The sequence below is a fragment of the Sander lucioperca genome, chromosome 6 (assembly GCF_008315115.2).
Source record: "Sander lucioperca isolate FBNREF2018 chromosome 6, SLUC_FBN_1.2, whole genome shotgun sequence".
NCBI classification, from domain to species: domain Eukaryota; kingdom Metazoa; phylum Chordata; class Actinopteri; order Perciformes; family Percidae; genus Sander; species Sander lucioperca.
Genome location: NC_050178.1, coordinates 35,594,813 through 35,738,991, shown reverse-complemented (window position 1 = coordinate 35,738,991; position 144,179 = coordinate 35,594,813). Strand labels below are relative to the sequence as shown.

General features: G+C 40.5%; 4 protein-coding genes across 19 annotated transcripts; 2 read left to right on the top strand and 2 right to left on the bottom strand.

Annotated features, from left to right (window-relative positions):
* Positions 1 to 31,636: 31,636 nt before the first annotated feature.
* Positions 31,637 to 37,612, top strand: aqp7 (aquaporin 7). 4 transcript variants are annotated; one of them, XR_004897579.1, is made up of 7 exons: positions 33,176 to 33,435; positions 33,810 to 33,936; positions 34,035 to 34,172; positions 34,317 to 34,435; positions 34,581 to 34,798; positions 35,071 to 35,334; positions 35,366 to 37,612. XR_004897579.1 is itself a non-coding variant. In XM_031277351.2 (6 exons), the coding sequence occupies exons 1-6, from the start codon at positions 31,924 to 31,926 to the stop codon at positions 35,267 to 35,269; spliced, it is 939 nt and encodes a 312-aa protein (XP_031133211.1). In that variant the 5' UTR covers positions 31,637 to 31,923; the 3' UTR covers positions 35,270 to 37,612. The 4 variants fall into 4 exon arrangements, 2 of the variants coding, with proteins under 2 accessions (XP_031133211.1, XP_031133202.1); XR_004101157.2 differs by having other exon boundaries at positions 35,071 to 35,602; positions 35,661 to 37,612; XM_031277351.2 differs by lacking the exon at positions 33,176 to 33,435 and adding an exon at positions 31,637 to 32,061 and having other exon boundaries at positions 35,071 to 37,612.
* Positions 36,717 to 39,766, bottom strand: tpgs2 (tubulin polyglutamylase complex subunit 2). Of its 2 annotated transcripts, XM_036001993.1 has the most exons (8): positions 39,548 to 39,766; positions 39,342 to 39,421; positions 39,171 to 39,258; positions 38,841 to 38,981; positions 38,566 to 38,679; positions 38,260 to 38,423; positions 37,297 to 37,541; positions 36,717 to 37,022 (listed from the first exon to the last, which is right to left on the bottom strand). In XM_036001993.1, exons 1-7 carry the CDS (start codon positions 39,639 to 39,641, stop codon positions 37,323 to 37,325), a joined length of 900 nt encoding a protein of 299 aa, XP_035857886.1. In that variant the 5' UTR covers positions 39,642 to 39,766; the 3' UTR covers positions 36,717 to 37,022; positions 37,297 to 37,322. The 2 variants fall into 2 exon arrangements, with proteins under 2 accessions (XP_035857886.1, XP_031133220.2); XM_031277360.2 differs by having other exon boundaries at positions 36,717 to 37,541.
* Positions 39,767 to 39,836: 70 nt separating this feature from the next.
* On the top strand, positions 39,837 to 55,974 carry kiaa1328 (KIAA1328 ortholog). 3 transcript variants are annotated; one of them, XM_036001991.1, is made up of 12 exons: positions 39,837 to 39,953; positions 40,859 to 40,894; positions 41,008 to 41,285; positions 41,465 to 41,565; positions 42,295 to 42,410; positions 47,914 to 48,038; positions 49,119 to 49,477; positions 49,603 to 49,821; positions 50,070 to 50,165; positions 50,398 to 50,489; positions 50,785 to 50,893; positions 51,217 to 51,597. In XM_036001991.1, exons 1-12 carry the CDS (start codon positions 39,899 to 39,901, stop codon positions 51,263 to 51,265), a joined length of 1,635 nt encoding a protein of 544 aa, XP_035857884.1. In that variant the 5' UTR covers positions 39,837 to 39,898; the 3' UTR covers positions 51,266 to 51,597. The 3 variants fall into 3 exon arrangements, with proteins under 3 accessions (XP_035857884.1, XP_035857882.1, XP_035857883.1); XM_036001989.1 differs by lacking the exon at positions 51,217 to 51,597 and adding an exon at positions 55,559 to 55,974 and having other exon boundaries at positions 39,838 to 39,953; XM_036001990.1 differs by lacking the exons at positions 40,859 to 40,894; positions 51,217 to 51,597 and adding an exon at positions 55,559 to 55,974 and having other exon boundaries at positions 39,854 to 39,953.
* A 310-nt stretch (positions 55,975 to 56,284) lies between these two features.
* On the bottom strand, positions 56,285 to 142,563 carry celf4 (CUGBP, Elav-like family member 4). 10 transcript variants are annotated; one of them, XM_031277293.2, is made up of 14 exons: positions 141,838 to 142,563; positions 120,817 to 120,899; positions 78,659 to 78,707; positions 74,084 to 74,212; positions 73,065 to 73,144; positions 72,591 to 72,731; positions 71,305 to 71,443; positions 69,159 to 69,311; positions 68,608 to 68,718; positions 66,894 to 66,956; positions 66,328 to 66,408; positions 64,698 to 64,841; positions 63,365 to 63,559; positions 56,285 to 61,241 (listed from the first exon to the last, which is right to left on the bottom strand). In XM_031277293.2, exons 1-13 carry the CDS (start codon positions 142,112 to 142,114, stop codon positions 63,432 to 63,434), a joined length of 1,578 nt encoding a protein of 525 aa, XP_031133153.1. In that variant the 5' UTR covers positions 142,115 to 142,563; the 3' UTR covers positions 56,285 to 61,241; positions 63,365 to 63,431. The 10 variants fall into 10 exon arrangements, with proteins under 10 accessions (XP_031133153.1, XP_031133172.1, XP_031133159.1 ...); XM_031277312.2 differs by having other exon boundaries at positions 64,758 to 64,841; XM_031277299.2 differs by having other exon boundaries at positions 66,328 to 66,405.
* Positions 142,564 to 144,179: the final 1,616 nt, after the last annotated feature.

Sequence of the window (144,179 nt, the reverse complement as noted above, 5' to 3'; positions counted from 1 at the left end):
ATGTCATGTTTCAACAGCGTCAATCTGTGACTTCTTTGAGTATTTGACAAAATGTTAAAACCTCTAATCGTCTCATTTGCAAAACCTTGCAAAGTATAGGTAATATTATCAATGTGATCTGCCAAAAATGTTACTCCATACCAAGGAAAAAGTCCTAATCCCCATTTCTCTCCCAAACTGATTTTCCAATGATAAGCTTCTAGGTTGTGAAATTGTGCCATCTCTCTCTTCACTCTACTTCCAGAACTAGCATCAGTTTGAGCTGTCTCAGGCGCTTCCCCTTTTTGAATGGTATAAACCTCATATGGAAGCTTCAACGTCGCCATATAACAACATCCTATCCATCCATAGGGTAAAAATAAATAGGCTTTGTTATCACAAACCCACCAGATATCTTGAAAATTCCCTATAGTCACGTTACCAGGCAAAAGCTGATCTCTAACCATCACTGTTCTACCCTTCTTACTAGATGGTATAGAAAAAGTTACTTTATACATATCTTCACTAACCTTGCGTTCATGCTTATCCAAAGTCATCATATAATCATCACAATCTGATATTCCCATAAACATTCCTGGTCCATCATACGTCTTATTTGAACAAAAACATCCTTTTGCCCTCGTAGGTGTTACTTCCATTGATTCTGGAACTGCTGTTAGCTTATTCTCCTTCTGATCTAACAAGTTCACATAAGGTAATCCATTCAACCAAGAACAATCATATTTAGGTCTAAACAAATGTGTTGACAAAGACATCACTACATCTACTGCAGATTGTTGATGATACAACAACCATGATAGAGCATAAGATTGACATTTAGTAGACAGAGGTTGAGCCACTGTCTCTAAAATTGAGTCCCACGTACCGGGTGGAGGTACTTTCAACAGACATGGACCATCCAATTTCTTAACAGACCTCACAGAATGAGTTAACTGCTGGAACCATAGATTCCTACTTGCCCATCTATCTGTGATTCTCAAAACAGAAGAATCAAATCCATATGCTTTCCATGTAGTTTCTCTCTTCCTTAATGAACGGTATTGATCAATCATATCTACTAGTGTTTCACCAAAATTAGAGAACTCATTTTGTTCATCCGTGATGCCATTCTGAACTGTTTCAGATGAATCTACATCCTTCTCTTCTACCATCTGTTCACTAACGTCAGAAATATCCTTACTGCTATTTGCACCTAACTTCGTCTGTAACACAAACTTCTGGGTTACATTTATTACATTCTTCTCTATTTTCTGAAAAATTGTACTCTGTGTTGGCGTCACATTTACAAGGGATGCTACTACTGTCGTAGCATTCATTTCTTTCGAAGTTACCACCAAATTCATTGCTTTAGTTGAGGTATTAACACTTTCAATTGTTTCCAAAAGCAAATTGACAAACGTCCTCTGTGTATTATTCACTCTTGGAGTAATTACTGTAGTATATGGTTCCTGTACTCCTTTAGTGACTGTAGAAATTTCAACAGACTTTAAATCTTCCGTCACAAGTGTCACTTTATGAGACACACGACTTGCTATCCAATAATTTTGAAATGGAACTGTTTTAAACTCTGGCTCTGAATAAGTACACACATATTCCCCTAGATCTTCCCATGTGGTATTTAACAAAACAAGTGAACAATCACCTGAAACTTTCCACCATCTCATATCATTGAACAAAGAATACTTCCTTTGACTATAAGATATACCATCCATTTCTGGTCCTCGTAATAATACAACCTCACCACGATTATTTCTCCACTCGGGAAGATTATTACCACCATTGTTCCATCTCCCACATTTACAAGGAAGAACAGTTGTTGTTCCCAACTTGACTTTCATCACAATCTTCAATACAGTTGGCATTTGCGAAGTCATCCGAGGCGCCACTGTAGTCAACTTTGATTCATTTATACCTTTAGCAACTACCAATGCTAAAAGAGTTGAATTACCACTCATTGTTCTAATGTTAGGCTGAAGTGTTGATATCAGTGTTGTTGATTCTTTTGTTTCTTCAACAACTTGGACCCCCATGCTTTTGTTCCCATCTTTTACTACCAGCGTCACCACATTAACTCTGAGTCCCGACTCCATCGCTTTCAAACTGTGGATCATAAAAAATACACTTATAATCATCTTGATCCTCCCGTTGGGAATTATACACATAAAGACTACAATCCCCTTCAATTTTCAATCTTCTCTTATCATTTAATAACGCATACTTTCTTGATGTCATTGTTCCTAACAGGTCTAAAACTCCACCATGACTGTTTTCCCACCGAACTCTAAATTCTCCTTCACCGCTATTCCCTCTCATACACTGGCATGGAAGCTGAGCTGGCTTTCCTAGAGATACTTCGACTCTAATCTTCGTAGCGTCTTGGTTTGACTTTTTTCCTGACTGGTCTTGGGCTATTTCGTCTAACTGAATCACCGGCTTCTCCTGTAACTGAGTTACAGCCCTCGGCAACCTCTGTGGTTTCACCTTCCACTGGGATAGTCCCTGCTGTTTCTGGGATATATTGAAACTCAATATCCCCAAATCTCCTTTCCTGTCCATCAATTGCTGTGTCATGTCTGGCATCCTCAAAAGTATACACATGATCATCAGCATTGTCCACATTATGGACAATCTCTCTTTCTGCTGGCTGTTCTTCCCTACTTTCTTCTGGCTCTTTTGAGCCCTCAACATCTTGATTCCCTAGCCGTGGTGTTTCTTCCCTGGGAGCTTTAACACAATTCGATAAATGATACCACGTTGGAGACCCTTTAACCTGAACGGCTGTTCCCGTACTGCGAACAACCTCAAATGGTCCTTCACGGCGTTCGTTATACCATTTCCTTCTAAATACCTTCACGAACACCTTGTCCCCAGGTTGCACTGTACTCCTTTTTTGCTCATCGAGCTTCTCCTGCACCTCTTCTTTTCTTTGCCTGTCAGAAACATATGTGGATATTCTTTTATGGAAATTAGCCATATATGTAACATATGCTCTCATTTCATCTTCCAAAAAAGCCAAACTTGGACCTTTTCCGCTTGTTCGCAAACAAGGCGTAGGCATCCGTCTTCCTGTGACCAATTCATGGGGTGTCATACGTAAATCACGCAACTCACTTGAGCGACACACCATCAAGGCTAAAGGTAATGCGGCTATCCAGTTCAGCCCTGTATGTTGGCAAATCTTGACAATACGATTTTTCAAAACACCATTCATTTTTTCGCAAATCCCTTGGCTTTGTGGATGATAAACTGCTCCAAGACGTTGTTTAATTCCCAATTTTTGAAAAATCAATTTCACTGTCTTATCCACGAACTCTTTCCCATTATCTGAGGATATTCGATCAGGAAGTCCCCACATATCGATTGAGTCCTGCTCTCCGGAAGATTTCTCCCATAGCTGGAATCCCAACAAGATTAGCCAAAAGTCTCTTGATATCTCCTATGGCAAACTGTGTTCCTGTCGACATTTCTTCCAACTTTGCAATCCAAGGATGTGCTCCCTCTTGAAGAGTAGGCAACTTATCAAGAATGTCTGACATATCAGTGTTCTGCAAGGGCTTGTACTCCAAATTCTGTCCTCGAATGAACACCGGCAGCATCTTCTCGCTTACCTTTCCCTTTCTTGAGCGCAATGTATATTTCTTCTCCACTTTTTGGGATCCTTTCTTCCGCAATTCTTCCCTCCTTGTTTTCAGCTTCTCAAGTTGCTTTTCCAGTTCTTTTATTTCTTCTAGTTTAGTAGATCTCTCCAAGTATATCTCACATCGATCCATGTCTCTTTCAACTTCTTCTAACTCAGCTGTAGTAGAACATGATCCCGTAGCTCCTCTGATCTCCTCTTCTCCATCACTTTCGTCTCCATTTTCACTTTCGTCAGAGGTCTGATCTCTTATAGCTTGTTGTTTCTTCCATTTTTCTTCTCCTCTCCTTTCCGCTCTGGCCAGCACCCTTCTGATTGCAGGGGCATATCCTCCCATGATCTCCTCTTCTTCACTCTGATCACCATCGTCATCATCCTTTGTCTGGCTAAACCTCACTCTGCCCTTGGTTTCCAGATGTTTCAATTTCTTCTTACTTTTGGAGTTTGGAGTCATTTTTATAGTCGTTTCTGCTTGTCCTATCTCTATTATTAGGTCATCTTCATCTCTGATGCAGTAGTCACCCTTCTGACTGATCACTGGAAGCTGGGGATAGATGTCCTTAAACTCCGCTTCCTCCTCATAAGGTGGAGGTCTTTTCACTGATTCCGTATGCGAGAAAGGTGTATTAACTTCTGCCATTAATTTTTCTGTTATTTTCTCCTTTTTTGCCATTTCCTCTACACTTTTGTTTCTTTTATCTTTTGTAGCCTTCATCAGTTTCTGTCCCTCATTCTCAAACAACTTAAGCGTACCCAACTCTTTTTGTCTCCTTATTCTACGTTTTTTGCCTTTTTTCCCCTTCTTCTGATCTGCCTTGTACGTAGACACAAGCACTTGGATTATTTTAATAACATCTGGGTTAAGAGTCCCCTCTACTGGCCATGGCTGTTCAATAGTGCCATTTTCCTGACAACTTAGCGATATCATTAACTAAAGGATTGTTCTTTTGTACTACATCAACCGGAGTGATTATTTTCTGATTGTTAATGCCCTTTTTCCTGTCTTTTTTCCACATTGTAGCAACTCTTCTGTATTCCTTTATTGTAAATTATTAGTTGTATATAAAAACTACCAATTGTTAAACTAAGAATACTTTAGACTACAGAGCTTATCTTTACCCTCCTTCCTTTTATTTATTTTTATTTTATTTTGATTTTTACTTGTCTATTTATCTTGATAAACGGCGGGTGTCCCACATCCAATATAGAAAGGTAAAGGAACCAGCCAACTTCAAAGCAATCCAAAAAACACTTATTACTCAGCAATACTACAGCACCAACACAATAGTATTCAATTACTCAGGTAATCAAAAAGAAGAACAGATGTCCGATAAAGAAGAGAAAGTTCAATCCTATGTAACTAAAAAGATCCCACACTACTATGTAGTAAATCAATAACCCAATAAACCCTCAATGGCCTTAATTTACCAAATAATCTCAACACTGAATGTCCAACGTAGCTCCAAACAAAGCAACCCATACACATGGAAAATTCCCATGTATAATTCTCGAATGCATTAATTGATCAGTCTGTTGCCAAGTCTCTTGTCAAATTGTCACAATATGGAATATCTTATGCATAAACCTATACAGACAGATGAAATATCTTCTGTAGAGTAATGTAGCTACAATATCCCATAAGAAAAAGCAACCCAAATATGCATCAGCAATGATAACTGTAAATGAGCATACACATATATATCAGGATGCAGGTATTTGTTAAGAGTTTGTGGATAAAACAGTTACTGGCCTTTTGATCAAATCAGATCCAGGACTGCCCACGTTGTCGTGTGACGCACCGGCCAGCACCTCCTCTCTGTCTCTCTCCCCTTCTTCTCGTTTCTCACCCCACAGGAGGAAAAAGGAAAGAAACAAACAACAATTCTTAATCTTTTTATCTCACCAGATCATTCACCATAAAATGTAAGTGTTAATTTATTTAAGTAATCACAATTGTTATGAAATACTAATTTAAAGACTCTAGATTAAAAATCATAATTAGTCTCATTCATATTCCTATTTATAAAGGACAATACACATTATTCTACATTTCTGTAAATATATCAGTGTTAGCCAGCTACTTTCAACTATAGTCCTTTTTCCAGATTTTTAAACCAAAACAGCAAAAGATTGCAAAACATTAACACAGGTTAGACTATGCAGTTAGAAATCAGCAAGACACCATGCAGATCATTACAACACAAACTCTTTCCCCGTTAGCCATGTAAAATTACAGGAAACAGTAAAACATTAGCATAGCTACACACCAAATAGCATCCACATTTAGTATATGAAACCATGCAAACATCAAAACACAGCTAAGCAACACAGACCTAACCATCTCCTAGCACCACTCAAAGGTGCATAACAGTAATAAAAATAAGAGTAAAAATGAAATAAGCTACATCACTCGTGAAGGATGCGTTAATACAGCACCAGTTAATAAGATGATAAAGAATAATTAACAGATTTATGAATAATCAATCTACTTAACTCAAAAACCGTTTTAATCATTGCAATAATATTTCCCTTTTTTTATCGATCAGCATAACTCTTATCTATAAATTTAATAGATCTCAATCAGATAATTTCATAATTAAGCAATTGCCACTTTAATTTTACTAGGCTGCATTCAACCCCCCTTTCTCCTTTCGCCACTCCATCTCTGTACTCAAGTGCAGGCAAGGCGTGGCCTAAACTTTCTGTGAAGACTTGAATTCCTAAAATTCCTAGACATGCGCAGTTCATACACCAGTGTGATTCTGTCGGGAGCAGAGCTCCACAGCATTGAAGCACACAACTTGACCAAGGAGAATAACTAAAGACTAATTCAAGTCCACTTCGACATAGAATCCCATAATCTTACCCGTTTCTAAACGGCAGATATTGCAAACAACAATACACTACCATAAAACAAGTTAAACAATCACAAAAAGTCAAAGAAAACTTAACGCTCTCAGCAAACAGACCAGCTGTCTCTCCGTTTTTCCTTCACCAGACCACATTTATAAAATAACAACATCCCGGGACAAAATGAACAAACCAACACAACACATAGAACACAGATCCTACTTATGAAGCTTCCTAGTTTTACTATAGTCTAGTCTATTTTCACGTCCTTCGAAGGGGGCTCATAAGTTTTTAGCAATTTTTGAAAACGTTCTCCTTCGAAGAAGACTCATAGGCTAGACCGTTTACACAAAAGTCCTCCTATAGGGGCTCATATCAATTTATGTCTTTTACCTATTTAACAAAGTCCACCCAAAAAAGGCTCATACATTTTAACACTTTTGAAAACGTTCTCTTGAAAAAGAGACTCATATTTTAGTCATAATGAACAGAATATCTTTCCTTATTAAACTAAACATATATATCTAATATAGGATATCCTTATCACGCATACACAGCCTATCACATACAGCAGAAACACCACTGTTCACACACACACACACACACACACACACCGCTGTTCACACACACCCTCTCTCATACACACAAAAGTCGACATCATTCATGCATGTAAATCCTAAAAAGAGCTTGCTTTCCGCCGTTTTGTTTTTTGTTTTTGTCTTTTTTTTGTTTTGTTATTTTGCTACCTTAGGCATAGACGTCCAATAGCAGGCCTACCTCGAACATTATTCGTCAACAATGAACCGATTGGCAAATCTACCATTGAACTGTTAGTCTACACCTCAGTTCTCCGAACTGGCTCAAACTTTTCATCTAATAAAAGTTTAAGTCTACGGCCCATCCTGTGATCGCCTTTTTTCAAAGGGCTTTTTATGTCAGATTAACGGCGTTATCCTTTATTCTTTGTTTTTGTTGGTTTCTCTTTATCGTTCCTGTTCTTTTCTGTATTCTTTTATTTTCTCTTATTGCCTTTTATCTTCTCCTTATTACTTCTTGTTTTTATTTTCTCTTGTTTCCTTTTTCTTTCTTTACGTTGTTTAAGCCAAATTGCCCTGGCCAGGGTTATTGTGGTGTCTTAAATAGTAATGCTGTGATGCTGTATGAAGAGGAATCCGCCGACACTGATCTTGATTATAAAAAGGTTTATTACAAGCAAAGATTCAGCATCAATTTAACAAACTCCTGCAGAAAGCTTGGAGAACGACCAACTCAAATTCTTCCAAAAGTCGTTCTGCCTTTCCTTTGTGTGAGCAACGTATATATCCTATGCATTGTATCAACATAGGGCGTGATATGTGTGAGTACATGGTTCGACACAGAACTTAGCCAATCAATGCCTGTTATCTGGCACAACTCCAAAAAAGGTATCTTCTGTCTTGGGGGGACCCCTACTCATGTTAACAATTTCCAGATGTTCTCAGTAAGTGTAGAGTAAAGTTCATAGGACTCCCTTATAACAAACCTTTAAGCAAAGTTTATAGAAAGTTATAGAATGGTCATATACTACATATTTCCCCCCTTCGAGACTTAATAAAGTCTCGAAAAACAAGAAGAGTAGGAATAACATTTCTCATTATAACATGTTCCTTATAATATAACTTTCGGAGTGTAAACAAATTTATAGAGTGTAACAAAATTTAATCGTTGGAGTGTGAGAGCGAAAAACCCATCTGGCAGCTGTCTTTTCAAGTAACCATCAATCAATCAAGATAGGAAAATTCACTCACGGTCCCTCTGCCTAGGCGACCACCTTAGTACTCCAGATCAATTAGAAAATAAATCTTTATCAATTTATGTAGAATTATGGTATAAGCAAATACATGTGAAAACCTCAGAAAATGAAATAAAATCAAAACAATGTCCAAATTCAGGCAGGTCGACCCTTCGGATCCGAAAAAGGACTTCTATTTCCTAGACCCCATTTCCCTAAGCGTCAACAAAAAAAAAGAGAAAAACATCTGAGGTCTCCATATATTCACTTCATGACAAAAACATCATTCTTCAAACAATCAATGCAAGAACATTATACAAAGTATGTATTACTCTGTAAACATGTATATATATCAGACAAACACAGGAATGTAGTCCACTACATTGCAGCTTCTCAGCAATGTTGATGTGGTGAAATCTGAACAGATCCACACCATCCTGGTTCAGAAGTCTCCTAGTTCCTTCATATTGTCCATGTTTGTATCTGGATCTCCCTCTGCACATTACCCCATATGCTCTGGAAGAAAAGAAAACACTGACCAGTATCGTTTGCAAAACAACACATGAAAATTAAAAACATCAAATAAGAATAAAAATTAATAATATCAAAAATAATATAATATCAAAAATAATATATGATAATATGAATCACATTCCATTTCCATTTCCCCCCTTTGATTAATAAGACGATACTAAATATCACTACAAAATCCAAAGAAATGTGAAAAAAGCATACAGTAAAAAAAAAAAACTGAAAAATTAAACCAAACCCTCATTTTAAACAAAATGTCTAATTCCCTCTTCGCCGACCATTGATAGTCAGCAAAAAAAGTTATGTCATTTCTAAAAAAATAACTCTTAACCTGATGCATCAATCGCACCTTCAACAAATTAAATCAAACAAATCATAAAACATCCCTTTTTAACACGTCTTGGTGTAGCCAATTGGGGACTAGAGAAGACCAAATTTATTTTAAGAGCCAATCATTTTATAGCATGTAATTACTTGCTTTCTACAAAGTACCACACAAAAGTCTCTCCTCACTGTTTGGTTACCAGATAGTGGGTGTAATAAATCTCCTCATGTCCAACTCTGTCAACCTCATCTATGTGACATTCCTGTTTAAATTAGACACATGACAAACCAAGTCTGCTTGCTAATGTAATATGCAGAATAATCGTTCCATTCCATTAAATTGTAATCACTATCAAAATTCAATAAACTACAGAGCTTCACTCTGGAGTTTTTGTAAGTTATTATTATTTGTTTTTTTACCTTTTAACATTTACTAGCTTAAGTAACACCACTGCAACTTATGCAGAATAGTGAAATTCAAATCAGATTTCTCAACCTCTGTATCAATAACAAAAGATGCTGATACATCATTGGGCTATAATAACTGATTTCCATTCGCAAATCTTAGAGAGAAGTCATGAACAAATGACTGGTACACTATAAACAACAAATTAACCAATGCAAACAAACTTTTAATTTGAGTAGACTATATCTGTGATTGGGAGTTGTCTTATCTTTTCTCACATTATCACTGCTAATGTTTTTATGCATTCTCTATGCATCCCTATTTTACTTATAGTAACACAATTGTTCTAAGCTTACTTTTAACCAAATTCTGAGAACAGCACTCTTAATCTGCTGTTTGTAACAATTCAAATTCATACATGAGATTACTTCCCCATAAATTATCTGGGCAACACTCAAATAATAGAAACATCTTCAAAAGTTGTAAACTAAATGTCATTAGAGCACAAAAATAAAACAGTGAAATGTTCTTTTAACATTTCCTGACACAGCAACCAAAGTAGCATATTTGTCACTAGTCTTGTTAGAAGCTGTCACAGGAAAATCATTACAACTTTAACAAAATAGATTTCACCAGATACTGACAAAATGGAAGGTTTTCATACCAAGTTGCTTAATTTAGATGTCTTAACCCTTCACATAGGTGTGTTCACATAGGAGTAACTCTATTTTAAAAGCAAAAATACTTTACTACTATTAATTACTTCTTTAGAGTAATTGTATTTTCAAATTGTGTGTTTGTCGGTGCATTACCTCCTTTTTATGTGTTGGTGCGTCGATGCGTCAGAGCAAATCCGATCTCTCTCACTCCTCCCTCTTTCTCTGGTCAGTCTGCTGATGTCAACGCTCATCTGTGCAGATCTGTACCAACTTGTGACTGTCCTTGTCCTCAATTGTTGGATCTCTTTCTGGTCCTGATGACACCAGCTGACACCCCTTTCAGATCTTCTGGGCATCTCTAGAATCTTGGTTCCAGACTCCTATAAGGGTTCACCGGTCCTCCTCTGTAATTTCCTCTGGAGTTTCTTCCTGGTCTATTACACTCACGGGCAAAGTGTCCATCCTGTCCACAATTGAAACACGCTTGTGGAGATTGCATAGAGTATGAATCAAATCTTCTTCCTCTTCCTCTGCCTAAGCTTCCTCGTCCTCTTCCTCTCCAGTTCTGTATCTGTCCAAAAACTGGCTGTGGATATAAAACAACTGGAACCACTAGTGGTGGTTGGGACAACTGCGGTTGGACGTTGCTCGGCTGAAGTTGTGGCGGTGACTGTTGTTTTGGTGGGCATTGATTTTGCAAAACCACGGCCTGCTTCTTCTTCTTCTTATTCTCCACCAGCTGCATTTGATTGAGTGTTCTAAGAGTTTCTCGGTCCTGTTCTTTCACTTTTTGGGACCCTTTTTTCAGCAATTTCTCCCTCTGTATCTTCAGCTTCTCCAAGTGCTCTTCCAATTGCTCCATGTCTCTTTCAATCTCTTCTATGCTAATCGCTGCAGGATGAAGTCCTGTAGCTCCTCTGCTCTCCAAATCTTCATCGCTGTCTCCATCTTCACTTTCATCACACTCTTCTGAATCACTCTGGTCATCATCATCACCATCCTCCTTTGTCTTCCTAAACCTCAGTCTGCCCTTAGTTTCCAGATGTTTCATTTTCTTCTTACTTTTGGAGCTCGGATTCATCTTTATGGTTGTTTCAGCTTCTCAATTATTAGTTCATCTGTGAATGTTTCACCAAAGTACTTTGTAGGCATGTGTGACGTTACTTCTTTAATGTCAGTCTCTGGTCATGCCCTGACAGCCATCTGGGTGTCCAATTCAGTCACTTAACCATGGACAGTTGTAAATCTGTCGCCCCTCCTTCTCTGCTGCTCCAGCTCCAGATGCAGTTTCTGGTGCAAGTGGTGGGGGATGGGACCAAAGTTGACTACCAAATCAGCTTGTAGAGGAGTGAGACAGGTCTGCTCTGACATCCATCGAGGCACACTGAATAAACACAAAACACAACACCTCCGAGAAGCATTACTTGTACTTTTAATCATACTAATTTTAGTTTTCTTGCTTCTAACCTATGACATCATTGATTCAAAATGGTGCTACAAAAATATTACCTAAGTAAGAAAAGTATCATAAAATATGTACTTAAAATACTAAAAGTAACAATGTAGAAAATCCTCACATTTCTGAAGCTAGAAATGATCCCAACCGTCCTGTCAACTAGCTAAGCATTTAAACAGCTAATCAGTTCAACTGGACTTATAGGCCTATATATTTGTTGAACAGTCTAACAACAATAAAACATCATATTCCATAAACATATGTTTGTTCTATTCATTTCTTATGATATGTCAGATTACAATAAAATCCAAAAGCAATTTGTCTTGGAAATTGCCATTAGTCATTCCTGAAAATTACATAATTTATCTCTTTTTCCCTAAGTTTTGTGCTTATGGTATAGCAGTTTTTACTATTTTCATCTAAACATCTTCCCTCCTGTAGATTGTAACCCCAATGCTACAGTTGTCTCTGTAACAACAATATTAGTATGAACTCCAGTATCCTAATTCAAAAGTACATTTATCTCTTTCTTTGTCTTTCTGTCACTTTCTCAACACTCTCTTTCTGTCTTTAACCACCTTGTACCTTATTATACCCTTAACTTTCTCTTAAAGTCATGCCTTTTTTCCATTATCCCATAAAACTTTCATTTCCCTTTCTACAGCATACACTTAACATCTTCTCTCAGCTTTCCTGACCATCTTTTGTAACAATAGTTACCCATTATTAACTCTAACTGTTTGATTAGGATTGAATTACTCGCTGTTTCTTCACAGGAATCAGATTCATTCATTCGGTTTTCCACCTTCACATATGTCACTCATTTCCTTGGTGCAATGACATAACCACAGGTAACAGTGGAGAACTTTAGCAAAATCAAAAACCTTATAGTATTATCAAATTTTTGAATTGTTTTATTCAAAGTAAAATCATTTTAGATGCCTCGCCACTCAAAACAAGTGGTCCAACATTTTAAAATGGCAGAGGTGACAATCCTGAAGCCCATCAATCAGTCCTCTCATCTCTTACTTTCAATAGAGGTATAGAGGCTGGACTTTTCTTAATCCAGGGTGATCAATCACTGATTTGAGTTCCAGCAAATCACCTATGCCAACTATTAATCTCTTTTTCCTTTTTCTTTCAGGCCTGAGCCTTATTTATCCTACTTTTATCCTCAAATCTTTCTCCCAATCTTTCTTTTCATGCTTCAGAAGCAAGCATAGTTAAGGCTTCCTAATTAGAAGGACATTTCAAATTCTAATGCCATTTCTCTAGGTGTTTATGACATTTTTCTCTCTCTTTTTTTTTTTTATCCATCAACATAACTCTCATTTATAAATTTAATGGATCCCTATCAAATAGTTAAATAGTCAAGCAACAGCCACTTTAATGTTTTACTGAGCTGCACTTAACCCCCCTTCTTCTTCAGCCGCTCCGTCTCTGCCCTTTAGTGCAGGCGAGGAGTGGCCTAAACTTTCTGTGAAAACTTGAATTCCTAGCATTCTTGGACATGCGCAGATCAGTCAACAGTGTGATTTCACAGTGAGTGGAACTCCACTGGAGTTAAAGAACCTAGGCTCACACTCAACCAAAAGAATAGCTAAAGAATCACTCAGCTTACTTTAACATAGAATTTCTTAATCTCACTAGTTTCAAAGCAGCAGATAATGCAAATAGCAATATGCTATCATAAAGCAGTTTAAACGATCTCAAAGAAATCAGGGAAAACTTAATGATTCTTACAAATTCTCTCAACAGACAGACCTATTGTCTCTCCATTTTTCCCTTCAAAAGACCACATTAAAACAACAATGACACAGGACAAAACAAACCAACACAACACATAAAACACAAATACTAGTTTGAAGCTTCTTATTTATACTATAGATTAGACTAATCTATTTTCACGTCCTCCAAAGGGGCTCATAAGTTTTTATATGTTTTTGAAGATTCATAAGATTATTAAACAAAAGTCCTCCTAGGGGCTCATATCAATTTATGTCTTTTACCTAATTTAACAAAGTCCACCCAAAGAAGGCTCATACGTTTTAACACATTTGAAAACGTTCTCTTGAAAAAGAGATTCATATTTTTAGCCATAATGAACAGAATATTTCATATATATCTAATATAGGATCCTTATAACGCATGCACAGCCTATCACACACAGCAGAAACACCACTGTTCACACTCACACCGCTGTTCACACACACTCTCTCTCATACACACAAAAGTCGACATTTTTCATGCATGTAATTCCTAAAAAGAGTCTGCTTTCCGCCGTTTTATTTTTTTTTGTCTTTTTTTTTTTTGTTGTTATTTTGCTACCTTAGATATAGACATCCAATAGCAAGTCTACCTCGAACATTATTCGTCAACAATGCATCGGTTGGGAAACCTACCATTAAACTGTTAGTCTACACCTCAGTTCTCCGAACTGGCTCAAACTTTTCATCTAATAAAAGTTTAAGTCTACGGCCCATCCTGTGATCGCCTTTTTTCAAAGGGCTTTTTATGTCAGATTAACGGCGTTTTCCTTTATTCTTTGTTTTTGTTGGTTTCTCTTTACTGTTCATGTTCTTTTCTGTATTCTTTTATTTTCTCTTATTTCCTTTTTCTTCTCCGTACTTCTTGTTTTTATTTTCTCTTGTTTCCTTTTTCTTTATGTTGTTTAAGCCAAATTGCCCTGGCCAGGGTTAAACTGTTTTCTTTAATCCAATTTGCCTATTCCTTAAAACCTTTTCACATTGTCTATGTGAATATTCCTTAATCCCTTACTTTTTTCTCCCTTTTCTCTATTTCTTCACTTAAACTTCCTTTTCCTCTGTTTCTCTAACTTCTTAAGCCTTTGCTTCATTTGTCTCATATTCCTTTTCCTCTGTTTCTCTAGCTTGCTTAAGCTTTTGCTTTGTTTTCTTCTTATTTCTCATATGTTAACTCACACTTCCCTCTGTCTGCGTTGATTTTAATACAAATAATTTAAAACGGAACCCCATCACACAGCAATCACTACACAAAATACACACAGATTCGACACGGTGCAATCCCTCAACGCACACACAGAGCCACACATGAACTGACCAGCGCCCAAATAGTGAGAAAGCTCACCTCATAGTCGACCAATGAAGCGGGAGTCAGTCCCTGGGTGCCCATGATGAAACGATGACCTGGGAGATGCAACCGATCCCATCCTCGTCGCCAAAATTGTGGTGTCTTAAATAGTAATGCTGTGATGCTGTATGAAGAGGAATCCGCCGACACTGATCTTGATTATAAAAAGGTTTATTACAAGCAAAGATTCAGCATCAATTTAACAAACTCCTGCAGAAAGCTTGGAGAACGACCAACTCAAATTCTTCCAAAAGTCGTTCTGCCTTTCCTTTGTGTGAGCAACGTATATATCCTATGCATTGTATCAACATAGGGCGTGATATGTGTGAGTACATGGTTCGACACAGAACTTAGCCAATCAATGCCTGTTATCTGGCACAACTCCAAAAAAGGTCTTTTCTGTCTTGGGGGGACCCCTACTCATGTTAACAATTTCCAGATGTTCTCAGTAAGTGTAGAGTAAAGTTCATAGGACTCCCTTATAACAAACCTTTAAGCAAAGTTTATAGAAAGTTATAGAATGGTCATATACTACATTATCAACTGTTTTTTTTTTTTCTTTAATCCAATTCGCCTATTCCTTAAAATCTTTTCACATTATCTATGTGAATATTCCTTAATTCCTTACTTTTTTCTTTTCTCTATGTCTTTAACTCCCTTAAGCCTTTGCTTAATTTTCTCCTCTTATTCCTTTTATTTCTCTGTCTTCCCTCATTACGCCCACACTAAGGCTTATCTCACTCCCCCCATTTTTATTTTTTTTAATACACCCCAACGCAAAAAAATTTACAACAAAGTTCCAGCCCACACAACAACACACACAGCACAGCAGCTGCACACACAGGTTTCAAACATTACAATGCGGCCCATCACACACACACACACGCGGCTCCCATGAACGACTGCCACCCCAAAAAATGTGAGGAACACTCACCCTAGTAAGCCGGCCTTTGAAGCAGAAGTCGCACACTGAAGCCCCGCAAGCGATGCGCCTGGGGCCGTCAAGTTATTGTCATAACAAGTCAGTTATGTGTGAAGTAGTTTTGAAGACATCACTCTATATAATCATTAAACTGTTGAATATTCTTCCCCAATATTCCCCAAAATTATGCACATGCTTATTTTTTTGAAGTATAACCAGCAGGAGACTAGTTACGTGTGACGTAATTTTGGTGACACTAATAAAGTTTTTGAATATTTTTTGTTGTATCTATCTTTGGTGTCGCACTTTGGGGGAGATGGGGGGGGGCCCTACTAATAGCTATAGGGCAAACACCGACAAAGTAATTTGTCAACCTGCCTAAATGTTGGGCCTGCCTATATTTAGGCATATGTAGGTATGCACTCTTGTTCCTCACTCTAAAACACTGCTCAACCAACCAAAAGAGCAACACATCAAGGTGACCTTACAGATGTTTTTATGCAATTTCCGTGTAAACGGACAATAAAATTGTATCTTATTTCATATCTAATTTCTCTATCTGACTGTATAGTTTATAGACTACAATGCTGGTGCAAGGTGGGGAGGTTATGGCAGGAATCAAGTGTGGGGTGTGACTTATAGGCATGCTGATTATAATAGTTTCACAGCATAGAATGGTGTCCCACTTTACCTAAACAATGCTGTCCCACATTAGCTAACATGTTCAGGTAATGTGACATTGTGACAGTGACATAAAAAGCAGTATTTTACACATTTTTGTGTGTGTGTTTCAACCAGTGGTTAAAGCACTTGAATATGATCCAGTGGTACAGGTTGTTCTTAATTTCAAATCCATTAAAGGTGCTGTAGGTAGGATTGTGAAGATCCAGGACTTAGCCAAAAAATTTGAACATCGACAACTTCTCAGTCCCTCCCCCCTTTCCGCTAAAGCCCAAAACGGTCTCCTTAGCCCCTCCCCCCACAAGGGAGAATGAATGCCTGTGCATGACCAGTGATTGACACGCAGTTAGACATCCCCCCTGGCCCTGATTGGTGCATCTGAACAGGGAGCGGTGGATTTTTGCAAATCGTACTACAGGCTGTAGGTGGTGCCAGAGGAGCCTGATTTCTTTTTTTAAATTACCTGCTTCATGTAGTTCTACTGGAACATAGGGTCAGTTTCAGCAAATATGACAGAAAGTTAGTTTTATAAGGCTTACCTACTGCACCTTTAACAGCCTTATCATTGAGAATTAGAATGTGTTCCTGCACCTTTTTGACCACTGGGCCTCACACTTTTGAAAACCCCTGAGCTTGAATTATGGTCTTGTTGATTTTAAAATCAGCGATAAAGCAAGGGATGTTTTAGGGCATGATGTGATTGACAGTTCGCGGCCTGTCAATCATGACAGAGGTTTAGCAAAGTTTATCCATGACACGTGAACTTCATTTTGGGGATTGACCAGCTTTCGTCTTTGTGATTGTGACACTTGGTCGCCTAATAATGTCTTGTTCAGCGTTTGGTTGTATGACAAGACACTCAAAGGAGTCGGCAGTTCAGATTTGAGAGTATTGTGCACTTTGGATACTTTAATACTTTATGTCTAAACAACAGAAAAGCTCATCAAAACGCTTCCAAGATGCAAAGGCATGGAAGGACTTGGACCACACAAAAAAGGCGCGATATTTTGAGAAATTACAGTTTACTGCCGGTGCAGATCCCTACAAGTTGGCTCCCTCTTCTTGGATCCATGGCGACCCGGTGATTCTTCCTTCAGTTGCATATCCAGATATAGTCAACTACCTGGTTTTCTCGCCGAGACCATACACAGCGGAAGACCTTAAATCCTACAAAAGTTTGGAGGCATATAACCAGATGGTGTGTGGATGGGTGAGGGAGACGCAGTACCAAGTCATTAACGACCGTTGTGTTGTGAAGGCCAAAATAAGTAATGCAATAATAATGCAATAACGTCTTTAATCATCCTAACCTTAACTGTATGATATCATTGCGATACTCAAGGTGTAGCCAAGTGACTCTCAATCGTTTTTTTTTTTTTTCATTTCAAAGACCGAACAAGACAGATTTTTCCCTCATAGATCCTGGTTGAGCTTTGCCAACCACAAGCGCCTCCTTTCCTCTGATAACTTCTGGCATTCCTCTCCCTGGTTTTTAAAAATGTTTGGAAGTCCATCATATTCCAAATGTTTTTCTCGGTCTGACCTATTGGTACAACCTAAAACACGGCAATAATTAACCATTTTCCTTGACGCCGTTTGGGATCTACTTCAGTGCCTGTGCTTTGTTGTGATGCGGAGTACCTCCAACATGGCGACTTCTGGTCTGATGACGCATCATGAAAACCCTCTATTATAATGTTAGCTTAAAGTCAAAGCCTGATATAGCTAACGTTATAGTGCAAATTCATATTAACCCTATTCGCATGGGATTAGAATCATTTTGGGACCGTGTGTGATTTTAGAAAGTACCCCCTCACATCTGAGTTTCGTGTGGCGCATTCGCACAGGACAAGTGGAGACTGCTTTTACTTGAATATACTGAAATATATGTACCCCACCCGAGAGTTGGGCAATGTTACCCGGAGGGGCCCGAAGGACAGGCACATATCTTATCATCCTTGCCGCGGCGGCACCCACACAGCACCACCCTCACTGGAGCACGTCGATGGACAGGGCAGTGGGCCAGAATATCCGTTTTTGCGATAAAATGTCGCACATGAAAAAAAAATCAATCAAAAAATCTTTTCTCAAAAAATTCTAAATATATTATTTCAGACTGTTAATATACCTAACAAGCATGCTGTTGCAGGAGTTATTAACCACTGTTGCTGATGTTGTTACACTGATGTCTTTCTTCCACTTACTGTAGTTGTGTCTGCTAATCTATTTGAAGACCTGTCAGCACATTAGTCTGTTTTAAGATGAGTCACATACATGTTACAATCTATATTTACAAATGCTGTTTATTACCAAAATGTACATATCACTAAAAAGTGTTGGCTACAATACACATTGTCTAAGATAAATTTGACATGTAGGAATATGTTTACTTAATACTGCATGTCCTCAACTGAAGCATACATTCATGTACAAGCTCATATATTAATATAATTCATTGTGATCTACCATGCCTTAACTAAATGTTTGTCTTGTACTGTAATTACAAAGGTATCCACACTGAAAACTGAATGACCAGAGCCTACAGAAGGAAGACCTGGTGTAGTCACCACCTTCACAGGTGAAAGTATTTTTTTGTAATTTCACATCAATAGCTAGAACTGGCCCACCAGAAGTGCACCCACAAGCAAAATGTGAGTCCTGTAATAGATGTGTCCTCTTGTGTTACTGTTAGGCCTGCTGCTCCTAGGTAGCTTCTCTGTCTCTCCGCTCTCCCTCTCTGTCTGTCTCTTATTGCAGGAGTGGAGTCTAGAGTTTGGGAGTCTGGGTTCCAGCTGCCTCTCATCTACCACAATCAACCTCTGCTTCATATACCGGGTCATTCCTCCACTCTGCATCAGCTCATAGTCAAGACGACCATAGTTAGTCTCGCTCATGACAAACCTTGCTATCTGTTTAGTCATTTGTGTCCTTATCCTTTCTCTTGTGCCTCAGCTGCCATTGGAACCTGACTCCTGCTACCGCTTCACTCCTGCCATCCACTGGACCAGACAACCACCATCACTGGGCCCCACCACTAGCTGGCCTACTGTGTTCCTCTGACGGACCCGCTCCTTCCCGGAAACCACCGTACCCGTTCTCCATCCTGGAAACCTGGACTTGCTTTTCCCCCTCGGAAACCTGGACTCGATACTTGAGTACTTTAAATAAACCCTGTTAATTCACACTCCTGGCTCTGCGTTCTGTCTGCATTTGGGTTCTGTTCACCATTCAAACCTAACAGTTACCACTTTAGAAGTATGTATTAGCCATATCATTTATATATTTTATGTATTTAGGATTAAACTGTTAGAATTAGATATTGACATTGCATGTCCTTGTATGGTTTTTAGTTTTCATACTTTAAAAATGTCAGTGCAGTAAATATCAGGTACATTTGATTTAATCATTACATTGAATACGTTTTTCCTTTGCAATTTGTGATAATACTTTTGTCACAATGAATATACAATAACCCTACACAGATTAAACAGCACCTAGTGCATTTTCAATTACCTACTAAACACTTTACTACGTATTTCAAAATGAAATATATGCCTATAAATTAATCTAAAAGGACTTTGGTGAAGTGTTTTCATGGTGATTAAAATTGACAAGTACATAAAGACACACAAGAAAAGCACAAACAACATTTTGCTGATCCTTTGTCAACATTCAAGTAGGGTAACATTTAAGAAATCATATTTATGTTGATTAAAGCCAAAATAGACACTTTAAATCAATTACAAATTAAAAATGTATTCCAATATATACCAATGTATTCTTGTATGACTACAATATTGTGTATGTTCCTATAGTTACTTCAGAAAAACAATAAATTTAGCTTTAGAAAGACCTTTATTTCACATTAAAATGGGCATTAACTTCAAAAACTGGCAATATTTTTAAGATTATGTTAAATTGATGAATTAAATAATGTAGTTCACCTTTTACAATCCAGTGTAAATTCCACACATAAAACACTGCTGTGGGTCAACGTAAAGGCAAACTTAACTGTCACAAGACATGTCTGCATAATAAAAAGGGGTAGTTGAATCACTAGTGCCACATTGTTAATTACAGTAGAAATAGTTGACATTACAAACTACAATATAAAAATATAGCTTAACATATAAAGCTTAAAGCACTTGTGCAGCACTCTGTTCAGTCAAGTCCAAATGCCTGGGTAAAGAAATAAAAGCTGCCTTTACAATTAAAGTGAGAAAGTGTGACAGTCTGTTGGTTGTCTGTAATGCACAGTGGAAAAAGAAGAAAAAAACCTGCGAGCCTTGTCGTCGAACTTCCCCGAATTGTTAACAGCCCTCCACCTGCATCTCTGGGTGATGCCAGAGAAGAACTTCGGTAAAGTTAGACAGAAATTGGCAGATTCGCAAGATTCGCGTGTTTGCGGTTCAATAGTTCTTAAAAGAAATGTGTTACTTACACAATAGACAGCTCTATCTAACCGTAGTAAGGTAGACAACAAGCTACAACCCGGTTTTTATTCGAAAGAACCGTCTACATATGTGGATAAATACAATGCATCCCTGTGAGCATTCTGCTTTCAGTCGAGCGTCTATGGACCGTCTACAAAGTGCAAAACCAAAAGTGGATACAAAGAAAATAATTCAACAGCTTCAATACTATTGAGTCTAGCTCTTCCAAAATCACTCCACACATCTAGGACCTCCATATCAACATACTACACCCACCACTTTTTGAAAATCTGGCACAGCCTATTTTTAATGAATTTTTATTGGGGGAAAATTCAATACCGTCAATGCTATTGAGTCTAGCTCTTCGAAAATCACTCCACACATCTAGGGCCTCCCTATCAACATACTACACTACTGCATATAAGGGAACAGTAACCCCACCGAGAAAAGTAAACAAGAGCTAGACAATTTGTATTTAATGTGTTTTTCCATTATTCGCATTATTAATACAGATCTGAGATTATTTTCTGTGTGAAAATAACATTGTGGATGTGTTCATTATGAATGAATGTGATATTGATTTTATTTTGTTCTAATAATAATAATGTATACTTTATTAATCCCGTAAGGTGAAATTTCAATGTTTTCACTCTGTTATTACACACAGGTCTGAATTACACACACATAAATGCTCAGTACCTATACATGCACTAATTGAGAGATGAGTGAGGGGGCTGCCCATGGAAAGGCACCCCGAGTAGTTTGGGGTTCGGTGCCTTGCTCAAGGGCACCTTGGCAGTCCGTATGGGGACTTGAACCAGCGACCGTCCGGTTTCCAACCCAACTCCATACAGACTGAGCTACTGCCATTCTGCCACCTTTTTTGTTTATATGTATTGTATTTGTTTTTACACTTAGTTTTTGTTGTAGTACAACTACCTTCTTTGGAGTAATTTGTCAGACATTTCTCTATGTAATTATAACATTTCTTGAGATAAATATACCAAAAAATTATTTTAGTTAGTATTTTTGAAAAGTAATCATCATAGTTCAACTATTAGGTGAGCAGTTATGGTGAGGTAAGTATGGAAACACTTCTCTTTGTAATAATTAAAGTATTACGTGTTATGTTTTTAGCAATCCTTAAAATTATGCATATGATTTTTTTTGAAAACTACATGTTGTAGTACAACCAGCGGGGTTATATGTGTGTAGAAGTTTTGGAGACATGACTCTTTGTTTATATTACATATATTAAATGTTTTTCGCCAAGATATTCCCCAAAATGATGTGCCTATTTAAAAAAATTAAGTGCTGTAGTACAACCAGCAGGGGGCTTTGTATGTGTGGAGTGATTTGGGAAGCACTAGAATCAATAACAGTGAAGCTATTGAATTTTTTTCCAATATAAATATATTACCAATAGGCTGAGCCAGCTATCCAAAAATGTGTGGGTGTAGTGTGTTGATAGGAAGGCCCTAGATGTGTGGAGTGATTCTGGAAGAGCTAGACTCAATAGCATTGATGGTATTGAATTTTTTAACAATAGAAATTCATTAAAAATAGGCTGTGCCAGATTTTCAAAAAGTGGCGGGTGTAGTATGTTCAGAGGGGGGCCCTAGATGTGTGGAGTAAATTTGGAAGCACTAGGCTCAATAGCATTGACGGTATTGAATTTTGTAACAATAAAAAATCATTACAAATAGGCTCAGCCAGCTTTTCAAAAATTAGCAGGTGTAGTATGCTCAGAGGGAGGCCCTAGATGTGTGGAGTAAATTTGGAAGCAGTAGGCTCAATAGCATTGACGGTATTGAATTTTGTAACAATAAAAAAATCATTAAAAATAGGCTCAACCAGATTTTCAAAAACTGGCAGGTGTAGTATGTTGATAGGGAGGCCCTCGATGTGTGTAGAGATTTTCGAAGAGCTAGACTCAATAGCATTGACGGTATTGAATCTTTTAACAATACAAATTCATTAAAAATAGGCTGTGCCAGATTTTCAAAAAGTGGCGGGTGTAGTATGTTCAGAGGGAGGCCCTAGATGTGTGGAGTAAATTTGGAAGCACTAGGCTCAATAACAGTGAAGCTGTCGAATTTCTTTTTTTGTATCCACTTTCGGTTTTGCACTTTGTAGACGGTCCCTAGACGCTCGACTGAAAGCAGAATGCTCACAGGGATGCATTGTATTTATCCACATATGTAGACGGTTCTTTCGGATAAAAACCGGGTTGTAGCTTGTTGTCTACCTTACTACGGTTATATAGAGCTGCCTATTGTGTAAGTAACACATTTCTTTTAAGATCTATTGAACCGCAAACACGCAAATCTTGCGAATCTGCCAATTTCTGTCTAACTTTACCGAAGGAGAGAAGATGGACTTAATGCCTGGATACTGCAGGTGGAGGTGCTGCAGGTCCTCCTTCATTCTTGTAATGAGGTTGACGCCCTTGACATCTCCCAGGTCATTCCCGCCACAGTGAACAAGGAGGACATCCGGGGCTGCTCTTCTTTGTAGGGACTGGAAAAAGAAAGGGAGAAGGCTCTTCCACCACAGACCACCCCAGCCGAACCAATAGATGTAGACATCTTCAATGCCAAGGTTGTTCCCCATGGTCTTTGCCTCTCTCTCGGCCCCACGCCGGACGTAGCTGTCTCCAATGACCCAGACTGTTGCTGGATGGAAAAACACATTGTAATAGTGAGAAAAGTATCATAGAGAAAAAGGATAAATGAACAGCACTCTTAATTACACAGTTAATTGAAAATGCATTATTACCTCGGCTTAGTTGTACAAAACAAGTCTGCTAAAAGTTTAATGTACAATAAATAGCAAAAGAAAAGTAACTATTACTAACTATTACTGAGGCATTGGGTGGGTGCACATGCCATCGGGGCTCTCCGCACTCCTATTTCTGAAAGAAAGAGAGTCATCAATTTCCATTTGAGCCCCACATAGTTAAATATATATGCACACTAGCATGTAACTGTACTTCATTAATTATCTAGGAGAATACAGATGAATCAACAACAGTCTATTGTTCTTTAGAATTAACGTTAGCATGTACCATAAGTGGCTAGCTAACGTTACAATTTACATGGTAACTTCAGATACATTTATTTTACAATGTGACTCCTCTTTTATGTAATATAACTATGGGACAAAGATATATTTAAAACCTAGTGCAGCTATATCTTACCTCGAATTATGTATGCTAGTTTTCAGCAGCAGTTGCATCTAGATTGCCAGTGAACGTGTGTAACGTAACGAAGAGTGTAAGCAGCGTTGCCAACTCTTAAAAAAAACAAAAAACAGTCAGATACCGCCCAACAGTCTTTGGCAGGGGTTTTCAAACTTTTTGTGTGTGTAGACCACTATTTGTAATCAAAGATTTTCACGGACCACCTCATAATACACATAATAAAATATGTCTGCACACAGTCCTACCTGAATTAATCCGCACCTCTTAATAAATCTACTAGCACTAAAACTATAACTGGCCATCGCATCAGTACAGGCTTGTTAAAAGAAAAGTTTAAAGAAAAGAAAGTTTACTGCACACAACGGCTGCCACATGTTTAATTTATTTATTTACTCAAGCGCCCAGCGGGCATAATCAGGTTCATTTGAACAACAGGCTTATTTCCATAGCAATGAAGTATTAAATCTATACAGTAATAAGAACACTTGGATATAGTCAAAATTTCAAAACCTTTGGCGAATTTAGGGGATTATTAATCTTCAGAGTTTTACAAGTCCTCAAAAAGTAGGCTATGTGAAATTGTCCACTTAACAGCACATCCGCAAAACATTTCAGAAACGCGAGATCAAGAAACTAACTGGAAATTAAAATAATAATAGGCCTTATTCATTAGGGCCCGAGCGCCAGTGGTGGATCTAGAAAATTTTACATCAGATGGCAAGGGGTAGCGAGAAATCTTGGCAGGGTGGCAGGGGAAGACGGTACATGGGAACCCCCATATGTAAACACACTGCTATGCACTACTATGCCCCGCAACACCCTGCTACGCCCTGAACTGCTACAACTATTATTCCTAGTCATAGTTCCATTATCTTTGTTGTTACTACTGTCAAATAATGCTGCTGGCGAATACAGTTTATTTGCTCTTAACTTGGCTTTCTTTATTGTCTCATTGCCAACGTCTCAGTAACATACATCAAATCAATCAAAACATCAATTGGTCACTGGGAAGTACAACTTTATTAACACAAACAATGTCTTGACATCAAATTATCCCTGTCCTTAAGACTATTAGGAATATAACAACAGTATCCTAAACCATAACTTTCCATCCTGTAAGTGCTGATTGTAAGTAACTGTTTCCCTTCTCATTTAACTCATGACCTTTATGACTAACAAGAACTGAACTAAGTTTAACCATATATTTCTTACACTACACATCCATCCTCACCACTGGTTTACACACTCTACCAAACCTGGTCACGGTCAGTCCTTCAGGTGTTACTGTAGGACCTTTATTATTGTCACTCAGTCCTTGTGGTGTTTCTTCTGTTGGCTCTTTGACTGTGTGTCCAATGTCTGTGTTCTCCTTTTCTGCTCCCCTTGGTATCAGTTGTAGATGACCCCTATTCCTTCTCACCTCCCCTCCCCTTGGTGACTTCACCTGGTAGGAGCGTGGAGTGCAGCTGTCTTGAGTGACCACTGCTGGCCCTTTCCACTCCTTTTCCTTGTCCAGTTTTGACAGGACCTGATCCCCTGACAGTAGAAGCGGTAAGTCCCTCACACCATGTCTCCTATTGAAGTAGAACGCCTGTTGTCGTTTTGCCTCCTCATTTCTTCGCCGAATGACTGGCCACTTTGGAATCAGGTTCCTTTTGAGCGACGGTAGTGTAGTCCGGATCTTGCGACCCATGAGCATTTCTGCAGGGCTCACTCCTGTAGAGCTTGTGGGTGTGGCCCTGTAGCACTTTATAGCCAATAATGAATCTTCCTGCTTGAGGATGCGTTTGGCTGTCTGGACAGCGCGCTCCACATGCCCATTTCCTTGTGGGTTGTGCGGACTGTGTGCGGACTGTGTGCAAAAGTGCAAAAGTCTCTCCAGGCCTCACTAGTGTATTGGGGCCCGTTGTCACTGACTATCTGTTCAGGGATGCCAAATCTCGCGAATGTAACTTTCATTGACCTCACCACCTGGTCTGTTGTGGTTGACGTCAAATGTAAGATTTCTAGGTGACGTGAGTAGTAATCTGATATCACTATGTATTGTTTTCCTTTATACTCACAGATGTCGGTGGCTATCTTCTGCCACGGTCTCGCCGGCAGAGGAGTTGGTTGTAGCGGCTCTTTGCGCTGTGTGTCTGTTTGTCTGGCAGAAGCGGCATGTGTCCACTTTGTGCTTGATATCCGCTGATATCCTTGGCCACCACACTGTTTCCTGTGCACGTTCTCTGCATTTTGACACGCTTTGGTGTGCCTCATGTATGCGGTCTAATATTTCTTGTCTCATGGACTGTGGAATAACGATGCGACAACCTATTGCGATGAGGCCGTCACACACCGACAAGGAGTCTTTCATTATGTAATAGTCTTTGACACTGTCTGTGATGCTACTCACATGCTTGGGCCATCCATCTCTGATCAGCTTCTGAACCTTTTGGAGCAGCTCATCCTCTTGTGTGGCTGTCTTGATCATGTCCAGCTTGTGTTGTGAAATAGGCCAGCTGTGAGCCACTGCATTCACATGGCGATGATCGCCTCCGTTGTGTTGTCTCTGTCTTTGATGGGGCTGCGTGACAGGGCGTCTGCGATGACCAGCGTCTTTCCCGGTGCATATTCAGCTTTTGCGTTAAATCGCATGAGCCGCATAAAGAGTCTTTGACACCTCACTGGTACTGCATCTAAATCTTTACTATTTATCAGTGGTACCAGTGGCTTCTGATCTGTGATCAGTCTGAATTTCTCCATACCTACCGGGTATTTCTCAAACCTTTCACAAGCCCATACTCCTGCTAAACATTCCTTTTCAATTTGCGCATACCTGGTTTCTGCGTCTGACAATCTTCTTGAGCAGTAGGCAACTGGCTTTCAGCTTTCATCATTCAGTTGCAGCAGAACGCATCCTAGCCCAAAACTGCTTGCATCTGCTGAAACAGCCGTCTGTCTTTGTGGGTCATAGTGAGCCAGGACGGGTGATGTAATGAGGGCTTCTTTCAGCTGCTGGTCCCAGGTCTAGGTGGTCCTTTCTTTCAGAAGGTCATACAGAGGGCCCGCTGCCATTGCCATGTCTGGTATGTATTTGCTCATATAGTTTATCATGCCTAATGCACGCTTTAACTCATGCACATTGGCGGGCTCTTGTAGCTCACTATTGGCGCTCACTTTGTCTGGATCGGCTCTTACCCCATTGGCGTCCACTATGTGGCCCAGAAATCGCAGCTCTGGTTGTCTGTATACACACCTTTCCTTGTTGAGCTTAAGGCCTGCCTTCTCCATTTTCTCCAGTGTGTCCTGTAGGTGTAAGTGACGTGAAGACCGTAGATCCCGCTAGCTTAGCTAGTGTCTCATCTGTTGTGGGCAGTTGCTATCTCTCTCTTTTTATGTTCTCATTCAGTTTTTGAAGCCCCACGCAGATTATGATAGTACCTGTAGGTTTCATAACTGGCACCATTGATGCGCACCAGTCAGTTGGTTGGGTCATTTTTACGATCACGCCCTGTTCCTCCATTCGCTGTAGCTCCGCTTGGACTTTGGGAAGAAGTGGCAGAGGGACTCTTCTGGCGGTGTGTACAGCGTATAGGACAGCCCCCTCTCTTAGGTGGATCTTCACCGGGTCGGTTTTGAGCACCCCCTGGATTCCTACTGCTGTCCTAATCTGCTGTATTCTCTTCACCATCCCCATCTCTACCGCTGTCTCCCTGTCTAGCAGGTTGCTTACTGTAGGCCCTCTTGCTACGTATATGTTAAAGATGTATTTCTTGTTTTTATGAAGTGCGCTAGCAGTGAACTGGCCCATTATGTCCAGTGTCCCGCCCGGGCTATCTAAAGGTCTGTCGGGCGCCTCAAGCTTTCTTTCAGGGTTAAGAGCTCTAAATGTTTTCACGTTCATTACAGTGACATCTGCTCCTGTGTCGATTCTAAATCTGACTGGTGTGTGTCCTATATGAATCTGTTCAGTCCACTGTTCAACACTACTTTACTTTGTTTTACTTACTGCACCTAGGTAGAAGCTTTCCTCTTCTTCCTTGTTGTGAGTGACTTCCCTCACTAACTTAGAAAAACAGTTTCTCTCCCAATGGCCTTTTTTCCCACATTTTCTGCATTCCGACTCTAATGCTGGGCATTTGGTTGGGATTTTGTGTTTTTCTTTCCCGCATTGAAAACCCCTGAGTAGTGCTGTCCAACGCTCCCCTCTTTCATCTGCAGTTTTTTCCATCCTTTCTTTATCGAGTGCCTGTGTTTCACTTCTTAAACGGTGAGCTGTGCTTGCTGCTCTTGTTGTGTTATCTGTTGTGCTATTTCTTCCGCTTGCCTCACCATTATCACTGCTTTTTCTAGAGTGAGGTCAGACATTAATTGCATTCGTCTGGACAGTTCTTTGTCATGGATTCCCACAACCAGTCTATCTCTAATGTGTTCGTTTTTCTTTTCGCCAAAGTCACAGTTTTCACTCAATTCATGCAGGGCCCGTATGAACATCTCCACCATTTCGCCTGGCTTCTATTGTCTCTGGTGGAAACACGGCCTATTGTGTATTGTGTTCCTCTTCGGTACGAAATATTCATCAAACTTCGCGAGCACCGTTTCATAATGGTTCTCGTCTTCCTCCTCCGTGAAGACAAATGTTTTGAATATATTTTCGGCTTCATTGCCCATAGCATAGATGAGTGTGCTAACCTGAACGTCACCGTCTTCATAGCTTAATTTTGTTGCCAACCTGAATCGTGTGATCCTCTGTCTCCACGCAGGCCATTGTGGTGCCTTAAATAGTAATGCTGTGATGCTGTATGAAGAGGAATCCGCCGACACTGTTCTTGATTATAAAAAGGTTTATTACAAGCAAAGATTCAGCATCAATTTTACAAACTCCTGCAGAGAGCTTGGAGAACGACCAACCCAATCTGGCACAACTCCAAAAAAGGTCTCTTCTGTCTTGGGGGGACCTCTACTCATGTTAACAATTTCCAGATGTTCTCAGTGAATGTAGGGTAAAGTTCATGGGACTCCCTTATAACAAACCTTTAGGACAAAGTTTATAGAAAGTTATAGAATGGTCATATACTACACCATTCACCCGGCTTTCCAAAGTTGAAGTTCTCCGGTGGTTTAAACTTTGCCATCACGTCGGTTCTGTTTTAGAACACTTCTGACACCATGTCAAATAATGCTGCTGGCGAATACAGTTTATTTGCTCTTAACTTGGCTTTCTTTATTGTCTCATTGCCAATGTGTCAAGACATTGTTTGTGTTAATAAAGTTGTACTTCCCAGTGACCAATCAGAGAGCGTGCTGCTAGGCAGACACGTATCATAACAGGAAGAGTTCTGAAAGAGAGGGAGAAAATCGTTTTGATGTATGTTACTGAGACGTTGGCAATGAGACAATAAAGAAAGCCAAGTTAAGAGCAAATAAACTGTATTCGCCAGCAGCATTATTTGACAACTATAATTGCCACCGTTCATCATACCAACTGGTATAATTATTATGAATCTTAATTCTCTTTATCTGTATATCTGTATCCGTCTCTGTGTCCCACCTGGCAGCAGCAGATGGCTGCCCACCAAGAGCCTGGGTCTGAGGAGAAAATGTTGGTAACATTATGAAGTCTATGTTGGCTTGGCTAGTGTTCCTCTGTTCTATACAGACCACTTCTCAATAACCTTTTTTGAACTCTTTGCATGGCCCAAACCACAGTTTGATGCGATGGATTGTTTTTACCCATCCGGGCAGATGCTCTGTCAGCATCAGACTCTTGAATGTTGTGCTGTACCACTGTATAGATTACTGCAAGGTGATGTATGTATGTATGTATGTATGTAAAGCTGTTCGTGCCTCGAAAAAGAACCAAGTGTGGTTATTTTTCAGGTGCTTAGACGGACTAGAAGTTGTTTGTGTTGTTACAAAAACCAGATCCAGTTGTGTTCAAGATAATCTTGAAGCTCTGTGACTGGGAATTGAACCTGGATGGGTGTTGTTGGGCGAGCCCTTTTTAAACTGCATGACACAGTTCCCCTGCAATAATAATCATTATAAGTCATAATTCTGACTCAACTAGATCTTGTATTTCTCAATCTGATACATTTGACCTTCTTTGTGTTTGACTCATGCCCGATTTTTATCTACCACAGCTTTTTTATTTTATTTAAATGCAAGTAAAACTGTAAGAGGTAAGAGATGAACAGACATACATTTAGGGAGGAGTGAGGGAGGAGCCATAGACTCTATGGCTCCTCCCTCACCCCTCCCTCTCCTCTAATCGTTACATTCGCAACCAGGATGGCTACGCCCATAAACGCAAACTCGACAACTCTCAAATTATTGATTTTTATTAAAATGAGAGATTGTATTAGGACTTGTGTTCAAAATAAACATTTTCAAACCCTTTATGGTTGCAACTATTTATTTTTAACACAGAGTGTTCATCTTCTTCTTCTTCTTCTTCTTCTTCTTCTTCTTCTTCTTCTTATTATTATTATTATTAATAGCCTAATAATTAAATCAATATTATGGCTTTTATTAAAATGGGGGAGGCCCCAGTGACTTGATGTTCTCTGAAGGGAGGCTCCCTGTCTTACACTAAGAAAACCCCTGACTTAGCTGATGTTATATATATATATATATATATATATATATATATATATATATTTTACATTGTGATAATTGAATAATTTCTACTTGCATTACTACAGTAGAAAAAAAGGAAAATATTAATAATACTTCAATTAGGTCTGTATGTCTGATGAAACTAGTGATTTTATGGTTTATAGACTTGCTATCATATTAAATTTAGATTTATGCCACAGCTATTAATCCTTGAAAGCGGCAACCATTGCAAGAACAACAAAACAAATAGAACGTATTTCTAGATTTATGATTTCTCCATGAGTTTATTCATGAAGTTTATATCCACGAACCGCAAAAGAGAAAACACAACATTAAAAGATAAAAAAATAAAAATAAAAAAAACAGTAGTAGAAAAACCCAGTATTTGGTGAGAATCAAACCGGAAAAGGCAGCTCTGTATTGGACAATGACTTTGTCACTGATTGAACACTGTCTGTCAGTCTTTCTCTTTTGCTGTTGTGTTTTCTTGTTAGTTCTGTTGTCTCTTTTGCTTTTGTGTTTTCTGAAAAGTTGTGTTTTGTGAATTGTTCTTTTGTTTTCTCTTTTGTTGTTGTGTTTTCTCCTTTTGTTCTTTGCCCTTCAGGGCCACCGTACAGAAGGACAAACAAGTGATGGGCGGGATGAGATGGGTCCTTAAATGCAGAATGCCTTCCACAAGCAACAGGAGGAGCTATATATGTCTTCCAGGGCCGACAGATGTGTGTTGGTGATCTTTGGGGCTGTGTTGATGTGTGGTGCCTTTTTGTCAGCTGCAGAACTGTTGCCATACCACATAGGATCCCATGTGTCAGGACACTCCCAATGTTGCACTGTTTAATAGAAACAGGCAACTGTTGTTGCACGTTGATTTTTCTGAGTGTTCTGAGTGTCCTGAGGCTCAACAAGAAGAAACAGCTGAATTGAATATTATGTATCATACCTATTTTTTGTCAATAATTGGGGGTAATTAACATTTCTTCTCATTTAGCGCAGCAGATAGGCTAAAAGTCTTTCCCTTTTCGGTATCCTCAGACAATGCAAAGCTATTGGGGGATGGGTCTGACTGTGTGTGTTTGAACATATCCGGGAGGAGGGGGCTGGGTTAAGGCTATAAATAGTGGACAAATCCCAAAGAGAGGGAGACAGTAGAGTTGAAAAGAAGAGACGTTAGAGGAGGAAACAGAAAATTGTCAGAAAGAGACTTGTTTGTGGGAAACTGTGTGACATGTGAGGAGGCACCACATAGATTCTTCAAGGGAGACCTTATCTTTATTTTTGCTAAATTAGAGAATAAACTCTACCAAAAGAATAGGGGGTAAAGAAGAGAAGAAGAAGAAGAAATGAAGGACTTGGTGCAGTCAGTAGAACTAGGGGTCTCTCAGCGAAAAAGACTCAAATTATCTCAACCCAAAGTTTGGCTAAAGAATGAACTTGTTCGTGTGGGACTTGCTGAATCCCTTTGCACATATGTCATGATGGTAAGAAAAGCTTGTTGTAATAATGTGCGATTTTAAACTGCCAAAAAAGTCTTGTATCATTCTGGTGACAATTTCACTTTCCATGAGCTCTTCTCTTTCTTTTGAACATTGTGGCATGCTTATCAACAATCATGTGCCATTAATTATTAATGTAATTCTCTTGACCCTGATAACATTCCCCCTTTCCCACAAACACACAAAAGCACATTTCAGTCACATGGCAGGGGTCGTGGGTGGGGATTGGTGGGTTCAAGGGGGTGAACCAGGAAATCTAGTGTTACCAGAGGAATGGTCGGGCAGTGGGCCACCTGAGAGGGTTGCAAAAGTCACATGTTATGTGTCAGCTGTTACAATATATCCTATACATAGAACTTTACTTGGACAAACTCTCTCTGAACCTAAATACACATGACTCGTAGGAGGAACCACATTTCCTGTTTCCTGAATGAATATTTTTCAGTGTCAGCTTATTTTCACTGGAACCACAGTCTCTTTTACTGAGTTAGAAGTTAAATGAAAGAGTTCAGTTCAGCTTATTTTACCATTACAGTGCCATAGTTAAACATTTCTAAACAAAACAGTCATTCTTCACTTACACTCTGGCTGCCTGTCACGCTGACCTAATTGGCACATCATTCATCATTAGGACCCGAGCACCGACAGGTGGACCTGAAGGAATTGTTATTTTACACAATGAATCTCATTTTTGAGGGACTTAAGGTGCTAGAAAAATTTGCACACACATCTGAACTGGTACATTTTTAAAATACTTTTTATAGCTCTTACTTTTTGATGTGGCATAATGACTCAATAGCGCCCCCCTAAATGAAAGCCCTCAACTTTAAATTTGACATAGATGAATGAAAATTGGTAGGCATATGTAACATCTCCAGACATACAAAAAGCCTCTTGGAGGTATCCTAAATCCAACAAGAAGTCAGACATATTGAATTAAATGTGCATTTTTTTCCAGATCCAGCTGTACTTTAATGAACTCCACCTACAGATTGAACCTGATTAACTTAATTTTTTATCTGTGCAATCTAAAGACCTTACAGATGAGTCAGATGAGACAGATCATTGCAGTAGATAGTGCTTTTTTCATTGGTGATGGTTTGCCCCACCCCCTATCTACCACATAGATTCTTCAAGGGAGACCTTATCTTTATTTTTGCTAAATTAGAGAATAAACTCTACTAAAAGAATAGGGGGTAAAGAAGAGAATAAGAAGAAGAAATGAAGGACTTGGTGCAGTCGGTAGAACTAGGGGTCTCTCAGCGAAAAAGACTCAAAGTATCTCAACCCAAAGTTTGGCTAAAGAATGAACTTGTTCGTGTGGGACTTGCTGAATCCCTTTGCACATATGTCATGATGGTAAGAAAAGCTAACATTAGCCCCTATACATTAGCCACGCTCCCCTTCATAACTCATGAACCAGGAGATGGTACAACATTTGCAAAACACCATTTCCATGCCAAACACTCCACGCAGGAAATAAAGTCTAAAACTTGTCTGCACAGTGTCATACGGTCGCGCAAATGCATGGCCGCGTCGACTGGAGTGCGGAAAGGTGCAAGGGCCTGTCCTCCATTGCCGCTTGCAGCTTTCATTTGTTTTGCTACCTTACCTATCCTGTTTGCTGGATTGCTTTTCCTAAATTAGATTGTCTGGACGTTATCCCCTGTAATCCCGCTTTTCTTTAACTGTCTATGACTTTTCCTGTGCACAATTACTTATCTTGTGTCCAGGTGCTTGGCCTGGGGTCTGTGGCCCAGGTAGTGACAGGACAGGGAGTGTTCGGAGAGTACCTCAGCATCAACCTGGGTTTTGGCCTGGGTGTTGCTATGGGGGTTCACGTTGGAGGGAAGGTCTCAGGTATGAGGGCTAACCCTTGTAAACCCTACTATCGAGAATAATTAAAAGTCATCACAAATCACTATCATCTGATTGCTCATGTTTTATTGCTCCATCAGGGGCTCATATGAATGCAGCAGTGTCATTCACAATGTGCACGTTTGGCCGCCTGGGGTGGAAGATGCTGCCTCTCTATGTTTTTGCGCAGCTATTGGGGTCATTTCTGGCGGCAGGGACAATTTATGCTGTCTATTATGGTGAGGGCACACTGCATATTTGGCACTCAATGCCTATATTCTTATAGAATCGTTTACATTTACTTCTCCTTCTCATGTCATTTTATGTATTTCTATTGGCAGTCATACATCTATCTGTTTGGTCAATATTGTTTCCATATGCAGAAGCCATATATGACTATTGTGGAGGAAACCTGACTGTAACAGGTGTAAAGGCCACAGCTGGTATTTTTGCCACCTATCCTGCGCCGTACCTCTCCTTGCTGGCTGGATTCATTGATCAGGTAGCCATGAAACTGGATTAAAGGATTACAGCTACAATCACTATTTGTCACTATCATCTGATACATTCTGCACTGACCATTTCCTTTGTTGTATTGTTTTACACACATCTATCTATGTGATGTTTGTTTTGTGTCTCTGTGCTAGGTGTTTGGCACAGCTATGCTGCTGCTGTGCTTGATGGCTCTGTCTGACCAGAAGAACAAACCGGCTGCAGCGGGCAGCGAGCCTGTCGCAGTGGGTCTCCTGGTGCTGCTCATTGGCATTTCTCTGGGAAGCAACAGCGGCTATGCTATCAACCCCACCAGAGACATCGCACCCAGAGTCTTTACTGCCATAGCAGGCTGGGGTGCTGACGTGTTCAGGTACACAGGGAGGATGTATTGGCTTTTAGGGAGGAGGATTTGCTGTAGCTTATGTTACTTTAACTAGGGGTCAGTCGAGGGCAAAACATCTCTCTTAATCATTAAATGACCCGTGTAGTTTGTCCACACACATTAAGAGGGTTTTAGTAGCTGTTTCTAACAATGCAAATGAAAAAAAATCTTTATTTAAATTTTGTTAGTTTTTATCTACTCCTGTAATTGTTTTCATCAGTTCACAGTTATCTGTCTTCTAACGTCTTCTATCTGTGCAGGTCTGGAAATGGGTGGTGGTGGGTGCCTCTAGTTGCCCCCCCCATTGGAGGAGTATTGGGTGCGGGGCTATACAGGGTCTTGGTGGAAATGCACCACCCTTCCCTCTCTGAACAGGATGGGGGGCTGGTGGAGGAATTTGAGGAGGAGACTACCCCTCTGGAGAAACAGGGAAACATCTGTGCTAATATATGTGTCTGAGGCCCCCAACTAGCCTGTAAAGCTATGTGGATATCTGTATGCGGTTGAAACATTCCATGATGACATGGGTTAAAAAATAGCCCAAAAACAAATTGCTTAGATGGACAGAAGGACTTTCACAATAAGAGAGACTGGCTCAAATAAGGTTTTAAATATCTCTCAAGCAATTTTGAAATTAGTCTGTTTATTACTGTCATCATCAACCTTAGTTACTCAACTACAGTTTATGTACTTGTCAGTGACTGCAAAACATAATTAAAAAAATACCAACACGATAATTTATAAAATACATAAGATATTTTAAACTGTGACGCTTACATCTAGGGCTTATTGGTCCTATCCATGCTAGTTAAACTAACTACATAAGGGAAAAGAGGTTGAAAAATAAGAGCCATTTCTATGCATTGAAGATGTCATAGCTTATATTTCATGTTTATATTATTGAGGTAATAACAGCTGATGTACTTGGAAGACACCATAAATACCATTCATTATAACAATCAACATGAGACCACTTACACGAGCTTGGAAACTACAGTGTATGTAAAGAAAAGCAAACAGCCCCCATTAATTGCACTTTAATAAACATGCATGTTTTGGAAAATAAAATAGAAACAGTAGGAGTTGGCTTTTCACAGCTTTGAAAGAGCAGCAGCACTACCAAAGATAATATACACATTCATCTTTTCAACAATCCAGTTCACAGCAGCCTAAAGCTAAAAAGTGTAAATGTGTCTTGATAAACTGTGTAGAAATTCCAAAGTACTTCAATCAAAAAGTTAACATGTCTATTAAATCTGCTCAGCTGTATACTTTTGGTATCAAGAGCCCTAAATGTATAAAGCTAGCACATTTTTATCTGTGAAATGCTGAAATATAACCTGATCACCGTCATCAGAACAGATGTCATTAGACAAAGAATCATAGGCCTAAACTCTAGCACATTTTTACGTTTGTGAAGTTTACAGAGGGACAATGCATCAGTGAGGCACTGCAGCAATGCAATGACCAGTGAGTAACTTAGATCACTGAAGCCTAGCTTGATGGTTATTTTCAGTCTTTGATAATGTAACATGTTACATTTCAAGGTTCAGATTTGATTGCACTCTGAAGTCATGGAACGTTTGAAACTGAAGCTCTGGAGGTGTCAGATACAGCTCTTTCCACTGATGCTCAGTATTGGCTCGAACATTTTCAGTGTCACTCGTTTTCAATTGTGATCAATTGCTTTCTGTGATCATTTGTTCATCATTGAGTTTCAAAGTGTCCAACTAAAACCGACAGTATTATTTTCATTCTTCCAGTTTCCTTTCCACATAAACGTGTTATTTAGCCATTTCCAGACTTCTTTTCAAATGGTATACATTATATTATTGTTGTATGATACATTAGAATTTTAATATTTACAACAGCAAAACAAGCCTAGTGATAATAACTACAAATAAAAACTGTGTCCCTTAGGATTATTTGTCATGCGGCAGAAGCACATAATCATATTTTATGAATTGGCTGCTTTTAGTTATTTTTACCACTAAGTGTCACTAGTTAACACTGTTATATGAGGCTTTGAATAATTAATCTATTGGTGATGCAGTTTGCTGGAAAGCGTCAGTGTTTCAGACAGCCTCATTTCTCCACCACTAACACATAGCAGTGAAAGGTAAACACAAAAATGATGATTAGCATAATGTCTCTTGTGTTTTGAAATATATGACAGGCCAAAATAGTGTCATTTTACAGGTTGGGGGAAAAATTGCTCTTACTGCGTGAAACCTCTAACACATAAACAAGGTTAAAAAAAGCACCTTTTTACATGCCATATTGCCTCCAACAGCTGGTTACCACTTTATCCCTGTGTTGAGCTGAGGGAAACAGTGGCTATGTATCTATTTAGACATGCAGCATTTCAAACTTAGTTTCACACCATATGCTCTAATGGAGCGTAGAGCTGCTAACACACCAAATCCAGCCAATGATGGAATTGCTAGCTGCTCTAAGCTTGGTTGTATAGACAGTAAAGTTGGTTGAAATGTTTCCTTGGGTGGAAACATTCTCACCGCTTTCCCCCACTGTGTCTTCCTGTGCTGCCTTGGCTCTTTGCAGTGCTCCCTAAACTGCACTGTGTGGACTGCTTCTTCTTGGGGATGGGTGTCTTGGCTTTGCCTTTGAAGGCCTTTGTAGGATCCAGCTTGTTGAGATGGGAATCTCCAGCAGGATCAGCCAAGCTGAGTTCACTGCTGAAAGTCAGTGGCTGGTACAGCGATGCCCACTGCTATAGAGGGAACAATAGGAAGATAGTTTACAATGCTGTTTATAGTTATGTATTCTAAAAAAACACACACACACACACACACACACACACACACACACACACACACACACACACACACACACACACACACACACACACACACACACACACACACACACACACACACACACACACACACACACACACACACACACACACACACACACACACACACACACACTAACCTGTGCAATGTCCTTTAGGAACTGAGTGTTACAGTGGGGAAACTACAAAGAAGCTGAAAAAAAACCCCCACTACTTCCAGCACTGCAATCTGCATTCCCAGGAACATTTGGCATACAATGAATAGAAGTAAACTGTAGGTGAAAACAGTAGTTGAGGGCTAAAAGGACTAGTCTGCAAATGTCCCATTTCAGATGTTGAGGTAAAACACTTTTATGCTTTGTGTCTTAAAACTGTGAGTGTTGTGTCATCTTGTTAACGTGTTAAATCAGCAAACATTGTAGTATACTGTGAACCAAATATAATTAATAAAATGTATTTTATACACCTGCAATGACTTCAAGTGTTGTTAATATTACATTAAGTCTACAACACAATTGAAAACCGACTAATAAACATGGTTTGGTTTTTCAATTCAATTCTGAAAGACTGAAAAACAAATACAATGTAGAATATTAAACCACAACACATGGTCTTAGAAAGAGTGATTAGACACCTTGGCCTGGGGGCTAGGGCCATATGGGGTGAAGGCATACTGCCACTCAGGCAGACCCAGGTAGGTGATCATCAGTCGGTAGTAGGAGGTGAAGGTTGCTGTCAGTAAATGCCAACACAGCGAGCGGTCAAGGAACCAAATTTCACTCTGCTGGGCTACCACACCTGGAAAATACAAAGACTAACAACTAAACAACATATATTTTAACAGATATTGTATTTTCCTCAAAATATATATTTTTTTTTATTTAAACATTGTTTTCAGAGAAATCATAAATGTCACAATTTGCAAATACAAACAAAACACCTGGAGTGCAGTTTTTGTAGACTAGACACACTTTGCCGTTCCCACCACAGGAATCCAGCTCGAAGATGCGGCAACGGGAATCAAAATGGGGCGCAGCGGGAGCATGCCCTGTCCCTGGCAGATAGGATTAATGAGTCTTGAATAAATATTAACTTTCCAATCAACATCTCAGTCATTAGCCTGCTTTCTGCACAATTGAGCACACAAAAATACTTCAAACTTGACATGCTGTAATTGTTGAGTTGAGCCCACATGATCTGACAGGTGAGGTTTACCACTTTCTGTGTTGTTCTCCTCCCAGTCCAGGTCAGCCAGTGATGGTGCATTGGGTAGAGAGAATAATGATACTGGTTGGAGGAGTGGGCACAGCCTAGCCACACTGTTAATCATCATCAATCCTAGGGGAACACACTCACCTAAAAAGGCACACACCCACACAGTTATGATTGTATCACAGAGCTGAAAAACCTTCACACAAATCTTGCTCAAGACTTTTTCATTTCCCTGTATCATGTAATCTTAATAGTAGCATTTCATTTCAATAAATTAAGACTTTTGTGAGAGTGGTATTACAGGCAGAACATAAAACTAATGAGGTCACCTACTGTCTAGTTTAACGCTCCAGGTTAGTGTAAATCCATCCGTTGTCAGATAGAAATCTCGCAGGTCCTCTGGCAAAATACAAGTGTTTTTCTGAGGAAGAAATACAGCAGGCTCATATAACAATGTATAACCACACCAAATGTTGATGTCTTTAAAAGGAGTCCAATTTTCACCTGTTCCCATGACAGCAGGCTCCTCTTCTCTGCAGGCTCCCTCTCTACAAAACGCACATCGACCACACCAGGCATGTTCTCTGGCGCAACAGGGACACATTCATGAAATGTATTAACTGCCCAGAAAGACATCACTCTATTTGCTGCTAGCTAAACTGAACATTAACGTAAGTAGCTAGTTTAAGAGCAAAAACAATGATACACACCGAGTATTCGAGTGATGCCAAGCGTCAGTCTCTCAGCAACACCTTTAAATATCAAGCTTTCTTTTGTCTCTTCCATTTGGAAGATCGTCTTCATAAATTTGCAGAAACCCCTGTAAAGTATCCCCTGCAGCTATTTGCCATGTATCGTCACCTCTCTCCAAATAACTCAGCTGGTAACACACCAACACCGGAAACGACAAATGCAGCTTTGGCAAATTGACACATGTTTAAGCCAATAGAAACCCGCCTTCCTAAAACATAGCCAATTGGCTGCTCAGTTGAAAGAGAAAGGCGGGACTACAATTCCTTAGCAACGCTTGGCTCCCTGGGAGTGGTGGCGGTTGTTTCAACATGGCGGCAGCGGCAACAAAAAGTGGAAATTCGGGGATATTTTGGATGAATGGTGGTAGGCTTACTTTTACTAAACTACACTAGCTTCCCTGTCCACTATCCATTCGTACATAATCTTATATTAGTTTATACAAGTTTTCGAAAGAGTCTACCAGATGTTACTTCTGTGTCAATGCTGGAAAGTTATTTCGGAGGAAGTGAGGCAGCTAACGTAGCTAAACGTTAGTTAACGTTAGCGATTAACAGTTATAGCTAACTATACGTGTAGCTAGTTCATTAGCTACATGTTAACTTAACATTATCTCTTTCAAGTTACGTTACCATTACCTATTTTATATAGAAACTCGTCGATTAACGCTAAAGTATTAATGCTCACTGTCATTACCAATCAACCCTGTCAGGTTTGCTATTGCTACTGAGCTCAAAATTGTACAAGGACCACCTGCTGCAACGTTAGATACCGAGCTTTTGTTTTGTTTAATACGCGATCTGATAACTGTTTGCCCCATGTAGCTAGCTAACTGTCCCAAAATAGGATTATTGAATTATTGATTCGACAGAAAGCACATGCTTTAACAAACTTCCATTACATTTCACTGAACGTTAACTTAAAGCTGTTCTAGGCACTTTATTTTTGGCGTCATTGGGCAACAATTCCTTAATAATATTTCAGCATATTGTAATTCAAGTGGGCTGAAAATAAAACTGGATTTCTGCACCTCCTCTTGGCTCTGTTTTCAGGCTTTATAAAATCTAGCCCTTGGCAGGAGACTTGTCAATCACAGGTCATTTCAGAGAGAGAGAGATCCTATTGGTTGTTCAGTGCATGCGTTGGCCTTGACAAAAAGGGGAGAGGGAGAGCTGCAGGATGAGGTCTCACTGTACTTCAAATTCTGGCGTTTTTTTTCTCTACCCACTGCAGCTTTAAATGCCTAACTTCTCTTGGCCTTGTTCACACAGTGTCAGATGAAGAACAGCCTTTGGTGTTTGTTCCTGGTGAGTTTCAATTCATTTTTGGGGACAATTTCTGAACACAGTATGAGATAATTCTATGTAGCTCATGTACACATGGCATCCTCTTCTTCTGTCTTCCCACAAACTTTTTTTAGGATTAGAAGGAGAGGGGAAGACTCCGACCCCTTTTAGTTTGAGATCAGGCAGCAGCACCAGCACATCCAGTAAAAGAGGTACCAAGATGCGAACCAGACGTAGCTCTGATTGCAAGAATGAGACCACACTAAGGAAAGTTGTCAAGAAACAGGGCTCCTCACAAAGTGAGCGCTCTGGGGTTTATACCAAGGAAAACGTGTCCGTCCATCCCAGTGCTACTGTAGCTACAGAGCACACTGTTTCTCCAGCTTTGGGTACTTTTATCTCCTCGACACAGGTAAACCATTGTTTTGTGAAGAGTATTTTTCTCTTCCCTCCATGCATATAAGATGAAATTTTGGAAGATGGAATATGGATAATCTAAATACTTTTAGAAAACAAGGAAGGACGTTGACAGAATTTCATTATAATTTCTGATAATTATCTTCTTATACTTACTAACCATTCTTTGCACAGGTAATCTCTGAGACCAGCAGAGCTAAGAGCCAGGTCTGTTTGAAGGACCTCTGTCCTGAAGATAAGCGCCGGATTGCAAACCTCATCGAAGAACTTGCCAGGTAGCCAGCAGTATATGCCGCTGAACTCTATCGGCCCGACCGATATATCAGCCGGCCGATATTAGGCATTTTCCAAACTATCGGTATCGGCATTTATAATGGCCGATAAATTAATATTTAATATGTATTTATTTAAAAAATAAAATAAAAACGGACGAAACACCCTTCAACCATGTTATGAGTGTTGGCGTTGCATAGTTTGTCCACCAGAGTTGGCAACACTCTTTGATTTTTTTGTTTGTTTGTTATTGTGTTTTTGTTCAAAGGACTTTAAGTTTCATATCTTAAGTTTGTATTTTTATACATTTTATTTATCAGAACTTTAATATATTTTGATGTTCCTCTGTTCTGTTGAGACAATAAAACAACCTATTATTTTTAAACTGCATTATCATATTATTTTAGGGAGGACTCATAAATAACTACAAATAACTAATGTTAGGGAAAGCTGTTTATGTTTTGTTAAGCGTTGCTGGATTTTGTTTTTAAATATATATCGGCCGATATCGGGATATTGGATTTTTAAATCGCCAAATATTTGTATCGCTATCGGCCTTAAAAATCCTTTATCGGTCGGGCTCTAATATGAATGTTTGAGTGGAACAATATGAAGTGGTACCTGATTGAAATGTTTAATTTTGTACTTCTGTAGCCTTTCATCCCTTGTAACTCTTGGAATGTGTAATGTAGACCACCGATGCTTTAACACTGTTATTTCATGTTCTCCAGAGTGAGCGAGGAGAAAGAAGAGTCAGTGCAGCGTCTGAAAGATGAACAGGAAAATTTTGAGTCCAAGATCCAGAAGCTGGAGCAACAGAACGTGATCATAGTACAGGAAAGGGAGAGTATCCTTTCAAAATACTGAACCAAACCAATGTGTTTAATGGTGTAAAATATGCTTTGTGGTGTGTTGATTGCTGTTTTGAGTGCGTATGTAGTGTCTGCACTGGATCAGCTACTGCAAAATGTGGTGAACTGTTATGAGGAAACCAGAGGTCCCTCAATAATTCCAGGGTACAATAGTTTTATCAATTTTGTAAAATTGGTAAACTAGATGTTTTTATAACGTATGCTACAACTCCATGATAAGATGCACTTACCAACCTGTTTTAAAATTGCATTGATAGTGCTACAGTAGAGTATGGTGGTGCAGTTCCCGTATTCCATTCTTCAAAAAACTCCCTGGAGAAAACATATTGTTTAACCTGAATGTCTTCATGTGGTGCAAAAAGATGTAACATTAAACACACCCCAAGTGATTTCACTGAGTATCCCAACTTTAGTCTGGATCAACGGAAGCACAATTCCAGGATAAAGCCTGAGCCACAGGCTTTGCCCCTCACCTTCAGTTTTCTGTGTGAAATCCCTTCGCTACGCGAAACAACAACAAACTTCGAGCTAGCAAGCTTTACACTGAAAATGAGAAGTTTTAAAGAAAATGTGAATCGTGCAATAAGGCAGGCCTGCTTGTTTTTTTCAGGGAATGATTGTAAAGATTTACAAAGAATATGTTTACAGTTTACTTTATTACTGGGACATTTTTGGGACCGATTGGTAGGATTGCTGTGGATGAAGTACACACGGCGATAGACTGGTTAGTGCAAATTACGTTTAACCATGTATCCATGTTCACCAAAACAAGTTACTTCCCGAGACTATTTTGCATTGGCCCCGTCGCTGCGTCCAGAGCTTAGCGCTGCCGAAGACAATTGTGATTGGTTTAAAGAAATGGCAGCAACCCAGAGCTTTTTTTCTCCTATCCTAGAATGTAGAAATGTACCTGTGGTGTAGCCAGACCTTACTCCACAGCGCTGTGGAGACAGGTCTAGTAAAGCGAGACTACCTACAGTTGTATGTAAAATCATCCGCTGTAGTTTATGGTTGGAATAAAAATTTGGTACCAGTTCTCCATGGCACGCAGGTATCCCTAGGATGTACTTAAAGTTCTTCAAATGATATATTGAAGGCAGATGGTTCCATTGTTTATTGTGCTGTTCCATTAGGTAGTCTGCAGGGGGCAGTGTTGTCTTAGGGAAGACCATGTACATTCTTTGGCCAATACCCTATGATTTGATACAAAAGACAGAGAAATAGAGCAGATTCATTTGAATGATTTGATTCCTGCTGCAGATGTATTTTGCAAGTGCTTGTAGCTTATCCGCTGTTGTGTACAGAATCAATTTCAAGGTTGGAGCCATGGCCCCGAACCATCTAAATCATCTTATCACCCAAAGATGAATTTTACTGAGAAGACTACAGTGTATGCATTCTCCACCATGTGTTTTTGTAACCTTCTCTGAATGTTGAACATTAGCTGTACAATATCTCTCAGTTCCTTCTGACAAAATGAGATCAGGTGGGTCACCGGCTGATTCTTGATTGTCTGATGATTGATTGATGAGGTTAGTGCTAGAGTTAGAGCGATAGTTATGCTGTTTATTGCACCCCACAATCCACCTACTGTCTTCACAACTATTCCACTGGCCAGCAGTCAATTTAGGTTAAAAACACTGCGAAATATGAAGAGTAATTGACCCCGCTGGTAAATTGCACAATTGGCAACGGTGGTGGGGAAAATTAGGAATGCACAACTCAATTAAAGGCACTTTGGCTCGGAGACTTGGCATTTACGCCAAACTTCTAAACTCCATTAAAAAGGTATTTGAGAGGAAAAAGTGTTTCTATCCAAGCACCTCAGGGGGGATAACAAAGTCTTTTAAAGTGTGTGCAGGAGTCATGAAGGCTCTTCGCAGGCAGAAGGTTCTGGCACTTCTCTGAAAGGTTAAGGAGACACCAAAGGCAAACACACTGAATGAGAGTCTTCTAATTCCATTACGCCTCAGCTTATCTTATCTAACCAAGATTCAGAGTTGTCAGGGGTATAAAGAATGTAGGGCTATACCTTAGCCCCAAGCCCTCTAGGATGAGAGGGAAAAAGTCCCCTTGATATTTAGGGTGTTCAGCTGACATTTGGAACTGACTAGCACACAGGACTGAATTTGTGTTTCAGATAGGAAGGATGCCTTTTGTACTTCAAGGCATGTTGGCATTGGTAGAAGTCAAGGTGGGGTTACTAACATGGTGCACAGTTCTACTTGTTGTATCCAGAACAAGGCACAGCAGGTGCTACAGCTAATGCCATTTATTGAGTTGAAACAATTGGAAGGAATCCTGAGGCCATGGAGAGAGGGGAACAACAGCGCTGTTAGAACATGTCATTGAAAAATGCTTCATGTTGTGATAGAGGATAACCAGAGATAATTCAGTTGTTACCTGACATTTAGAATGTGGAAATCTGGTTTTATCAAGTGTGCTTTTTGTGAAAAGCGTGCATTAGAAGAGATGCAAAATTGGAGATTTTTTTTTAGCTCTTTGTTTTTTGTGTGCAGATAAAGCGCCTAATATTCCTTGTTGTCAGCTCTGTGGGTATTGTCATGATCTGGTCTGGGTGTTTAGTATTTTATCAATATTGTAGGAAAGAGTGGGGTGATTCCATGTGCTGTGTAAGGTGCACACTATTTATTAGATAAATATGGTAAATGCTTTGATTTTGACTGGTTGAATTAAGAACATTTTTGGGAGCCCTCCATTCTGCAGAGCTAAATAGTACGGAAGTCTATATCCACAAAGAGGTTGTTGGACAATTAACACACTGAACTGCTGTCATTTGAAGCTAAAGTTTAGCCTTGTAAACAAATAATTGGTGCCTTTGTGTAAGGTTTATATTATTGTTGACTGAATACATTTACATGCTTAATTGAATATAATAAAATCAAATTGAACCAATCATGGGCTTAATGTGAAATGAATAATGCATTGACTCTTTGCTAAAAGAATCAAATCGAGTTGTTGGCACACTTTTACAATGTATTGTATGGATTTTTGGCTTTGTGAATTGTGGGCTTGTAGGTGTGCAGTTGACATATTCCATAGCCACAAGATAATTTCTACAGATATGGTGTAATGACTCAGCAAAATGCAACTTAGTCTGTGCCTACAAAACTGGTTTTACATTTTCATGGCAATGGAGATGGCTAAGAAGAGTTGTAATGTATTGGGACTGGTTTTCTGTATGTTTGCTCTCAGAATTTTAAAGGCTTATTCAAATGAATTGTTAGCTGACATTATGTAGTGGTTTATTGTGTCACTTGCACTCATGTCTTTTCTCCAGATTCAGTAGTATTAAAGCAGTTATGTAAACTGTCTTCTTCTATTAATTCCCCGTCATTGCTTCCTTACACACACATTCATACACATCAGTCTCCGCCCCCGTTTCTCTCCCATTCCTGCTCAGGCTCAATCTATTTGGCACAGTGTACTAAAGCAGGCTTTAAAATATTCCCCCTCCTGTGCAAATTTGTTCCACCTTGAAGTGGATTTCATTATTTTATTTGAGCCTCGGCCTGACAGGGAAGTGAATCATTCTGACAGGCCCCGTCTGAAGCCTCTTCAGCCCAAGCCCTTGATTCTGAGTATTTTTGGAGCAAGGGGGAGGAGTAAGTCATTGTTGGCACTTTGCAGCTCTGATGTTAACTCAGGGCTTGCCGAGTGCTTGGCCCCCATTGGCTGATGTCCAAGGCTGTGGAGGAAGTGTGTTTAGTGTGGTAACGGGTAGAGAGGTGGAATCTTATCAGTGTTGCTCCACTCGGCTCAGATTACCTAGCGCTTGCTGTCCAGTGACTGCGTCAGCCTGTCAACACATTCACACACGTTGCCTTCATTTATGGCATTGGGACGCTATGATGCTGCAGTCCTGTTGGTACTACACTACAGCACAGATTGACTTTATGTGTATTATGGTTAGTGAGTCCCCACCATATCCAATTTATATGCTAGTGTACAGTACTATATATTTGTGTCTATTGGAAAACATTTGTTTTAGGCATGAGAAATCATGTGGAAATAGTGTTTTATGCGAATCTGTTGAAATATGAGCAGTATGCATTTTTCGACTTCACACACAACTCTCTATCTTGGACTGAGGTGAGGTGGAGCTGTATAAGCATATTCAGTATCTCCCTTTCAAGACCCTTATACATGCTGCATAAGTAGACCTACCAGCCCAGGTTTACATGATGTGATGTCCTTGTGATGTCCTCAAGCTTTCCATATAGAACTACTTCCATGGACATTATCAGTGCAGCGGTAGAGGAGCCTTAGTTAGATGGAGGGTTCAATCAAAGTGTTTCCTCACATTTTCCTAATGTTTATGGAAGCCGCTGCATTGCATTTGTCTGGTGTCTGGTCCTCAATTCAAAGCTGTCCCCGCTCTCTTCTCTTTCGCTCTGTTTCATTTCCACAGCCTGATTGAAGTCTTCTAACAACCAAAGTATTTTCTAATGGAGTGTTCCGCCAACTATTCCTTCAATAAGACTCTACTTTGAACTTTGATTTTCTCTTAAAATGGAGGTTTTTTTTTCAAACGGATGCTGAGAAACTCATCAGCTGGAGGAGCATGGCCACCATCATAAAAAGATATGGCCTGGAGGAACACACTTAAAGGTCAGCTTGGGCTGGAGTGTGTGTAGTACTTCCTTTATGTAGTTTGTAGTGTTTGTGTGTGGGCTGTATACAGTGCAGGTGGGGAATTTGTGCTCTCATTTCTGGCTTTGTTTGTGTGTGCACTAGTAGGTGAGAGTCAGACCGAGGTTGATTATTGAATGTGTGTCTGTGTGTAGTCTCTACATTCTCGTGCTCATTATCTTTATATGTGCTGGTGTGGTGTGGTGCTGCCACTGTCATTAGTGGGCTCCTGAGGCGCAGCAGTAGTTCTGCTCCAGATTAGTTTTCTTGTGTCTGCCAGCACTCTGTCTGGCAGATAGCCTGGCGCGGCACTGCCCAGCTCAGCTCATCACAGCTTGGCCCGACCCAGATGGAGAAAGCTCTGTGCCACAACAACAACTTTGATTTTGCTGGCCTCTTCCCCCTCTCTGTTTTCAACTTGCTGTTCTTTCTACTTTTCTGGTCCAATCTTTAATTGATTGCAGAAACAAGGGTTTAATTCAGATTGTCAATATATATATCAAGCATCTATCTTTTTTTCCATTTAATTTGCATTGGATAACTTTTTCCTTACCAAAATGGCTGTTGTGCAGTTACCTTCTCAGTAAAGCCACACAGTGACTTCACTTTTAGTCATGTAGGTGTGACTTATTTCTGATTGTTCTCATTTTTACTACTATTTTATTAGTAATTCCTATTTCCTGAAAATGTTTAAGCCTGACAGACTACTTTTTTTGTCAGCTGAATCCAGGGGATCCAGATTTTAAAGTTTTACGTTAAAGGTTCTGTTTGTTTTGTTCAGTTTCCTGGTATTGTTTGTTAGTTACTTAACCCGTCGTCCTCCAGGCCTGCAGCAGCAGTATAGAGAGTGCCAGGAGCTGCTTGGGCTCTACCAACAATACCTTTCTCAGCAACAGGCGAAACTTAACCAATCCATCGCCCAGCTCAGCCAGGCACCAGCCCATAGCAAGGTAAAGTATGGGATAGAGTGGGTGTGTGGTAGGTTGTAAATATGTATTGTAGCGAGTGCATCATGCAGTGTAAGATAATGGGCCTGCTCCTATGTGATCCGTCAGGCACAAAAACATCTAGTGGTAACACATGCAACCGCACACATTGTCCAATGGTTAAATGCCATAACAATGCATAACAAAGCACCATAGAAGACCACTATAGTCACTGGTTCAAAATGAAAACACTACAACATAGTGAAAACTCTCTCAAGGTGACACTTCAGAAGCGGAGACGCCTCTCTGGCTTCAGCCCCTGTAAGAATAGATGCCTTTGCCAACCTCATTGTCCCATGGTGGCTCTGAATAATGTGTGTTTGCCTGCTCTATGACCCTCAACAAATTAGTCACAGTCTCTTCCCCAGTCAACTGTAAGATGGGCTTTCCTCCTTATGTTTATCTCATAATGTTCCTGACCTTGGCTTACCTGCCGGTTATGCTCAGTTGGAGATTGTCCTCTTAATCTTGTGGCTACTGTCCAGTTTCAAGTTTTGAAGGATAATTTGCATTTGCGCTGTTATAAACCCAGCCCTACCCTAACACTAGTCTCTATTCAGCTTCATAATGAAAGCAGCACATTCTCAGTGCAGCAGCAGCAGCTTGAGTCGTCCGTCAGTGTCTACACAGGATGTGTTCAGGCACAGTACTTCTGTGTATGTCACCCGCTTGTTGGCAGCACTCGGAGCCCAATATACAATCACCGTAGTTACGAGTGTAAAGTAAAAGAAAGTAGACTTTAAGACAAAAAAAAAATGCTTCAGGTCACGGTAACCCACACAAAATGCTAGTGATTTGTGAGCTCTTGTGGAACAGCTCTCGCAAGCACATGGGGGAATGCTTATACTGCACGTGTAACATGAGCAAATTACTGTAGGTTGGTTAGTGACTCCTTATACAATATTGATAAATTTTGGTCTGTAGCCCAGCTCTACATTAGGGCTTTATAGAGTAGTCGTTTTTGGCTGAAATACTCTATCAATTTTCCAGAGGCTTCCTAACTTGGCCGAAATGCATTAATTGTCCTCTTTGTTCTCTGTCCAGGTGCTCCGCAGCGAGGAAGTCCCCAGCAGAACATCTACCAGCAGAGCTAATGGCTCTCTCTTTGATGGCTCATACCTCAGCCTTGCGGCTACCCCAGCACAACAGCCTCAAGTGCACAGAAGTGGTGGTGGAGGAAGAGCAATACATACCCATAGCAACCATGTCTCTCTATCCTGTGTTAGTGAGTTCAGTCCAACTGATGGGCCGATCAAACAGCATAGGATTCAGAAAAGGGAGTGCAGGGAGCCACACTCACAGTCCCACCACAGATGTGAGCACTACCAAGGCAGTGGTCAAGACAGTGACTCTTGTCTAGAGAATGGCCACCATGACAACTTTAACCAGCATGAGTGTAAAAGGTCTGTCTGTCTGCATGATTACATTAGTTTTCTCTATTTTTTTTATCAAATTGTGCATTCTATCAAGACAAAAAACAAGAAGAATGTCAGGATATTAAGCCAATTAAATGTTTATTTACACACAGACTCCACAGTGGGAGTGCCATTGGCTCAGAGGCCAAGGAAGCTCTGACCAGGCCTCTGTTGGGCCACGAGGACTGGGAGGAAAAGAGGCACCACCTGCTGCTGCAGAAGATGCAGTTGGAGATGGAGAGAGAGAGGCTGCAGGCACGGCTGGCTGAGCAGGAGGAGAGGCTCAATAGACAGAATCAGCAGCTACGTCAGTCGCGTCTCGATTACAGCAGGTAGAATACAGAAGCCAAAGAGAAATAAACCGTATCTGGTAACATTGCTAGCTAGTTAACATTTGGAGGCACAAGTTGATGGTTACTTTAGGCAGTTAGTCGCTAGATAGGTAGTTACGTCTATCTGAGAAGTAACTGCCGATCCATGTTTAATCTCTTTTTTGTGTGTCCTTGTACTTCAGTTTCTGTCATTGCAGACGGGCAAAACCTCAGGCCATTTTTGTTTTCTTCTCCTATATTCTTGTTAGGTTTCAACAAGGTACTCAATCTGATCTCAGCAGCTCAAACACTAGAAAAGGAGATCCACAGCCGGAGGGTCCCTCCCACCAAGATTCACCCCCCAGGTAAACCAAGACAGGAAGTCAGACACTCAAACTGCAACTTCTTTAGACAGACACACACACACACACAGACAAAAACACACACACACACACACACACACACACACACACACACACACACACACACACACACACACTCTCACACTCACACTCACACTCACACTCACACTCGCTCTCACTCACTCAAGTCACCAGCACGAAAGCCAACTGAATATATTGTGTCTGTGGTCTACAGTGTGTGTGAAGATGCAAAGGTACATCCTGCAGGACAGAGCATGAATGGAAAACGCTCCCAAACTGTACCCACTCTTCTGGACAATGGCAATGGTAAGTATGTATTTCCAATCAACCAGAATAATGTGCTTACTGGACAACACACAGAGGACCATCTTGGCTTACAAATTACATTATACTATATACATAACATATTATACTCAGGTTGATTTTTAAAAAAATAGTATTTATTTTAGTAGAGTCAGATGCATGGATAGCTTAGATAAAGAAACGTATATCATCATGGTAAGTTTTTTTTTTTTTTTTTTTAAATTGTCTTGCCTGCGTTGCTCTCAGCCTTGCTGCTTTTGGTTCTAATACAGCACTCCTAACTTGCATCTTTCAACAGAGGCCTTAGAGAGGTCTAGAAAGGACATGGCCACATCTCCTGCTAAGTCCCCTGCAAGGCTGAGTAAGCCCACCTCAGTGGCTGTGATCCAAAAGACCCCTGAGGCCAGGTAACACATCTTTACTGGACATCAATTAAGCGTTAAATAAAGATTTGCCATGTATTCTAAAGGTTTTTAGGTAAGTGAAGCATTATTTATTATGCTGGATAAGCAGTGGACTATAGCAAACATGGAAGTATTGGCTAACCTATTAGAATTATTTCTCAGAAGAACAGCCTGTGTGGTTAAATTCAACGGAACCAACATGCTCATTGAACGACAATGGAAAACAGCACAGAGAACTTGAAGGATTCAGACACAAAATCTTTGTTCTGTGCTAGTTTGAAATTCTGATTAGGGCTTCAGGACTAACAAGGGTTTCTCTACCACAGGGAAGTCTGCGTGAGGCACACTACTCCTGTCTTGTGGGGGACATTGTGAAGATTATTTGTGGGCTGTCGGTAGGCTTGCCTCAGTAAGCGGTGTTTCTGGTGTTCGATGGTCGGGCATGCATCGACATGCCCACCACCCCCACTGTTGTTTTGTTTTTATAGAAATAAAACCAATTTAGTAAATCTTTGTGTATCAGCGCCCCATCGGTATTTCGAAATCGAAATTTCCTCACCGTGGCATCCCTAGCAGGGTGCAGTATTTTATTTGTTTTCTCTGACCTCTTAAGGCAATTGATGGGTTTTCCTCTAGTTGTGAATAAATATTAACAATAATGAAAAGCATAAATATGAAATTTGAATCCAGAAGCTTTTCCTGGGCATGCAGTTGCTGCAGGCTAAATGATGTCTTTTTTTTTTTTAGCTTTGCTAACTTTTAGAGCTGTGAGAGGCTAAATGAAGCTTTTTACTGGGCTAGCTAGCACTGTGGCCAGCCTGTCAGGAGACATGCTGCGTTCCATTAGTCGGCCTAGCAGGGACCCTGCAGCAGGTGTAATTGAACAGACTTCTGGATGCACACATGGCCCTCCCTTCTCTCTCTGCCACAGTAATGAGACAGAGAAAGCAAGAGTGAGGGAGAGATGTTAAAAGTGTGTTTGAGGGTGAGTGAGGGGTGAGGGCATTGGATAAAGTGAGAAATGGGAAGCGAGGAAAGTAAGAGCAGGTTCAGATTGTTCGAAATGGAAATGGTGAGAAAGACGTAAGAAGGGAGAGGAGTTTAGAAGACAGGGATGAATCACTGAGCATCAGACTTTCCTAAAAAGGAAAGGACATTCATTACCTTTTTTCCTACACCCTTTACACGGAATGGTAATAAACCTGACATTAGCTGTGTGTGTGTGTGTGTGTGTGTGTGTGTGTGTGTGTGTGTGTGTGTGTGTGTGTGTGTGTGCACATCAGTTACTGAGAAGCAATTTGTAATAGTGGTGATAAAGACCTTTTCCTAAAGTTGATTTTCTCAGGCATAATGCCAGTTTTCCTATCAAAAAATTGGTGGTTAATAGGAAATACAGTAACTGTGAGACAGCCCCCCCCCTCCTTGTCCTAAAGTAACTCTTAAACAAAGCAGTGCATGGTCCAAGTTGAACTGTGAGCTCCAGCAGTTCTCCATTAATTCCAGCAGCGGACCCAGGGTATCAAATCTTATTACCATCCATTTACACCTCCAAAGCCTATTAAAAGTGTTGGACTCTTCGCTACACACAGTGGTGTTGTTTTTTACAACCAGTAATAAGGAAGATTGCCTCTCCGATGCCTTTTGTGGTTTTCTAGCAACATGTTTTTTTCATGTGTATCTCTTTAAAATAGTTGTAATGATTTGGTAATCCACTGATTTGGATTACACATATTTCTTTTTCTTAGCGGATGTCAAAAAAAATCTCTGCCAAAAATAGTTGTAAAATATAAACTAAATAAATTGTTCAGAAAAACGAGCTACATGTTATTTTTGTTGCTTTTTATTTCATCAGCATTGCATGCTATTATACAGTATAAGCTAAACTTGAGGAAAAACACTGCTGTTTTGTAAACAATACAAAAACACTGCTGTGATAGGCTAGTAAGCAAGATTAAATAGTAAAGAAGTCTATTCAACTGTAAGATTTTGGCATTCTTTAACCCCCCCCTTGTGGCCATGTAATCTTAAACAATTCAATCTTGATGTGCAAATTTTAAAACAAAGCTGGAGTTAACATTTAGTGACCTTCTTAATCCTTTCATGAATCCTGTGCTAGTTAGTAATGAGACATCTCCAGCGCACCCCGCCCATCTCATCTCCATCCTTCCTGCCATTGCCCGCCTGCTATTGATTGGTTGGGAAATTGACATGCGGGGATATACGCAGTGGCCATTATAGGTTTTTTATCTTACTGTTTGGACTGCAAATGAAAAGGGGCGCCGGGGCGAGACGGCTATCTTTAATGAAAGAGAGGAGCCAAATAAGCAGTAAAAGTTACGAGTGGAAAGGAGGTGGTGGGGAGCATAGGCACAGGAGTTTTGTGGACATTTTATCTGGCCTGACAGACCTAGAAAAGAGACGAGCAGTATTGGTGCGCTGGGAGAATGAAGCCCAAAGGTTTTTATTACACTAAGAAAGGTACAGTTGTAGATTAGATTAGATTAGATTCAACTTTATTGTCATTGTGCAGAGTACAAGTACAAAGACAACGAAATGCAGTACCATTGTAGTGCAGAAACAGTAACATTATACGAGTAGGGAGAATAAGTGTATGTGCAGGATGAATAGTATGAAGAGCAGTAGAATATGGCTATGTATATGTGTAGTTACAGTATGTACATTTGTAAATAAATATGTGTTTAAAGGACAAAGGAAATAAAGTATTTGAAAGCAGAATGCTTAACCACTGTTTTAGAGTAGTTATGATAAGACATTTTTGAATTTTACATACAGGCTCAGATACAAAGAATTCCATTTGTCATTAAAGAGTCTGTGTAGTATCAATAAAATATCAGAATCAACTTTCTGCAGATATGGTGTACTCCCCAAGGCGTTCTACTGACGGGCACAGAAGATTTAAGTTTTTAACAGGACTTGGCCAAATGTCTCTAGATGCTATCAAAATGACCCAACATCCCATCTGATTTTTACAATGACAGAAACTTATGTTCCTGCTACTCTACCCATGCAATGTTCTGTATGCACGTAGCAGTAAAATAGATTTGCCTGGACTTCTTTGGGGGATATCAATATCGAGCAGCAATTCACCTCGCACAAACTGGAGCCAAGAAATGAACTTCTTTGTTGCACTGTAAACCCCTCTGAAAATCTATTGGCATTCTTTGGCCTCATGCAATCTCTGTGCCACCTCCTCCTCTCACCCCACCCACTACCATTCCCCCCATTCCTGCCCAAACTGTACCCCCTACCCCCCGCACTCCCCTTGTTATAGATTGTGACCGCCGGTAAGTGATGCATTATTCATTACAGACATGTCGTTTGTTGATGGATGGCTGTTTGAGAGCCCTGTCCGTTAAATAAATCAACAAATAAAAATGCAAATTCTCACATTTCCAGAGAAGGAACCCAGCCAAAGACCCTCCCCCACATTCCCCGTCTGCCTTCCTCTCTATCCACAAAGCTGCGCTCACCCTCACTTATGCTCTCTCTCGCTCGCTCCTTTGCTGTTGACAGACTGGAGACCAAATGAGGAAGACAGATTTACTTACTTGAGCTTCAGTCTCTTTTTTCATCGGTTATCATTCCTCAGTCGACCTACCCCTCATTCACTTTCTCTCCCTCACACTCAAACGTGAATACATTAGTTCATGTTGCCAAAGCAAAATATAGCCTTTTAAAGCTTTCCAGCGACTGGTGTGTGCTGCCTCAAGTTAGTGGGAAAACACGACATATCAAGGTCTATGGTTACGTGTGGAGGAACACAAATGTGCCTTGATTGGATGTTCCACCAGTGTGTCTGTCTGCTGACCACCCACATGCATATCAACAAGTACAGGTGCCAAAGATCGCCCTTACCTGGGAGAGCTGTGTGCGGAGCTGGGCGATGCAAATCGATGCAGCTTTAAACGAGCAGAGAATTATGTTAGCAACATCAGTGAAGCGTGCTCTAAAGAATTCATGTTTTGTATCTGGAATGGCGTTGTTCGACTGTGTATACACTGAATAATGTATCAAGCCAGCCAGACTGAGGGATTGAATCTCTATTAGCTTAATCTTCCCCGTTTTGGTTTATTTATTTCTCTGCACATTCCCTCATTTCTATTCCAGGGGAGAAAGCACCAGGGTTTTCTCCCTCTTTTTGTCTCGCACCTGCAAGAAAGTGTGTTTTTCTGCTGGGACGCCCCAGTGGTTTTGACTTGTTAGCGTTGCTTGTTAAGGTTCAGTAGACACTTCAGAAAGAAACATTTTGTTAACACGTCGAAGAGATTTGCTTTCATATGGTCTGTGTTAACAAGTGAAAGGTGAATGACAAATATTTTGGTACAAGCATTGGGCTCCACGTAGACTTTGGCCTTGTGCATGTCTGGTGTTGGTCCATTGGCTCTGCTTCACATTGTCCTTAGCATTGAGGACACATACTGTAAGTGTCGATCTTTGTGTGCCTTGCTATGTTACAATCAAACAGCACAAGCATACTTATTAACAACATTGCCTGTCTACGGGGTTCCTCTGGGTTCTGTATTATAAAGGTAGGCAGTGCCAATTCAACCTTTTTAAGGCTAAGGTTAAAATGTGTGGAAAAAGAAACAATTGAATTAACTGAATGAAACAAGAAAAGCCTCCCAAAATTGTACTTATTTTTTTCAGGTTGGACTTTTCTGTTGTTGAGTTATTGGATGTCTTTAGTCCTGTCTCTGCACCTGAGCTCAGCAAGCAGTCCACTCGAAGACCCAAAACATCGCAACGTAGGCCGGGCCTCTCTGCCCCCAAACCAGTGGGCAGAATCCTGCTTCCTGCTGCTGGGTCTTATCCTCAGAGTACCCAGCAGGACCTAGAAGAAAGCCAAATACTGGAGGATATTTTCTTCATTTGCTGACGAGAAGGAAATGGGTCCAGTCACTTGTCACTTTTTTATTTTTTATTTTATATATATATATATATATATATATATATATACACACCACATTTCGTTTTCAGTTGACATTCTAAATCAGAATGATCATGATGTTGTAGATTGTACTTTTGTTATACTGTGGTTTTAATACAAATAAACATATTTATTCAGAATTGGTTATGCTTCTAGTTTGCAGGAAAACCGTTTACCACTGAGCTACGTCAGTTATTTCTGAAGACATTGCCAGCATTAATGCAGATTTAGTCTATATCCACGGCGTCTGGCGTCTGGCAAAGAGAGACTAATGCAAACTTAACTGCATGATACACAATTGTACATTGATAATCTTTTCAGATAAACTGGACAACAGGCGGATGGACCAAACTATCACCTACTTCTTGGAGAGAATAATGGGGAAGTTTGTGTGGCTAGTCTCGTATTCATAAGTTAATCAGTAATTATGACATGACACAAGACACTTTATTCTAGACTGTGCTTTATTATTGGGCTAAGCTGAGACGCATCATTCATTTAAAATTACAAAAAAAGAGTTCAGGGGACCAGAGAATGGTGCAGTCTGGAGAGACAGGGACGGGAGCCTAAAGCGCACTGCCCAATCAGAAGCTTAGCTCATCAGGAACCCGGCAAAGCTTAATATGCAACATTCATTTCCCCACCCTCCATATGTGCTGAAATTGGGAAATAGATTTCCAGAATACTTTGAAAACCATGAGGGAAAATGTGATTCTAGCAACAGTACTGAGCTTTAGAAATAAAAACACTAACAGCACTGAAAACAATGATAGCAACTCAATTGTTTTTGATGAGATAGTGCAGGTTTCATTGAATTTTGCTCTTGGTAGAACACATCAGTTGAACAAGATCAGAGCTCTGTCAAACAATACAAAGCAAGATTGGATAAACAGGATAAGGAGAATAAAGTTTTAGAAATCCAAACTGGCGTTTTATGCAGGCAGTTAATCAGTGATCAGACATTAGCTCCTTACATATTAGCAGCAACATATAGTGACCTCAAGGCATATCTTATGTTGTGATTACATATCTGACTGAACAGTTGGTTTATGAAGGAGTGATTATCTAGGAATTGTCCCTTTTTTCACTTTGATTTAAGGTTTCACAATATAAGCAAATGGTATTCAAAATGACAGACAAACCTCCAATTGGCATCTTTTTTTTTTTTAACAATCTTTTACCTAAGCTAACATTTTGGAACAGAACAATAGGATTTTATAATAACAAATATACATAAGGCTTTAGTAGTGTACTGCATTGTTTTGAATAGTTTTTCAGCAACAGGAAAATGTAAAATCAGTCTTTGAAGTTGTTAAATTCAGAGTTTGCCAATACTTCCAAGTAGTGTTATGTGATGTAATGATACAAAGTAGCACTGACAAGCAAATCGATCAGTGGCAATAAGAGCTCAGATCTTGAATCAAGCAGCACGAATAAATAAATACTTAAATACAAATAAATAAATAAAGACATAAATAAATGATTAAAAATATGTCTTTGACATCACTTGGTCAATAGGAGCATTTTTCCACATCATCAAAGAAGTGCTGAAGGCATGGTCCTGCAGATAGGAACAATGATCATCTGTGGACCACAACAGTGGCCCATGCATGTCATATAAAAACTATTTGGTCACATACCAACTCATAGAAAAATAATGCCATGAAAGCATGCATATTATCTCAGACATGACTTATAAATTAATATCTAAACAAATAGATAAGTGAATAGAACCCATCAAAGTATTTTTTTTTATAAAATAGGTCAATGTGTGTCAAAGCTCTAACTGAGGTCAATGCTCTCCCTGACTGTATTCTGGATAAATGCCTTGGTCAGGTCCTAGACTTTGTACTGTATCCTATTGACTATTTTTTTTTAATTATTTTTTTGTACCTGGTTTTATTGAGCATTATCATCTTTTCATTCGTATATTTTTTTTAAAGAATTAAAGTACTTTATCCAGTCCTTGTAGATAGAAGTAAAAGTCCTATAAAATATGCAAACCTATGTACAGAGGAAAACAGAGCAAAAAAGAAACAATGTACAGTATATTCATCGGTTTATGTATATATTTATATATATATATTTATATTCAAACTTCTGCTCTGTTTCTTGTTGTTTTTGAACCATGATACTTTGTTTTACTTTTCTTATGTAAACTTGCAGCTTCAAGTTGGAGCAAATGATGAAGAGGTGCTTGGCATTCTAGTTCCCGTGGTCGTTCTACTTCCCCTCCCTCATTTCACTCGACATTAAAACATGGGCTAGGTGAAAGACATGAGTGATTGCTCAAACAAACCATTAAAAAAAGCACAGGCCGCATCAACACCTTTTTCAATTTTCTCAGAGCAGCTAGGGGCAGTCGAAGAGGGCCACACAGTGTGGCGATCAGGGACACCAGACATGACATTTAGCTTCAGATGTTATTGTTAGCTCAAAGGCAGCTCAGGTGGATGTACAAGGCGTTTTTGTACCTAACCAACCACGGATACTGTCAGAGCAAAAAATGATCATGATGGTCATCTGGTTTGCACTGTACGCCACAGTCAGGCCATCGTTATGTGGCACGTACAAACAGTGGCGTCCTGGGATGTGTGGTGGCGTCTTTTAGCCTCGCAAGATTTGGAAGGTAAATGTTAAATTATTCAATCTGCTAAAAAGGTTAGACACAGACACTAGGGAAATGGCATAATGAGCAGTGTATAGGAAAAACTAGTAACAGCACCCAACAGGAAGCATTGTCTTCCAAAGTGTCATATAGCCTTATAAATATTCATATATATAAATATTCATTGAGTAATCTTCACCAGCTGAATATGTGTTGAATGCAGGGTCCAATAAATCCAAGTCTGTTGACCTTTTGCAGGTATATAGTAGGTGTCCATTCCATTTTTGTAGACTATTATGAGAAACTGTATGCTAAAGCAATATGAAACCAGCCTCAGTGATACAGCAGTTGTAATGGGTAAATGGCTTTTCACTCTTATTGCTTCATTTTACAGTTTCATTATGCTTTTATGTGTATATTTGACTGTATGAGGGCATATAACATAAGGCAATATAACATCTTCTAAAGGATATGCTTCATGTCAAGTATTACCAGCAGAGATCCACACAGTAACTGCTGGATGGGGGAAGTACATAAAACCTCCCTTATTCTGTTCAGTGGGAAGCCAGCTCTCTAATTTTAACATATTCATCACTATTACATCACCTTCATAACCATTTAAACCTAATGGCAGGTCCAATAAGCTCAACCACTTCTCATATTAAGCCACGTCATGTCAGTCGCAACCATGAACTTTACCCTAGTTTTGACTCCAACCAGTGGAACGTAGTCACAGATGCCCTGCACACAGCTCTGATAGTTAGTACCTGTGCTAACAGGTTACCTAATGCCCACTTTTATCTGAAGTGTAATCGCATGAGTCTACATTAGTTCTAAATGCATTCTGTTTGTCAAAGACATTGATGGACCAACAGTGGTCTGATATTTTGTTATATTGGACATGCACTGAAACTCTCTATGTGGCTGAGAAATGATATGGATCTGGCTGTAGTTTTGACATCATAATAGCGTGTTGGCTGCTTGCAGCAGTGTGTGTTTAATTATTTTTTTTTGTCTTTGTTTTCTGAGAGCACAGTGCTTGATGGCAGATTCTGCAGGTGACAAGGCACACCTTGACATGGTGACAGCCCATACGCTACATGCACTTTACTCAATGCAAAAGAGAGCAAGGGTTGTGAGACATATTCATTTTGGTTCAAGTTTCAAAGAGAAGTTTGTGTGTGTGTGTGTGTGTGTTTGTGTGTGTGTGTGTGTGTGTGTGTGTGTGTGTGTGTGTGTGTGTGAGTAAGCTCAAAAGATATGTTTGGAATAGAGTCGAAGATAATTGTCCTTTTCCTCTAAAATCATTTAGCCTGATTCTCTTAAAGCCTGCTACTGAGATGTGGCTTTTTGCATTTTCAGATAATATTTACACCATATGTGTTTTCTCACAAATGTATCTTTTAGCAGTATATTGTGTGTCAGCATATAGGTAATCAGAGATAGGAATGCCTGCAGTTTTGGGAGCTGCCAGATTTGCGATTCTTCCCAAGCAGAGCAATGTTTCAAACTCCAGCTAAAATCTACAAAAAATTACAGCTCAACATAGTCAGAAGCCGTTCTATATACAGACACACATATAAAATATGTGCATATAAATACATATATTTGTTTGTGATTAATATCTATTTATCCATATATACTGTATATATGAATACATTTGCTTGAATGCTTGTTATACATATATATGTACTGCAAATATAAACAAGTTCATATATTTCAAACGTTTCTGATGTTATTCTATCTATGAGGTTAGGATGTCAAGTTAAAAAAGATAAGGCTGTGATACGGAGCAGCCCCTCCCATGCACTCGCCATCCCTCCCAAGACAAAATGAGAAGAGAAAAAATAAACATTTTGAGTAATTGTAAACTAGCGAAGTGAGAGACCCCATTTGGTCATCTGAAATAGTTTTGCCTGTATTCAAAAAGCACATCAGCAATATATATGTATATATACATGTGTTGTATATATTCGAAATGTACACTTCCTTTAAGTGCAACTCCTCAACCAGTTAACACTGACTGAAAGAGATGCAGTGGTCCGAGTATATTAGAGCTACAAGTCCTCAGCAATACAAATGTTTGGTCTTTTGGTCCCTAAAACAACTAAGGAATGACAGGTAAGACTCCCTGGAGACCGTTGCTATGGCTCTCCTTGGCAACGGTATCCCCTGGAAACGGACAGGCACTCCGAGCTAAAGATGGCCATCCCAAATCGAAGCCAATTTGTGTCCTGAAAATATCACATTCCCTACTTAAGTTCTCTCTCCGAGAATTTCTTGTCCCTTTTTGTTTCAAGTCTTATAAATTGGTCTTCAAAAGTCAATTGCCCCAAACTCAAACCATCTTACAGAAAGATTTCCTACGGCAATCTTCTATTCAGTTTTTAAAAAGTTTTGTTCTTGTTGGACTTTTGACATCCGTATTCCCTTTAAGAGTTCAGTGGGGTTGGTCATTGTAAGTAGGTTTTGATAGAGTTTCTTTTACTTTTTTCCCCTCATTGTTCAAGTAAAAGTTTTTGTGGTCCAGAAAAGGTAGCTGTTATTCAAGCAGGGTTTTGTAGGGAAGGAGGTGTGTATATGTGTGCAGAAGAAAAAAAGGTCCTGGGGCTAACCAGGCTGGTACAAATTCTCTCTGAGTTCCAAAGTTTTAGTACATCCAAAAAGAGGTGTCCTTGACTCTGTCATCGCACTCTCTCTCCTCGGTTTCTGAAGCAGCCTCTGTGGTCCAGATGCTGAGTTTGCACTCAGTGGCGGGTAGCAAGAAGTCAACATATGATTCAGCTCAACAAAACCTGAAAAGCACAGAAGAAATAGATATTGTTTAAGTCAAGTAATATGTGGGAAAACAAAACCAATGTTGGTATTTCATGCTCATTTAAAAGTTGCAAAGCATATGATTTTAGGAATATTTTTTTAGCTGCACTAGCCACTAGCAACGTGGCTCAGGGATGGCAATAACCATCTGTCAGTTGGTCGGTCGGTCCACCAAACTGATATATCTTAACATCTACTGGATTACCATCAGATGGTTTGGACAAGGACATTCATGATACCCAGAGGATGAATCCTACCAACTTTGGGAATGACATGACTTTTCCATCAAAGTTATGGATGGATCGCAGTTTGGTTCAGATGTTCATGTCGCCCAAAGGGTTAATCCTAATCCTCATTTTTTTTTTATCCAGTTGTTCGTTGACTTGGGTCTGGACAATTCAAAGAGACAGCTTGTCCTCCTCCGCTTAAACAAACATTTATTCCATAAGAGAGATTACATTAGAAAGCTAAAGAAACGTTAATGGGGGAAATATTTGTCTTTAATTTAGTTTTTTGTTGTGACATTTTACATGTTTGCAGTTACTATGTTCTGTATGGTATATTCCTTATGTGTCCTCATTTACTGTTGATACTGTATTTGCATGCAGATGGAGCAGTGTAATATGGATTTACAGGGCACCTTCCTCTCTAAAGCATCTTTGCTGTTCTGTTATGGATAAACAAAGATACTTTTGCTGAGACAATGTTGAAAACAAATCAGTACTCACCCTGCAGTGAATTAATTTAGCGCCCTGGCAGTGTTATGTTGTGAAAAACAATTCAGTTTTAATTTTTTTATTTAAATCAAACCGTTTAATCCTGTTTTTGAAAGTTGACCCCTCATGTGTCATTAGAAGTTAAGTAATCCTCAAGCTTGCTGTCTGAATATGGACTCGTCAGTCTGATAACTCTGTGCCATAATAGTGCATTATTATTCTGTTTATAATAATAGTAAACCTGGGCATGCAAGTGCAAAAATGGCAATGTGCTTGTTCATCAGTTGACATTTCAAACAATGTAATAACTGTCAATCTCAGGCAAAAAGAAACGGAAATCGAAAGAGATGTTTTCTCCATCGTTCTGTTGAAAATGTTTTTTATCAAAAGTAATGGTGCCACATATTTTTGTGACACATTCATGTGAGATCGTGCTATTCTTCCTGCAGTGATTTGCCTCGGGACACCGTCTGGTATGGTTCAGTTAGTTTGTGAGTGGGTGATAAGTTGCCCTTGAATGAAGTCATCAGTGGTGAATGAACGACACAGCCTAAACTCTCCATCACACAGATGAAGGGAAGAGACAAAGAGGAACAGCACAATTACCCACCTGAGGGGTAATAAATGCCTCTCCCTTGGAAGCAATTCCTTCCCTGTGCAACACACTGAACCATTTACCAATTATCCTTTACCTACAGGGTAACATACAGGGTCACTTACTGTAAAGCTGTAGTACAAATAGAGGAGGCTTTATATAAGTAAATGCTCCTACAGCTTTGTTTGTTTCAACAAGCCATGAAAACGGACTGTAATAGTTATATCAGTTGCATGGCAGAGGGCATAGAGTTTCACATCATAGTGATAATAATAAACTAATATATTTAACAATCATCATAATATTAGTTTGTCATCAACCTGTGGAGATCACTGAAAGGCCTTGTATTTTTATGTTTTCTGCTTTTAACTCACACTCAGAAGTTTTGTCCTCAAATGTGTGGGGTGTTTCACCTATACATGTATAGCTGCCCATGAGAGAACTGGTAACAATACACTACAGTAAATCTTATCCAATAATGAGTCATAATGACGTAGGAGGAATTAACATTTTCAATTGTGCATTTGAACTACGAACAAAGGGGTAACACTTCATCACTATTCTTTACAAGCAATTTACAGATCATCAACTAGTTATTAGGCATCTGCAAATGCTTTATGGCATTTTTAAAAGGTTACTGAAACGACAGCAGGCAGTGCCATGAATGGGCTTGCCATTTGAGTATTTGTCAATATACGCAATGGTTGTTGTGCATGTACATGCATTCATTCAGCTAATCCCCTATCAAACTAAAGTGACAATAAATGTTTCAATGTAGTCGGTGTCTGACCTGTCTTTCCCTGTGTGCGACGGCTGCCCCGGCCGCCAGGGTGGCGGCGGCTGGCTGGGGCGGGTGGCTAGTAGGGGCGGTTGGCGTCCTTTGGCCTCTTCAGCTGCACCTTGAGTCTTTTCATGCCAATCTGGAAGCCGTTCATTGATTGGATGGCAGCTTGGGCACTACCTGGGTTGTCGAAGCTCACAAACCCTGGGGAAAGGCCATAAGAGAGAAAAAGAACGACGATGATGTGGTTAGATGAAGTGGCAAGGACGGTTTGGGGTTACAAAAGAATGGATAATGAAGATGAGTCCATAGATGAAGCAGTCTTTTACATGAATGCATAATTATAGAACTTTACAATAAGAATGAAATAATTGAATCTGTACATAAAACAATTAAAATCACACAATTGCAGTTATTAGCAATAATATAACACATACTATGACTATATAATACAGCACTTCATAAGCATGAATAAAGCTAGCATACAGTATGACAACAACAATAGATCACAATTATAACGAGCGAAGCATGCAACCAAAATCACAATATGAACTTGGTGATGGGATGTAAAACCAAAACATCAACGTGGTTGTGCTATTTTTGAGTTTCGGTTTTTAACTTCCACTGGAAAGTGAGAAAGCATCAAATTACAAATTAAACGCTGCATCTGAAAATTGCAACATGAATAATACAACATTAATGTTGTGTTGTATTAATGAGCAAAAGCTACTTTGCAAATAGGCTGCACCTGACGGACTCTCCATTAAATATTCTCCACAATCCATTTATAATTTGCCACATAATTATACGTTCGACTAAATTGTGCTGTCAGTGGCATAAAGTGAGACAGCAGTCTCTCTATCTTTGCATGCTAGAGCAACTGGTATATTCTTAGCATGCACTGCTTATGCTTACAGTAAGTTAGAGACTGAGAGGCAGCATTTGTGTTATGTAATAAAGTGCACAATGGCAATGCAACTGCGCAAATATGACATTAAAACAGAACTCACTTCTTTTGTGATCAGTTTGACTATTGATGTAAGTGTGGTAACAGACATATCACTGAAATATTTATCAAAATGAGAAATTAGTTGGTGCTTCAAAAGAAAACAGCCAGACAAAGTCATTCTCTATTCTTTCTTTTTTTTTCTTTTTTTTTTTAGTAACAACCAGCTTTTGCACAACTGTAGAGAAATTCTCCACTGTTTTGTTTTAATTTTTCAAGGGAGGTGGGTTGAGAGGTTAGGAAGGGGGTGTTGACTGCGGTAAGGAAGGTGATTAGTAAAAAAGAATAATCAGAATAAATAACCAATAATCTTTTGGTTTGTTCATTTTTACCCACCAAAGCATTTACTTTGGTTTGTCGCCCGATCCACAAACACTTTGGAGGAGATGACATTACCGAAAGGCAGGAACATCTGCATCAGCTCTCCATCCCCAAACTCCTGAGGGAGGTGGTAGATGAACAGGTTGCATCCCTCTGGTCCTGCACAGGAAACAGGGAGGGAGAGAGAGAGAGAGAGATAGATAGAGAGAGAAATGGGGAGAGAAAAAGGGAGATAAGGGGCAAAGGTCAGAGAAAGAGAGACAAGGAGAGGGAGAATCATTAAAGGTTGACCGCGGCAGGAGGAGACTTGATGATGAAGTCTGATGAAGGTGATGAAGTTAGATAGAGTAGGGTACTCTTAGTGAAGGGGTACTTAAAGGCCCTAAACAGCTAGTCAGCTTCTTACTGTGATTTTTGGTCAAGTAATTTCACAATATTTCTGTATTTCTGAGTTATTCTCACTGATTAGTTTAAGTAGTTGCACCAATCAGGATTTAGCAACATTTAAACATTTGATTAAACCACATTTAAGCCTAAACTATTAGTTGATTAATTGATTAGTCAATCATTAGAAAACTGACTAGCAACTATTTGATAATTAAAAGACAGACTTATATTGTACTATGTTGCAAATATTGTTTGAATGCTGTATCCAATAAAATATATGGATAATTAAATTTAAATTTAATCTTATGTGATAGTAAATTGAATATCTTTTGGTTTTGGACTGTTGGTTGGACAGAACAAGACCGTTTTATAAAATTTGCAACATGAAAGTTCCGATCTGCAACATGAGATAATTTTCTCTACTTGGAATATATTCTCTTAATATTAAAAGTGAAATCAAGTTTGGTATCAGAGTTGCAAAAAAACAGAAAACAGCAGAGCAGTATATCTCAGCACGTAGTCATTAGTTGACAGTGACTTTAAAAACTCACAGGTTCAGCATTCACAGCTTTCAGGAGTCCCCAATCAAATGACTACTAACTGCTTAAATGGTAGCCTCTGGGATGCCACAGCTGTTAAATAATGTGCATTGTTTATTTTCCACAAGAGGGCAGTAAGGTCCTAAGCATGGGTGTCCCAAGCCTGGAGGTCATTGAGTTCATAAGTAGGTTTACAGATCAGTTTGAAATACTCATTAATGGTAGTAAAGTTAGTTACCCTACAACCAGCAAGGATAGCATCATATTTCTCTCTCTCTCTCTCTCTCTCTCTCTCTCTCTCTCTCATATGTATATATATATATATATATATATATATATATATATATATATATATATATATATATATATATATCATAACCTGAAACTCTAAATATTTTTTATTTTTTAACCTCTGTTTTAAAAGACTGAAAAATAGAGATTCTAGTCAGTGTTCCCTCATACATCCTGACTGATACTATACTCTGTGTTAGTGTGAGTTCTCTGAATGCTTTGCTTTTGAAAGACTGGTAAGAGGTGAAATCTTGCCTGAAAAAAAGGTGAGGACTGTGAATTGCCTGGATATTTTTAAACGTGGGTGTTTATTCCAGGACTATATTGGCAAGAGGATTAAAGACAAACAGAGAAGTAAATATGAGTAAATGTTTGCAGCATGTATGAATATTTAGTAGTGAATGGTGTGCCGTGTGTGAGTGTGTTACCTTCTCGTTGCTGCTGTGGAATGATGGGTGGAGGGTGGGGGAAGGCTTGGCTGATCTGGCCGTATGCAGCGGGGTAGGCTGCTGAGACACATACACACACAGCATGGATCAGATAACAGTCGTGACTACAATGCACACACACACACTCTGATACATACAAACAATGTGATATATGCTGGGGCACAGCAGGCAATCGATCAGATAACCAACAATAGAGTCTACATGTTTCACACACACACACACACACACACACACACACACACACACACACACACACACACACACACTGTCTGAACACAACAGAGAGAATAAACTGATGTAGTGAGACTGAAACACTTACTGTTACATGATCAAAATTCGAATGAATCTTTCTCCCTTCCTTTCTCTCTGGCATCCCCCCTTCTTTCTCTCAAAGCACATGCACACGTGCAAGCTTGCACACACTCACACACACTCACACACACACACACACACACACACACACACACACACACACACACACACACACACACACACACACACACACACACACACACAGATCAGTGCTGTGAGAGTGACAGACAGACCTGCATACTGCTGGACTCCTGTGTAAGCCTGCTGGAGAGGATCAGCTGCATTGGGACTTTGAGCTGCTCCACCAGAGACACAGAGAGAAGGAGTTAGTGGAGGGGGAAGCATGGATAGATGGAGGTGTGTGTGTGTGTGTGTGTGTGTGTGTGTGTGTGTGTGTGTGTGTGTGTGTGTGTGTGTGTGTGTAGGGGGAAAGAGATGAGGCAGAGAGAGACGGAGGGAGAATGTAGATGGAGAAGAGGGCACGGAGGAAGGCGAGAGTAATATATAACAAAGGTGAGAGGGAGGAGGGATTGAAGAAGAGGCGATGGAGAGAAGAACAGATAGGAGAAGAAAAGCAGAAAGGTTAGAGAGCTGAACAGCGAGGTGTCTGCTCGCTTTGCTTTCAGTGTGTGAGGAACTGAATTCTGAATCTCTCTCTCTTTTGCTGGGTATTTTACTTTATGTTCCTCCTAAAGCATTTCAAAAGTTCCAGAAAAGTTCAACTTTGAAGGACCACAGTTAAAACAAAAAACAACACATGGCTCCACTTTCACCACAGAAAAGGAACAAATGTGTCATATACTTGCATCTATTATAAACAAATCCTATGAAGATTAAATATATTATTTTTTCTGACAATCTGCTGTACTTAGACATTTAAAACATGACAATTACAATACACACTCACAACACTGGATGCACCTGTTTCTATCACTTCACATGTGGGAGATGCAGTTAATTATTTAAAAATTAAACGTGAAAACATTCCCCTATTCTAAATACACTTGTAGCTACCACAGATGCTGCACCACACTTAATAAATACCCATCTGTACACAGGACATGCACGTTATGTACACCACTGAGAAAACACACACACACACACACACACACACACACACACACTGATGACCACGTACACACACGGATAACCCCACTATCACCAAAAACCAAAGAAATACTGAACACATCGTTGACTAACAGCAACACTGAAAAACGGTTCAGATAGCCAGATGAAAGGAGAGAAGTATGGGCTCAAATAAAGGTCGATACATTCTAAGCTTGTAAAATTGTGTTCACAAATAATTTGAAAGCCTGTGGTTGTATATCATCCTTTGTAAACATCTGAAAAGTGTTTTGCATGAACAATTTGAGAGTTTGTGAATGTATAGAAACTATTTGTAGAAAACTATTTGTAAAAACAAATTGTATTAAATACAATGTGTGGACAAATTATACCAATGTTACACAAAAATTCAAAGACAAAAGAATTGAATTGAACATCTGAGTGCAGATTCAAAGAAGAAAACTGTGAGAATCAATTCCCAAAGTACCCACACCATATGTGACACTGAAATTACACATGAAAACACATTTAAGTTCTGAGAATGAATTTTGGCACTGCTTTTGGCTGTGAAATCAGGGCCAAATTTCATAACTTTGTAACTTGAATGCGAGTGTGCACGTCTTACACTGACATTAGAGTGCGGGGACGCAGTTTTCAGCTTTGAATCTAAACTAAATTTTTTTCTACAACTACAAATCTTTGTACAAACTTGAATTTCTCATGCAGTTTTTCCAGAGGTTCACAAAGAATTATATAAAACAACAGGCTTAGAAATTATTTCTGAACATCATTTCACAAGCTCAAAATGTTATTGACCATTATTTGAGCCCATGGGGAAGTGAAATGAAGAGGGGAAAGAGGATGGGGAGCAGGGAGCGCTACCTTCAGAGAGAGAGGAGATGAAGCAGCCACCCTGAACCCCAAAACAACTCCGCTGAGCCACGCCCAAGCCGCTTTTCTCCGAGTCCTCCCTAAAAACCACCTCCTGCAACACTGGAGAGACAAGAGTGTAAAAAGAATACTATAAACATATTTTTCTTCCACCTATTCACAGACAAAAACCAAGGTACTAGCCACGGCTCATGAAACAAGCGCATACTTAGGCTCCCGCAGCCCATAAGCACCTTTGACAAACACTCATCTCCTCGACATGCTGACTGTCTGTGGGCTAAATTCATCTGGCCTCAGCCTCCTGAACATGCTTCAAGGCTATTCACGCCTGTAAGCCAGCAGCATGCACACTTTCCCATTACAATGGATGCGTTTACCGCAGAGTGTGTCTCTAAGGATTTAAATGTAAGCTTCATTTTCATGTAGTCCCGGTTTAACATGACAAACAGTATATTCATAATGTTTACAGTGTTTTTTTTTTCTGTGTCTCTGAGAGTTATTTTGTGTGTTTGCATACATGCCACTGAATTAATCTGACTTACCAGGGTAGTGGTGTATGCCGTTGGTGAAGACAGCCTCTGCAGGAGGTTGCCCATTTGCCTGGGGGGGCGGCATGCCAGTAAAACCATTTACACTAATGGGGGAGGGGATGCTGGTCACTGTGGGGGCGCTGATGCCTGGAGGAGTACTGCCACCTGCAGCCACGGGTCAGACGGGCAAAGTGAGAAAGAAACAGTAAGCATTCCACTGTATTTTTTAAGACATTATGGAGAAGTTTTACTTTGTCTGGCCACCTAGTAACTCTTGGAAATATCAGAGGGGTCGGTCCAGTGGGCCAATGAAGACACTAAATGTCAGGGCTGATTTCTTGTCACAGTATGGCCCTTACTGTGACACAACAACCTTTATTTATCCAGGTAAGTCGATTGAGAACAAATTCTCATTTGCAACGACGACCTGTCACATGCACACAGTTACACATTCATACCTGGAAGCTGCCCAGTACAACCACAGTCTGATCTGCTGGCCACTGAGCAGCTCCACTGGAGTGGTTGGGGTTAAGGGCCTTGCTCAAGGGCACCTCAGTAGTGGTAATGAGGAAGGGACAAGCGCTGCTCTTTCACTTTCCCCACCCAGATTTTATCCTGTCGGTCTGGGGATTGAATCAGCGACCTCCCGGTCACAAGCTCGCTTCTTTATCCATTAGGCCCTATATTGTATAATAACAGTTAATACTGTGTTGATGATATATTATGGGTACCAGTCTTGTATAAAGTACTCAAAAGCAATACTTGAGTAAAAGTACAAGTATCTTCCCAGAAAATGACTTTGGTAGAAGTTAAAGTCTCCTTTTAGAATATTACTTGAGTAAAAGTCTTAAAGTATCTGATATTTACAGTACTTATATACTACTCATAGCAATTTTCTGATATTAAATGTACTTAAGTAGAAGTAAAAGTAAAAGTAAAAAAACACTTTGATTATGAACTTTATGGCCAAAGGTGTGTAATGTTATCTTAATCACCACTGTCGTCGGGGTGATCATCGTCTGTTACCATGGCGGCAGAGCCTGCAGCAGGTGCTTCCATGACACTATCAGTCATTATGCTTCCTCCTCTTCTTCTTTAGTTTTGGCCTATGGTTTTTTGCCACTTGGCCACAAACAGGCATCACGTCACCAACTGGAATGGAGCGTACATTATCTTGGCAATTTAGGAGCAATGATTCGCCAAACTTCCTTTTTTTCAGTGTAATAAATTTCTTCTGATTATATTTTGTAGTAACGAGTAACTAAGATGCTCAGGGGAACGTAGTGGAGTAAAAGTATACATTTTATTTAGGAAATGTAGTGGAGTAAAAGTAAAAGTTTCCGGAAATATAAATAACGAAGTAAAGTACAGATACGTGAAAATTCTACTTAAGCACAGTAGTGAAGTATTTGTACTTTGTTACATTACAGCACTGATGGGTACCAATTATGTATTTGTCTCAGATGATTGCATGTTATGCCAGTGTGCTACACGTATAGATTATGTGTAAAAAGATATGCCCATTTAAATGTTACTGTATTTTTTCACTGCAATACTACAGTAAGGCCTTAAAGGAACATACTGTTTTTTATTCATTACATAATAACATTGCTGTTACCACTTTTTTTTAAAGGATCTCATACTTTTTTTTAGATTAGATTTAATAATTTGTTATGCCTGAGATTTAGAAGTTATAAATCTTTTAAGGGAGTGGGTAAAAAGATTGGCATTTGTAAATTTAAAATTACACAACACTATTAGATGACCTGTTGCCCTTTCAGTAAGCTAGGCTATTGTTGCGGTCTTTGCTAACGCAATATGGAGAAAACTAGCGAGCTGTGCCGAATGGATCATGACACCAAACCATCTGAGTAGTATTGTGAGAAAGCAGTTTGGATTCAACACCATATATGGATAAATCTTGGATAAATAAGGCTGTTTGCCGACTTTGTAAAATGCAGCTACCTAACATTAGCTCGTCGCTCAGCGAGGCAGCAGAGGCACTGCAGTTGAACAGAATTTAGTATAGTTTGAGATTAGGCTCTGTGGGTTGTGTTCCAATTCATTTAAACAAATCACTCCTTACTTTGGTAAAGCGGCCGTATATACCTAAAAATCCAGCACGGCCCTTTAACCTTTGGTCTTTAACCACTGTTACCTGACGTTGGGGTCAGCGGTGCTCCTGGGATGCCATTGATGGTGGCCATGTGCTGCATCTGGGCAGCAGCAAAGGCTGCCATTGGACTGAGGTATCCTCCCTGGCCTACAGACGCCATCAATGCTGCCTGCTGCTGCACCTGCACAGTGGAGGATTTTAAGAAAGGGTTGAGAATGTCATGTCCAAAGATTCAGACATTTTGGAAAAGGGTTCATGAGAATATTACAGAGGTCATAAGAGTGGATTTTGAGTTTTGCCCCAGTCTTTACATATTAGGCAACCCTAAGCCCATGGCCCATATTGTAAAACCCCTAGCCAATTGGATTCAGACAAGTATAATGATTGGCAAACAGATGATAATGAGGAAGCGGAAAGACAGAAGGCCCGCTGTTTCAAGACTGGCTTACAGAGCTAGGCAAAGTAGCGGCTTTTGAAAGAATATCCTATAGTATAATAAACGACATTGATAAATATAATGAGAAATGGGGAATGTTCTTAAGATTGTATTCATTACATGGTAGCTAGAAAGTATGTGTATACACTCTGATCATTGTGGCCTGTTCCTGGGGAGCTATCACTGAATTGAGGGTGGAAGTGGTCTGGGTGCAACAGGGGTCTGTTTATTGGACTACTTCAACCTCACATTGGACAATGAAATTTACATGCAGCAGTGTTTTGGTAGTCTCCTGGAAAGACTGCTTAACATGTCGTGCATGGTCTAATTTTTCTTGTCATGGACTGTCTATTCTATTGTATTTATTTATTATTATTTATTATTTATTTTTTTATTTTTATATATTTTTTTTTATTTTGTTTAAGTATAATTATATCCTTATTATCTTATTTTAGTGCCCTCACTCTGATATTTCATTACAGTTGTGTATTTTAATTTTGCCTCTGTTTGTTTGCTGTAAAAATTAAAACTCAATAAAGTTTGAGTCTGAAAAAAAGAAAGGGTTGAGAATAATGCAAGAAAGAGGAGAAAGTTACTGAGCTAAGAAAGAAAAAAGGACGGAGCGGGGGGTATAAAAGGAAAGCGAGGAAAAACAGAGACTACCAGATAAAAACCAGGTAATGAATCCCACGAAATGTTTTTGTTTTCTTTCCCAAACCTAAAAAAGACATTTTACATCTCGTCCTAGTGAAATACAGTGTTCCTAATTGGAGGGAGCTCATCATTTTTTGCTAATTTCAGATGTGAGCTAGGCTTAAGCACTCCACTTCATTATTGTGGTTCATCGAATAAATAACTGCGGATAAAGAAGGCGTTTTGCGGGGTGTCTTGCCTGAGCGTAGGCTCCGTAGGCTCCAAACTGCAGGGCCATAGGGTTGAAGATGCCCATCTGACCAGCCATCTGCTGCATGCGGCGGATGGTGCGCTCCTTATCCGTGTCGGCGAACTTCACCACCAGACTGGATGAGGCACCCTGTGCACCAACCCATCCACCCACCCACACATACACACACAAACGCCACGCAGAACATAGTTAGTGTGTGACATAAGCTTGTATCTGCACTTGCACTCACAAACACACATCCTCTCCTGCCAAACCAATGGTGTCAGAGCTGTAGTTGGCACCCATTGCCCTGAAATAGTCAGGATGGGTCATATGCAAAGGACAAATTCCCTCACTGGGATTAATAAAGTATAGCTTAATTTAACTTAAAGGTAATTAAGCTTTATGTGACTCATCTCTCTACGTGATTCACCTCTCTCACATAAATCTACATGCTCACGCACACAGTTAGGATGTACTCACAGGCATTGTCTGGCTGCCGTGTAGTGCACTGATGGCAGCCTGAGCTTCAGCGTGAGAGGAGTATTTTACAAATGCACAGCCTGAAGAGAGAGAAAGACGGGAGAAAAAGAGACAGTAAATACAAAAGAGAAAAGTTTACTGAAAAGTAGTAGCAAAGCAAAGCATTGCGAATAACAAGACAAAAAGTAAAACGTTTCCTGGTTTGTTTTCACCCGGGATAAGTTTACTGCAGCATTACAGCAACAAACATTTAGTAAACAAAGCCCTCTTTGCTGAGGAGGGCGACATTAGTGTGGATCAACGCTCAATAAGCGGGCTAAACATGCCACTCTGACACCATTAACAACTTTGGGATCCTCTGATAGGGCTTAAAATGCCACAACATTCTGGTGTCGCTTACTATTGACAAGCCCCGTTGATGAATTTGAATGATCAAGTTCCCAGTAATTATTGAGCTAAAGCCCACTTAGCCGAGTAAGCTGGCTGATGAGGCCTTGTTAATGGAGCTTCACGGAGGAATCAGAATGATCAAGCCCACTGTAATCATCAGGCTTAGTTATCATCGGGCCTCATTGATTGGCTGCTAAGCCCACTGATGAACTTCATGCATTGAACTTGTGTAGCACCCTGACAACATTTCGAAAGGACATTTTTCTGGCATGACATAAAGCCTGGTGGTTAATAAGGAGGTTGGCTTGGTTTTTTTTCTTTATCAGAGCCGTGTAGGTTGACTCATAAGGTTAATGGGGTTCATCTGTAAAGAGTTATTGGTTTATATCTCTCATCCCTGTGGGCAAAGCCTTCAAATGACATTTACTGTTGAAATTTACAGATTCTACAGTATTCTTATGTAACCACTCCTCTGATGATTGTGGAATAGTGAGCTTTGACATCACTCAACACTGAGTGTTTAAGGAGAACTTTGCAAAGTCACCAACTTTGAAAGGCTGAATCATTTCTGTGCAGTAGTCTGTGAAAAAAGCCTGCTGGCTCAAAGTCATAAACAGCTATAAACTCACCTTTGCTGTTTCCGTCGGGACCTCTGAGGATGGTGCATTCCTCAATGCTGCCGAAGGACTCGAAAAGGCGCCGCACGTCATCTTCTGACTGTTGCTTGTTGAGCATACCCACAAAGAGCTTTCTGTCTTCTAAAAGAGAAAGGAATAGGTCACGATCAGAAGATCAGAGATGCCTTTTGATATTCTACATAAAGGCACGCTATGTTCCCTAAAACAGCAGCGTTTTTTTACTCATCTTTACTTGCATGGAAAAAAAACGTTTTGTGAACAGACTGTAGGCTATATGTTATCCAAGGTAACATATGTTATCCACCCATTTATTCGCACATCTTTAGATTTCAATTGGGTTTGAATGAAGCTATTTGCTCAAAGCTATTTGCTTAACCACAAATTCTTGATGAGTATGTTATTCTAAACAAAGGGTTCATGGTCATACGTAGGTGCTCAGCTCCATTTGGAAAAAATCAGCAATGCAATAACAATAGAATAACAATTAAAATGTTCATAACAAGTCAGTGACAGATGCCGATAATTATATTACACAAACAGCTTTATTGAATTCATTTGGAAACTGTTAACTTTAGGGACAAATTTCAGTGGTACTGATTTAGCAGTCCTCGCTCACGGCACCTTCAGTGGTACTTGCTGAACACTGTCTGTAATACATTGTGTATTTTAAATTATGTAGCATGTTTTTTCTTGGTTTACCTGGTTTTACATTTATTAATATTTTCCTACTGTGATTTCATTACAAATTTCTAGTGGAAGAACTCGTTTAAGGCAAGAAAACACTTTGTCCTGTGGGAACACGGCTGGCAACGTGCCCTCAGCTCTCAGAGTCTGATGGTAACAGCACAATGCTCGCTCGCATCGTATTTAGCACTGCTAGTTCGACTTGTGTCGCCTGCAATAAATGTGTGTTTATAACTACTGGTATGTGACAAATCCTTTTGGGACAAACACAATATCGTTACTGGCTAATATATAAAACAACCTGTTTGGCTTATAGTTGTAGAATAGCTCAAAATGTAAGATAAGAGGCTGATATGATACTCCACTCTTCATGAGGGTACAGTGAGTGAATGTTATGGTTATCCAACTATTCCATTCCTTTTTCTGTAGCATCTTGCTCCATACCATCTGAACTGTTTGTCTGTAACAATGTCATGCCAAAAACAAGTAGTATGTTTCAGGCACCTCTATACTGTTGTAAACAACATGTCGTAGTAATACTGTGATATATCTGAACATGAGAGAAGAATAAAATACTCTGTGGTTAAATTTAGATATTTGAATCCCTTGTAGATCAATAAAAAAAGGAAATGGTAAATTGGTCTTCCATTTTCCTTCTATCCTATTTTATGTTTACATAGTTGTGAATACATTACGTAAAGAAAGAGAGACAACACCTGCACACACCATCTTGGTAACTGATGTATTTGTCGAATATGACACGATATCTAATAGACACTAACAATGGCTTGTGTGAAAATCCATGGTCTGACTTTTCAGGCTAATCAGCCAATTTTTGTACATCAAGTATTATCTGCGAGGAATTGCGCCTGTCACAGGTATTAGACAGACAGACGCGTTGGTGTGCCTGTCCTCAGGTCAGAACATGATTAAAATTTAATGGAAGTCTAAGTTAAGTTCCACAGCAAGTTTGTCCGGGGGGCTCTGTTTACATGTAGCAACACATTTGGTTGTTATTATATTAAATATGCATCGCATACAGGATGCTAGTGCCTGCTGCACAATAATGAGGCTGCAAGTTTAACTGTGAAACCAATTAGATATAAAAATAAATATAATCTAACAGAAATAACAAGTAATATGCATAAGTCAAAGGTTATGTTGAATCCAGCAGACAATTACATGAATGCGGGGTTGCATGGGAGGGTAAACTGTTGTTATTCAGGAAGCTATGCACACATGGCCACTGGAAAGCACTGATAAACACTTTCAAAATAAAATGCCTATTTTCTGTACAGGGATACATCAGATAAAGCATTAGGGAAATGACTTGTTCATGTTATCAAGTCACACAGCACCAATTTAACACATTTCTTGGTCTACATTATTTCTCATTACAAACACATAGCAACCAGTCTTTTGCACATAGCAGCTGCTGTCCTCTTCTTTCTTGAAGTTAATATTGGCATTTCAGAACATTTGGTGAACAGTCTCTGTGGAAAAAAAGCAACACATAACCTTCCGAACCCAAATCTCTCTTCTTTCAATTTTTTTTTCAACAAACTTTTATGCTGTCAAAAAGAATTGCAGGATGAAATAATCTGATAAAATTGTACAGTTAAGGGTTTTGATAAAATATTGCCAGACTGAGGTCCAGCATCAGTTTATTATTCACCATGACAGCGTGATTGAGTCACTGAATGAGTTTAAAATTGTGAGGCAGACGGTGAAAGTGTGTTAGCACAAAACAGTAGCAGATGTGTCGGTGTGCCAGGCTGTCTGTTTTTACGTTGCACAGAATAGGAGTTTTGTGGAAATGGATGTATATGTTGGGAAATTAATGAGCCTCAGTGCAGTTGCCTCTGAATTCGTTTTGCAAATTAACGTGTGTCTAGGTGTGGTTATCTGTGTGTGTATGTGTGTGTGTGTGTGTGTGTGTGTGTGTGTGTGTGTGTGTGTGTGTGGGCACGCGCGCGCATGTTTAGGGTCTGTTCTCCATTGCCTGTGCCTGACAGGGTGTCCTTGCAGAGTCAACAAGACTAATCTGTGCTCTGGCCTTGCACTGTACACACAGAACAGACACACACATCTTGAAATGTTTGGCCCCCCACCTTTTACTTGAGTATTTCCATTTTATGCTGCTTTATACTACTACAGTGTCTAGTTGGGGGCTCCTTATGTTTCAGATGTCTATGAGTGATTTTTCCGTCTGAACTGTTCGAGGCCCAAATGATCCATTATTTCACAAAGATTATAGAAAATCCCAAATAGAAATAGTGGCAGAATTTTTTTTGTTTTTTTCTTTTCTCTTTCCTTCCCCTATTAATCATTATTCAACATTATTATTATTTTTTTAAGATTATTTTTTGGGATTTTCCGCCTTTAACTGAGAGGACAGTTAGGTGAGAAAGGGGAGAGAGAGGGGGAAGACATGCAGGAAATCGTCACAGGTCGGACTCTGGACCTCTGCATCGAGGCATAAGCCTCGAAGTATATGTGCGCCTGCTCTAACCACTGAAACAACCCGGCCACAATATGACATTTTTTTAAAGTAGCCCCAACTCCACCAACTACAGTAAACAGTAAAATGCTACTTACACTAATGCATCATTATTAACAATATAATAATGTAATATATAATAATACAGTGTATTAGTCACAAGGGACATTTTCTGCAGAACGATAATTTTACCACTGATACTTTTTACATTTTACTGATGCTTTTTTACTTTTACAGTCAGTGTGATTTTAAATGTCAGACTTTTACTTGTAATGGCATATTTTCACAGTGTGCTGGTACTAGTAAAGGATCTAAGTTCTTCTACCACCACTGCAATTAAAATGTAACACCCTGACAATACGATGTAGCTTTGCATTCATACCCGAGAAAAAACATCCAAGGGATAGACAGTGTGCAGAATAGATGAGGAGAATAGAAGTGGGCTGAGGACATACATACAGAGAAAGATAGACCCAAATAACAGACAGAGGTATGGACGGCCTGCATTGCCCTGCACTTTGCTTCCTCATGCTTGGTGCTCGCCTCTGTTCCCTCCTGCTCCATCAATCATACTCAGAGCACCACCAAACTAAATAGAAGAGGATGTCGCACACTCTCTCTTCCTTTCCTTAAAGGGTTTTTTCCCCTTTACAGGCTAACACCTCTTTCTCAGTCCTTATACTTCTCTCTGCTTATCAACCTTCAACTCTTCGCGTGCTCTATTTCCTGTTTTTTCCCCCTCTCTATTCGTCTTTCTTGTGACTGAAGAATCACTCTGGTGCCAATTATATTAACAACTGCAAAGTTTGAAAGACTCCAGCCAAAAACGGTCAAACTGCATCAATCTTCTCTTGTACAGTCCATTGATTGATGTCAGGAGCAGGTCACTACATGTCTAGACATAGAAAATGCGCTTTAAGCTGTCTTAGCTGTCAATACAGTAGCCTACACCAGACACAAATGACCAGACTAGACATCCACTTTCATTCACACAGATATGTCAATTGAAACTGCAGTTCATTTGGCTAATGCAAACTTATGACATGAGTCAAATAGGACTCACTTTGTTGCAGACAGCGTTATAAAAGGTGTTTGACAAAAATAAGTGACCTGTTTTCCCCTCAAGCATGAGGTGACATGCATGTTTCTGTGTATGTGCGATGTACGTGCATGTACATGCATCACTGCATACAATGAGACTCCAAGAAAGGAGCTAAGGGCAGCGCCAGCCAGGAGGAACACTGTTTACATAATGCGTTCTGAATAGTGGAGGGTCCGGCCAGGCCGCGCTGTCAGCCTGCGTCGAGGTACAGGGCATCTAATGGGACAGATAATAGTGAGGCTGATACGCACAGGCAGCATGTTTGTAGGGCATACAGTACCTCCTCGACTCTCGCTATCTGCTGGCTTCACCTGGATTGGTCTATTCATCTGTGACAGAGAGAGAAAGAGAGGACAAAGAGAGAAAAAGAAGAAAACAAGAGACAACCAGTAAGCATTGTGTACTCATGTAATAGCGCATGCTTTTACCCCACCCAAAAAAAGTTTTTTAGAATCACTCAGCCAAATTGCAGATAAAGTGTATTGAAAATCTCCAAAGCTGTAGCACTTATAGCCATTGGGGGAATAGCTAGTTGGGAATATGGGTTGGAAATATTATTTGATGTGAGATGAAAGAAGAGAGAAGGGTTGGAAAGGGGATAAGCAGAGGGATGAACGGAACGATAGAAAGAGGGATTGAGGGAGGATGGTGGAGAGTTAACTCTGGGTCAGCAGAGCTACTGTGACAGTGTATCCTTTCTGGATGCTTGTGCTCGTGAAGTGGTCTGTTTGGACTTGGATGTACGTAATGTGGTATTTACAAACACACATACAAACAGCAAAATCAACTCATACACACAAAGTACACATACTGTAGTATGTATGAGTTAAGCCTCACTACAAAATGTTCTTGCACAATCCTCTCTTAGCCTCACACACAAGTTTGTACATACAAGTGAACACACACACACACACACACACAAACACACACACACACACACACACACACACACACACCTGTGGTCTCCCCCAGTGAGACCTTTCTACAGTGTGTCCGCCGAGGCCCTCCTTTCATTTCACTCCTGCCTGTCAAACCTTCCCTCTCCGCCTCACCACCCGACTAAACGCTCGCCGCCAATCAATTTTTAATAATGCCAATTGCCACACTGCCAGGAGGAATGGAAGGAAAGGCGGGAGGGAGGAGGGGCAGAGGAGAGGCGAGAAGAGAAAAGAGGAGAGGAAAGGAGAGAAGAGGAGAAAGCTGAGGATGAAAAGGGAGGAGATAAAGGTCAAGGTTCTGTGTGATGCAGCATCAGTGTTTTGCTAAATGTCATTAAATCTTTTCTTCAGAGTTTGCTGATACAGTCATCATCTTAATGAATCTCTGGGCTTTCAGATGATTCACCAAACGCAAAACCTTTGAGCGCGAGGACACAATGTCATGATGCAAACGCAATTAATGCTCGGACCTTCGCCCTTTCCTGGTGCTTTTCTGCTGCTAACATTAAACCACATCATCCTTCATAACATTTATTTAAAATGGAGTTACCCATTCCTTCCTCTCCTCGTCTCCTCCCTCTCTTTGACAGCCAAGAGAACCCTACTAATGTTTTTAATGTGCTGTGATGCATTATTTATCAGACTGGCTGTTGATATGGAAAAAGAAGGACAAGAGGGGATAAATGAACTGGTGAATGAAAAAAGGGGAGTTAAAATGAGAGAAAAAAAAAGTATGAGAGAAAGAAGGATGTGAATAAAAAACAGTGCTGGGTAGGAAAAAGGGAGATTTTAGGAGGGGTGAAACCAAACAGGGTGAGAAAAAAGAGAGACTAATGGAAAACCAAAAAAAAAAAACAGGGGTGTTTGAGAAGAGAAAAATATGGTGATAAAAAGGAAGAGGGAGGAGGAATGAGGAAAAGAGGACATGGGGGGAGATGAGGACATAGATCAGAGTATGGGACAAGGTCAGCCCAGTGCTCCCATGGGGCCTATAAGCCTGCATACATATGAGCGCTTTTACCGTGACCCATACAAATGGTCTGGCCTCAATCTGACCTAATTGCGTTCCACCTCCACCGTTTTTTTATGCAAGCACTGGTCTTAACCCGCACAGTATATGACGGCACTGACCCTCTTTCTGGTCTTAATTTCACTCTGCACAAAGATTGTAGGGGCCCACAATTATTTGGGTTTATGTTTCACTTTTAAAAAAGCAAGCCCAGAGTTATTAATGCTTTCTTTGGACTCTCCCTTTGACTAAGAAATTAAACGACAACACCCTCACCCCTAAAATCTCAAGATATTTTAATGTTAATGATGCTGTCCTATACACATGACAAAACACAACTCTGTATCCATGGCACACATGACGTCATCTTATTGATGTAAATACATTTTATATAACAAATCTAACAAGGAAAGCTGAAATAAAATATAAATCTGAGAGAAGATGAACATTAAAGAACCTCCCTTGTTCTCCCCTAAAAATAAAAATTAAAACACCCCTACCCCCTCACCCTCTATTAATTTTTGTACTGTCCCTTAATGTAACATTTATTTTAGTTCAAAACTTGAAGCAATTTTTTACTCCACTGTAATTCTTGAAACACCTAGAATCCTATGAACTAACAGATTAATCAGCTCATACATTTTTCAGATACATTTCAAAATAATGTTAAGGGGTTAAACCATTATTTATTTTTTTATCACTGAAAGCTGAGTGGAGTTTCATGGGCTCTCTACCAGTGGTATCCATTATCCCATAGCCCATAAACTGATTCAAGGTCAGTTGTATCATCCTGCTCATAATAGGGTGAGTTAGCACCAGCCCACTGGACAACTGATCCCAAAACAGTTGTTAAAACCAGACACTGACTAGCATGGATAGCTCCCCTAGGATGTATGTGGTGGTGTTAGCCAAAGCCAGATGGCATCATTGAGCAGCAGAAGCAAAACAATACACAGATAATACATGAAGCTCTCTTTAGCCTAATGCCAGTATGAGAAAAAAATGCCATCTACATTTACATACAAAGGCACTGAGATGCAGACATACATACATATATAAACACATGTACAGTACACACACAAACAGGCTTACATGACTAGAAATGCACGCTTATACACACAAGCTTGGCTCATGCACAAGCATGCTAAATCACAAATAGGCCTATGCATCCAAGCATGCATAGAAACATACAACAGTACACAAATAAACACACACACACACACACACACACACACACACACACACACACAATGAATATGTAAATGTATCCTTGTGAGTCAACATGTTCCATAAATTGGCTCATCTATCAGCATACACACCTAATACCTTGCATGTAGCGTGCCTTTTTTTCCTCAGCCTTGTGAATGCGGCTGTCTATTCATACTTTAAAAACACTACACACATTCTCACACACACGCAGGCTTAGTAAGCTCCATTGTTGCTGAAAGTCCACCTCAGCAGCCTCGTGTTAGAGTGGCCTTGGTGTACCACATGATCGACAGCTCGAAAAGAATTGCACGGGCTACACTCCTCTGTTGATTATGTAACTCAATGACAGCGCTCTGCCTCAGTGCTGCCATAGATTCCCTGCTAACTAGAAGCTAAGGGAATACATGGACTGGATGCAGCCTGTGCTGTACCAAACTGGTGAGTCATTCTTCTGAATCAGTCTAGTACGGCCTGAATGTCTAGTGAGGCCCACAAGATTAGCTGAAAACAGTGTGGGACTATAGTTTGCTATATTGGATTCTACCTTGAAATGGGACAAAATTGAAGTCCTTGATCTGAGTTTTCTGCTGACTGTATTGATTTCATTGCGTGCAAACCACAGAAATTAAGTTACAAAAACACGGCTACGATGACAACTCTATGGGATTTTTATCCACTGAATTTCTGTCTAGTACCTTGTTATGTCAGATATGCTTCAAACACAATTTATTACAAGTTGCCCAAGACAGTGCAAGTGCCAGCCTCCAAAACTACACACAAACTAATACATGCAGCCACAGTAATTCACAACACTCACAGGTACACAAGAGCACACAGTCACTCACACTCTCATCATTGTCTGTTGAAAAGAATATTGAAAGTATGCTTCACGAAACTCGGGAGAGGAGGTAGGATTTTCTCATTTTCACCCTCGTCTGGCAGATGTGTTTTCGAGAGAGAGAGAGAGAGAGAGAGAGAGAGAGAGAGAGAGAGAGAGAGAGAGAGAGAGAGAGAGAGAGAGAGAGAGCGAGAGAGAGAGTGTGTGTGTGGAGCAGCGCAGGCCAGGTCATTTCATTATCACAGTGAGAAAGCACTCCATGAAACTCTCCCAGGGAAGCAAAGAAGGCTGCCTTTATAATATTCCTCTTCTACTATTGTGAAAACTTGCTCTATTTTACATTTTGCAGCTAAAGGCCCTTTTTTCTTTTACGTCATTCTGTCTCCGTGCCATTTGAATTAAGTTGTTTGAATTATTGTGTTTGGTTTTTTGTGTGGTTTCTGTTCATACATATACTGATTCCTAAGTGTACTGTATATGAAAGCCAGTATCTGAAAGGGATGTTGAGATTCTCTGCAGGAGCAGTACCACAGGGTCTAAGTGTAACCAAATGTCGGTATTCATACTGTCAAATGAACCACTGGCACTCGACCTGGACCTGCTTTCCAAAGTATCTCAGCATGCACAACACTCATCTTTGGATGGAAACATGCCAATGAAAACATTAGCTCAACAAATATGCTTATAATCATGAGATGCTTTTGGTAAACTGGGCCCCTCAGTAGAAAGATAAGCTGAAAAACTAGAAACATTTAGCAGGCATGTAATAGATTTCACCAGTGGTCACAGAGAGGACAACCTATTTTAAGTATTGATTTTACATTAATTCACAGAAGCATTACACTCCCATGGAATACCCCCACATTTCCATCAAAGCTCCTGCAGTACATGTAAAAATTTCATTGTATTGACTTTTGCAACCTCTTGAGGCACAGAAGTATTTTACAACATCTGTAGCAAAAGGCCAGCTCACACCCTTCCACCGCCATTACCACCGCAGACTGGAGAGAGAAGTGCCATAATGTGACTAATGGAACTAGAATCAGCTTGTGTTTTTTCCCATGGCAAAAGATGTGTTCATTAGGAGTGGAATTCAGGTCAGTCAGTCAAATGGCATTGCCTCACCTCATGCTCAGTGATCCTCTTTGCAAGTGCACAGGCTAATCCTGGTAAATGTTTTTTTTCCCCAGCCAACCAGTCATCAGACAGAGCTAGAGAAGCAGTTGTTGTTTATAATATTATGGTTGGGAATTTACTAAATGTACTCAATGCTAAAGACATGCAAGCTCATGTCCTATTCAGTGGTGCTGAATAGGACATGAGGTGCAGTTAAAAATATATTGCTGTAGTGGAGGAAGAAGTACTTCACAGATCTTTTACTAAAGTAAAAGTAGCAATAACACAGTGTAGAAATACTCATGCATTTAAGTTGTTTGAATTCAAAGTTCAAAGTATTAGCATCAAAATGAAATTAAAGTGCCAAAAGTTAAAGTACTTGGATAATGAGACTCGGAATTATGATTATTGATGCAATAATGTGTACATCATGTGAATATATATAAAACATATATTATAATTCCAACTGAATCACTAAAAGTATAATAAGGACAGAACAAAATACCCGAAAATACCCAGAATGCAATGTGATGTTACAGGCCCTGTTTGACAAAAACGTTTGCTCAGTCTATAGCAGGGTTGATCATGGCTTGAAAGTTGATGAATAGTTAAATTCCACTTCGATTACAATCAGGTTTAATCTCCAGTAATGTCTACATATTATCTCAGTGAGCATTTTGCTTTCTTTCCTTTCCCTGTAGTTCTTAATCCTGACATATGGCCAAACACCAAACCTCTCTTTTGATGTTCAAGTGAAACATATTGCGGAGAGATCAATGTCTGTGTGTGAGGGTAAAGATGACTATAAAGCAAAGCATCCCAATCTCTTTCCTTTTGTTGCATTCTCTTCCGTTTTATCCCTTCTCATCTTTACAAACAAACAGAGACGGACAATCTGTATCATGTCAGATCAAGGATGAGAAGAGTATTTTCTGACATCGGGATGGCCTGACCCAGTTGTTTGGGCTGGGATTGAGCGGCATGCTGCAGTCAGATCTGAGTGGACGGCAGCGAAATAAATATAAGAAAAAAAAAGCATCCAGATAAATTATGAATTGGCAGAGCCTGTGCTTTCTTTGGCTGTTATTGCACCGCAGCACTGAGATGGCTAGTAGAACAACAATGTGGCTGCAGTGTGCATTATGGCGACATTGGCCCTCATTTATCAATATTTCCTTATGTTCAAAACGTTGCGAGATGATGAAGCGCTGCACCAAAACCTGCTCTGAACAATAACATGCAAGCAAAGTATTCTCAATATCTCATTTACTGCTGAAATGGGTTTGATGGCGGAAGTTTAAAGACACATTACAATAGCGACTGATCTATTTAAACGACATGACCTCGCACTCAAGTATCATCCTAGAGCAATTGGATAACCCTGAAAGCCCTCTCAGCGCAACTGTGTAAATGAAAAATGCAGTCACCATGTTTCTTGGCCTGTTTCTATATGCTGCTGCTCGCTTTGTGGTGCTGCAGTCCCAGTAGCGTCTAGCGAGATCACTACGTCTCCACAAAGGCAGATGAAAGGGAGACACACAGAGATTACAAAAGGAAGCAAACCTTCCTGTCCAACCCTCTGATCATCCCGTATTCCTTCACTAAAATTACTTTTACACGTGGCCGGGTTGGTTCAGTCGGTAGAGCAGGCGCACATATACTGAGAGGTTTATGCCTCGAAGCAGAGGTCCAGGGGATCGAATCTGACCTGTGACGATTTCCTGCATGTCTTACCCCTCTCTCTCCCCTTTCTCACGTAGCTATCCTATCAAATAAAGGCGGAAAAGCCCAAAAAATAATCTTGAAAGAAAAATTACTTTTACACAGAACATGAAAACAGACAATTATAGACAGACATACACACAGGACACATACACATCCGAATCTGATTCATCCAAAAACGAGGAAGATCATTCTTGACCTTGGGAGCAGCATGGGTGACAAAATAATCTCAATTTATTCTCTTTTGCTTCCTGATTAAATTTTTGTTGGCACGCTTACTAGCTCTGAAAATACTTTCTCCAACTTTCTGAAGACCTGTTGTCAGAAAGCTAGTTACAAAACACAGACATTTTAAAAGCTGCAAGTTATCACACACCCCCACTCCTCCTCCACTCCTTTTCTCTTTTGCCTGTAGTTGGTTGAGAACTGCAATGCTTTTCTCACATCCATTGTTTGATCCATTTCACACCAGCCCACCTCTTCTTTATCTCCTCCTGTTTTCTCCTTCTTTCACTGGCAAGCAGCCTGAACACTGGCAGTAGTGGGACGGCTTTCGAGCAGTTTTGAATGAGAGGTTAAAATGGAAATGTAGTCTCTTTTTTTCCTTTCTATTCTTGTTCAACATCTTATTATTTTCCCTCGTTCTTCTTCCTCCTCTTCTCCTTATCGGATTTGTTGACGAATAGAGTAAATGAGCGGAGTGTGAAAACAATTTTTTCCACAGTGAGTTAATGCATAAATCTGTTTCCCTCCAATTTCCCCTCCATCTTTTCAGTGCTCTACTTGGATAAGAATCGATGTGGAATGAGAGGATTAATGCTTCTTGCGAGCACTTTAATAGGAATCGACAGTTGAGAATTCTGTTGTCACACCGTAACTGGATAGAAAAAGCACGTCATCTGCACCCCCAAATGATTTTACCCTGTCAAAACCTGTTATAGCTTCACACCTGCCTGTGACATGCACTTATACATACATTATACCCTCACACACCATGTGCAAATGAGATGCACACACACACACACACACACACACACACACACACACACACACACCACACACACACACACGTATACATATCACATATCTCACATTGATACATACAGTAATATACATCATTCCATTTTGAGCATCACAAGACATTATATCTCACACAATCCTTTGTGAGCCCTGAACACAGATTGATTATCGCACCACAGCTTGATCCATCACAAAAGGAGGCATTGCCCCCCCCCCCCCCCACACACACACACACACACACACACACACACACACACACACACACACACAACAACAACACAACCCCTTGCGATAGTTACATAATTAGATGTACAGCACCTTGGCAATCAACAACTCTGGTGTTGCCATGGGGACTATAGCTTTGACTATAAAAAGATAGAAAGGATCTATATGTGGAGGCGGTTGAGGGCGGAGGTGCGGAGCAAGGCAGCAGGAGAAAGAAAGAGGAGAAGACATGGAGTATGAAAAAGAGTGAGAAAATTGGTTTGAGAGCAGTGAAGGTGTCGCTGAGGGGCTGAGCAGCTCTCTCAGTTTATGTGCGAGCGTGCATCTGTGTGCATGGTGTACCTGCATGCGTGTGATTAGAATTGTACAAAACTTCACTGTGTGCACCAAGTATATGTATGTACGGGTGCTCCAGTGTAGCTTGCAGGAGGAGAAAAAAAATGACAAGGACAAAATGTGATAGAGTTGGTTAGTAAGTGAGAGGAAGAGAAAGAAAAAAGAAAAAAAGCTAACTAGAGAAAGTGTAGAGGACAATTTTCAGCCTCTCTCTCCCTCCCCGTCTAAGCTTTCTGCATTGCCTGGGCTTTGCAGCATATAGTGAAGATTAGGCCAGACGAGGAAGCCATAAATTCTACTTTTCTCTTTCCAGAGGTGAACATAAATCATGGCTCGTACTGGCGTGCCATCACTGGGTTTTTGCTTTTCACTTATCTAATGAATAGAAAAAAAGAGAGAGAAAAACAAGTTCAAAAGCTGTCACATTCCGAACTGGGCAGACTGCTATCACTTTCATCCCCGTACAACTTTTGTCCTCTTCTCCAGCCATCACTGAGGTACAGAGAAGATGAGTGGGTTTCCCATAATTGGGAGTATTCATAAGCTGCATATCGCCTGGACTATGTGTGTGTCTGTGTGTGTGTGTGTGTGTGTGTGTGTGTGTGTGTGTGAATGTGTGAGTATGAGAAGAAGAAAATGAGAGCTGACTTGAAAGGCCTGTGCATATGAAAGATACCTTACAGCATATGCAAATGTAAATATAGACACAAATAGCAGCAGGGGCAAACATACCATGAATTGCGAGGAAATGCAACTACTCTTATGTTCAAATACGCACATGCACGCTCACACGCTTTCTTGCACACGCATGCATGCACGCACGCACACAGGCTCGCACGCACACACAGCTTCACACCTGCCTGTGACATGCACTCGTACGTACACTTTACCCTCACACACCCATGTGCATTCTCTTGTTTCTGTCGCATAAGGTTAGGGGGTGAGGAGATGGTGATGTAATAAGCTGTCACTCACAATCGCCTGCCCTTGTATTGGAAGAAGGCAGCGAGAGACACAGTGATGAAAAACTAAAATAAAAATGTATATTGAATAAAGCAGAGTCAGTGAGAAGCTACAGAGATATAAAATAAAAATATGTGCACACAGTAGACCAAACGTGACTTATGACTAACGTGACATGTCCGAATTAATCACACATCAATTTAAAGATTTGAACCCATTTATCTAGGCAGGTTCTTTCTGCAGCTGGTTTGCTTTCTGTGAATTTCGGATGCCAATAAAACTAGCCAACCAATAAAATAATGACTTTTGCTTACGCAATCAATAGCTGATCTCGAATGTCGTCATAGTGGCCAATGTCATAATTCAGCTATTCATACTGTCACACAACAACAGACATTGATATTGATTTTGTCAAGGTAACATGGAGAACCATTCATTTCCAAGTGCATTAGCTAATGTTAATGTTATGCTATTGACATTATACTTGTCAGAAATGACAGGACTTGTAGTCATTGTAAAAAGGTATACTATAAAACCTGACCATATAGGATAAGCAATATTGTTACATACATTTTTTTCTTTTCTTCATTTCGGTCAATCAATGATTGTGTGATGGTGCAAACCTTACATTTACATTTGTGTCGTTCTTGGTGTGAAAGATTTGAATGCAAAAAATCGTCAACAAACAGTCTGTATTTTGTTACTATTTTGTCACACAGCAATCATAAAATAGTGATTTTATTGGCATGTTACCATATCAGCAATACTGTTTGTCTGGTTAACAAGTATTTGTGAGCTGCGATCAAATCACTATTTTATGCTCATTCAGTTGTCTGATCACACAAACAGAAAAATATGTAAATGAGTTAGTTTGTATGGCGTCGGGTTTATATCATATCTCCAGAGTACGATAAAACATGCTCACGAGTAAATTATATTTTTTCACACACGCAGATATTAGTCTTCGCGCACCAATTCAACAACCCAGAGAAGTACAGGCAGCTGCGAGCATGAAACAAAACATTGGGTGAGGCAAAGAATGGCACTATTCAGCAAGTGCACAGAGCAATCACCACATGCAAGAGAGTGTCCTCTTTGCAAGTGCTGGAGGGAAATACACGCTCTTACAGGTCACTCTGCTCTCAAAGTGGATTTCTGCTCTTGTGAATGAAACCAAGGGAGGCACTGGCCCTCTTATGATTGGTCACATTCAACGTGATCTCACTCACAGATCTCCTTAGCCTACCTTGATTGACAGCTATCGTTACAGGAAGCATTGAGGTGTACCGGCCGAAGAAGTGCTTTTGTCTTTATTAACTATGTAGCACAAGATAGCACCGTAAATAAAGGACTGTTTAAGTGTCCCTCATTCATTATTTTGTTAGGATATGTGCAATGCTTTTGAAATGTCTGTAAAATCCTTGCCAATGTACCCATATCTCTAACATTATAGCCTTAGCTAACTTTGCATGTTGTAAGCCTAACCATCCATTCTGACTAATCCATAACAGAAATTTAGAGCCAACTAAATAATACTACATGGTATTTTTGGCCAGAAGTTTGGCTGTGTAAAATCACAGTAGAGGTGATCATGGAGAACAGGAGGGGGCAGAAAAGAGATTTAAATGAATAGTTTGACATTTAACAACCACTTGCGGTTTTACGGTGGTGTTAAGAAGTCACTGTGAGGTTGACAGGCAACCAGCAGAGACTTCAGAAACATTTTGAACTTTGTTTGTTGTACGGATTAAACATAGGAGATATAACGTGTTAATTAGTGAGCTTTTGAGAGACTAAAAGGCAGATTTCATCACCTTCCGACAGACAGGCTAGCTTTCTCCCCGTAAGCTAACCGTATGCTGGCGCTAACTGTATATTTACAGACATATATGACAGATATGAGACAGGCACTGATCTTCTCATCAAACTCGACAAGAGAGAAAATAAGAGTATTTTTCACAAAATGTTGCACTTTTGCTTTAGCCAGCTGTGATTCTCTCTGTCCCTCTCCTTAGCAGGTGTCGGCTATCGTTGGACAGTCTCGTTGATTGCTGAAATGGGAGGAGTAAGAAAATATTTTCCTATTGTTCAGGTGATTCAGTGTGGGTGTAGATCTTTACTAGCCTACCTGATGCACGTCGTTTTAAAAAACTATTTAGCCAGCTTACCGTGCATTCAAGCGGCACACACAACAGCACTGCATTAAAAACGTTGTCGATTTGTGTGGATGGTTGCTTCAGCTACTAGTATAATCCAAGAAAGCCAGAACAAAACAAGAAGTTCACAGTAGAATTACTCCATTAATGTTACAAAGTAATCTACCAGCAATGCATGCTTTCACATATTCCGTTGGTCAACACATTGTGATGCCAATGATGTTGCATTGTTGTTAAAGTTGAGCCAGGTTGAATTTTGGCTTGATTTTTGAACGACCCTGCGATTTTTGCTTGAGCCCTTTGCACTGGCACCACTACGGTACCTCAATGCAGTGGTCTTATTGAAGTTAATGAAAGGACTGCAGTTTTTCATGCAGCGCTAATGTCAGTTTGAATGTCATTCTAACTAAAACCCTTTAATGCAAATAGCTTTTATGCAATATATAAAACATCACACACACACACACACACACACACACACACACACACACACGGCTTCACACCTGCCTGTGACATGCACTTGTACATACACTATACATACACTATACCCTCACACACCCATGTGCAAATGAGACACACACACACACACACACACACACACACACACACACACACACACACGCACACACACACACACACACACACACACACACACACACACACACGCACGCACGCACACACACACACACGCACACACACTGCATATTTCCATCAAATAATCACTAATTTCACACTCCCTGGCTGATTAAATATAGAAAAGGCAGGAAGAGAGAAAGAGATGAGTGTCAGGAACAGAGGAACAGAGCAGATCGAGGCAGAAGAGAGGGGTAATATTCGAGGAGGAGGAGTAAGAAGGAAGTGATACAGTCAAACCCGCCAAAGAAACAACAGGGAGTTTTTCAGGAGACAGCTCTATTGGCTCCGAGCTAAAGCCCAGGTGGGCGACGTGAATGTTCTCTCACTCCCACACACTTCAGAGTAAAAAAATATGCACATGCATGAGATTGAGTATACATGCAGTATACACATACGCACATGCAAGCTCTGATATTTGCATCTACTGTACCAACTCACACACAGAAAGAATGTGCGCACACAATGTCAACAAGAAAACACACTTAGGGCAGAAAGGAAGAATCTTTCGTCTTATGTTCAAGGACACAACGGCCAAAATGTCAATCTATATTTCATCTTTTATTACTCTCATTCATTCCTACATTCACACTGATGGCTTCAGCTATTCACTGTCCTGAAATAATGCCAACAGTTAGCTCCCTCTGCATTTCCACATACAAGAAAAAGATAGATTGAAATGGAAGAAAGACTGAATTGGTGACCATGAAAGTGAATGGGTGTGCACTGAAAAATAAATTGGTTACAATATGAAATGTTCATTCGCTATATTTCGTCTTTTAACTCCTCTCCCTCCCCCTCTCTCCCTCTCTCCCTCTCCCTCTCCCTCTCCCTCTCCCTCTCCCTCTCCCTCTCTGTATTTCACTGTCTTCCTTTCTTCATTTACATCTGTTTAATTTGTCCGCCCCCTCTTGTTTATTTCCTCCTGCAAAACTAAGGGTTTAGCTAAGGATAAGAAGAAGAGAGTTGAGAAACTAAGTGTGAGAAATAGTTTTAAGTAGCAGCACCAGGTTCGTTCCTGGGGGAAGTGAGAAAGAGGGGAGGAGAGGCGAATATGATTTCATTATTAATGGTGGAAAAGTTCCTTCAAATTGAACCAGTAAAGTATCTACAGCTGCCTTTCCTTTTGAACAGAAGGAGACTGGGACAGGAAGAGGAGGCGAGAAGATCTGAATGAAGAAGTGGAGGAAGAAAATAGCAGAATAACATTGTCAGAAGAAGATTTTACATTCCTTTTTTACCATAGTCTGGTGTTTATTGTTTTACTTATTATGCAGTCAAACCAATGGGTCAAAGAGGTAGTCTTTAAAGGCATCGTCAGTAGACATGCGCGCTTTAGCAAGACTATGTAAGGAGAAATAACATTATCGGCCATCCCAAAGTTGGCTAACATTAGCCGCCATTAGCTAATGGTCATGCGAGACCAAGTAAGGCTGTAGCAGCAAAACCTCTAAGTGAACTGAAATGAGCACGGGATATTTCATTGCTCAGGAATTAATGACAAAATGACATAGTCTCAATTTCAGTTCCTCATCACTGAGTTAATTTAACTATCCTCTCACTACATGGCAGAGTTTTTTGTTATTGAGCCGGGGAGCTTCTGCTTCACATGCCATGCTCCCTTGGTATTAATTTAAGTCCTATGCTTTGATGTACTTTGCAGGAACACAGCAGTTTTTCACATGTATCTCATCTTGTTAAACAGACCTTTACATCTGGTTCTAAATGACTCAAATGAACTTGGATTTTGTCCACATACAATACACATACCACATACAAATGCACATGTAAATGCACCCAAGATACACTGGAGTAGGTGATCCAACCACCTTAGGGATCTATTTTGACATAATGCAACAGTGTAAATCCAACAACTTTCCACACATTTGAATAGTTTTGTGTTTTCAAGAAAGAAAGTTGTAATGCTGAAAGTATATGTCTGCATTTTCTGAGGAAGAGGGCAGAATGATTTATTTTAATAAAATGAAGAAGAATATCTGTATATCAAGGAGACACAGTAGAACCCATTGGATGCTTTGGTTGAGTGCTGAAATCAAGAGTTACATCTACAGCATGTTAGGGGACCACTTCCAATTGTCAGACCTCCATCTTTAACATCCAACCACTCTGAACACTTCCCTTGGGATATCCCATATGTCAGGGGTATGTTTTACGCTGTATGAGCTAAAGTTAAAGTGCTTATGCAACTCTGCAGTGGAGCAGCCTTTATTTTCATTACCTGTCAGGATAGGTATTATGTCATTCTTATGACAGCGCTGGCCAATATGTCAGCCTCTTTAGGCTGAGTGCATCCATCTGTGTTACTATATATCTGACTGTAATATCTTGCTGGCCGTTGGCCAACTGAATCTTGGTCTGCCAGAGTTGCTACTGTATCTCACCGTATCTCTCCAGCTCTCTCCTCTACCCTCACCGCCCCCACGGACCTAAAAATATTCAACATAGTGATAGGAAAGCAGATGCTTCAGCCAACTTTTTCCATGATTAAAAATCCATAAAGAGAGCTGACCATTTGTACACCTATAAGAATTTCTTTGAGGACCAGAATCCAAATCCATAACTAAATGCGCACATCATTTCTACTTACAGTGGTTGCAAAGACATTTAGCAAGTAGAAATCTATAGATATCCCAGTGAATACTCTAATGGAGGAGTGCCTGGGAATGCTGAGGCAGAGTGACTGATATCAGGCAATAGTTTCTCCCCTGCAGAGTTAAGAGGGCACACTGGCCCTTGGGAGCAGCCTGTCACAACTAGAGAAACTCCTGCTGGGGCCACTCTGTTGAGGTTTTCAGCCAGCTCCCAGGGGGCTCCCCAGCGCCACTTACCCGTTGAAACAAAAATCAATGGCTTAATGATCCAAAACAGGAAATAGAATGAGAAAAAAAGAAAGTCCCTAAAACAACAAAATGTCTTTTGGCAAGGGACATTCTGTCCTGGGCCTTCATTTGTTTGTGTGTTGAAAGAAATTTGCTGGGATTGTAAGTGAGTGTATATTGAGAGAGTGAGCTTACCCTAGCTTAGTGGCGCAAAACATATTGATTTATTGATTGCCTGTTTCACCCCCTCACCATCTCTCTCTCTCTCTTTCTCTTTCTCTTTCTCTTTCTCTTTCTCTTTCTCTTTCTCTTTCTCTTTCTCTCTCTCTCTCTCTCTCTCTCTCTCTTTCTCGTTATAGAGGCTGTGGGGACTCGAGGCTGCAGCAGGGACTGAAAAAGGGACTTGAGGTTGGGAGAGATGGAAGAGGAGAGAGTCAGAGAAGGAGAGAAAGAGACAGAAAGCGAGGGAGGGGTGCCCCATCTGAGTGTTGATCCAGCAGCCTTTTAACCAAGGCCCCTACATCATTGAGATTTATGAACTAAGGTCACGACCAAATCAAAACCTTGAACTATCTGCGAGGATGCCGATTTATAAGCACCTTGTAGTGGTGAGTGGTGGGGACTTGGCAGGAGCTAGTATTCTTCTCCTTGGCCCTGGCTTCCCTGTGGAGAGAGCTGGATCAGGGCTATAGGAGAGGCTGGCTGTAATTTGTGATTAGCAGACAGGTTGTGGTTTATGATATACTACCACCGGCTGGTGCAACTCCCAGTTCAAAAGAATGTCACTGTCCCACGCCATATACAGAAAGGCTTGCTGTCTCATTAAAGCAGAGCTGGCTGGAAGAGGTCAAGTTCCAACCCTACATAGCAGTAGCTTTTCAAGATCTGCTAAGTCACATTGGCTATAGCAGTTAGCATGCTAGCAGGAAGCCCTAACAAGCCCAGTTGAGTAGCCTCAAACAAACCGCTAAACATTACCACAACGTATCACTGACACATAAAGACACTTAATGGAAGCTTATCTGCAAATGCTTAAGATGAAAAAATGGCATTAGTGCACTGTGTAGCTAACAGAAACATGTGTCACCATCGATTTGTACCCCCATCCAGTTGCTTATTATGACTCATGGGGGATGCTTATGACAAGCATTCCCCCCTGTTAGCGCAATGTCCCTTCCTAACCCTAGTCTCTCCATAAATTATGGACAGGATGAAATATGAGTCCCCATTCGACAGCCCTTCATTTCCCGCTCCCAGGGAGACCCAGCACACAGAAACATTGCTGCTTTTTTTTTGTCCCTCTCAGAACAAGAACAAGGGGTGGAAAGAAATGAACCAAAGTGAATTGCCTCACAGATGTTAAGAAACAGTAAATGACAAAGAAAAAAATCCACTAGGAAAGAAAAGTGCAAAGTCACTAAGAGAGAAAGGAAGACTAGAGTAGGTCTATCCATTTTCCCCTCACCAGTTGCCTCTTGGTTGTCATGACGACTTCTTATCCTGGGACTGGTGCTGGTCTTCTCCCTCTGGAGGCAGCTGGGAAATCAGGTAGGGTAGGGCCACAGGGGCCGAGGCCATTCTATTCTTAAATACACAGCATCAGGCAAATGCAATTAAAAACCCGAGGAGGGCCAGAGTCTAATCTAATAGAGTAGAGGTGGTCCACGTGGTGAAAGTCTGACACTTCCCTGAGATGGCACGCCCAGGCACAGAGTGCCGCGGCCCCCCTGTGGCACTGACTGCCCCCCCGCCATGTGAAATGTTGGAAGAGACTATGTGTATGACTGTTAGAGTGCACAGTGAGAATAGTCACTTATCTTTAGTACTCACTAACTGAAACAGTTACTGAGTGATCTGTTGGTTGACTGGGACTAACATTTACAATACAGTCTACATAGGCTATGTTCTGTCTCCTCCATGTAATCTTTTAATTGGAGAAAACGTATTTCTGTCACTTTTTGTGAATGGGAAACCCTTTGAATCTAAAGCCATTGTATTTAAGTCACAACATTTTGGGAAGTTTTTGGCTCCAGGGATTGTTTTTTTTTTTTACCATAATGGTGTTTTGTTAGATTGTTTTGCTTTCATGCACTTTGAAACACGATTCCTGCAGTATCGTCTTTGCCTGAGATGGTGAGACAAAACAAAATCTGTCTACTCAGAGGGGTTAAAGAGTCCGATTGAGTATTGGACGTCAGCTCGTCAACCCCAGCCAACTCACTCAGATTACAAATAAGAGGATCTGATGATGGTGGCTGCGGCCAAATTCCTCTAATTAAAATCACAATGGCTGAAAACACTGCAACACTGGCGTCTTTGCTGAGGGACGCCCACTTTGCCCTTATAAAAGGAAACCTGGAGAGAAAGGTTAATAGCACAGAGCTATGTGATACAAATACTGGTGTAATCCTATTAAGTACAGTATAGTACAATTGTGGAACAATGGTTTAAACATATGTGTCACATATGTGACAATGTTACAACGCTGCTTTGTATATCTCTCACTCTATATTACCTTTTTGTTACCTCAAACAACTGCTTTAAATAAGTGTGCAGGAGATTTATGTTCTTCCCATTGCTCGATAAAATCAAAGAGCTTGGTATACTCCCTCCTTGAGAAAGACAACTTTTCTGCAATTTCTCATCCAAGCTACAGTGGTTCAGTGCACACTCACGTCAACTGACAGAATGAGAATTAATTATGGTAAAAATTAATCATTAGGTAGGGGTGATGTCTAATTTAGAGTTATTTAGCTTAACATCCAGGAGGGGCAATAATTGTTATATTGAAAGTATATAACTAGTATTAATAAAACTGAAATATTATTTTTTAGTACCACAGTAGTTACAGTTAAAAAATCGTAATAGTAACCAACCCTTCAACGCTAGTCATAAAAGAGAACCTAATGATTATATTGAATCATTGAAGTGCACAAGGGACCAAAAAAGGTAAAAACTACCCATAATCTGACTTTCTCTCTTCTTTCTCACACAAGCTATTTTAACACAATGAATATAGTGTTATCTAGTTTGCCCACACAGGATCTCAGCATTGATGTGAAACAATTATCTCTGGCTGGTTCAGACCGCAAAATTTTAACTTTCAGTCAACTTTGTGTTGAGTTAGAAGGGTAAATGCCAATCAGAAATCACCATTCTGAACTGACTGTTAACTGACAAAACAGATGCACAGGGTCAGATTAACTAAGGCTTTTGTACCTTGTTTTACATGTATTCTGTGCCTGGAGACATGAAGGTTATTTATCAAACAAGCTCACTGGCCTGGAAGAGCAGTTTGCTTTACATCTGAAGCCCATCTTGCGTGCAATCAATCAAATGTACCTATCTTCTTTATGCACATGCATTTAAGGTCACATAGTAAGAAAATACATGATGAGTGTGGTTGCTGACACATGGGCACATATAGAGGGACATAATTTGGAGGTCAATGGGGCAGTGATGAGACAAAAGACGAGTCATCCTGTAACAGCAACAACCTGAGTGAACTGCACTCTATGACACTGCAGTCCTGTGCTTTTAGATTGTGACTCTGTTCTTGAAGAGTAGCTGCAGTTACATTGGGGTTAGTAGTTTTTTTTTTTATGTAGAAGTCTCAAGTCTGCACATACATACATACATACATACATACATACAGCACTTCTTATTTTCTTGGAAGTTGTAAATACAGGAAAATGGGGGCTGAATTAGTGAGGAGAAGGAAAGCACTCAGGGGAGAGAGCAAAAAGCAGAGAGAAAGGTGCACAGAGTCATGAAATGATACATGCATGGTAATAAATGAAAAATAAAGGGAGAAAGTGAAGCAGAGAAGAAAAAAGGAACTATTCTTTCCCCTAGATAAAAGACAGGTGCATTACAAGACTCAGCTAAGTTATGCTTGGCTTACTTTGAACACATTTTGACATATACTATTTTAAATTTGACATTTCTTTTTTTCTTGCATGGTCCCTCAATGACAAATGAAAGGGAATCAAAAGAGCACACAAACTCAAAAGACCTGACGATGGGAGATTTTTGAGGTCTCCTGAAGAAACAACACACCTTTAAAAATAAAATGATACATTCCTTCCTAATTTTACTAAAAAGGAAGGAAAACCCGAGCCAATCTGCACACAGGAGGCAAAACAGCCAAAGAGCTCCCAACATGTGGGCCAGATGAATCTGCTCTCTTGGAACCTTGCCTGGACAAACAAGAGCGTAAGCTTGTAAGGTCTGTGCATCAACACACCTGACACCAGCCAGGACTCTGCTCTGTGACACATGTAGGCTTTGGCAAGCCATGTGAAAATTTAGCATAATATGATTTGAAAGCTTTTCTACTTTTCTGTACACATTAAGTTACAGAAGCTTGTGGAACAGATGCTAAGCTGGGTGTGACGTCATGACTTCAGCTCTCTATTTTGCACAATGTTACCAGAACTAAACATAGCAACACTCAAGCAGGTTACTGTATTGTTTGCATAGACTGTATAAAATATTGCCATAGTCTCCTTCATCACCCATAGGTTTCTGAAGAGCCAAAATGAAACTCAAAGTGGCCGGCTCCCGACGGCTTTGGCCGTTGCCATCTTGGCCATGCCTGGTCGGCTAACCCAAAAATGTGCAAAAAGGGGGAGCGTGGATGGAGCTGAGGCGGGCTGAATGAAGCCTACAGTCAATGCTTTCCTCCTGTGCTTTCCTTCTATGCCCCCTTAGGTGTTCCTCCTACCTTCTCACCTGTCCTCCCCTGCTCCCTTGTTCCTCTCCTCTTGTCCTTCTTTGCTCCCCTGTTGGCTCCCTCTCTCCACCCTACCTCTTCCTTCTGCTAATGAGCAGGGTAATTATGGTTGGCCCAGGCCAAAGGGAGAGGGGGAGGTAGAGGAGGAGAGGACAAAATAGGAGAGGAGGAGGAGGAGAGAAGGAGGAGACCCTGCCTAGTCTAGCCTGGTGCTCCAGATAGCATTAGTTTTCTCCTCTTCTCTCCCTTTCTCTCTCTGACACTTAGCCCTACGCTTAATTAAACATGCCTCAGAGGGACGCAGAGGGAGAGAGACCCATACAGAGTGGAGAGAGAGAGAGAGAGAGAGAGAGAGAGAGAGAGAGAGAGAGATGGGGGGGAGTGAGTTCATGTTGGCAAAGAGTTAGAGAAAGGGAGAGGGAAAAGGGAGGGTGATGCAAATGCAGAGAGAGAGGCAGATAAGAAGCTGGTGATGGAGTGTGAGAGAGGGGGAGGTGGGGAAGGGTGAGGGGAAAGGTGGAGAGATATGGTGAGGATGGTGGGAGGGTGGGTGGTTAGTGAGCCAGAGAGAGAGAGAGAGAGAGAGAGAGAGAGAGAGAGAGAGAGAGAGAGAGAGAGAGAGAGAGAGAGAGAGAGAGATAGAAGGATGAGCTAGAGGTTCGGAGAGAGGTAAGAGAGCTGAAGATGAGGAAATCTTCAGTAGACAAAATGAGTGAGGTCTGATGGAGACAAAAAGGAATTAAAGACTGGGGAAGAGCAAGGGGAATTGGATTACTATAATATATGAAAATAAGTACCCGCTCCAAAGAAACCAAAGTACTGAAAATGGTGGCTAGAAATAATAAATCTGCATTCTCATTTCACAACAGCAGGTGAGAAGAAAACAAGAATCGAAAGCCTTGCTAGCACCGTGGAGGCAATGTCAATTACAACCCGTGATATGAAACCAAGTAGTGTGCTACTTACGGTGCAAACAGTCAACATTTTGTATAGGGTTCACCCTCAGGGGAGCATTAATATCCACAGAAGTTCTGCAATTACTTTTAAAAATATATTTGTCATGGCCTGAAGGGCTGTACAAAGCAACTACTTATCACCATACGAGTAGGGCAAAAAAATGCACCAAAATGTGTTCATGATTGGAAATCCATTTCTTAATATTTAAGTATTCAGCCCCCACAGCAAACAGCTAGACCATATATGCGCAAGTACACAAATTAAAATAGCCAAAACATACCTTTAATTAAGAGAATGAGTAACAACATGCTGTGGACCCATGCCAATTAGTGAGCTTTGCTGTTATGAATTATAAACTAGGCTAATAACGGCACAATTATGAATGTGTAATCACATTAAGGGGACATGGAGACTGGTTTCAACCTGGTAATGATGACATGCAATTAGAGCGCAACTGTTATCTCCAGGATCATATCAATAATTCATCAGCACACGCATTTTGTGTTGCCCAAAGATGACAGCCAATGATTAATCTGACTATCTGTTCTCCAAACGCTGACGGTGGATGCCACATAAGTGGACAGAATTGTTTCTGCAGTTTTGAGAAGGACTGAAAGAGTTAGAAGAGAAATAAGAAAAAACATTTAGTTTAATTAGGTGAATATCCGATGGCAGACAATGCTTACTACCTATCTCTATGACAGGAAGCAGGAATGGATCCTTTTGTGTCTTCAGAAAATGAAAATACATACAAGTCAAAGAATTATAGTCTATATCTCCACACAGAAAAAAGGCATTTTCATAAAGTCCTCAAATAATTTAAAAATAGACCAAAATGTCTAAGTTTAGGAAATGCAGGAAAACCAAGGAAAATATGTATGAAATTGTCACACTCATACATCGCAGACAGCCAGATACAGCTTTCATTTAAATAGATTTGTTTACCATATTTATGCTCCCAGGACCATGTTATGTAAGTTTGTCTTCTAAAAACAACCACAGAGGATGAGGTAAGGTCGGTCGTTTGAGGGGTAAAATGATGCTTTTGCCAAGGCTCGAGGTATAAAAAAAGGAAAAAAAAACAACAATCAAAGAGCTGTAAATTTACTCCCAAATGTAAAGATTGTCAGTATAGCTTACACAAGGAAACACAAACAACTTTCCCAAAGTTTAATTAAAGAGCAGGAGCATTGTTGTCAAGAGTCAACTGCCAGTAGGTATCAACATCTGGGCCCTGTTGAAAGCGCTGTAGCTTGCATGTAGCTATGAGTGGTGGCAGATTTTCTCAGCGGTCCACCTCATTGATGAAAGAGAGGCAGCGCAATGAAAGAAACTAGCACTTCCAGATCCTCAGTGTTGCACGGAAAAACAAAATAGACATGAAGGAGTGAAGGCACAGAGATGGAAAGAAGGGAACAGCTTGAGACAGACTAACAGGGTCTGCGTTATTCACTGCAAGTGACTTTGGAATGCATGGTACTTTTAAACTATAATGAAGACAGCATTTGAGTCATGATGTAATGAGATCAAAAGTAACAAGAAAATAACAAAAATAACAGAAATCCCAGAGAGGGAGAGGGGAAAACAGTGAAGAGGAGAACAAGAATGAAAATAAATGCTGTGTCATTATTGTTGACTCAGCCCTCATTAAGTAAACACACCAGACTCATACTGTACTCACGCTGTCCAGTATATGCACATATCCAGCTATAACTCACTGTTAAATTACTATCGATTCACCGGTATGACTGCCTGCACACAGCTGAAGGATATGAAAGTTCTGCCCGGAAGAACATCTGGGTGGCACAAAGCAGTACAATGCTCAGACCTCCATCTATCAGATGGGACTGATTATAAGACTAAGATGAGGTTATTCAATTAAAAACACATCGTCAATTCTGTTTTCCCATTTGCTTACTAAACACATTTAAAGGACAATTCCGGCGCAAAATGAACCTAGGGGTTAATAACATATGTGTACCGAGTCAACTGTTCTTTGGGATATGTTTTCATGCTAATCGAATGTGTCTCTAGCTTGAAACAAGCTACTGCAAACCGGTGATTAGCTTATAATGCTAGCCTTCGGGGCCTCGCAAAAGTAAAAAGAAATCTCTATTTCTATACCACTAACAAGGCTCAAAATAGCACCACACTGACACAAACGCCGTGTTTGAGCTATGTTACTGGTTACTGGCTGCATGGCGTTCGTCGTTCGACTGGTCATGACTGTTTTTCCAAGATGGCGCCCTATACATACATACATACATATACAACGCTACTGTCTTTATAATCTATCTTTTTAATAAACTGTCTGTACACTTACAAAGTTCTCAATGCTTTGGTTTACATGTAGGGACCCTCATTTTGCTACCGTTGAAGTGTGATGCTATTTTGAGCCTTGTTAGTGGTATAGAAATAGAGATTTCTTTTTACTTTTGTGTGGCCCCGAAGGATAGCGTTATAAGCTAATCACCGGTTTGCGGTAGCTTGTTTCAAGCTAGAGACACATTCGATTAGCATGAAAACATATCCCAAAGAACAGTTGACTCTGTACACATATGTTATTAACCCCTAGGTTCATTTTGCGCCGGAATTGTCCTTTAAGCAGAGGCAGCCATGAAGAATATACATCTGTGGATGATGTAAGTCACCCATGCTCCTTCATTAAAACTCATTAATAGTGGTAGCAGGATGCTGAAATGCACAGTAAAGTTAAAAATTGCACCCAACTAACATACAGCATTTGCAGCATTTTACAATTGCCAATCCTAGGTGTATAGCTGTTTCGTGATTTAACAAATAAAAGAACAACTGTGTAGTTAGTATGAGCAGAGGCAGTAACTAAGGCAGAGTGGACGGAAAACAGAGCGCCATGTGCAGAAGCCCATACTTAAAGTGTAGAAATCCATTAAATGCTCAGAAGGTGGCAAAAAGCAAGATGTCTTTGAGTTTAAGGAAGAGTCAACATTAGCATTGCCTTTCTAAGATGATGAAAGAATTGCAATGGTGACTGAGTGATGCAGATCATTTTCCCTTGGACTGACTGAACTGTCATTTATTAGCTGCAGTCCACATTGACTTATATTATTGTTTTGGATGAGTGCCTAGATTGAGATGCAGTTATTGAGATGTATTGCTAAGTGCTAATGTACAGTAGGTCCAGTGGCAAACTTACTAAGCAGCAGATGCCTTTGGTTAAGTATCCAAGGCAACTGTAGCATGTCTGCAGCAATAATGTCATGATATAGTTCACATCATCGTGTTTATTTTATCAGTTTGACTCATTATATTACTGTGTCTTTGTGGACACGGTCGCTCTTAGACACGTCTTAAAGGTCCTATGACATGCTGCTTTTTGGATGCTTTTATATAGAGGCCTTAGTGGTCCCCTAATACTGTATCTGAAGTCTCTTTCCCGAAATTCAGCCTTGGTGCAGAATTACAGCCACTACGAGCCAGTGAGCTTTCCTTAGGACGTGCCATTTCTGTGTCTGTAGCTTTTAACGCTATTGAGGAGGAGAGAGGGGGGGCAAGGTGGAGGGTGGGGGTGTGGCCTTGATCAGTTTGCGGCCACGGCTGTAGCTCTATTTCCTCATGGGCGGGCCAAATTCTGTGGGCAGCTGTGGGCGGCGGGCAAAGCAGAGTAAGGAGAGGTAACCTTTCCCCTCATGACGACATGAAGGGAAGATTCCAGATTGGCCCATGTGAGCTTTCATTTTCTCAAAGGCGGAGCAGGATACCCAGGGCTCGGTTTACACCTATCGCTATTTCTAGCCACTGGGGGACCATAGGCAGGCTAGGGGAACTCATATTCATGTTAAAAAAACTCATAAAGTGAAATTTTCATTCCATGGGACCTTTAAATACTGTCTTTGTGTTTTCCTCACTAGTTTCAGTAGTTCATTTCATGTTAGCTTGCTTGAGCTAAATGAAGCTGCTGTAGAGTACTGGTGACACACTTTTAAAAGGATCACTGGAAAATGCAGTGAAAGAACACAAAAGCAATGACTTCCTCTGACCAAAGGTGTCTCCAAAATCAATAAAAAGATAAACAGGAATCTCACAGATTAGAATTTAAAAACATACTGAGGTGAAGAAGCAGACATTTTAATTATTAGTGTTCAGAGAGAGCTACTCACCGCAGCCATTAAAGGAGAAAATATACACTAGGTAGCTTACCACTAAGTGCTCATGCAAGAACCATGTCGAAACTTTTAAGTCCTTTACTGCCCAGGAAGATGTGTTACTGTTCGGTAAATGAATTATTGGTTGGACTGGATCTTTGCCAAAGACAACCTGGCAATGGAACATGATTGTTAATTAGGTCTTGATGTGCTTAAGGGCTAACAAAACTGCACAAGCACCTCATCTCCAACATGCAGCTGAGAATACAGTGATACTACAGCCTTATCTCTGCTTCCTTGAGTAACTTTACAGGCGCAAACCTCTGACTAACTACCTCCAAATGTTTTGCCCTTTAGCATTACAAGCAGTTAATGTATGCCTCAGTTTAGCCATCTTTCATTAAATGCTAATATTCTGTTTTGCAGCCAGTGGGGAATTCATTTGTCTGTTTAATTTCACAGGGGCCCTTAACGCACCGATCAACAACAGGCGCCGGTCGTGAACAGGCTGCACCATCTGTGTGCAGGGAGTGCCAATGGCCCTGAAGTCTTTGCTCTTTGCCACCAAGACTCCATTAAGAAGCCTGGGTCCATGCATCTTTGGCCATCATTTATTTGGCAAAGGCAATTAAAAAGCTCCCCCACTCAAAGACAGCATGTGTGGTAGAAGCCACGTCTTAATCACTGGTAGTAATTAGTTCCTGCAAGCGGTATCATTAGGTATCAGCACTGGCGCACTTGTCACAGCCAGCGCACGTCTGGGATGACAAAGGAGATGGAGGAAAAAAAGAGAATCGTCGCTGTAACAGAGAATCGGGGCAAGTCAGAATCCTGTCCAAAAATGTTACAAGGTTGTCCCACGAGGTGCATAATCCATCAAAGTGATTTTTCTTCTCCCCTTTTCTGCCACCCCCTCCTGTTCCACCCCCCTGTCTTCTTTGCAACGTAATCATTTTCCTCTCACAGGGTGTGACATTCATAAAGGATGCTGGTGCTGGTGCTGCGTCTTGCCAAAGTTTGGGATGAGTTTTTAGAGGTGTATTTACAGTGTGGGATTGCCAGAGGTGAGTTACAATACTCATCAGCAGACTTACCCTTCTAACTGTCCTTCTTGCTTAGTTTCTTTTGCCCTGCTCTTCTTCTTCCATCCTTTTGTCCTAGCCACCATTGACCAGTTATGTCTAAGATAGGAGCCGTTGGCGGTACTATCTTTGAAAGGCCAAGTTCCTGCCCTCCACAGATTTAGCTTTTATATAATGCTGGCTGATCAAAGCAACTGGATTACTGAAGTTAGAACAAGCAGCAATGATCACTCCCAATGTGAATTTGATGCTAAACTATGCTAAACAGCTTAAATATGGGTCCAAAATATCACAATTAAAGTCCAACCCTTCTTCTTGTGCCGGTCTGCACACAGTTATTTAAGGAGGCAAATAATGTTCTCAGTGAAATGGAACTTGTGTGTGTGTTGGATAGAGAGTTTGTTTCTCTGTGAAGTTCTGGCATGATCGCAGCTGTTCAGTCCCTTAAACACCGTTGGTTCAGCAAAATATCCTTTATACAAAGTTTCTAGGGAGCCTCAGTGGAAAGGTTGTTTACTTATTGTCTTCGCAGATATGCTAACAAGCTGTCTGAACATACAAACCTTATTATCACACAAACCTTGTGACTCAGTCTGGACCCCGCTCTTTTCCCCCCTCTGCAGATTTCTATTTCAATAATGACACTGCAAATTTTTCATTCTGTTGACGTGCGAGTGCAGCGCATGTCACAGCACTTTGTGAAATATGTAGACGGAGTTAAAACACACACACACACACACACACACACACACACACACACACACTGGAGAAGAGGAAGGGAAGGGGGTGGAAAACAAACATCATCTGACAAGTTTGTGGCACATTTGGTTCAGACAGTGTGATTCCCTCTGGATCTAAGAGAGTGGTTGTGAGGAGAGGAAATGTGGGAGAGGAGGGCAGAGAGAGAGAGGGAGAGGTAGAGAGAGATAGATAGAGAAAGAGAGATAGATAACAGAGTAAACTCCATCAGAACAATTGTTCTTCCATGTGGAAAGGTGACAAAAGAGAAGTGTGAAAGAGCTCACCAGAGGGAGGGGGTTATGGAAGAGAAGGATGGAGAGAGAGGATAGACAGATATAAAGGAAAAAGGTTGGAAGAGAGGCTGTAATAGAGTGAGAAGGATGTCAAGATTTTAGATAGTTGTAAGCCAGGCGGTACAGTTGTTGCTGTGTAACGTTAGTGTGCTGTATTAAAGGACAGGTTCCGATTTAAGTCTGTCTTTATTCACATGCCATGTGTGCTGAGAGAGAGTTATTGGTCCCTTCCTAATACGACTTCACTGTAAGAAAATAGGAGACAAAATCCACTGTACTTGCTCCTCTGAAGTTAATGGCTTCAGTAGTCTGAGTTAGCCAAATCAACCAATCCTCCTGGTAGTTGTGTGTGAATTTGCTGCCAATGTTGAGTCTAACAAAACTAATTCGCATTGCATTCAGTTACATATATTTATAGCGTAATCTTGTTAGAAAGGTATCACTACATGGTCGTTATGGAGAGGCGGGATGATTACATTGATCAACTTGTAACCGGCACGTTAAATATGCCCTTGTCCCGGCCACACAATTGGCCAACGCAGCGAGCGCACAAATCAGTGCCCCCGGAAGTAAATACCAGCAGCAAATATTTCTCTTCTGCTCTGCAGGGTCTTCCGGGTTTGAAGTATGTGGCGTGCACTTTTGATGATAGCATTACCCTGTTGTTTATATGTCATTTAAGTTTGTAAAATGTAGAGTATTCCACAATGTATTCCAGAACGATGTCTCCGTGTGCTGTGCTGCTCCTGCGTCACAGTTAGGATTGACTCGTTAAGGTCCAGCGCCAAAGTCTGCTCTGGGCCGAGAGTTTACGATGTCCTAATGATTACTGACCGGAACGTTGCGCACAGCCGAGGTACACAGTCTGTAAAATGCTATTTTAAACAACGGTGACAACTAACCCATGTCTTTGTTGTCCTTGCAGAGCAGAGACTGCCACTGCTGCTTTGTTTAGTTCTAATTTTACACAAGCTGACTTGATTTGTTTTGACTTTTGCCTAGTTTTTATTATATGGCATTTTGATTGTTTTAGTTGACCGTTATTGCAACAACAACAAAAATCCACCACTAGGTGGCGCTATAGCAGAGATACGCATTTGGACCTATAACTCCCAAACCGTACATCGCACATTAAAAATACACATATCCACATGTTCCCTGAATTCAGCTGAATTTCACGATATAGGCCAGGCCCATTTCCGCCTAGACTTTTATGTGGGAAAAATCGTGATTTTTTGTAAACCTACTTTTTCAAACTCCTCCTAGACCGTGCAACTGATCTGCACAAAACTTGGTATGTAGCATCTCCAGACCGCCCTAACAAAAAATTATCAAAAGAAATTTTATCGGATAAAAATTGCGCAAATTACACACAAACAAATTTGTGTAGCTAGCTATGGATACACGTACTTTGCCATATCTCGGCCAAAATAAATACTATCAATGCGAAACTTTAGATTATTGTTTGCCATGACCCTCTGGGGCTCCCCAAGTAATTTAAGATTTAGAAAATTGGCCACTATGGGGCGCTACAACTACAAAAAGTTTATATCTCATGAATGGCTCATCCAATTTTTACGAAATTTTGAGGGTAACATCTAGAGCCTTTCCTGAGGCTACGCCTACAGTGGGGTACTGATTCATCAAAGTGGGCGTGGCCTATGGGACCCAGGTTTGGATACACCAATTACACTAATGTGAGTAACTTCAAATTTACAGTGTAGCTATACAATGGTTCATGGACCTCACATACCAAAACTTACACATATGGACCACTAGGTGGCACTATAATGATGTCAAACGTGTTTTTGCCTATAACTCCCACAATACACATCGCACATTAGAAACCGCTAAAAAGTCTTTTCGCAATATCGCGCAATGTGCAAAACCAACTTTTTCGAACTCCTCCTAGGCTGTGTGACCGATCTGCACAAAACCTGGTATGTAGCATCTCCAGATGGACCTGACAAAAAGTTATCAAAAGAATTTTGCTATGTTAAACTATACGCAATTCACAACCAAACTAATTTTTGTAGCTAGCCACAAAACACGAACTTTACCATATCTCGGCCAAATTAATAGGTATCAGAGGTATTGTTGTTTGACATCCCACTCCAAGGCTCTCTACCAAATTTGGTGAGGATCGGCCATTAGGGAGCGCTATAAACAACGTTTAGGTGTTTTGGCCGATAACTCAATGCATGTAAATGGGACATTTGCGATTGCAATTTCTCTGCTGTAGTCATTGCTATCAACACAAAACTTGTGATGCTTGTTCGGCCTGCTGCTCTGAGGCTCTGTACTAACTTTGGCGAAGATCGGCCATTAGGGGGCGCTATAGTCAACGTAGACCAGTTTTGGCCCTTTTACTCAATCAATGTTAATGGGATAATGTTAATGGGATATTTGCAATGGCAATGTACCACAGACCTTGCGGCTCACACCTCTCAATATTTACTGACGTTTGCCTCCCCACTGTTACGCTTTGGGTCCCGCTTTCGTGTACTCCCCGGGTCGTCGGGGGTGACTCGCACCGGGAGGCTTGGACCCTGTCATAACTGCTTGCAGTTCTAGTTTTATATTTGTCTTTTATTTGTGGCTATTTTAAAATCAAGCCATTAGTATTTTACAACCAGTAGTTTTTAATTTTGATTTAATTGTGTTATATACATTTTAATACAATATATTTATATTTTTGAATCTATGTCTCTGAGTTTTTAGTTGTGGACTTGCTTGTGTTTGTGGGAACCCCTAGTTTAAAAACAAATAAGTAGTTAAACCTAAGAAATTGGGTTTGAATCCCCAAGTTTTGGGTATTCTTTGGATGAAAGTCCCAAAGACATATCTGTAATACATTTAAGCCGTGTTATAAGTGCGGTTATAAACTCTTTCAACGTAGAATCATATGTAATTTGAGTATTGTATGAAGATCCAAACCTATCCTTTATGAAATATGTCACATTGCACTCTCTCATCAATGTTATCTTAAAACATAAAAAACCTACAATAAAACAAATCATTTTCTAGGATTACTTCTCACAAACTCACCACACATGCAAACAAATTCACACTATTACTCTGTTTCTCTCGATCTCTCTCGGTCTCTCTCTCTCTCTCACGCACACGCACACGCACACGCACGCACGCACGCACGCACGCACGCACGCACGCACGCACACACACACACACACACACACGCACACGCACACGCACACGCACACGCACACGCACACGCACACGCACACACGTAACTTCTGCTGGTCAGAGTTGATGCTCTCAGCAGTGGCATATCAGGCCATAATGAAGGGTCATTGCACAAAGTCTGGCAGTGTGGACAAACACTTTATCTGTTTCTCTCCCCCCCCCCCCCCCACACACACACACACACACACACACACACACACACACACACACACACACACACACACACACACACACACACAGAGAAACACTTAAGTGCGTGAGTCAGACCAATGCTCTTCCTGTGTGTCACACACATAAACACTCACCCAGCAGAGGCTAAGGCGAGCAGCAGAGCCCCTGCCAGGTTATATGGAGGGACAGAGTGTTCTGAGTTACTGCACAGTGCAGCCACTCTCCACGGCAGCACCATACAGAGTCCATAAAGCATGATGGATGGCCTATCATCATTTACCTCTTTGGTGACTTCTCAATGCTGTCACACCATGCCTAGCACATGCAAGAGAGGTGAGACACACCAAAACAGAAAGGCAATCTAAAGGCAGAGCATAGCGACAAAACAAAAAAAGGCAATGCAGACAAAATTATGCTAAAAGGAGGATTAGAGAGAGTAACAGAGGGAGGGAGAGAGAGAAAGAGAGGGAAAGACAGCGAGGTGGATAAGGGAGCATCTTTGATGTTAGCTAGAATTAATGCACAATCACAGTCACATACAACATGACAGTTGCGTGCAGGCACGCTGCACGCACGCACGCACGCACGCACGCACGCACACACACACACACACACACACACACACACACACACACACACACACACTATCACAAAAGAACTGAACCGTCCCCTGTCCCTTCTCTCCTTTGATGACAGCATCCCACACACGTAGAGGCTGTATTTAGAGCATGCAAAATCCACTGTCTCCTCTACTTTTCTCTCCTCTCCTGCTCTCCATGCCATAGCAGAGGGGGGACAGGAGGAGAGAACAGAAAGGGAGACAAAGAGAGAGAGAGAGAAAGAGAGCGAGAGAGAGAAAGAGAGAGAGAGAGAGAGAGAGAGAGAGAGAGAGAGAGAGAGAGAGAGAGAGAGAGAGAGACAGACAGACAGACAGACAGACAGAGACGAGCGACGAAGAGAGAAAGAATGAACACCAGATGTAGCGAGATGACACAGTAATAGTTTAACATGTCAAAGCGGGTGAGATATCAACAATGGGAGCAAGAAAAGAGAAAGAGATGGGTATCTAAAGGAATGTGTGTGTGTGTGTGTTTGTTTGTATGTATGTGTATGTGTGTGTGTGTGTGTGTCAGTGGGAGGGAGTCTGTGTCTGGAACAGTAAATAACTTCCATGAGAATGACTGCAACCAGAGAGCCAGAGGGGGCACAGGGCTCAGAGTCTGCACTACACTGGAAAGTAAAATACTCTGTGCAATGTGACAAGGCTTTATTTTAGCTCATTTGCAATTTTAACTCTCTTCACTCACTTATGTCTCAGCCACGTATGCCATATGTTGTTATTTTAAAGGGGCACTGCAGTGATTTAATATTTTTGTTCCAAAAAGTTTGTGGACTTCACAAGCGAAAGATTAAAAACACAATATCCAAAATTAATGCAGGAGGGGCTGAGATAAAGTGACTTTTAGTCCATTGTATGGGTCAAGCTAAAGGATGCTACAATTCCCATCATGAAATTAAAATCTTTTGTTAGACCCTCTATTCAGAACCAATCAGAACTTTTTTGTTGAGAAAAGAATGGGGATGTCATCTTCCTGTGCCAGAGCCTACTCAAGTGATGTCACTTGTGTCAGTGTCGGTTGGGCTTTAAGACTACAAATTGAATGAAAAAAATATTGGGCTGTGGAGTTAGAAAGCAGTGAGCCTACCAAACCTCTGTAGCCCACTCCTAATCTCTGCTTGAGCCTAGAGTCTTGAGGCCACATTAGCAGCTACTAGCACAACACCACAACCCAAATCGCGACAAGATGTAGATGGCAGGTTTTGACAAGGAAAATAAAAGGCGTGGAATAAACAATACGATATTTCTGTGTTTAAAAAAAACAACAACTCAGTGTTACAAGGGTGCAATGTTAAATCGGAGTATTCCTATAATTAACTGCTACTACAACTGCTAGGATAAAAATATTCTATATGTTGAAGGGGTTCATGTATAGCAGGTTCTCACAAGTGACTGAGGTCTTAAGTTGAAGCTGGTATTTTGATATGCAAAGTTAAAGGTCCTATGACATGGTGCTCTTTGGATGCTTTTATATAGACCTTAGTGATCCCCTAATACTGTATCTGAAGTCGCTTTCCCGAAATTCAGCCTTGGTGCAGAATTACAGCCACTAGAGCCAGTCACGCAATGAGCTTTCCTTAGTATGTGCCATTTCTGTGTCTGTAGCTATTGAGGAGGAGAGAGGGGGGGCAAGGTGGATGGTGGGGGTGTGGCCTTGACCAACTGCCACTTTGCTCGTTTGAAAGCCATGATGCCTCTCTCTCGTGGGTGGGCCAAAGGGCAAAGCAGAGAAAGGGGAGGTAATCTTGCTCCTTATGACCTCATTAGGAGCAAGATTCCAGATCGGCCCATCTGAGCTTTCATTTTCTCAAAGGCAGAGCAGGATACCCAGGGCTCGGTTTACACCTATCGCCATTTTTAGCCACTGGAGGACCATTGGCAGGCTGGGGGAACGCATATTAATGTTAAAAAACCTCATAAAGTGAAATTTTCATGCCATGGGACCTTTAAAGAATCTCCACAGTGTTGTTGCTGCACACAACATTAAAAGGCATTGTTTCCACTAGACTTCTTGCCTTCATACATACAAACAGAAAGAGAGAAAGCATGAGAGAGAGGGAGGGAAAGACTGCATCTCTGAACAGTGGCTATTGATCGCCACCCGGCACACATCACCACAACTTTCACAAATGGCTATTGAGAAGTAACCTGTAATGGAATTACTGGCCAATCCGGGGCCTTGGCTGCCATCAATTATTAAAAGCTGCCTGAGTCGGGTCCCGCTATCCGGCCTCAGCTGGTGCGTTGTGTCATTATCACATCTGCTGGCCACCAGCTCGCCAGCTGCTACAGCGGGGCATGGAACAAGATTTCCAAGTGCACTTCCCACTCTGTCGAACATATCGGATGATATGGCCAAATGAAAAAATTGAAATGGCTGTATTGTGTATTCCAACAGCTATAGTAAAGGTGAGGTGGGGAAGGTCAGCGAATGAAATGGGTTTTGGTTTTCCTTGGCACATTACCATTGAGAATGAGAATGGTATTTACAAAAGAGTAAAATCTCTTTGTGAAAATTGTGGGGTTAGTTTCTGCTTTACAAGAACTTTTTTGAGAAGAAAACAACATTAATATTGTAGCGCCACTCACCACTGGGTCCTAGTTTTAAAAACGTTCAGTACCGTAGTCAATACCAGAAACATATCAATGGATTTCCACCTTGCTACACATTTAGCTCTTCTTTAATCACATATACAGTCGTTGAATAGTTTCTGCCATCAGGGTTATGATAAAAGAAGATAGCAATCCAAGCATTGCATGATAATTGCCCTTAGCTTTGAACTGACACAATCATTTTTTCTCTTAGTTGTTCTCATTAAAAAAGCCCTTGTTCAAACTGGGCTCATGATTTTTTCCCCCTTTTGCAGTCATTGTGAAATTTATTTGTTATCTAGGTTTACACCAAAGTAGCACTTTAAAATATTGCTACCAAAAGAGCAGCATTGCATTCTAGAAAGCAACTTTAACAGCAGTTTTGAAACACTTTAACAGTTTTATTCTGCAATTCTATAAAGCCATTTTGGAAAACATGTGGTACCTAATTGATTCCATAAAGTATCTTAAAGAAATTTAAAATGCAATATCCCCCATAGTTGTATCCTCCAGTTACAGAAATCATAATTTATTATACTTTTTGCACTCTTGTGTATAGTATCTCAGTTTTTTGTCTTATTTTATTTTAATTTATTTTAGGGCTGTCAATCGACAAAAATGTAATCAAATTAATTACATACTCTGTGATTAATTAATCTAAATTAATCGCATACATAATGAACTGATACTTTTTAATAAAGTTAAAAAAAAAGAAAAAAAAGAAAGGTACTAAACAACAGTTGGCGACATTAAAGAACTTGTTTATTGCTAAGGCCATATGGTCAAAATTAAAATGATTTAATAATAATGTAATAACTATAACAATAACTTATTTCACTAGTAAATTGCTTTTGAACGACAAAAACAACCACCAGATGGGAAAAGGACATTTAACAATAACTTTGAATGCACTACGAAGCTGTAAATTTCCAGTTTCATTGAACGCACCTCTGTGTTTTTCCGACATCGGCAGTTGCAGATTGTTACACCCCGGTGTTGAAATACAGACAAACTTTACACCATTTAGTGTTAGCTGTCAGCATTTTAACCATTTTTAATCCAGCTACTAGCTAGCGGTAGGCTAACGTTAGCTGCTGTTGAGTATAGTGTTAACTAGCGTCTCGTGCAGCGCTGTTTGTGTTGCCTGTAACGTCTGTTTCAGAGCATCAGAGAGAAGTGCAGACATATCAGTGGCACCAGATTTCGGTAGCCAACCCTATTCAGGAAGAAGATTTTTATAAGTAAATGTTCCAATCAATGATCCAGGCAGCGCATTCTCGTCTCCCTCCTTCATTTTACAGTCGAATGGTGGCTAGAACGGCTCCGGGTCAAACGTCAATATGGAATGGATTAATCTGCGTTATTTTTTTTAACGCGTTATTTTTTCTCAGATTAATTAATCAAAATTAAGGGGTTATTTTGACAGCCCGAATTTATTTACCTTGTATAATCTTTTTCTATTTTAGTCGGTGTGCTTTTTTTGCCCTTAACTCTTTTTACTCTGTTTACTTGACTCAAATACTCTACACAATAATTCCTATGTGCCTGGACTGTTTGCTGTATGCACACATGGCAAATATAAATCTTGAATCTCTTGAACTTTAATCTCACACCAGCAGTTGGTCTGAGTAAAACTAACAGAAAGAACTAAAGACTAATATAGAGAGAAACACAGTGCAGAGTATGGTGGGCTTCATGTTGTATGATAAAAGCTGCAAAAGTCCTGTAAAGCCTGAGGAAAAAATGAAATCATTGTTCTCTGGTATTTCAAAGCCTCTGCCCTTTTCCACACTGACAACTGAGGGAGAGACATGGGAGTAAAGCAGAGTAGTCACGCCACACTAATGCATGACAGAAAGAAAATGTATACAGTATGGACCATAATAGTCTCCAATGATCAATAAAACACCACTGTAATAGATACAGTATATTGTTAGTGTGACTGATTTATTGCATTTTATTGTTTACAGTTACCTGTTCCTTCAACATTTAATGTGCACAGTAAATTAACTGAGGAAGCTATGGTAAGTGTATCAGACAACACTGCACTTACTGTTGCGGAAAGACATACTGTACTATACGTGGGTGGGAGCTTAGGAGCATGAAAAAGACAAGGAGATACAGCAGTATGACATACAACTATTCAGAAAAAGGAAAAAAAACCTGAACTGGCAGGATATTTCAAAGCAGCTGGAGTCAAGCGGATTCAATAGAGCAGCAGCAGGAGCTAAAACTATGACAATGGCAAGATGACTATCACATCCAGCTTGTGAAGTACTTAAAATGTAATATACGCACGGCCAGGGCTGTAGCGAAGCGCACACTGGTTAAGATGCTATTAAAGCTTTTTTTTTTAAGGAATAACTTCAGCTGCAGCAGCCCATGCCTCTGTCCTCTCCCCAGTGACAGCCATAGCCACTGCCAGGTTTATATCAATAAGGAAGTGCAGGGCTTTTGGGGTTTATGAAACAACCCCAATCGCGCAAGAATTGGTTGATTGGTTGATTTCTCAGCATTTGAACAATAATGTGGGTGTCAGAGAGAAGTTTGTGTCAAACTTTCTTTTCTTTTTTTTAACCTAAAAATGAATCATCTGTGCTTGGAAATTACTTTCTTTTTGTCACTTTTCATTCTGGTGAGTACATGGAGGAGGCCTAAAGTGCCAGTAGTGACATTAACACTTGTAAATGCTCAGTGGAGCGGGTTGCTGAGGATGAAGACCCACTGGTGCGCAGTAATGCTATCCTTTTTTGGATCAATACAAACTCAAAGAAAGGACAAGTTGATTTCAGACTGTGACAATATCTTGAGCCAGCAATAGATTGAGATGCTGAAAAGAGCTACAGTATGGCACCTCTGAAATGTCTGGAGTGGGGACATGCTTTTAGAGCAAGTACAAAAACATTTGGATCACCCAATAATGGCACTTATCAGAGGTGTTTTGAATTGCTCAGACAGCTTAATCCATTCTTTTAGAGAGCATATCACACTTTTTTAGGACTGCTGGCTGAGGACTCCATCTTTTTCTGTCAGCGGCAATTTGTAGTAAATTTACTTAAAAGAGGAGAATACGTGTTATTTGAAATTATAATAAGCTTTAATACATCAAGACTTGATTCGACACATGTCCCGATGGAGAGTGATAATGGGGCATTTTGCTAAATGATCATTTTTGAATAGTTACACTGGGGAGTCCTGGCCCAAACTCCAAACTCTCCCTTTTAAAGAAGATAACAGTAAGATCAAAAACTGGGTTACTGCTATAACATTGCATGCACTTCAATATGGCTTGATTGTATAAAGGTGTGTCATTACACATATGGATCATCGGTCCATTGGCCCAGCGGGAAGCATGCACCACTTTTGAAATTAGTTGGATTATTGGACTAAAGTGAAGTGCTGCCTGCAGACAGATAATTTTTTCTCATTCGTACAATCTGCTCAAACTCCACTTGGCAATGGGAGGTTGTAACATCAGGCCTGGAGCCCAATGATAATGGGAGCATTCAGACTTTATATGACAAAAGATGGTGTGTAGGCTTGTAATGATCTTTGTTACAATTATGGGACCATTCATGCTTCACTCCTTAAAGGGGTTTAAACAAAACAACACTATATGGCCAAAAGTATGTGGACACGCAAGCATTACAGCCATCTGTTATGGTTGGACATCTCATTCGAGTGTTTCTGTTGAATTAAGTGGACCTTTTGAAATATTCACTTTTTGAATTTGGGGATCTGCACTTTATCTTGGTTGTAGTTATTGTCTAGTGTTTTGTAAAGGTGTGACCATTATGCTTGAAACAAGCTAATTCAAACGACGTGTTGCCTGTGTTCATCACTCACTGCATGAAGTGAGTGTGAATGTTGGATGGTCAGTTTAGAAAAAAGTTAAGAATATTGCCGGATGCAGGGCCTCAAACACAGACATTGAAACTGTGTTGGGGGAAGGGTTTCATATGCTTTTCAACTATCTGACAAGCACTTTGGTTAGGCTATACTGGCAATTTAAGCCCATATGGGCTGGGCATCGTTTGGTGCAGAACACAAATCAGTCAACTAATCAATCAAACCAAAACCATAGGCATTAATATTCTTCTATGAAAGCCTAACTTAAACTAATAGTCCTAACCACAAAATACAGCCACAGACCGAAAGTACTAAAACCTTGTGTGGACAGGACCATATAGTGTATGTGATCCAATAAAACGTAGGCCCTCTGTAAAAAACATGAGAAAACTAATGAACTTTGATGAGTTTATCAACAAACAGTGGACTGTGTTTAACTCTGAATATATTAGAAACACTACCTTCAGGAAGTCTGTTGCGGGGACTAATTTTAATTTTTATTGCAGGCTTATGACCTGCCAGATTCCGTCTGAATGCTGCCTCACTTAAAAGCTTTGCTGTGGTTTGGACACTGGATGTGGTTTATTCTTTGGTTACACTGGCTACTGCCAGTGTCTGCTGCTCTTTCTTTTTATTGTTGGGCAGACTGAAATAAGTTTCTCATTTTATCTATGAGTTTACAAAAATCAGTTTTATTCGTGAAGCATACATCCTTATTGATGCTGCTTGTAGTTTTGGGCTAACGCTTGTGCATCGCTCCAGCATTCTGTCACTGACTGTGGATCCATTAATTGGAATGTGTTATGTGGCAAATGGTTTTCTTTTGGATAAGGGTGATTAGGGTAGTTGATGAGGTGAAGACTTGGGGAGAAGGAGGGGATGTTTTAGCTCCAGGGCCTGCAGCATTATTCATGTGGACATGCAGCTATTTCTCCTGCACACTGTACAACTAATCTAAATCTACAACAAGGAGTGAACTACTGTATTTCAAATCTACTACAAATCATATCAATCGTCCCCCATCCCTCCCTTCAAACACCACTTCACCCATTTCACCTGTAGAGCCTGGCAGTTATTGACCAATGAGGGCGACTGATTGAGAAAAATCTGCCATGAAACTGGGTTGCAGAAGCCAATCAATGCCATATCTCAACTGAGAGAAGGAGGGGCCGGGGGAGGGGTGGTGGGAGTCGAAAAAAGAAACAGACACAAATCAGTTGGTATGGAGGCACCTCGACTATACCTCTCCTCCCTCCACTCCTTCCACCACCCATTCTCTCCAACCTGCCTTCATCAACCCCTTCCTCTTTCCTCCCTTCTACTATTCATTTGCTTTTTCATCTTTTCTGTTGTTTGTTTGCCCCTGGGCTGAAAACTCTGTGTGTATATGTGCTCCATTATGTATATGTGTGTGTGTGTGTGTGTGTGTGTGTGTGTGTGTGTGTGTGTGTGTGTGAAAGCGCTCTGAAATGAGGCATTGATTCACAGTGTTCTATATTTTCTCATCTGGCATACTATTACAGTGTGAGTCAATCAACGCTGTATTTCTCTCTCTCTCTCTCTCTCTCTCACTCCCTTTCTCTCTCTCCCTCTTTTACTTTCTCCCTCTTTCTTTCCCCACTCTCTCTTTCTATGAGTATCAGAGTATCATGTTGTTGAATGAAAGTGTTTACGAGGAGTGGTGTATGCCGTTACAAGAGACAGGTTTGGAGTGTGAGTGCATGCGTTGTGAGTACCAGTGGTGTGTTTTGTACCTGTGCATGCTTGTGTGTATTTTCTATGGATTATTCTCACTTGGAGCACAGTGCTAAGCATCAGGGGTGCATGCTCTTTTTGTGCACTGTGTGTGGGCATGTAGTGCTGAGGCACTGCATACTGTAAATCTTACAGTGTGTTTGAGTAGGTGCCAGATCTGTATTTTTATTTAATTTTTTTTGTGCGTAAGTATTTATACGTGTGAGGGAGGATTTGCTGGTGGGTATTTGTACCCTGTGGTTTGTACACACACTGCAGTAGCTCGAGCTCTGCAACTCCACCCTGTGACCCACACATACGCAAACAGCCACACACACGTGCGCACAGAGAAACACATCCTCCCACTCGTGAGGACTTTTGCCAGAATCAATAGAGGCTTTCTAATGCCTCCTGCTGTAGTACGAGTCTGAAACTGGAGCGAGGGATCACAAATATGGCAGCCAGGGCCCGACGTTTGGGACGCGCCCCATTTTAGGCCTGCCTCACGTCACTATCTCCAAAAAAACCTTCTTCATTCATCTGCTGAATAGCTTTGTACTTCTACTTAGGAAACACAACTTTTTCACTGTTGATATCTTGAATTATAATGATGATGATGTATTTTTCACATTGGTGTTTTGTGCTTATTTCCAGGAAGGGTTATAAAACTTGCATCAGTTATAGCAATTTAATGTCTTTTTGGTGACTTAGGTCTACAATAACTCTAATGTCCTGCAGTTGGTTGAAACAGCAGTGAAGTACTGAACGTCAGAATGTTGTTAATGCTGGAGATGTAAAGAAGCTGTCTAAACCCTTTCAAAGATTCCTGCCAAAACAGATCCACACTGACATATTATACAAAATACTATAGGACACTATTCAAAATAGGTTATATATATATATATATATATATATATTGTTCTGTCATCCATCCATGATTTCAGGGAGTTTCTTATCATTCAAATGTACTTGAATGATTTGAATGTCCTTAAACAATGCAGTGATTTCCATGTGGGTAGAGTTAATTTAATTATGGTAACAGCAAGTTGTTACCATTAGCATAATCCTGTGTACCTGGAGTGTGTAGCACTATAATGGAATGAGGGATTTGAAAACAATGTGTCATCTATCACAAATAGTTCAATGTCAGTGTCACTTTAACATTAATATTTTTGCTTGTCGCTTGTTTACCCAAAGTCTCTCCTGACACTGCACCTGCTCAGTTGTGCGCGTACACACACACACACACACACACACACACACACACACACACACAAGGCAGACCTTAGTACTTTGTCTGAGCTACACTGACAGCCTACAGCTATGCTTACAGGGCATTTCCTCTAGGAAGCCAAATCCCCTCTTCTCTCGGCTCACCTGGCAGCGAAAGAAAAAAAGACGGCAGAAAACTTTTTAAATGTAAGGGTTGGAGAGTAACTTTGACGATAAAAAGCGCATCAGGACGCGAAGTGAAGGGGAAAGAGGCTTTAAGGGGGAAACAAAGGGATTTCATTTGCAGGGTTTTGGTTGTGTTAGCCTGTGAGTGGGGGATTGATAGAGTATGGAAGTAGGGAGAGAATAAGGTAGGTGAAAAAAACATCTGAAGGACCGGCGGAAAGAGGGTGCATTCGTGTGCCATAAAACAACCCACTGCCTTTCCCAGGGCCAAGTCCTCACTCTGTTTCTAATAAACTCATTTATTCTGTTTTGCTGGTATTACCTCCACCAGCAACAGAAGACAGTCTCCTTGTCTGCCTCTCTAAATGCTCTGCTTCAGGGTTTGTTGAGCATCTAGGTCTGTCCTATGGCATTACCTTTGTTTACTTAACGCTCACCATCGATCAAATGCAAACCTGACTGTCCTCCGCTGGCAAAGACATTGCTAATTAGCATTTCCTTCTAAAGCAATGTTGATTGCAAGTGACTGATTAAATGTTGTTGATATATTACTATGTAGCAAGTGAAGCCAATTACAGGCTCTTTCCCTTAAAGATGTAAAGACAGAATCCTTTAAAAAAAGTTGTTTTTGTGCCCATTTCTTCTGGTCCGTGTCAAACAATAGCAACAAAGGCAAAAACATCAATCGGCAGCACATTTTGTGTGAACACGAAATTGCACTGGTTTTGGCCAAATATTTAATCTCTCTCTCTCTCTCTCTGTCTCCGTCTCTCCCTCCCTCTTTCTAGCTGAATAATATGCCACTGGGAAGTGAAAAAAAACCAGAGCACGGATCCCCACTCCTCCGCTCTTCTCGGCTGCACGTCTGTGATGTCATAATCACTCACATCAAAGACTGCGCGCTCAACACGGCGACTGTCAGCTTCCCTGGAGGCGTCATTAAAAACGAACAGAGCAAACCGAGCCAAGCCTGACAGAGACACATCAAAACTTCCGAACAGGCACATACGCAAACATGCGCAGGCCGGTGCGTGCACACACACACAAGCGTGGGTGCATATGCATTCAGGTGCATGCACACTCAAACACGAACTAACTGAAATGTATTACAGACACACATGCACAAGCTCACACACTAATATGTAATCATCAAATCATCATGTATACACTAAAGAAAATGCTCACAATGCATATAATCCCTCATTCACACATACAGAGACTCACACACACACGCTAACAATTGAATGTCTACCTCTTATTTGCCAATGTCAAAAATCCCTCATTCTAGCATGCATGAATAGGAGTTAAGCATCAAAACAAGACATGTGCTGCTTCCAGCTGCATTTGTACATGTGAGTAGTAACATCCACAGCATGTGAACATCTGTTGTGAAGATATGCTGTCGTGATGAACATTCATGATGCACACTCATGTTGCAGAGCGTGCACATGTACAAAATAGCCTACATCCACCCGCTCACACGCTCTTCATCCCTCTCTGTCTATCGCTCACACCCTTGCCCACATGGATGCACACACACACACACACTCATTTACACAAACTGGAGGAAGGACTATAAATAGTATGCCTATGATGCGATGTTGTGTGTGGTTTCTCCCTACGGGTTTATGTGTGTGACTGTCAAAGTGAAGAGAGAAGGAGGCAGTATGGGGGTGCGGGGGGATGAGTGGCAGAGGGCGGCAGAGGAGGAGGACGGATATTTAAGAGAAAGATGTCTGGTCTACAGCCAGTGATTAACAGAACATGACAAGCATGGCAAATACAGTCAGTCCCCTTTTTATTTGAAATTAATATAAGGCACTATATGTTAAAAATAAGCATATGTGTTTGTGTGTATGCCGGAGTGAACCTTAGATGTGTTTATGTAAGATTATGCTTCTGGCTGGACATGGCGTTCCTCGTGTATGACTTACCCCTGGCAGGGTCTTCTGCTCGTGCAATGCATTCTGGGCTCTCAGGGCTGACTCTCTGGCACAGTAGGTAAGGAAGGCACAGCCTGAAAAACAGCAAGAGAGAAAGAGAGAGATGATTATGTTATGTGAACTGGGGACAGAGAAGGAGAGAGAGACATGGGAGGGGGCTGCACCAATTGCCTGCGAATAGCCAAAAACAATACACACACACACACACACACACACACACACACACACACAGTACTGTACAGTAAGCCTGCAGCCATAGCTCTGACACTGTGTCTACATGGCCACACTGGGAATTGGCTCGTGTTTGTGTGTGTGCCTGTGCATGTTTGTGCACAGTGAACAGTATTTCAGCGACTGAACAAACGGAACATTTCTTTTTTACACAAATGCAATCCATATGCATGCAAAAAAAGACATGAAAGTGAGACCAAAAATTGCGGCTTTGGAGATACGACGATTTGTGCATTATGTTGCGTTAGAGCCATTCTGCTCGCAAAACACATTCAATCTGACTGCTTTCTCCCTGGCAGTCTGAAATAGCAGTTATCCATTCGTCCATCGCACTCTTCTGGCTGCTGTGACAGGGATAGACATTTCCCTGACAGCTTCTCTCTCTCTCTCTCTCACCCCATCCCTCCCCCCCATCCCCTCTCCTCCCTCCACCCTTCATTTCTTCGTCTCTGTGCTCCATATGTTCCAAGACTACCCACAATCCTCGGTTTTGTTAGCACCTGGGCTGACATGTGGGGGTGGAAGGAAGATGGAGACGCAGGAGGCAAGGAAGAAGAAGAAGCCGTGGGGGATATGTAAGCAGTTCCCTCGCCACCCCCTGTTGACAGCGAGGCGCACGCCACTGTCAGAGAGCTGACAAACTGTCAATCTGCAGATCAAGGCTAATGATTCATATGTTTGACAGTTTAATAAAACACTTACAAAGACAATCGCACAATAGGCTGTTGTGGCACAATTCAATATGAGGCAAATATTCTAGCTGGTGTTTTGCATATTGTCTTTGGTTAAGAGTTTGGATTTTTTTTTAACGGAATGAAAAAAATAATTTAAATTTAATTCAATTAAATTCAGTGAAAGAAAAAAATCATCCACAAGGGACAATTATACTCTGTGTTTGCACAGTGATGATATTAGCAGACATTTGAAGCATTCAAAGGGTTCTTTTAGTTAATGGGGTAGACACAAACGTGACAAAAAAACTCCTAATGCACTGGCTTTTGGGTAATTTCTTTCCCATTTTTTTGGATCACAGAAGTCTCCATGCACATATTGACAAACTGTTCCCTGCTGCCATGTAACTAACACGCGCACAAGGAAACAAAAGAACCACAGTTTGTTCTGGGAACATCAAGGGCTGAGCCGACAATTCTCACAGACCCATTCCCCCAAAAAACACAAACAGTGCAGAATATAGATAGCCCCTTCCTCTTAAAGCTCTTCCCAGTTGTACTTTTGTTAGTTCTTTTTGCATACTGGGGGCTATTTATTGTTGAGGGCAGCACCATGTACTGTATGTAGAAGCAGCATGCCTCCCATCCTCTCGGCTCCGTGTCTTTAACCCCGGGTCGTCCTGATGGCGGGACACTGGGGAGCTCTGCCTGTTGGTGTTTTTAATTAACGGGTCTCTCTCTCATTAGGCGAAGTGGGAGCTGGCCGTTGACAGCTTGGCTACCTCCTCATCCTCTCTGGGCCTGTCGTGTTAAAGCTACATGCCGGCACTTTCCCACAGGAAACACACGCAAGCCTCTGATTCACACACCTGACACTCACTTGCATGTTTGGAGTGCAGTCACCCACAGCATCCAGAATATTCAGTAATGGAAGGAGTATTCAGATCCAGCAATACCATACCTCAATAGAAAAATATTCCAAAAATAACACATTATCTGTCCGTGTTATACTATTATATATTGCACTTTTGATTATTACTTTATTTCCTGTTTGGTTAATCCAGTGCTTCCCAACCTTTTTCATCTGATCTACTCCCATAGCCCTGTCAGACAAGGTCAAGTTAATGCAAGCCTGTAGAAATTACATTTATATACTACAAATCTCTACAAATACAGTTATTACAAGACATATAATGGCACCAGGATGATGTCTTCCATTAAGTTAACAAGGAAAATTTGCTAATTCACATATTTGCCAAGTTGCAAAAATGTTGACACTGAACATATCAGTAGATAATTTGTTGAGAGATGTGTCCTGTACACTTGGCCTTGTAGCCGGTAGATTACTGGTTATTATGAAAATAAATATACACGTTCACACACACACACACACACACACACACACACACACACACACACACACACACACACACACACACACAGAGATACACACATGTTCACACACACACACACACACACACACACACACACACACACACACACACACACACACACACACACACGAAAAGTGACAGTCTACAAACGTTCAATTTATCATCATTGTCACAAGTCAGATGCTGGCGGCGGCTCTAGTATCTGACTAAGACCCATATTGGCCCAGGAGAGAGAGATAAGCTGTTTGTTTCTGCTGTCAATGCTGCCAATTTGGTTTCCCATCACTTCAAATTCAAATCAACAGCAGCGCAGAGGGGATCTGAGAGAATGTGTGTGTGAGACGAGAGGAGAGAGATGGGGAAGAGAGAAAGAAGGCAAGGGAGCAAAAAGAAAGAGGGGGAGGAGAACAGCAGAGAGGAAAAGCAGAACAGCGAGGGATGCTCGGTAGGAGAGGGAGAGGGAGAGGGAGAGGGAGTAGATAAGATCACCTAGCTTTTGTGAACACCATCCCCTTGTGTCCTACACTCGCTTCTTATCTCAACCGCTGCAGACACACTAAAGGGACACACACCCACAGAGAGAGAGAGAGAGAGCGAGAGAGAGAGAGAGAGAGAGAGAGAGAGAGAGAGAGAGAGAGAGAGAGAGAGAGAGAGAGAAGAGTGAACGACAGAGAGGAATATGGAGAAGAAAAGGAGAGAAGATGAAAGAAAGCAGCAAGGGAATGGTGGAGACTATGAATACTTACTGGTGAGGAAAGAAAAAAAGACACAATCTTCAGTGGTGAAATCCACCAACTGTCACCAGGCCTCATTTAAACAACAGCTGTGTTGGACCACATAGAGCTTTGACCTTGTTAACTATGGGAAACATGTACTTGGAGAGCTGTCTTTGCTATATGTAGTTTCCCAACAAGTTGACTGTTGCGGAAACTATATATATTCATATATACAGAGATGACATTTGGTTTTTAAGTCATCTTCTTCAATATATCAATATGTTTTAAAAAACCAACATTGTTAATTTGATTTGATCTTACTCTGATATGGCTGGCAGGTTTCATGAGTTATGAAGTGATGTAACTGAAAATCAATTGTAATATTTTGCCAGGTTTTCAACTACATGACTAACTGCCAAATTTCAAGTAGCCTAAGTAGTATTTCAGGTATTCTAACCTTGGATGGGTAGGACAGCATTTGGACAATAGGGCCATAGCCAGGATTATTATTATATTATTGTTTTACAATAACTGATTTCATTGGCCACATTGTATCACTTTAAAGTTGATACGGCTTACATTATAGCAAGCAGTTACTAGCAGATACATTAGCATTCATTTAGAGTCCAGTTTCTCGCCACCTGATGAATACGAGTCTAATATTCACTCTTCCTTTAGCTCTGTTTTTGGTCTCCACCAACATCTAAATGTTCTAGCTAGTTGCTAACCTTTAGTGATGGGCAGGTAGTGTTCAGTGAGATTTTTTTCTCTAAAAACATCTGTCTGCTGCTGCTGGAAACAGCACTGATGACAGCGGTAAGAGTGAAATCAAAACAGTGAATTTGTTCTAACTCCAAAATAATGAGTCAAAAGACGTTACAATGTTACGTACTACTGAGGGGAACTGCAGAGTGGGGGATAATCCTCTGTGGGTTCCATCACTATGAGCGATCCCTTTCACATACATGTAATTACAGAATGTAAGGTTAATAAAAAACCCAAATTCCCCAAAATTATAGAGAGACCATGACCTCTCGGATCTCAGTGGTAACTATTGCCCTGGATGGGGGACACTCCAATCTTGAAATCCTCCTTTGAAACTAATTATATTTTCACTAAAAATATAACTACTAATGCATTCCTGAATTAGTGCTTTGCAGCATTACTGGACACATGAATTACTTTTTTACCAGCATGCATTGCCTGACACCACCCAAGACTAGAGAGCTTGGGGACAATGTTATTAAACAGAATTCTCTAATTATCTTGTGCCTATTAATTCAGGGATTGTAAAAGGCTGACATAAAAAGTTCCCTCCTCTCACTCTATTCTTTTATTCCCAGCCACAGATGGGGAGAAACTCCCAGTGATCATTTAAATATTTCAGAACATCTTGGTAAGAGCCTAAAAAGAGTCAATAGCATTAAAAAGCTTTATCCACAGCGCGGCAGAAACTCCATGCTGCATAGCCCTGGAACTCTGCCTTGAAAAACTTTGGCATGAAACTTTGTTTGAGGCTGTCCAATTTCAGTCAGTCAATAGAAATCTCCACATCTCCCCCTACCTCAGTTCTGTTAGCACTTATCTCCGCCTGAAAGGGTTGACCAATGACAGCCTTTGCTCAATAAACAGAAGAATGTTTTTTTTCTCCTTTTTAAAAGATTGACCTTAAGACAAGAACATTCTGACGGGATTTTTGTGAGTGCTAAGGCTTAGATAAAACTCTTCAATTTACTCTTGAAATGGGTCAGAGTAAAGGCGAAAATTCTCTCATTGTGTTCAGAGAAATAGTATATAAAGCCTAGGTTTTTCAGTCATAATGGTGAAAACGAGTACCATTGAGTGCAAAAGAGGAACACTAATAAGTGTTGTATTAACAGAGTTCCTGATTCCTGCAGAATGATACAGTTGCCCTTGTACTGCTGTAACTGGGAGACTCAATATGAGCCATGTAATTGTTACTATTCAGCTCGTATTTGCTTTAAAACATTCTCAAAATGAAACAAGAAAGGAAAAAAATGATACTTGGAATGCAGCGAATTTCACTTTTGGAAATAATATATACACAGCTATCGCAACCATGATCTCTGTTTTTGTATAACTCTGTTGTCTCTGTGGAAAAGGTGTCCTTATAAGGCTATAATGATATACATTGAAATGTTTTGGATTGATCAAAGCCTGGTCTAAGTGAAATATCTACCACAGAATCTGGCATCAAAGTGAAAAACCCAGACAAGCCCTCGCACTTTTGGTTCTGCGAGGAATAGTAATTCAATAAAGTTAGCAGCAGTCGCTCATATCCCCTTCACCTTTGCTGACCTTTCAGATCATTACTCACAATGGAAAAAAGAGACAGAGGATAGAGGCTATTTTAGGGGACACGACCAAGGTCTCCAGGAACACTCCAACTTTCTCCCCGTATCAGCTTAAAATCTTTAATTGGCAGCTGTAAACCCTGATTAAATAAGAAAGCACTTTGACGCCCACAATATGAGCTTGGAGAACGCTACTGTACTCTATGTGAACAGGGGGAGAAAAAAATAGAACATCAATTACTGTTCAGAGACCACATCAAGCATTTGTTTCATTCTATTAAAAAAGCCTTAAAAATCAGGAGCTGTTTCATTGACTAATGAAGGCTGGTCTTGAGTATGATATTATTTCAGCGGAGTGAGCCAGAACTAAGGGGCAGTATTATGAAAGGGGAGGTGAATTCATTTATAATGGGGTGTAATAGCAGTTCCAGCTCTCCTATAGGTATATGCAGATCCCTTAGTTCTCTCTTCGGGGGAACAAGAAGAATCTGCAATTTAGAAACATGCTCCGAGCATGCCGCAGAGGGAACTGGAGAGCAGGAAGAGAAAGAGAAAAGTTAATAACCAGGTGACGGATAAAACTCAAATGGGCCACACTACTGTACATCTGCGCCATTTTTTCCCCATTCTTAAAAGTGCAGGACATAGTCATTTAAAACAATAGCTAAATTACTCTCCGAGATGAGGATATGAAGAAATAAAAGTTATTATACTGTATCCTAGGTGAATACTGAGTTCTGATTGACTGTGGGGTGTCAAATAAATTTTAATAACTGGCTATTTCCTGCAAAACCTGTTATATCGTCATGCTGAATGTGCTCTGAGGGTTGAGTGTTACTTCTCAGCAAGACACTGAAAAATTGCCTGAATACATTGCTTAGAAGTTGCCCAAAAATATGCGGATGTGGGAATAAAAATCACCTTTAATGACCATAAAAGCTTAGAAAAGCACTGATTTCAACATTAAAACTCAATAAATACATGCCACACTCCTGTATCTGCACACAGTGGTACCTTTAGAAAGCTATAACAAAACGAAACAAAAAAAAAGACCAAGAGAGTTGGATGTAGGCAACCTCCATATTAAAATGCATGCAGTAATCCTGAGATTACAGGTATTAATAGCAAATGCATGCAAACTAAAAATGTTCTTACACACTTTGATGCACTTCCACATTACAACCATAGATACATTTACATGTTTTATGACATTAAAAGGGCGAGAGTGAATTAGCACCTTAACATGTGTGTGTGTGTGTGTGTGTGTGTGTGTGTGTGTGTGTGTGTGTGTGTGTGTGTGTGTGTGTTTGTGTGTGTGTGTGTGTGTGTGTGTGTGTGTGTGTGTGTGTGTGTGTGAGAGTCCCTGAAGATAACAAGTCCCATCTCTCGCCCTGCTTCCCAGAGTGGCCGTCTGTAAGCTGTGCTAATCGATTGGCGAAGGAGGAAAAAGGGCCAGCTTTAATGTGTTGCATGTGAAGGATTTACTGGAGAGCAGAGCCACTGAATCAATGGCGTAGAAAATGCATCATTAGGACAGTGTCGTCCCCCCACACCACCCACCAACATCCTCCCTCCATCCCCCCCCCCCGTTCCCTTTAGGGTCGGGACAGAAAACACACGCAAACGCGCACATTTATACCCACACACTTGTGCACCCACACAAACTGGGCTTACATGTGACGCTTGAGCTTTCGTGCCACTGAGTAAAATGCCTTCCAAATCAAAACTCACACTGTGTGCATCACAGGTAACAGAAATGCTTGAACACACACTAATTTGTTAAAAGCTCCACTGATGGCAAAACACACACACCAACCACTTAAAGCAGTACCCAATACCCAGGAAGACAAATTATCTCACTCTCATCCTACCTCAGCCATTTTGTCTGGAAATCTTTGGGAGACCCAAATTTAGCTTTTCACAATATGAATAATTAAATGTGGAGTGACTCCTAAGATGAACCAAAAGTCTGCACCATAAGGTAGGCTACCAGGTTGGGTACTTTCGGGAAATGTATTGATGAAACTAATATAACAATGTACGACTGCTAACAGATGGACCTTTTTTGAGCATTTTCATGCCCAACAAATGTTCAGTGTTTCATTTGGGAACTTTATACTTGGCAGAGTGGAAAAAACTCTGAAACAGTATTTAGACCACCATGGGACACTAAAACTCTCTTCTTCTGATATTTACGTCAGGGCTTAAGAAGACAGAATATACTAGCCCAGTGTCACAGATCTACCAGTATGTTCAGATTGGACGATTCTGCACCTCATGATAAATGTCCAATGCAGCAAGTAGATGTGGAGATTGGGGTTGTGGATGGGCACATAGCACGCCTTGCTTTACAGTAATGCACGAGACTGAAGTTCACCTCTTGTCACAAACTGTAATTAGTGTTTGTGTTTTTATTACTGTAATTTTAGCTATGATTTCCCTAACCTGGAACAAGCATTAGTATTATTAGTTGTCTAACTATAGTTTATTATATCTGCCATAACTACGATCTTTCCCTTACCTTAACCATAATGTAGTTTATACACACATCTGCTGCTAATGTTATTTTGTGTGTGTTAAGGGGGGTGGGTGGTGTGTGTGTGTGGTGGGGGGGGGGGGAATGCTGTACTTCCTAACTCTGGGATAATAAAGTAAAGTATACTTTGACTTTGCAGATTTTGCAGAAAGTTAAAGTTGTAAAAACATTGGCATTGGACAAAACAAACGTTGTCAGCAGGTGTAATTCCATCCACATGTTCCCTGTTTATCTCGATTAACCAACCCCTAATATTCGCATAACAGTATTGGATGAAAACATGCATTAATTTGCATTATCTTTTGCCAATTTTCTCGAAAACTGGTAACTGAATATATATATATATATATATATATATATATATATATATATATATATATATATATATATAGGGTTTTGCAAAATTGCTCCTGTCTGGCAATAGGGCTGGACTCTGCAGACACTGAACCATTAGACTGATATACAAAATGCACAGAGAGAATATAATTTTACATGTTTTAATTTCTGTTTTTATGAAGCTCTGTATACTGGGAGTGGCTGAGATAGATAGATAGATAGATAGATAGATAGATAGATAGATAGATAGATAGATAGATAGATAGATGTAAAGAGCATATTGTGTCAACAGTCAGACGAAGACCTGGCAAAGCCGATTAATCAAAAATCTGTCTACAGGTGAATCATGTATCACTAAGAAGACAAAGTGCTTTAACTCTGTCATGGGAGTGGTCCCATGTCTCGTCCCACCGGTAAAACACTTACAGGATAAACACTCCCATTAATATTCCTCTGAGCACCTCTCCTCTCCACTCTACTCGCCTCTCTTCTCCTTTCCTCTCCCTGTCCTATTATCCTGCCTCGGCGGACATCCTGTCCTGCCCCGTCCGCCTTGCCAACCTGCAAGATGGAAATGAGAGGACGATCCAAACTCAGAAGGGGGAACATGAATCATTACACTTCCTGTTGTTGCACGCTGTCCGGGGAAGGAAGAGAGAGAACGCCCCCGGGGCTCCGATTGATTCCGGAGACTTAATTGGGTTTATTAGCCAAGATGTTGGGCCCCGCAAGCAGGCTCCCAGAGGCTCCCAGAGGCCACTGAGTCCCCCCCACTCCCGTTCCCACTATTCTGAAGGAGAAAGCCTGCGTAATTGTTTTCTCTCCATCTTCTGTGTCATTGTCAGATGGGTCCTGCGGGATTATTAGCAACCCCAGGTCCCTCAATAATTCATCCAGAGCTATTTATACACAGATGGAGAGTCCTCTAAAGTCTCCCCCAGTGAGCTTATCTGACGCTTAGACAGACAGAGAGAGAGAGAGAGAGAGAGAGAGAGCGAGAGAGAGAGTGATGAGGAGAAACACTGCTACAAAGGGAAAAGCAAGAGTGAGATAGAATGAGAGAAAATGGGAGGGACATACAAAGGGAGTAAAGAGGATGGAGAGAGGCGATCATGAAAAGAAATGCAATGACGAAGTGAAGCCAGTCTGACAGTGTATAAAACAGTGAGAGCGTTTTAGACACAATGACAATGTTTCTGGTGTGCATTGAGTTTCAAGGTGAAACTCTCTCGTCTGCTTTGCCAAAGTGAACAAAAGCACCGTCCTGGGAATAGCACACCCTCACACAACACACATTAATGGCTTTTAATCTTCCCCCCTTTTTCCTCCATTTAACACAATTAAGATGTTTGCAAAGCTAACATGGACCACTAGTCGCTATAGGAAGGACAGATGAAAGACATTTAGGGATTTCCATATGCAAAGTAAACATTTATCCGTCCTTTCTAACGTGTCAATGCGTAAGACCAACAAAACAGCAGCCAGCCATTTCTTAAATCACCTAATAATTCAAACATAACATTAACTCATTAGCATATTAACATTAGTGCATTAAGTAGCTTCTAATCCCGAACAGATAGTGGTTGGGCTAGAGGCTGCATGACTGCATGCTTATAATGGCTTTGCAGGTACCTGTGTCTTTCAGCCTGCAAGTTGAGGAGACATTTTGTTGTTGTCAGGCTAATGAAGCCTTTGGCGCACAAAGTTGATTTTCAAAGTCCTTTTGTTGAAGCTCAAGCCACAGATAATTATATATATTCATCCCCTTTGGCAGTCACTTTTATCCAGCTCATTTAGAAAGCTTGGCTTCGTCTTGGACAAATTGGGACATTGAAAGGCAGATTGTAGTGATAGTTTTTACATTTTGCATCGATGGCACATTAATCAGGGCAACTATAGCTATGGGAAAAGACTTGCTTAAACATCCTGTGAAAAACTGGTCATTTGTCTGTTGAAAATAGTATAACAAAAGTTATGTCATCTAAACTAGATTATTTCTGCTTGTATAAATGGGACTGTAAATATATAATAGACCATAACATGAGAGCTCCTAACTGCCAAATAAATTACAGTATATGTAATAAATCACAAACAAGTATGTTTTTTTATTTACAGGCTTTTGTGAGGGACTGCTTTACAGCTCATAGTAACAGATCCATTTACTGAAGTGCATCAGGGAGAGTCACCTGAATACAAACTGATATTTATAGAAGTAGAGCTTTTAATTAGACACTTTGTTACGCTAGCTGAGCAGACTCAGTAAATTATTTACTTTGTCTTGTTTCTTTTTGATGATTAATTGGAATTAGTTTGATAAAATAATAACGTCAATGTTGCAGTGTAAAACATTTTCATGTTTTGCATGAATTGAAACCACTTTTAATGAAAATATTTTTGGAACATGACGTTGGAAACTAATTCTCCATTTTGATTTCAGGAAGTGGACTTTTGTTAGCTTTGGGAATGCCAATGCCAATGCCAATTAATTGCTAGTGCCTAGTGCGTCCTCATGGTACTGATAAACAATCCATAGAGGAGTGCATTGTTTTTTCTCTAGCGCTCTCACACACAGACACACAGACACACACACACACACACACACACACACACACACACACACACACACACACACACACACACACACACACAGGGATCGCCAAGCTTATCATCTAGCCGAAGCTCACAAACTCACACGCCTGCACGCACAGACTTCTCTGTCTCTATCTATAAACCCATGAAATCATTCCACACTAAGTAAAGCAGGGTATGTATAGGTTTGGCCAGGATTCCCATCTCCTGTTCTGTGATTAAAGGACCAAACTAATGGGCTATGTCTCGTTGGGAACCTGTATGGGGCTAGGGGAGACCTCAGAAGCCATTAAATTGCAAATCTGTAATAATTTGCTGAAGGCTTTCTGTCTAGATCAATCCCTGGGCTGATTTGTGCATTGAAGTAACGCTCTGAATGGCCAAGCACAAACCCAGCTGAGCCCACCGGCTTGCCAGCCAAGTCAGTTTATTAGAAGGCACACTCTGAATACACACAGGGACATATTTACTTTATAAGAAACCACAGTGCAAACTTGTGCTTTACTTTTCATTTAATTTGTGCCAGCAATCGGCGCAAAATTAGGGGCCTGATTTATGAAGGCAGCAGCCAATCATTCAATAAGCAACTAGGCCAGTCCTCCAAGTGTAGTGAACTAAAAGACATAAAAAGATACAGACAATGGTCTGAGGTGTCTTTAAAAAGCACACTTAAAAAAGAAATAAAAATTTTTGAAAAACAAATACTTACCTAAAATGTATTGAAATAACCTAATAATATCAGTTATCTATATACATGTTAGTTTAAAACTAATGTTTAATATTTAAATACACTTCTGAGAAAATTAAGCAATAAAATGCATAAAAGAAAAGATTTCTTCTGAAAGGAAATACTAGGTACTGCAATAGAAATAAATAATATAAATAAAGAATGCTTTCACTATAGCATTAGCAGCTCACTAAACGCCATGTTCAAGTTAAGCTTAATAGCCACAACTCTCTTTCTGCTCTTTGTCGGACGTAAATATAATACTGAAACACTGTGTTTGTTTCCCATTGGCTGCTGCTCTCTTTTTTTGTTATATTTTCTTTTTGAACTAATTCAGTGAAATGTTTATTGATTTCTGTAGAATACGTTACAAACCCATAACCGTTTTCATCTGCTTTGAGGTAGACAACCGCCTCTGCAAAAGTGATCCTCACAAACAGCAATAACCTGCTTAAATCCAGCTGAATGCCAGTCATTCACACTTATTTGCAAGAGCCTTTCTTAAAGACCTTAAAAATGTATTTATGTACATACGTACATATTATATATATTTACATACATTCTCTGTTCTCTGTCAAAGTTAAAACAGTTGGCTTGGATTTGGTGGTCCTTGAACAGCTAATCAGAGTTCTGTGCTTTTCTGTTCTTTTTCTAAACAATTCTACAATATTTTAAGTATATATGTAAGTAAACATTCAACTCTTTAAAAGTGTAAAGACAACACAAGGGGTCCACACACAGCAGCTGAAAGGTCCAAAAGTCGTATTTAGTGCCACCAGTAGGGCCGCTAATTTATGGAACACTCCTGTGGGTCATATTAGAGGGTAGGAATAAACTACCTATATCGTCATATGGTGTGGAGAACTTGTTGTGCTTTGCACATGCACACTCATCTATTATTGCAGAAGCTAAACACTCTAAAACTTTAATACTATACTACTGCACTGTCACATTAACATATTGAACATTGTACATGAATAAAGTGCAGGAGCTAACATACACAGAAAAAAGATAGATTGACAAATATACAGTAAAAGCTGTCCAATTAACATGTTTTCAGACACCCATTTAATATGGAGGGCACCTGCTTATTTACCCCAGGGGTGGCTGGAGCTGCAGGGGTCTAATTCTGCTCCCATCTCAGGAAGGTCATTCTCCCTTCTCGAGTCATGATGGCCAAAGAGTAGCGCTTAAATCTGGCAAAATTCAGCCTATAAATTACAGCAGAGGACAGAGAGGTCAAAGCCTGGCATGGAACTGGGCCAGAAGCTATCAATCTGCCGGGGCCAGCGAGGGCGACATCTGTCTCTGGGACTCCCTCACTCTTTCTACTTGTCTCTGTCTGTCATTTTCCTTTCCAGCTTTTCTGTCTTTTCTTCTCAGCCCCTTCCCTCTTCCTTTCGTTCCTTTTGCTCACTCTGTGCCTGTCATTGAACAATTTCTCTGTGCCTCCATTTTTAGTCTGCACCTCTCTTTACAATCTCTGCTCTCATTCTTGTATTATATTGCTCTGCCTCTTGATATTCTTTGTCTGTCTTTGTGTGCAACCCCCCACCCAAACTCTCTTCCATGGATCTCCCTCGCCTCTTTTTCACGCATTCTCTTACATCATCCCTGTTTCAACATCTCTCTAATTCTCCTTGCCTCTCTCCCTCGCTCTCTCTGTCTTGAGCTCTTTGTCGTTTTACGCACTCTTGCACCATCTCCCTCTGCAGCGATATGTTTTGGTCTATCTGCTCTCCAACCAGCATGATAGGATAAAGCCTTGATGTACTTTCCCTCAATGTGATGCCAATATCATTTGAATTGTAATATTTGATAGCAAAAGGCACCGATTTGCAGTTTTTGGAGAATGAAAATGGAATGATATGGACCCAGTGGGTATCTAGAAACAAATGCAAAATTTGAAATACAAATTCAAAGCTGTTCAGTTGCTTTTTCTCTTTCAGAAAGGTTCAAACTAAATATATTACTGAAATATAAAATGGAACAAAGCTTCTCTGACCTGAGTTGCTTACGTCAGATATCCCTCTTGCTTCTGTTATAGGAGAAGTAGTAGTTTAAATGTAGGATGCTGACTCTGGGAGACAAAACTTGTCAACCCTAATCGACAACAAACATTTATTTTTGGTTTAATGCTTCTGCTAGTTTCATCAGATCTTGCATTACATTTGCCAAACCTTCAAAAACTTCTGCATGACTTATTATTCCTCCTCCCTTTTCTGAATCAAACTTGGTCTTGAATAATTGAGAGAGATCTTTGAAAAGCCCTAACCTCCATTCCCACCTTCCTTTTACAAGTCAACGTGGTGCATTTTTAATTGGCGGACATGAAATAGGCATGAAAGGAGATGGGAAGAAAGTGAATTGAATCAGGGACACTAAAGCCTGGCAGTCATCGCACAGGAGATTGTATGCATGCATACATAGAAAGCGAAATATGGGCCTGACAAGTCACACATGCTCAACAGTCTTTGGCGTGCTTTCTGTCTGGGACAAATAGTACACTGCTCATGTAATCCCTACTTTAGAGTATCCCAGCAGGCAGACCCAGATATGCCACTTCGAATTATGTTTAGTAATTTGGTTGAGAATAAACATTAGTTCAACTTTATATGAACCATAAATCTCCAAATCTGTATAATTTGTTTAGTGTATATGAGCAATTGTGTATCACTGGTAAGAGAAATCGTGAGGGCTTACGAAAACATAACTTGACCTTGCAACAATGTTAGAAAGGGTATACACATAAAACTGATTTTTTTTTATATATATATATATATAAGGTGGAGTTTAAAGTAAATAAAAGACATTTACAGCAGAATATGTAACAAGAATGAATGCTTGCTGGATATGCATTAATGGGCCACAGTAAGCTGTGACAAACTTTGTTTCTATTTTTTCCACATTGTTGCTGTGTCATCCTGCTATTACCTTGTGGACAGCCTCTGCAGTAAACTGCAGCTGGACCCATTTTCATGTGCACACTGAGGGTTCGAGTCGGGTTTGGGCCTAATATATAAATATTACAATTAAACATTAAAAGTTACTATAAAGTACTGATTTAACTAGGGCTGATATTTGGCACACCACATGCAGTTAGTACTCTGCAGTATAATCACACACTCATGAACGCACGCACGCACGCATGCACGCACGCACGCACGCACGCACGCACGCACACACACACACACACACATACAGATATTGAGCACGGATATTATAATATTCCCTATCATAATGCCTCCTGACTGTGCAAAGCTTGATAAAAGGAGCCTGCAGCTCTAATCCAAAAGGCAAAAAACTCCAGTTTCCAAGTTCACACGCAGAGGATAATAACCTTTTGACTGCTGAACAAAGGAAATGGTGTTTAAGCCTTTTAAACTAAACAACTACATATAGAGCATGGTGTCCGTGCAACTGCATAGCAGAGATGAGGGAGCCAGTAATGGGATAAAATATAAAGTATATGGAGTTGAATAACTCCTGAGACAGAAACCACATGTGGGGACTATAACAGGTTGTGTTATGGGAGCAGCATGGGTGAAGCTACATGTTTATATTTCTCATTATATTATACTTATCATTTTATGAACTAATCCTGAACTACAAGTAAAAAAATCCCAAGAAGCTAAAAAAAAACTAAACAGACAGGGCACTTCCCCACAGGAAGCTCTATTATTTGCAATGAAATCATCAGTAGAACAAAAGTAAATCACAAAAACAACATGTAAGACTTTCCAACATTTCAAAAGTATTGCATTCCCCAAGTCCTGAACTAGCCACCGGTATTTAAAGCAGGGGGGCTTGGAAGTGGTGTTAAGCATAATCTAAAAGATTGAAGAGGCCTAAAGCTACGTTCAACTTTTACAAAATTTAACACAGAGCACAATAATACTTACTAGCTGATGCAAGAGCCTTGAAAAACAATATTTGTAAAAAAAAAAAAAAAGGATATTTTTTTATCCTCTTGAAGAATAGTACACCGGGGCAATGAACACGGCAACAGGAAAGCAAGGGCAAGAGGGAAGCCTGTGCAAGTTGTTTAGCCTCTCTTTATGGAAAACAAAAGGCCAAATCTTGATGAAACATTTAAGGCAGACTTTATTTTAACCCAGCTGTGGGCTATCGGCTCATCCAGCTGCCAAAACACAAGAAAGCTTTTCCACTATGCATATTTCAGAGATGTTTTTTGCCTTCAAAATATTATGAATCACTTTTGTCTATGTATCTATCTATCTATCTATCTATCTATCTATCTATCTATCTATCTATCTATCTATCTATCTATCTATCTATCTATCTATCTATCTCTCTATCTAGCTATCTAGCTATCTATCTATCTATGTCAAAATTGTTGAGATCAGCAGCCTCCCTGACCTGTAACGATGGCCAGAAATCTTCAGTGTTGTGCTTCTCCACAGGTCAGCACTGCCGTCCACAGTGAGCCATGACTTTGCTACATGGAACCATTAACTACACACTAACACCCTTATGTTGACTAGACCATTTCACTGTATGATACTATAGACGTGCATGTGCTCCTGAACTATAAACACAAAAAGTTTCCTGTTAAGCAAATTCAGTCCCTATAAATGACAATGTAATTGTAGTATTTTAATTTAATTTATAGTTATTTAATTTTTTTTCACTTTAAACCTTTGTCTTTGGTATTGGTATACTTCATTTACAATTATATATTTACTTTTGTATCTGTGTTTACCAAACTTGCAATTTGTGCTGAATGTATGTCAGCTTGTTTCATTCAGTCTTTAGGAAGTGAAATGAGATGAACATGTAGGTACAGCCATCCCTTTACATTATCCGTCTCTCTCTCTATGTAAAGGTCAGTGGTTTTAATGAGAGGGCCGCAGAGGTCAAAGAAGCCAGAGGGCTCCACCTCCCTGACTGGCCTCATGACTCCAAACCTGCTGTTAGCATGCTAATCCTCGCAGGAGCTCCATGAGCACTCCCTCCTTCGGCTTGGTGCGGTTATCTCTCACTGTGACTAACTAACTGACTCCCTGCTCGGCCATCAGCCGGCCCCCATCTGACAGTCCCCTCCAATAATAATGGACAACAGAGGCAGTGCTGCCTTGACAACGGCCCTCCTGACAAATTAGGCTTACTGTACTCCCCGCTCTGGCTCCGCCTTTTGTTATCCTCTTGTTGCTCGGCAGTTCTGGGCTGTGCCAGGACAGGGGTGGCAGGTGCGGTTTGGCACTGGTGGTCGAGTGTACTTTGATAAGAAGTGACCTCCTCTGTGACACATGTTGCTTTTCTTCCTGACAAAACACTCAAAATCGATTGCCATGCGTCTTCATAGAAACGGGACACAATGTGGGGCCTGAGCGTGCATTCTGAGCTGAGCTGAGTGGAGGATTCTGGGCCAGGGAGGAGAGGAGGAGCACATGAACACACACACACTCATCCCAAACCAAATGTGAGAGGAGGAGAGAGAAGGATCCCACAGAGAGAGGATGATGCAACGAGAGTGAAATTTTTCGGCCGGAACGCATGCTGCATTAACGCAGACCTGCAGGACGAAAAAACACACCCACACATCTTTCTCTCTTTGTTCAAAGCCACATTTAGTTGTATCCTTCTTTTTTTGCAGACGGTACTCTAATGGCAACCTGTAACACCTAATTGCCTGCAATAAAACACAGCATGAGACTTTCATGTTTTTGGCATCGGCACTTTCTGGCCTCAACAAACATGATGAGCGCAATGATCTGCTCTGAACCTTCTCCCCTGACACATTCACTTAAAGGGCTGAAATATCAATACCATAGATGTTCAGAGGAAACCATAACTCCCTTTATGACCTGCATATATTATATCCCCCATCTGCATAAGCCATCTGCAGTATGTGTAAATTAAAGATTACTATTGGTCCTTACACTGTATCTCCACTTGTTTGATTTCAAACATATAAAACCATTTTCTCAAGTATTGATATTAAATTACAAAATAGCATAACAGCTAAGAGATTATATTTAATCACCACAGTTATTATATTATAGTGAGCTACTAGTATCTTTTCTTGAAAGCAGATGATCTGCACTAAAAACCTGTGACATGTTATTTACATCACTTGCCAGGTCAAATGGACTATTTGGACCATATCTAAATTAAGTTTCAACACCTGCTTTGACTTTGAGCAACTTTCTGGCTTTGCAACCACTTTAACTGTCTGAGCCTATGGCAAGAGCTGTTGCTAATGTATTTAGTTTGGTTGGCCAAGGACAAATATATTACTTGCATTAAATTACCACCAAATGAAACAACAGCAGTAAAACAAACTTGGGTGACAGTTGCATTTGCATTTGCTTGGAAAAACGAAGATGTAGACAATAAAGGTTTGGCCTGGAACACAATACTGCCCGAAGATGTGACAGCAGTAAACAATAGATAACACCTTCAGTTATTAAATGTCTTTCCCATATCATCGTGGTTCAATTGCCCTGGTGATTATTACATGAATTAAGGCTGATGAATAGTGCTAGCAATCATATCTACACATTCTCTTCCTGAATACCCCCACCTCCCATGCTGCATTGCCAGAGAGGAGAGAAAGAGAAAAGGGCTGGCTCTTTGTGCTAGCCGTGCCTCTCAGCCCCGTTGTGCTTGGTAGCAGCAGCAGCAGCCGGTGACCATTATAAATGGCCTCTATTAGCATGGCTCGGTCGCAGAGGGGAGAGAAATAAAATCATTGGGAGAATGTAGGCCTGCACTGGTGTCCCTGTGCCCGCTCCCAGCCTCTGCAGACCCCCGTCCCATACTCCCCTCCTCCCCGCTCCCTCCACACCTCCATTCCAAAGGGACAGAATCCTAAAGACTAGATTACTAGTGATACATGGAGTCATTATGGGGAGGGTTATGGCAATAGTATCACAGGCACGGCTGACAATAGCTATAATAGGGGTCTCTTTCTTCAGAGGTAACATTACCATAGCAAAGGCTGTTTCTTTAGGCTTGTTGATGTACAGCAGAACAGGAGGGCCTTTTATTACCTGCCATAGCAGAAAAAAGCTCTGTATTATCTAGCTGAAAACCATGCTTATTTCTTTGTAAAAGTGCCATGTCTCTTTGGGTAAAGTTAAATAAATGCAACAGTATCCCAAGATGAGGCATTACATTGTTAGCGTTGACAGTTACCAAGTATGTTCCATTTGGAGAAAAAAAACAGAGGTAGAACAAAATTGTAAAGGAAATGGCAGTTGATCATCTACAATCTCCGGTCCAGCCGAGGCTTTGTTCTACTACAGCCATTATCCAACATGATGTCACTGTCACTAAACAGGCAACATGAAGACAAAGGGGGAAAAGAATGAAGAGGATCAAGCAGAGTTAATAAAGAGGAGAAAAGGTGGAATAGAAGGGTAGTTTTCTGGTGGGCACTTCTATGGACTTCAGTCTAATGGAGCATTTAAAGGGTCACCCTCGGTTTTACTCGTTCTACTCTATAGAAGTAGCTGAAAAAAGGGGAAAGGGAAGAGTAAAGACTGTAACATGTATATATAAATGTACATATGTACATATGTACAAAACGTACAAAAAGATTTTAACCACCAAAATGCCACTGTTGACTTAAAGGTTTTTCAGCTGCTAGTTGGCAACAGTCCAAAAGACAAAGCCAGACCAGGAAAAGTGTTAAACAGTTTAAATGGATTTTATCTTACAAGGCACAGAAACACATATGCTGCATGCATTATTTCTCTTCAAAATATTTGCTTGTAAGCGTATTTACTCTTGTCTCAAACTCTTGCTGTGATAGCATACTATACCTGATTCATGTTATGCTGCGTTGTCTTCAATAAACCCAGTATGATGGCAATGCACACAGTCAGTTACTTTGCCTGTTATTTGTGGGACATGCTGTCTTTTACTGCTAATTTGGGAATCTTCTATGGAAACCTCAGGAAGGTGTTAGGAGTGATGGAGGGAATGCTGCCCTCAAGCAGGTTGAAGTGAGCCAGTGAGCTGGTGAGCCAGGGAGTAGCTATTGCCTCCAGCTAGTTAAAATATGAGCGCAGCGGGGGCTCGCTAATGAAAGCGGGGGGCCCAGCCCGGGAAGCAGGGCCGTATATCGCATTGAGGAGACAGTTCTTAGAATCAGCTGGTGGGCCGTGCCTATAGTTCTGGGGCTACTGGTGATTAACTGTCCAACAGGGAGTTGCTACTACAGCTGGGCTATTAATAAAAGATAACCCCCTCTCTTCCCATCTCCACCTCTTTGGTTTCCCCCATGCCTACAGACAGTCTCTGCCCCCTGGAATTATTTGTATATCATAATCATTTCCTGACACATGGTGCATGTCACACATTGTTTACATGGTGCGGAGGGGGCTTTAAAGGGGGAGGAGGGGGGTCCCAAAAAGTGATAGTTCATTCTTAATGTACTTTACTCCCCTGGGAGATGTCCTGCAGGTATAGCAGATAGTGACCTCTCATTAGATGGTGATTTACAGAGAATGACCCTTCCCTTGAGAGAAGATAGTAAAATACAGGGATAAAGCACCATCATTCCTGTTGCACCACAAATACAAGGCTGGTGGTTAAAATTACACCAAAAGGCCATGTAGCATTGTTACACCAAAAGTATATGATAATTTCTTATTGTTAACAAAGGGATCTGCCCAGGGTTACACCAGGAACACATATAAAAATAGACCTAAACTGTGCTGGAACGTTTAAAAATCAATGAAAGTATATTCCTGTGCAATTTACATTTCTACTTTGTAGTTTAGATGTCATATTCAAGGAGGGATAAATCAGATCACCAACACCTAGAAATCTTGCAAATCTTAAAAAAAAGGCTGTACAAAAGTACAATATATTCATACTGTAGGCCTACGTGCACGCGCGACCCACCCCAGGACCAACCCCCCAACACACACACACACACACACACACACACACACACACACACACGCACACACACACGCGCGCGCATACAGACACAGCAAGAGTTACGGGCAACTGAGTGTACGGTGCTGCGGGCAATCAAACACAGCCTCCCCGCTATTGCAACGTGAAAACGTGAGGTTAATGGCCTGAACTGTAGTGAATGAAAGCACGTTTACAACCGTCGGACTAGATGTGTGAATACTCCCGTGCACACTGCCCACATAGGAACATTGCTCCTCCTAATATCACCCTACATAAATTCATGCCGTCGTGACTCCCGATTCGTGACAGTCTCATGCTTGGATGTGTTTGCCCAGCAGAACAGCATATGATGCACTGACTTGGAGAAAAAGTCTAAGAAAGGAATACATATATTTTTTTGGTGCCCCAAATCCCGACCACAACACGCAAAAAGTCATTATTCAACCTTACAGAAAATTGCACAATTTGCCAACAATTGTGCAGTTCTACCCATCAAATCCTGCATGATTTAGGATCCTCACTCTCACTAATGTGTGACGGATTTCACACTGACAAAAACTATATAACATATAGTTATCTCAGGGAATATGGGCTTAACCCACCTTTGTGCATGCCCGTGAAGCGGTCCTTCAGCACAGTGAGCTCGTAGATCTTGCCGAACTCCTCGAAGAGGGGCCGGAGGTCCTTCTCATCCAGGTTGCGGGGGATCTGACCGATGAAGAGTTTGATGGCATCGTGGTCCTTCATGGGGATGGTGGCCGGGCAGCCCACCGGGCTGTGGCTGTGGCTTAATCCGTTCACGAGCCCGTTCGTGCTGGCGGAGACCACACCGACACCGTGCACCGTGCCGTCCATCTGCCCGTTGGTTAAAGTTGCCATCTTCGGACCGGCCAGTGACTTGGGATGGGTACAAACAGCAGCAGATGGTGATGGTAGAGAATCGTTTTACGTTGAAAAAAAGCTCGTGGAAGTCTTGGTCAAAATTTGGTTCCGAGACCAAGCCGTGCCAGAGCTGATTCCACTCTCGTCCTATCAAAGCCAATATTTACACTGATGTGAAAACACATGTAGCATTTGGCAAAGACGCATATCAAAAGCGCGCAATGCCGTTGGTCCCGGTGGAGGCTTTGATTCCTTATATGTATGTCCTACCCAATAACTCGTTCATTGATTTCATAAAAGAGAGACAGAGAGAAAGAGAAGGGGGAGGGAGAGGGAGAGAGAGAGGGAGAGAGAGAGAGACCAAGAGCGTTCACTGTCTATTTACACCCACGTTCCCTCGTCCTAGCTTCTTGGCACCCTTTTATTTTTTTGCATTGAGGAGTCGGTATGGGTGTCTTCTCGGTTTAAACGGACAGGGCCGGTTCAATCTCTCCAACAACAGTGGGGAGGTTTTTTATAAAGAGAGCCGCTATTAACTCGGCATATGTCAACCCAGCGTTTTCTGTCCCCCTTTTCCTTATGCCAAGACAAAGTGGTACATTCCACCAAGGGGAGAGGGTCTATAAATAGAGAAATATAGAGAATACGGTCCTTTGTGCTCCTACTCAGAGCAAATAACTACACAATCACGAACTCAAGAATTCCTTACTTCGTGACTGACATGCATACTACTCTTTTTAATTGTAATAAGCTGTACAGCTGTCTTGCAACAATTTAATCCTCAAAATAAACATTCGCTGTAGGTGGAATGTGATTGAAAAGGTGACTGTCGTTCTAATGAGGTTTGACTTTGTGCTTAAATCACACTTCATATCATCTTGTAGCCTTCCCCAACTTCGTCGGCAGCAGCAGCTCGCTGCAGCCTCACTTCGCTCCCGGACGATGAACAGCTCCGTGGTGCTGAAATGCAGTCACACAGGCGAAAAGAAAACACCGATGCAGGATTCCTTTGACGTTTCTGACAGCTCGTTATTGTTGAGAGCAAACGCAGGTTTTGCACCGATGAAATTAGGTATTACTAGCTTTCTCTGCCATTACCAACGTCATGTTGGTTAGATGATTTGATATCCAGAAAGGGGAAGTCTGTGAGCACCGCCGAGTGGCGTAGAGAGGGGGCACACGAAAGAAAAAGTCACACAAGAGTGTGACAAATTGACACGATGCACAGAAATCCACATTCAGCGATGTTGGCAACTCTTTAGGTTTCTTCAGGCGATGAGCATCCTCACAAAGACAACATAAAAATACAATCTCAGTATCATAACTTATACTGTAAATGCACAAAAACGTCCTTACAAAAATTCCTTACAACTGTTTCTCCGTAAAAAGGTTGATTGATAATTTGGAAGGGCATCCAATATTCATTCAGTTTCCTCGTGGAATTAATGTTATGCTTACTTTAGACCTTTTGGCATAAACCAAACGGTTTTAAATCAAATTTAAAGTGACCAGTCTGATTATAGCAGTCCTTGATTTATGAAAATCGTACTATGAGTGAGTTTGGTGTTGATATTAAACACCACTCAGAGTGGAAGGTCTAAAACACTTACACACAAATTAAAAGCACATTTATGAAATTGTCTGAGCATTCCTGATTAGACATATTGCATTTCTTTGTATCATACTCCAGGATTATCTGACAATGAACTCCATCTTACTCCTATATAACAGGAGTCTGTCTAAAGGCCTCATAGTATAGGAGCGACATCCAAGGCTCATAATGTTGACCTATTTGTTTTCATTTTTGGCTATGAGGCATACCCCCCTCTCTGCCTAGACATTAGCCAACCATTAAATAACAAAAGCGACACACGCTGCGCCTCTGTCACCTCTTTCTGCTCCTCCGCCAGCTAAATGGCCCGGTAATGTCATCCCGTTCTCACGGCATGACCGGGCCCCAGCGGGGTGGGAGGGGGGAGGACTTGGCTTTCTTTGGCATGACACCGTGCTCTGCTCTCCAAGCTTTCCCTCGGGGCTACACTCCATTCACCGCAGCAGCTCA

Coding starts and splice junctions, on each gene's coding strand:
- celf4 (XM_031277293.2), bottom strand. CDS start 142,114: ATGGCAACTTTAACCAACGGGCAGATGGACGGCACGGTGCACGGTGTC. Junction 68,719..69,158: donor CGGCATACACCACTACCCTG/GTAAGTCAGATT, acceptor TTGTCTCTCCAG/TGTTGCAGGAGGTGGTTTTT. Junction 64,842..66,327: donor TCCACAGCAGCAACGAGAAG/GTAACACACTCA, acceptor TTTCCTGTGCAG/GACCAGAGGGATGCAACCTG.
- aqp7 (XM_031277351.2), top strand. CDS start 31,924: ATGAAGGACTTGGTGCAGTCAGTAGAACTAGGGGTCTCTCAGCGAAAA. Junction 34,173..34,316: donor AATTTATGCTGTCTATTATG/GTGAGGGCACAC, acceptor TTCCATATGCAG/AAGCCATATATGACTATTGT. Junction 34,799..35,070: donor TGGGGTGCTGACGTGTTCAG/GTACACAGGGAG, acceptor CTATCTGTGCAG/GTCTGGAAATGGGTGGTGGT.
- kiaa1328 (XM_036001989.1), top strand. CDS start 39,899: ATGGCGGCAGCGGCAACAAAAAGTGGAAATTCGGGGATATTTTGGATG. Junction 49,822..50,069: donor TCGCGTCTCGATTACAGCAG/GTAGAATACAGA, acceptor TATTCTTGTTAG/GTTTCAACAAGGTACTCAAT. Junction 50,894..55,558: donor CAAAAGACCCCTGAGGCCAG/GTAACACATCTT, acceptor TATTTTTTTCAG/GTTGGACTTTTCTGTTGTTG.
- tpgs2 (XM_031277360.2), bottom strand. CDS start 39,641: ATGAAGACGATCTTCCAAATGGAAGAGACAAAAGAAAGCTTGATATTT. Junction 39,422..39,547: donor TGGCATCACTCGAATACTCG/GTGTGTATCATT, acceptor CTGTTGCGCCAG/AGAACATGCCTGGTGTGGTC. Junction 38,424..38,565: donor CTACAAAAACTGCACTCCAG/GTGTTTTGTTTG, acceptor TGTATTTTCCAG/GTGTGGTAGCCCAGCAGAGT.